This window comes from Tursiops truncatus, chromosome X, assembly GCF_011762595.2.
Source record: "Tursiops truncatus isolate mTurTru1 chromosome X, mTurTru1.mat.Y, whole genome shotgun sequence".
NCBI classification, from domain to species: domain Eukaryota; kingdom Metazoa; phylum Chordata; class Mammalia; order Artiodactyla; family Delphinidae; genus Tursiops; species Tursiops truncatus.
Window position 1 is genome coordinate 126793067 of NC_047055.1, and position 111844 is coordinate 126904910.

A 111844-nucleotide genomic window follows, 5' to 3' on the forward strand; every position below is an offset into this window, starting at 1 on the left:
TACCTTTGGGTTTTCCTGCCTCCTTTTTGCAGGACACTTGATCTAATGTTGTATCAATGAGTTCTTAAAATACATGCGTTCAGGTCACTGTGACGAAAATGCATGCTTCCAGCTCATTCATCCCAGACTCCTAAAGAGGGCGACTTTACCTGTTCCCCCTCTGCTCCCCGTTTACCAGCCACTTCTGTAGTCTATGAACCGTGTTTCCAAATATGCAGTGTTGTCATCTCCTGTCTGGACAAACCCCTCCACCTGTCTCACCCCTTGCCCTCCTTCCGCTCTTGTCTTCTTCCACCAAGCCTCCCAGTGCATGGCTGGAAGCCTCCCTTGGGTTTCTTTAGCAAGTCTCATCTTTCTGATAAAACCTTTCCCCGGAACACTACACTGCTCTCCCGTTCTGTATCACACCCAGTCATGTGCGGATATATCCTAGGAGCTGTTCTCAGCCGGTACTGGGGAACTGGGGTCGAGAGCTCATGCCAACTTCCCTGCACAGTGGCCAACTCCAGGATACCCACGTGACGTCATGGAACAGGGAACTGGGGACAGATGGGCAGCCTTGGTTCTCCCAGCTCTAACCCGAATCCCTGCCCCTGCCCTGCCTGCCAATCAATAACACAGCTCACGGTCTGGTGGTTTGTTCCGTTCCTTTGCTTTTGTGGTGGGTGCGGTGATGGTTTTCCCCACCGAACTTGTCTACCTCCTTTTGTCCCCAGAACCTGTGAATATATCTGGTTATGTGGCCAGATAAAGGCTGCTGATGGGATGAAGGTTGTTCATTAACTGACCCTTAAAATAGGAAGATGATCATGGGTCATGCCGGTGGGCTAGGCGGAACCACTTCCTAAAAGGGCAAGAGGGAGACAGGAGACCAGAGAGAGTCTAGGTGAGAAGGGCTCAACCCCCCACTGCTGCCTTTGAGGACAGAGGAAGGGGCCCCAAAGCAAGCAGCCAGCAGCCTCCAGGAGCTGGAAAAGACAAGGGAACAGATGGACCCCTGGATCCCCCAGAAGGAATGCAACCCTCCCCGCACCTTGATTTTAGCGCCGTGACATCTGTCCCGGACCTCTGACCTCTGCAGTTGCAGAATAATAACTCTGTGTTGCTTAAACTCACAAAGTTTGGGGTCATTTCTCACAGCAGCTCTGAGAAACTAATATCGCTTCTGGTCTTGGTGAGTGTGGGCCAGTTACTTAAATTCCCTGAGCACCAGTTTGCTCAATATAACATCCTGGACTTGCTTGTAATGCTGTGAATCAGCAGCTGGGTCTGGGCTCCCCCGGGACGTCCTTGTGTGGGTCGGACTGGGGTCAGTTTTGGAGCTGCCATCCTCTGGATGGTCTGGATGGGAATGGATGGTCTAGAGTAGATGCGCCCATACGCCTATTGGGTGATTCCATCCGTCAGCCTAGACGAGGGGCTCCAGCTTGGGTCGTCCATCGTTGGTGAAAACTGCCGGGTGACTGTGGCCATGTGACACACCCTAGACAAGACCAAGAGAGAGGCAACCCAGTTGAGCCCAGTCTAAACGGCCAACCCATAGAAACGTGAGCAAGGAAAATGGTGGGTCATCTTTGGTGACAAAGTATTGGGGTTGGTTGTTACCCGGTGATCTCATAAGGATCCTTAACGAACAAGCAGCTAGTGTCATGGAAGCTTGGGAGCTCTCATGCCTTCTGCTTATAATTAATTCCAAGATGGAGGAGAAGCCACCCTTGGATCTCGTGGGGTTGGAAATGCCATGAGGGTCAAGAGGAGATTTGGGGCAGGTAGAAAAGCTCGTTTTAGTTGCTGTACATTCATGGGTGGGCACATCCCTCCAGAGTGGCTCAGTTGCAAAGCTGGACCAAGGTCAGCTTGGGTTTCTGAAGGGAATTCCCTTAGAAAAGGGGAAGTTGGACAGAGGGAAAAGAAAGTATTTGTTTTAGACAAGATTTTGTTTATTACTTGGAATTTGTAAAATGACTTTGCTGCCTAATCCAAGGTGGTGACCCAGCCAATTTCCCCTGCATTAGGCTTTCCAACCAAGCACTGAAAATGTACCTGGTTAAGATTCCACCTTATGTAAAGAACAAAGTCGCGACGTTTTGGCTTTCGTTGGGAGTTGGGTGTCTGAACCGTAATTAAAGCTTTTTAAATGTTCCTCTTGGTTAATTGATATTTTTTCATTGATCTTCTCATTTTTATCCTTCATCTTCTTAACACTGAAATGCTTATGTAATCTCGGGGAGAATAAATCTGTTTCTAATTTATTTTATATTAACTCACTGAATATTTTTTCTCTGTACAGAAAGTCTTCTGAGAGCATTTAATGTACTATTTTGATCTTTCTCCACTAAAAGCATGAAGCCATATTTTTTTTTCTAAGGGTACAAATCTGGAAGAAATTTAAATTATGATCAAAACAGCAAACTCATGAAGTTTTAGAATGGTTTCTAAACTTGGAGAAAAGAATTTCTGGAGTCTCTTTTATTTTAGGAGAAAGTCAGATTTGGACTCCCTGGCGTTGCACGAAATGTACACGCTTTTTTTTTTCAAAAATCTGCATATGATTCCCTGTTACAAGAGGCATTGATTTTTCCTACCAATCCTGTGTAACCTCATTAAAACATTCAAAAATATGTAAATAATCTCAATGATAATTTTCAGGGTTTTTTTTTCCCCCAGACGTTAGGAGATACTTAAAAGATATATAGGATTTAAATCTCGTGATGATTTTCCAGGAAAATTGGATCATGTTTCTTCCAGTGAGAAAGTAGGAATTGAACAAAATAAGGAAAAACAGAGATGTGAAAATGAAATTTACATCCAGTTCTTTACACATATGTCAGTGAGGGAGACCTGCGGAATCAGGGACACAAATTGTCCCCCCCCCACCACTAGCAAATATCAGAAAAGTCCCCCAAAGCACCCTGATACGTGCACATGTGTGCCGTGAAGCCTTCTGACAAAGCACATTTAAATTCCTTCGCCCTGAAATAGAACCAGATGCGCTGGATTCGCGGTGGGGGAAGGTCTGGCTGAAAAAACACTGCCGGACTTATATTTTATTGCACATTATGCTCAAGGGACTTTTAGGAGTGGACTGCCTAAAAGCCACTTTCTGGAACTGGAAGTACACTCCCTGTGTATTGTGGATTGGATCATAGGAGTTAAAAATTAGCACCGTCGTTTATGACTCCTTCAGTGGCAGTTGTAGAAAGAACTAAGCAGTGAGAGCATTTGCTTGGACGTTTACGGCGTGGTCATTGTTGACAACGTCGGGCCCGGTATGGGGAAAACAAGTTGAGGAAAACCCGTGTGCCTCTGGGGTGCTTTCCAGGGGCTTGGGAGGGATGGACAGACGACCGCCAACCAGAGTGGACAGGATAAGGGATGGAGCCAGACGTGTTGGGGGGACAGGAAGGGAGCAGGGGCTCTGCAAAGCAGGCTGGCCAGGGTGCAGGGGTGGGAGGCTGAGGTGGGCAGAGCGAGTGGGGGGAGGCGTCCCAGGCATGCCCCCAGCAGGGCTGGGTGCAGGAGTGAATCAAAAGGGAATCAGACGCATCACTAAGTCCTCCAAGAGCCGTTTCGGCAATTACCAAGTCACCCATTTCACCCCCCAAAAATGTTGCATTTTAAGTACTTGTACGTTTTACAAATTATCTATCTATCTATCTACCTATCTATAAGTATATATAATTGAAAAATAAATAAATAAGGTTAAATAGAATAGATCATAATGTATCATGAAAGAGAGTAGCTAGGTTAGATAAATTGTAGATAGGTAGATAGACATAGATATATAGCAGACTGGTGACAGATATTAGCTAGGTAGCAAGCTGTCTAGTTCCCTAGATAATAGAAACAAGTAGATAGGTAGATAGATGCATAATAAGATAGATAGATAAATAGATAGATAGATAGATAGATGATTTTAACAGCTCTCAAAGATTTTGGTGAACGTTTGACCATTTTTACTGTTCATGAAGTGTACGGCAATTCCTGTCACATCGGATGATTTAAGATAAAGAAGCCCAGTAGCTGTTCCTTGACCGGTTTTATTTTATTTTCCTAAAAGCTCTCTAAGGGATGTCTGATTATCTGTGTCCCAGCTGTCAGCTGCTACCAAGGAGTGAGCTGGGGCAGACCGTCCCTCTGCCCCAGGAAAGACAGGCAGTCAGGTGAATGAGCGCCCAGCCCAGCCTGCAGCTCTGCTTCCCGGGGGTGAGGGCTACCCTAGGAACATGTTTTTGGTAAGCCAGTAAAACATCGTTTCTAGGAATCGATCCTCTGATGAACTGGCTTTTGGAGCATTGACCTGAGGCCAGGAAGGAGGGGACGAGAAGATGGGGCAGGTCAGAGGCAGCCGTTCTGAGGGCTGCAATCAATGGTGGGGCTGTGGCCTGCGGGGACAGACAGGGTCTGGGTGAGAAGCCCAGCTTCCTTCTGGAAATGATGGGGACCTGCATGGGTCCGAGGGCCCCTCCCTGCACCATCAGATGTGTCTGTTATAACTTTCTCACTTTTCTCTAAGAAGGAACGTGCTGCCTGCTGTGTGTACCGTGCCCCAAATTCCCTAATATTCCAGGTTGGTGACCAGGACACTTTCATTCCCGCCTTTCAACTCACACTTTTTAAATTGAAATATATTTGACACGTAACATTGTGTGAATTTCAGGTGTGTAACATGTTGACCTGACACATGTATTGCACGTTCTGCCCTTGTAGGCAGTTAGTGACTTTATCACATCATATAATGTGATGGAAATACTAAGATCTAGTCTCTTAGCAAGTTTGATGTTTATAACACCGTATTGTCCGTAATCACTACGTTTTGCATTACGTCTCCGGGAGTTATTGATCTCCTGGTCAGACATTTATTCTCTTAACCATCTCCCCAATTCACCCACCCTCCCAGCTCTTCATAACCGCCGTTGTACTGTGTATGTTTACAAGGTCAGCTCTTTTTCAGATTCCGTACGTAAGTGAGATCAGATAGTATTTGTCTTTCTCTCCCTAACTTATCTTACTTAGCATAATGACTTCGAGGTCCATCCGTGGTGTCACCAATGGCAGAATATCCTTCTTGCTAATGGCTCAAGTGTTATTCCATTGTATACAGACCACATCTTCTTTATCCATTCATTCGAGACAGACGCTTAGGTGGTTTCCATATCTCGGCTACTGTGCATAAATAAGGCCGCCATGAACATCGGGGTGCACCTGTCTCTTCAAGATCTTGTTTTCATTTCCTTTGAGTACTTAACTTCTGCTTTTAACTCTCCAGAATTGAGGTACGTTTGCAGAGAAATCTGAGATGCCTTTCTGAGAATAACATTCACTTCAAAAAAGAAAGGAAGTTTTAAGGCTGGCCATCCTGTTAACGTCCTTTGCATAAATGTCACGCTCCAGTTATTTCTAAATGTATTCTTCAGGTCACGGTTTCTCAGTCTCAGTGCTGTGGACATTTGGGGCCAGGGACCTCCTTGTTGGGAGGCGTGCTGTGCCCTGTGGGGTGCAGAGCAGCTTCCCTGGTCTCCACCCGCCAGGTGCCAGGAGCACCCCTCCCCCCAGCACGACAACTAAAAATGTCTGCAGACATTGCTGAGTGTCCGCTGGTGAAAACAGTCACCGCTCTTTGGAGACCACTCCTTGCTTAACCCTTTAGGTCATAAAACACTGTTTTCTCCCCGACAAACGTAGCTGAAGAATGTAGTTATGTCTAATGCAGAATGAATACAGTCGGGTGGATATCATTTGCGTTTTTGTTAGGTTATTCACTGACACAAAAAGCATGGTGATGCCACCTTGAAGGATATGGTCTTTGGCGACCTTTTTCTAAATTATTTTTTTTAATTGAAGCATAGTTGGTTTATAATGTTGTGGTAGTTTCTGGTGCACGGCAAAGTGATTCAGTTATGTATATATATTCTTTTTCAGATTCTTTCCATCATAGTTTATTACAAGATATTGACTGTATTTCCCTGTGCTGCACAGTAGGTCCTTGTCGATTATCTGTTTTACACATAGTAGTGTGTGTCTGTTCATCCCAAACTCCTAATTTGTTCCCCCCCCCCCGGCTTTCCACTTTGGTACCATAAGTTTGTTTTCTATGTCTGTGAGTCTGTTTCTGTTTTGTAAATAAGTTCGTATGTATCATTTTTTTTAATTCCACATATAAGCGATAGCATAGGATATTTGTCTTTGTCTGACTTTTCACTTAGTATGATCACCTCTAGGTCCATCCATGTTGCTGCAAATGGCGTAATCTCATTCTTTTTTTATGGCTGAGTGGTATTCCATTGTATATATATTTTGGTGACCTGTTAATTAGGTTTCCAAACCGCTGACTTTGGGGGAAATTAGGAAGATGACTGGGTTCTACAGATCTGCTATTCAACATCATGGCTGTGGTCAATACTGACGAATCGTATGCTTAAAAATGTGTTAAAGAGGGTGAGTCTCAAGTTGTGTTCTTACCACAGTGAAGTAAAAGTAAAAAAAAGAGAGAAATTCTCTTAAACTCAGGAAGGAAGACGCAGTGTGTGCTTGTCTTGTGCAGGTGCCTTGCGGTGTGTTATTAACACATGGAAGTTATCACCATAGCAATGTGCTCATGTTACCGTCAGGTTCTATACTGAGAGAGAAAATAAGCAGGCTGATACCTCTGCCCTTGCCACAGGGGATAAAGTGTTAGCTATACATGTAAATATCTCTCTGTCTGTCATCTCTGTCATCTATATATCTCTGCATGTATGTATCTATGTACCTATTCATCTATCACCTATCTATATGTATTTATCAATCTATGTATCTATCAATCTGTCATCTACCATCTATTCATCTATCACCTGTCTGTCTATATCTATCTATCTATCATCTATCTATCACTTATCTGTTTATCTATCATCTATCTATATCTATTGTCTATCTATATCTATCATCTATCATTTATCTCTATCTATCATTTATCTCTATCATCTATCTGTTATCTATCTATATGTATCTATCATCTAAATCACCTATCTATCCTCTATCTCTCTATCATCTGTCTATATCTATCATCTATCTATGTACCTATCTATCATCTATCTATCTACCTACCCATCTATCAATCTATCATCTCTACCATCTATCTATTCATCTATCACCTATCTATATCTATCTGTCTATATATCTATCATCTGTCTATCACCTATGTATCTATCATCTATCTATATCTATCGTCTATCTATATCTATCACCTATCTATCTACCATCTATCTATCATCTATCTACCTACCTATCATCTATCTACCTACCCATCTATCAATCTGTCATCTCTACCATCTATCTATTCATCTATCACCTATCTATATCTATCTGTCTATATATCTATCATCTATCTATCACCTATGTATCTATCATCTATCTGTATCTATCATCTATCTATGTCTATCACCTATCTATCTACCATCTATCTATCTATCATCTATCTACCTACCTATCATCTATCTACCTACCCATCTATCAATCTGTCATCTCTACCATCTATCTATTCATCTATCACCTATCTATATCTATCTGTCTATATATCTATCATCTATCTATCACCTATGTATCTATCATCTATCTATATCTATCTATCGTCTATCTATATCTATCACCTATCTATCTACCATCTATCTATCTATCTATCATCTATCTACCTACCTATCATCTATCTACCTACCCATCTATCACTCTGTCATCTCTACCATCTATTTATCTATCTATTCATCGATTACCTATCTATCTATATCTATTACCTATCTAAAACATCTCCTTTCCAGTACATGGCAAACAACAATAAAACAGGGGGTAGATGAGTTTCTACCGTAACTCTGACAATCCGGAAACCTGCCCCAGCTGCTTTGTCCTCGCCAGTTGTTTCCATGACATCCTCCACCATCCTCACCCCTAAAAGCACTGCCGCTCATCTTCAGGGCAGCGCTGAAGGCACAGATAGCCATTCGTGGCCCCTATTTTTGGAAATATTTTTTTCCCCTAAAACGTGGTTAATTTCCTCCAAAGTAGGATAACGAAATCGGAGTGAAAAGAGAGTGAAAACATTGCATTTTCCTCGATGCTTTTTTGTGTAGACGCAGAATCCTAATATTATCACAACTCCAGACACCTGCCTTGACATCCTTACAGAAATTCCTCACGTTTCTGAGCTTCTCTCTGTATGTTCCTATAAACCCTCTGGCAATCAGATCATCACTGGGGGAAGATATTACATGTATTTTCCCACTTTTCCCTTAACCTCGGAAGACTGCAAGTCTGTTGGTTCGGTTGGTTTCCAGCCTCTCCCTTCCCAGCAATACGTAATGCAAAATCAGGTTTCACACAGAGGTTTCACACATGTGCTTCCCTCTGTTTCCTAAGTTTTCAAGAGTCCTATAATTTATTATGTGGCAGGTTAAGGGAAAATATGCAGAGAACAGATGGGCGTGTGTAAGGGAAACATGTAACGATGTGCTGAAACCAGTTCAAACCTCCAGATATATTTAGGGGAAAGGAGCAGAGTGTTCTATGATCTGACGAGAGCTTCCTCCTTTCTGTTCATTGTCATGAGTGGGTGGAGACGTGAATCCATGGTTCCAAAGTGGAGATGAGAGTCTTTTCACCATCCGCGTTAAGTCAAGCCATGTGGGGATGATAGGTCCACAGAGGGATCCAGAGACGCTCCCCTGGAAGGCTCAGAGCAGCCAGCGCCCCTTTCCCTACGAAGCCCCGTAAACAGAAAGAATGAAGCTGGGATCTGTGTTCCCATGTGGGTGAGCCTCAAACCCATGATGCTTAGTGACAGAAGCCAGACCCAGAAGGACACACAGTGTGCGATTCCATTGACCGGAAACGTCCAGAACGGGCCAGTCCACAGACACAGGCAGTGGGTTTGTGCTGCCAGGGGCTGGGGGAGGGGAACGGGGAGTGACGGCTCCCGGGGATGGGGTCTCCTTTGGGGGAATGAGAACGTTCAGGAACCGGAAAGAGGTGGTGGCGGAACAATATTGTGAGCGCGCTAAATGGCCTTGAATACCTCACTTTTTATTCTAATAATTTTTTTTAATTTTATATAATTTTTGAAGGTTACTTTCTCCTTACAGTTATTACAGAATATTGGCTGTATTCCCTGTGCTGTACGACAGATCCCTGTAGCTTATTTATTTTCTACATAATAGTTTGTACCTCTTACTCCCCTCCCCCTATCCTGCCCCTCCCCCTTCCCTCTCCCCACTGGGAACCGCTCATTTGTTATCTACACGTGTGAGTCTGCCTCTGTTTCGTTATATTCACGAGTTTGGTGTAGTTTTTAGATTCCATGTATAAGTGAGATCATACAGTATTTGTCTTTGACTTGTTTGAGCATCACGCCCTCCACGTCCATCCACGTTGCTGCCAATGGCATGATTTCATTCTTTTTTATGGCTGAGTAGTATTCCATTGTATACATGTACCACATCTTCTTCAACCATCCACTTGTTGGTGGACACTTAGGTGGCTTCCATGTCTTGGCTCCTGTACATAGTGCTGCCGTGAACATAGGGGTGCATGGATCTTTCTGAATTAGGGTTTCATCTGGATATATGCCCAGGAGTGGGATTGCTGGATCCTATGACGACTCTATTTTCAGTTTCCAAATGTAGGATACGTTTGAATTGTTTTCTCAAATGGCCACTGTGGACAAAGAATACCACCTGCCATTCTGATAAACAGTGAATGTTTCCTGCCATCAAGCCATCAGCCACTGCAGCTGGCCCCAGTGGTGCACTCTCGGATGGAGGAAAACAGTATCCTGGCCCTAGACAGATAAGGTGCATATCCAAGGAATGATTTCAGTGAGCCCAGACTCTCGCATCTTCCCGTGCATAGAAAAGTGTGAAACTCATTGACCTGAGATGTCTGGTTTTTTGTGATTAGCAGTAACTATGATGCTCAACTGCACGTGTTTTGGGGGCGCTTTTTTCAGCAAAAACTCCTGTATACCCAGGCTCTTCCCTGAGCTCTTTGGAGCCTCCTCTCAGAGCTCTGAGAGTCTGTCTCCTGGGCTGTAGTCCTCAGTCAGGTCCCCGAATCAAACAGAACTCACAGCTTTTAGGCTGTGCATCTTTTCCGTCGATACCCCCCAGATTCTGTAAGCTTCAAGCCTGCACAAAACCTGGATCATCTAAAGGTACTCCGTTCCTTGTTGGGATGCTGGTAGTTGTGGTGATGGTGCTTTTCAGCTTCTCAGGAAAGCAGGCCCTGGGATTATCTGAGCATTTAATTCATGGATTCAATGCAGAGTGAACCCATTGATCTGTAGAACGTGTGTGAGCTTTTCCTCTTCCCAGAGCTGACTCCCCCATGAAGGCCATTCACATCTTGTATACCCTCACCGCTCGCCAGTGCCCATCATGCTTTGCAGATACTTGATTTTGTTGGCTCAGTGGAAAGAATTAGGTTGAAGTTCTTGGGCTGCGCTCTGTGCAAAGATGGCAGACCTCCACAGATCTTGGAAATACAGTTTCAGTCGCAGGCTCATTGTGTCCTGTAGTCAGAAGGGTGGCAAGCGCAAGACAGGAAGCCCGTGAGTATACCTGAGTTTGGGATTTTAAGCACATTCTCCTTATTCTTATCTTTGGAAGGCCTGATATCTATTGGGATTTAAATTTGAAATGTCAGATAATGATCCCTTGTTTCCTAAAATACTGTAGAATTAAGTTTTGTTCATATTTTCTGTTTTACAAATTCAGTTGCTTTCCAGTGAAGTCCTCTGAAACCACTCTGGAGAATAGGTGGGTCTATTTAAAGGAAACGTTTAACTCTGGCGGGAAATGATAATAGAATCATATTTGCGAAATACACGTGGCCTGATCCATCTTTTTACATCTGGTGTTCCTTGACAGCCCTCCTTTTTTCAAGCCCCTGCCTGTCCCCTACCCCGGGCAATGGTGTTTCCCTGAGCAAGTTACGACTTAGACAAATTTTGCTTCTCACAGCTCTTTACTTATTTGATTTTTCCCCCATCCCAGGAATTAGGGTGACCAGGTCGTCCCAGCCTACCTGAGAAGTTCATGGTTTTAAAACTAAAGTCTCCACATCCCTGGAAAGTGCTCAGTCCCGGGAAAATCTACAAAGATCCTCAGTGTAGCAGGAAGCTGTTCTTTGTCCTGTTCTGAGAATCCTTCACTCAAATTGTGGTGGCCTAATGGAGTATTTATTAGGTGATAAAGGGAACTTGATTGGTCTGAATCCAACACTTACGGACTGGGGAACTTGGGACCAGGGTTTCTATGACCCAGTAGGTGGGGGGGCCCTTCCAGAACTCCATGGGGCTGCTCTCTGGGCTCCACTCTGCTTGCCCACACACCCCAGTCTTGCCTACTGTCCCACTATTCTTGTTTTCATGAATAGAGACATCGGCTTTCCTCCCTCAATACCATGTGTATTAGTCTGAGGTCTTGAGAGAAACAACAGCAATAGCAGTTAGATAGATGGGTGGATAGATAGATAGATGATAGGCAGATAAGCTTGGATGGATGGATGGGTAGATGGATGGACGGATGGATGGATGGATGGATGGATGGATGGATGGATGTATGGACGGATGGATGGATGGACATATGGATGGATGGATGGATGGATGGATGGATGTATGGACGGATGGATGGATGGACATATGGATGGATGGATGGACGGATGGATGGATGGATGGATGGTTGGATGGATGGATGGATGGAGTGATGGATGGATGGAGTGATGGATGGATAGATTGGATGGATGGATGGACGGATGGATGGATGGACGGATGGACATATGGATGGATGGATGGATGGATGGTTGGATGGATGGATGGACGGATGGATGGATGGATGGATGGATGGACGGATGGATGGATGGATGGATGGATGGACGGACGGATGGATGTATAGATGAATGGGTAGACAGATAGACAGATAGAATCTCCCATGCTAACATGGGGTTTCTTGGCATCAGCAACCCTGACATTTGGGTCTGTACCGTTCTGGGGTGGGGTGTCCTCTGTACTTGTATGATGTTAAGCAGCATCCCTGGTCTCCACCCACCAGATGCCAGTTGCACCCCTACCCCCAAGTTATGGCAACCGTAATGTCTCCAGATATTGCCCAGTGTCCTCTGGGGGTACAGTTGTCCCTGTCAAGGACTGTGGGGTCTGATGAACACACCGAGGACCCTTTAGAATATGCTGCCTTTTGTCTCTTCCCTGTCACCCACCGGGACCAGAAAGGATGACACACAGCAGGAACATCTTTCACTTACTCGCCATGCTTCTGAGCAGCTCCTCCCTGCACTGTGGAAAGTCCCTGGCTCTCTAAGTGGGCTCAGATCCGCCTGGCTTCATGGATCCAGCAATGAAGTATTGCCACATACTTGTTCCATTCTGAAAAGTGCTTGTGGAACCAGGAATAAAAAAAGAAAGTGTTGTAACCAAGCAGAAGAAGGTACGGAAAACCCTGCCCCTCCTACCTGTTGCCCTCAGGGGCCTTTGCGCCAACGATTGTAAAACTATAGAAATAGCAGACGTGGTTCTGTGGTTGCTGATGGATTATGTTACATGATGACACTAGTGGAGCTTGCAAAACTCTCCAAAGATAAGCACACCCCACAGATTTAAACGTGGCCAATTAGAACATTAAAAAAAAAACAAAAAAACTTATCACTGCCTAATCTTTGCAAAAGGGAAGAAATAGTTTACTTCATGGTCATTTGAACTGCAAACCTACCAGCCGTCTGTATACAGAATATCTGCTGACATTGCTGAGTGTGGTTTTGTGGATGATTAAACAACTGTATAAATTAACAAGAAACATTTGCACATTTCTCTCCTCTCTTTATTCCGGAAACAACCCGTCCACAACTGAAAAAGTATTTTGTGTCACAGGCCCACGGGATCTTTTTTGTTCAAACTGTGTCCACGAGAGGGCAGCTGACGCCACTTCAAGAGTCTCTCCCCTGGGATGTGAGAGGTATTTTTATTCGTCCAGTCGATTTCTGTCACTCGGCTTTAAAAGTCACTTCCTTCCGGTGAGCCAGGACCCTCATACCCAGCTGGGTGACTCGGAAGGAGCAGATGGGTCTCAACCAACCTCATCTTCCGAGACAAGACAGTTCACACCAAGGTCTACACCCTCTGCGTTGATCATCTTCACTCATCAAATCATTCATGCCTGGACGGCTGGCGCAGGGTAGGGAGTTCTGCATTTTCAACCCCAATAGACATTGGAAACACATCAGCCACTCCTGTTAACAGTGGCCGATGCAAAGCAGCCTTGCCTTGAGGCCCCCTGGCGGGCACCAGCCCCGCAGTCCGCGAGCCTGGCTCAGCCTCTAAGACCACGTTCTCCAAGGCTACCCCTGGGCTCAGGTCCCCGCGGAGACAGTCACCTACTGAGCGGTGCTGTCCCACCCCGCCAGGTCTGTAGGCGGCACTGGAATCTCCCTTCACGTGCCGTGCTTACCTCTTAGCTCGTGGGCTGAGCCCTGTAACCGTTTCCAAACATGCCTCATCCACCCTTTTCTCGCTCAGAAGACAGGCTCACCACCTGTGTCTCGAAGCACATTTCAGGCTGTCGGGACCAGGCGCTGCTTCCCCCTGAGAGACACACATATCCGCATCTTTCATCCCCATGCCCCGTCTCCCTTGGGATCCTACTGCCTCTGTGAATCCCCTCTGGTCCAAATCCCCACAGGACTCCTTGCATGATTGTAAACCTGTAAACATGCGTGTATCATTCTCCTGAGTAAAATCCCTTCCAATCGCTCCACGTCATTTAGAGCAGGGATTGGCATATATTCATTTTTTTTTCTTTTTTTTTTTGGAACTGGTCGGGGAGTCATTGTATCTCAGGCTTTGCAGGGTATCTGGCTTCCATGGCAGCTCCTCGACTCTGCCACTTTATTGCAAAAGCAGCCATAGAAAATATGTCAGGGAACCGGCGTAGCCTTGTGCCAATAAAACTCTTTTACGAGAAACAGATGGTGGCCCAGATTCGGCCCATGCGCTACAGTGGGTCGGCCTCTGATCTAGAGGATAAATCACAACGGTCAGGCGTCGCATGGAAAGTTCTTCATGACCTGAGCTTGCTGACCTAAACTGTCCTCTCTTTCCTGCCATGTCGTCTGAAGCCAGTGGATGCCTGCGTCCCCGTGCTCCATAAAAAGATGCTGAGCAAAAACCAGTGACACTTGCAGACCCAGTGACACACGCAGACTGTTTCGGCACCAGGCACTCTGTCGGGACCCTGTGATGGGCTCATTGCGTCCCATCGAAATCCACATGTTGAAGTGCTCACCCCCAGGACCTTGGAAGGGGGCTGTATTTGGAAACAGGGTCTTGAAAGACGTGAGGAAGGTAAAATGAGGTCATTAGGGTGGGTCCCGATCCCACAGGACTGGTGTCCTTACAAGAAGAGGAGATCAGGACACAGACGCGCAGAGAGGGGCGACCCCGTGAGGACACAGGGAGGAGACGGCCGTCTGCACGCCCAGGAGAGAGGCCTCGGGAGGGACCAGCCCTGCCCACACCTGGATCTCAGACTCCAGTCTCCAGGGCGGGGAGAAATAAATGTTTGTTATTTAAGCCTCCTTGTCTGTGCTACTCTATTACGGCAGCTCTAGCAACTCATCTAGGCACCATCTCAGCGCCCCAGAAATGATACTGCTTTGTGGCTTCTCAACTTATCTGGCTGTAAAGCTGGGCTTGAAATAATGGCTTTCAGGGATTTGGTGCTGTTGAGTTGGAAAGGCCCAACCTGTGAGAGATTCAGAGGTAGTCAGTCACCTCACTGCAGCTCAAACGAGGACCAGAATTTGACACTCCTCGGAAATCTGAACTCCCACCTCCAACCCCTGGCCCGTTTCCTTTGCATGTGGGCATCACCTTAGGAGCATGGCTTGGTTCTGGTTTTTCCATTCTGCTTTAGTTCATGAGATGCTACAACGGATGGATGTATTTTTCTTGGTGCAAAAACCTTCACGGTTTTGTTTTTTTTTTTAAATATTTAATGCAGTTTCTAGTCTGGCTGAGGAAAGTGGAAAATTTTAGGCAGTGGTCCCAGGGTTTCAGACCGTTTCCAAACTCTTGCTGTTGAATACAAATATCGTACGTTCCTCTTTTCTGTGATCCACCCAGACTGGCTTTCTCTGTTCCTCACGTTCTCTGGGTTCTTTCTTCCATCTGTGCTGCGTTTTGCTACCTTTAAAACATATTCTCAGTGTGTTTCTGTTAAATGGCATTTTACAGGCCTTTCAAGGAATCGCCGTGTCTGCATTTGCACGTTCCACGTTCTCAGAAGGGTAAAGGTGTTTGCACCTGCCTGGTTCTTCTCACACCTGACGTGTGCTTGTGTTGGCTGAGGTGCACAGACCTGACCGCGACACGACAGCACAGTTTCGCCCACTTCTTTAAAATCCACTCGTGCGTAGATTGCAGATGAATGGCTTAAGATGCCTCGTCCAATCTCATTAAATACGAGAGAGGCGGAGAGAGCCATCCAGAGTGTGTAAGAGCATTGCTGTGTTACCGCAAAAACGCAAAAGCGGGATACTCTTAAATCAGAAGGACTGTGCTCCGTTTGTTTTTCTCTAGCCCCAGTCTTATAGTATTTGCCTTCCTAGAACTTCATAACATCGGTTGGAATAAACACATCTTACTTTATTTGCTGCTCAGATGTGGCTCTTCATACCCACAGGCCACGTTCATCAAAGATACACACAGTCCAATGGAAATTCCACTGATAATTTAAACGCTGGACAATGAAAGCCGCTACTAACAAACAGAAAAATCCCTGTTCCCTGCAATCTGTGGCACTGTTAATAAGGAACTGGTGTGTCCTACTGTCTTTGCCATATTACAGACCCAGTTCTTCTAAGGATGTCTCTACTTACTGCTTGTGGAAACTTGGCCTCGTTCCCCAATTTCTCTGGGCTTCTGTTCCCTTAGCCGTGAGTTGGAGATGAAAACGGTGCCCATCCCAGGACGCTGGTGACTTCACGGGTTACCCTGTCTCTCAAGAGCTTAGGGACGTGTCTTTAAATATTAGGAAGAGCCAATGCCCGCTGTCTGTCTTTCTCTCTCATCATTCTGCGTTTCAATGCCGTTATCTTGTTCGTGTAAGAAAGCAAGATTTGGTCAAAATCCATACTAAAGTCATTTTATTTTTTAAAATTTTATTGGAGTATAGTTGATTTACAATGTTGTTTTAGTTTCAGGTGTACAGCAAAGTGATTCAGTTATACATATATTCATTCCTTTTCAGATTGTTTTCCCATATAGGTTATTATAGAGTATTGAGTACTGAGTAGAGTTCCCTGTGCTATACAGTAGGTCCTTGTTGTATTTTATATATAGTAGTGTGTATATGTTAATCCCAAGCTTCTAATTTATCCCCACCCCCCGCTTCCCCCTTTGGTAACCATAAGTTTGTTTTCAAAATCTGTGAGTCTGTTTCTGTTTTGTAAATAAGTTCATTTATAGCATTTTTTAAAAATTAGATTCCACATGAGTGATATCATATGATATTTGTCTTTCTTTGTCTGACTTACTTCACTTGGTATGATCATCTCTAGGTCCATCCATGTGGCTGCAAATGGCATTATTTGATTCTTTTCATGGCTGAGTAATATTCCATTACACACACACACACACACACACACACACACACACACACACACACACCCCACATCTTTTTTTTCATGTTTAAAGTAATTTTTATTTTTATTTTTTACATCTTTATTGGAGTATAACTGCTTTACAATGGTGTGTTAGTTTCTGCTGTATAACAAAGTGAATCAGCTACACGTATACATATATCCCCATATCCCCTCCCTCTTGCATCTCCCTCCCACCCTCCCTATCCCACCCCTCTAGGTGGTCACAAAGCACCAAGCTGATCTCCCTGTGCTATGCGGCTGCTTCCCACTAGCTGTCTATATTATATTTGGTAGTGTACATATGTCAATGCCACTCTCTCACTTCGTCCCAGCTTACCCTTCCCCCTCCCCATGTCCTCAAGTCCATTCTCTACGTCTGCGTCTTTATTCCTGTCCTGCCCCTAGGTTCTTCAGACCCTTTTTTTTTTTTAAGATTCCATATATATGTGTCAGCATATGGTATCTGTTTTTCTGTTTCTGACTTACTTCACTCTGTATGACAGACTCTGGGTCCATCCACCTCACTACAAATAACTGTTTCGTTCCTTTTTATGGCCGAGTAATATTACATTGTATGTATGTGCCACATCTTCTTTATCCATTCATCTGTCGATGGACACTTAGGTTGCTGCTGTGTCCTGGCTATTGTAAATAGTGCTGCAATGAACATTGGGGCGCATGTGTCTTTTTGAGTTACGGTTTTCTCAGGGTATATGCCCAGGAGTGGGATTGCTGGATCGTATGGGAGCTCTATTTTTCATTTTTTTGTTTGTTTTTGGGTTTTTTTGCGTTACGCGGGCCTCTCACTGTTGTGGCCTCTCCCGTTGCGGAGCACAGGCTCCAGACGCGCAGGCTTAGCGGCCACGGCTCAGGGGCCCAGCCGCTCCGCAGCACGTGGGATCCTCCCGGACCGGGGCATGAACCCGTGTCCCCTGCATCGGCAGGCGGACTCTCAACCACTGCGCCACCAGGGAAGTCCTATTTTTCGTGTTTGGAGGACCCTCCATCCTGTTCTTCATAGTGGCTGCACCTCTTGACATTCCCACCAGCAGTGTAGGAGGCTCCCTGAGGAAAGTCTTTTTAGACTGAGCAGATGTCAGGTATTTGCTGAGACCAGGCGTCAGAGCTCCCAGGGCAGGCTGTGAAGTTCACAGAAGTTTCTTCTCTACCAAGTGCCCTCGGTTTGAGCTCACGTTTGACCCCAGATCAGCCACCTCGCATCCTGCATCCTGCCTCGTGCACCCTCCACAAGGCCCCCGTCTTAGTCCGTTCAGGCCGCCGTCACAGGATATCACAGACTGGGGGTCTCATAAACAACAGACATTTCTTTCTCACAGTTCTGGAAGCGCAACCCCCAAGATCCCGGTGAGGCAGGTTCTGTGTCTGGGGAGGACGCAGTTCCTGGTTCCTGGACGGCGTCTTCTCACTGTGTCCTCACCTGGAAAAGGGGCGAGGGCGCTCTCTGCGTAGTTATCTTGCCAACTCGATCTGTATTAACATAACAACCCATATCGTGAGTGCAATAAGTCGTTGCTGCGTTTGTTACCGTGAATTTTAACCACAATCTAAGAGTCAGCCTTATACTTTCCTTACGTACAAGCTTTCTCAACTTCTGCTGTACCTAGCACCCATTTATGTCAAAAACAAGTCTTCTCCGCTTGACTTTCTCTTTGAAGTGAAATGCAACTCACTTGTCAAACACGTGCTCTTCTGGAGGGTGAATAACGATTTTGATTTTTGCCATGTGTGTTCACAAGGTATCCTAAATCTTGATGTGAACCTGTGACAGCGGTGAATTTTTTGAACACGCAGCACGTTGAAGCCCTGTCCCGTGAATGTGTTCCCACATATGATAGTGTCCAACGGAGGCCAAGCCTAATGCTCTGAAATATCACGATGCTTTAGAATCCATCCGCTGAAGCACTCAGATAACGGTCACCAAAGCAGCTGATATCTTTTGGAAACAGCTGTTCTACTTCTGTTATTTTATTCAGAATCCTAAAGTGGGTGCGGTTGGCTGAGTAAAGCCCCCGTCTCCCCAGATGTCTGTTCTCGAATGCTCGGAACTCATGAGTATGTTAGCTTATGTGGCAACAGGGACATTGCAGGAGTGATTAAGGGTCTTGAGATGGGGAACTGACCCTGCGGTACTCAGGTGGTCCCTGTATGTCTTGACAAGCGTCCTAGTAAGAGGCAAGCAGGAGGGTGGAGTTAGAGAAGGAGATGGGGGGAGAGATTGAGAGACAGAGAGACAGAGAGAGATTGAAAGAGTGTGTGCTCCTGGTTTTGAAGATGGACAAAGGGGCCATGAGCCTTTGCTGAGCCAAGCCGTGGAGGTGGCCCCTAAGAGCTGGAAGAGACAAGAGGACAGACTCTCCTCTGGAGCTTCCAGAAGGAGCACCACCCTGCCCACCCATTTCAGAGTCTAACCTCCAGTGGACACGGGTTGCAGGGGTGTACCGTGTGATGAGAGGGGAGAAGTGGCCAGAACCCCAAAGGGCAGAGCGAGCGCTTGGCTTGTTTGGGGCTACGAGTGGAGGGGAGCATGGTGGTCCTCCAGAAGCTGGCATTTGGGGCTCATAAATCGCAGTTGGCCCCATCTCTAACCTGCCCCGACGTGAGTTATTCTGTGACACTCTGAGCAGAAAGTGCTGGTTGATAACTGAAGCCCATTCTCAGTTGAGCTCAAGGTTTTTGCCTTTTGAAGAGGGTGATAATGTCCCCAGATTAGTGTACAGATTACGTCTGCTAGCCTTTCATTCAGCTAGGTGTGGCCATGTGACTAAGTTCATAGGATTTTGGTTAGGAGCACTGTGGGACATTTAGGAAGGCTGCTGAGAATATTGAGTTGGAAGGTAGGCTCTTCGGGCGTTGTTTTGTTTTGTTCGGTTTGTTTTTAATTTTTGGCAGGGCTGCCCGGCATACAGCATCTCAGTTCCCTGACCAGGGATTGAACCCTGGCCCCCTGCCGTGGAAGTGCAGAGTCTTAACCACTGGGCAGCCAGGGAAGTCCCAGAAGGTAGGCCCTTTGATTCCACGCTGCTCCCTCATTTCTGCTTCCAGGGATGTAGACACGATGGCTGGAGCTTCAGCAGCCATCTTGAGCCACGTGGCAAGCTTGAGGGTGGAAGTCAACACGTTGGAGTGTTGGAGCAGAAAGATCAAAGAAGTCTAGACTCCTGAGCGTCTTGGAGTCACCGCTGTGATCCTTATCCTTATTCCAAGTTGCCTGTAGTTTTCAGGTTTATTGTTTTTACTTTTGTCCTCGCTGAGCCTGATGCTCACCTGCTACTAATTCTCTTAAGATTAAGTACCTGGTGCATCTCACAGAGACATCTGGCTGTCACCAAGCGTTGTCCACTTTCGCAACATCTTATTCCGTGGTGATTTCCATTTTGAACCCGCTCTGCATCTCTAGCTGATTTGCTCTAGATGTGAAGCTGCTGGTGAAGACTAATTATTTGAGGCAACCAAATGCTCCTACAGTTTAACCCAGAATGGGATTATGTAATTGTCAGTTTATTGTGCCCCGTGGTCAGACTGGGAGCTGAAGACTACAAGTCGACCCTGGGAAGGTGAGAAATCTGTGTGTGTGCACACTTCAGGTGAACTTCTCTGGGGAGTGAAAGGAGAGAGACCCTCCTTTTCTCCCCAGAGCACCACGCCCTCCTTCAGGGGGTGTGTACTGAGCCCAGAGTGTGAGAAAATGAGCAGCCTTCCAACTGACTCGAGAATGTACACTGGCCACATCCCTGCTGGGGTCTTTGTAGAGCAAGGGTCCCACGCCGTGAAAAGCGTAAAGCGCCCAGTCTGCTACCGCTACAGCTGTCTGCTTCACGACATCTGCTTTGTGACATTCATTCTTTGATGACCGACCTTCCCCTTTGGGGGTGGTGAAGGGTCAGAGAATGAGCTGCGAAAACCTGGAAAGCCCATTAAGGAAACCTCTTAAGGTCCCAGCGACCATGGGTCGTCAGGCTGAGCTGTGCTTTTCGGCAAGAAACACCCCTGGAGGTGTGTCTGTACTTTGCTTGCAAGCATCCTAATTGGCGTGGAGGTCAAGGACAGTGACGCTTCCTATGTGAGGAACGGCGAGGGTCTTCAATCAGGAAACTTTGGCCCAATGAAAAAGGTGGAAGCGACAGGGAGCCTTTGGCCCGTTTTATCAGTCAGGCTTTCCTTTCTTCCTGAATTTCACTGACCCACGCACCTTTTTGCACGATGATGGGGTGTGAGGCTGGGATGAAAACGGCCAGAAGTGAACACCGAATTGAGTTGTAAGCCACAGATCCCTGAGGAAGGAAAGGATTTAGGCAGGCACCTGTCAGAGGCTGCTGGAGGTGTCCCACCCAGGTGTCCCAAAGGACGAGATTTAACGCAGGACCCATTACAGAGCGTGGGCTCAACACACGACACAGGAGGTCTGGGGACGTTTCTCCAGGACGCTGTTTCTAACTTCGGGCTGAAGACACAGGGAGGAGAAGAAAGTCGCTGGAGGCTTTTGAGATACAGGATTGTGGAGAGAGCTTGGAGGGACGTGAAGGACCCCGTTAATTTGGGGGTATATGTAGGGACCACCGTGAGCTTCTTGTCGACGAGGTCCAGAACCACCTGTAGCCCTTGGGTGTCTGTCTGTCCTACCGAAGCCAGGGCTCCGTGGAGAGTGATTCTGAAGACATCCCTGTTTCAGAACACTGACCAAGGCTCACAAGGGAAGAGACAGGAGTTCGGACACACAATCAGTCACGAAGCTCTCTCCATCAGACACACACACACACACACACACACACACACACACGGGCACAGAGCCCGCAACTCACACACACACACACACACACACACACACACACACACACACACACACACACACACACACACACACACACACACACACACACACACACGGGCACAGAGCCCGCAACTCAGGATGACAGACGGAAAAGCAACCCGTCCAAGTGCCGGCAAACAAAGGTGACCCAGCATCTCTCCGGACCCGCCGCAGACTTTCAGGGCAGAGCCTTAAGATGTCAGTCTGCCTGTGCCGGAGCCCGACACGGACTCCCTTTGCGTCCCGCTTACCATTTCCCTTCTCCTGGAGCCTTGCTTCTGCTGCCGCAGGTCGACGCCGGCACCAGAGCCTTTGTCTCCCGGAGGCAGGGGAGGGTGTTTCCGCTTCCAGAAGTGGGTGTCCTGGGTGTTCTGTCTTGCAGCCACCTCTTCAGAGCTCCCTGACCTTCGGACCAACTCCGTTATTTATCCTAGTCGGTGTCATAGCTTCTTGTAGCTGAACCACTCGGGCGAGGCGGACTGCCTTCAGGGTCGGGGTGTGAGTTACCCCACCAGGACCACAGGGTCCGTCTTTTCTCTACGGGGTGGCTGGCTGTGCGGGGTAACTGCCTTATCCGTCCTTCTGCACATGCGTGTGCTCCTCTCTCCCTTGTTTTGTAATCTTCAACTTGCTGTCTCTGGGTCCTCACCTCCTTGGCGTTCCACGTGCTCTACCTCTGTTTTATCTCATCTCTGAATGCATGTTTTTAGGGGGTCTGGGTCGACGACTTTTCAGAGGTGTTAGGCTTCAATTGTAAAGTGATAAACCTTGGTCACAGACTCAGATCTGAGATGCCCTGTGGATATGAACACAGGAAAGATGAGGGCGGGGTGACTGGACGCCTTTCCTTGGAGTCCAGCGTTTAACCTGGTGTTCATTTCATAGGCTCTTTCTGAATGTAATTTCAAACACTATATATAGACCACATCTTCTTTATCCATTCCTCTGTCGATGGGCATTTAGTTTGCTTCCATGTTCTGGCTCTTGTAAATAGTGCTGCTATGAATATTGGGGTGCACGTATCTTTTCAAATTAGACTTTTCCCCGGATACATGCCCAGGAGTGGGATTACTGGATCATATAGCAAAGGGGTTGCTGTCTTGAAGCCAGGAGAAAGGGACGACGTTTACAAGCTTGGGTCGTTTTCACCTTGGGTTTCCTAACTCTTTGGTGAGTCTAATCTCATCGTAGGAGCACCATAGAACTTAACGTTTGCTGCAAAAGCGCATCGGCAAGCTTGATACGTTCGTCCCGGTTGTACATACAGAGAACACCAAGGCTGTTTCTCTTCAACCTTCTGGAACTGAGATGACCTTTTAAAACCCCAAACAAGTAGACTGACAGCAAAATCAAACCATGTGAAGTAGCACTTAAGGAACAGAACACATCCGCCACGGCGTAGTTCAGGTTGCCAAGGCAACAGGTTTTTAATTCACAGGTGAATGAACCCCACATCTATCTTCCCTTATAGATCTGAGGTTTCTAGAAACTAAAGTCTGCTTAGAAACACACATGGAGAAAGTAAACATTTCGTTATCTGTTAACAAAATCGCACATAGTAAATTCTGACCAGCTGTAATTATCCGGATGTTTTAAACAAAACCCTCTTCTTTCTTTCAAAACAACCCAACATCGTAAAAGCCAAGCATGCTGTATCCTCAGATGATCTCAGAATATCCCTAGTTTCCCACTTGACTGGCACTGTTGGAAGTGAATTACTCATACATAAAATGCTGGGTGTGGGATTTATCTTTCCAAGAGGTTTTTTTTTTTCCTTGCCTACCTAAATGTGTTTGTATTTTCTTGTTGAAATATTGCATAGTCTATAATTTGTTAAAAGGAAATATTTAAAAATGAGTTGTAAATCTGAGTACGTGAGCTGGGCCAAGGTTCTGCGTGACATAGAAAACAGCCCAGCTCCCCTTAGCCGGTCACTCAGAGTTTCCTCCAAATGGACACCAACTCATGGTCCAAGCATCCCGTAGTCAGTTTCCAAGGGTCAGAGCAAGGGTTGTCCAGCTCTGTGTGAAAATTTCCAGAATCACTTATCTCCGAGGCAGCCCATCTGGTGTGATGATACACATGGTGAGACATCCTACTCTGGGGTTGGGCTACGGTTGGGGTTGTTGTAAAGTTTACGTCTTGTAGACTTTGTTATAAATTCAGCTCCATCCTGAAGAGCAGTCCAGACGAATGCGGACTTCCCCGTCCCTAGAATGTGCTTCCTGTCTCTTTGTGGAGTTGCCTGGGTCCCACTCTTCAGGGCACAACTTGGATTGTCTTGATAGCGATGGTCGCCGTTTACATGGCATACTCTGGGCTCTCAGCATCCCGTGTCAGGGCCACACGGCGGAACAGAGCCCTCCCCTAGATTCTGAACATCTGAGAGCGGGAGGTGACAAAGCGTCCTTCCTTTCATGACTCTGTCTTTCTAGCAACATTGCTTCTGGTTATATTCGCTGGATAGCCTCCTGGTTAGGAGTTGATTAGATGAGCCATATGGGACTGAAGGATGGCTAGACCCTCTTGGGTTGGTTGGATCTAACCTTTTCTGTGTTTCTTCAGTTCGGGGGGGATTTTCAACTGTTAGTTGTCCAAATATTCTTTCTCCTTCTCTTCCATTCTTTCTCTTCTTTCTGTCTGGGGCAGTCATTGGAGTTTCGCTGGACTTTTATGACCTTCTAGATGCCTTTTGAAAGGCTTCTTAGAGGAGCATCTTCTCAGTTGTATTATTGGTTCAACAATTCCCTAAGTAAAGGACACTGTATAGTTACCTCACATGTTGAATTATTTATCACAATTTTTAATTTATTTATTTTGCGGTACGCGGGCCTCTCACTGCCGTGGCCTCTCCCGTTGCGGAGCACAGGCTCCGGACGCGCAGGCTCAGCGGCCATGGCTCACGGGCCCAGCCGCTCCACGGCATGTGGGATCTTCCCGGACCGGGGCACGAACCCGTGTCCCCTGCATCGGCAGGCGGACTCTCAACCACTGCGCCACCAGGGAAGCCCTTATTTATTTTTGACCACTGTGTGGCTTGTGGGCTCTTAGTTCCCTGACCAGAGATTGAACCTGGGCCACGACAGGGAAAGCACCGCATCCTAGCCACTGGACTGCCAGGGAATTCCTTTACTTATCACAAGTTTTAAAATTTTCCACAAGCTGGGACCATGGCAAAGGACGGTAGAAGTTATAATGTCCAGTTTCCAAATTCAGGTTTTCTTTCCCTTTCTTTCTCTTTTTTGCTCGTTAACCTCTCATGAACCCACATGTTAGGAGAGTGGTCTCTGTTTCCACCTGGATTTAGCTGCGTTGAAGAAATTCATGGGGGACTTACGTTTCAGGGATATTGTGATATTTGTATTGACTGCCGTTGCATTTGCGGGAGGACTCCCGGCAGTTATCGTGGTGGCATCCTGTACAGAACGACCTTCCCAAATTGGGTTCGGATCTCACTGTCTGCCATCCACTTGCAAGAGGGAGCCCTGATATCTGGAGAACTCAGTCCTTCTTCCCCACGCCTCTGCCACACGAGACTCCCCCAGCAGCAATCCATGTGTCTCTTCCAGGACTTGACGCTTTATTTTTAAATCTCACAACAAATACTGGTGACAGGTCTTATCTCCATTTTATAGAGGAAGAGGGAACGTTTTGAAAAAGCGTAATTAATGTACTCCAGAACCAACGGCAGAGCTGCCGTTTACATGTTAGTCCTCACGCATAGCTGTGTACTGTGGTCTCCCCCGTGCACCAGTGTCTCTCCATGCACTCATGCACACGCCACATACATTTACACACACACACACACACACACACACACACACACACACACATACACAACCATTGGCTCCTTTTGTTTCTTTGGACACAGAAATGAGCTATTCCCAGTGTGCAAAGTAGGAACGGTTAAGTGGGAAACTTAACTTCCTGCTTAAGTTTCAGTCTCTCCCAAGGGTTTTTATTTATTTAAAAAAATTTTTTTGTCTGCATTGCTCAGCTTGCGGGATCTTGGTTTCCTGACCACGGATGGAACCCGAGCCTTGGCAGTGAAAGCCCAGAATCCTAACCTCTGGGCCACCAGGGAACTCCCCTCCCAAGGGCTTTTAAAAAGAATAAGAAGTAAAGAGATTGAGACAAAGCTGAAGGGAGATCTCCCCGTAGCATCTTAGGGTGTGAGGTGATCTTGCACGGAAGGGTCAGTCTGGGAAGAATGGAAGCACCCATGTTTTGTTTCGTTGTTTTTTTTAAGGTTTAACTTTATTTATTTATGTTTGGCTGCGTTGGGTCTTCGTTGCTGCGCGCAGGCTTTCTCTAGTTGCGGCGAGCGGGGGCTACTCTTCGTTGTGGTGCGCGGGCCTCTCATTGCGGTGGCTTCTCTTGTTGTGGAGCACGGGCTCTAGGCACGCGGGCTTCAGTAGTTGTGGCGTGCGGGCTCAGTAGTTGTGGCTCGTGGGCTCAGTAGTTGTGGCTCATGGGCTCTAGAGCGCAGGCTCAGTAGTTGTGGCACGCGGGCTCAGTAGTTGTGGCTCGTGGGCTCAGTAGTTGTGGCTCGCGGGCGCTAGAGCGCAGGCTCAGTAGTTGTGGCGCACGGGCTTAGTTGCTCCGTGGCATGTGGGATCTTCCCCGACCAGGTCTCGAACCCGTGTCCCCCGCATCGGCACGCAGACTCTCAACCACTGCGCCACCAGGCAAGTCCCGTGACTTGTCATTTGATGCTGCTTCACCCATGACTGCCAACCGGACGCCCAGGCATCGGTAGACGTCAATGAAATAGATTGAAATGCGTGAATTGTCATCCATAGACAGCGTGCAGAGTAGATGCTGGAGGCCCCAGAGCTCCCTGAAGCTGCATCCCAAGACTTAGCAAATGCTCTCACATCCTGTTTTCACAAACCACAGAGGAGCCAGTGTAATTTCCACCCAGTAGAGATAGTGCCGCTTAGATCAGCTGCAGGCAAGGCGCAGCCTCCCACTCCAGCTTCTACAAGAGTTGGCTGGGAGGACAGTTAAATGGTCCCAACCCACTGATGGATATTCAAAATGAAATTATCCTTTCTTCCGCTTGTCCGTTGCTCCCCAGATGTGTCCTTTTGTCATTCACGGAGTCGTGAGCCATGGTCAAGTGGAAATTTATGGGTTTTTTTAATTTTTAAAAAATTTTTAGCGGGATGTATTTGTTTTACAATGTTGTATTCGTTTCCGGTGTACAGTAAAATAATTCACTTATACACATATGTATTACACATCTTCTTTTTTTACGTTCTCTTCTTCTTTACACTGTGTCTTTTTAGGTCTTCTGCCCGTGTTTGGATTGGGTGGTTTGTTTTTTTGATATTGAGCTGCATGAGCTCTTTGTATATTTTGGAGATTAACCCCTTATCAGTTGCTTCATTTGCAAATAACTGACACACACACACGACTACATATAAAATAGATAACTAATGAGAGCCTGCTATAGAGCACAGGGAGCTCTACTCAGTGCTCTGTAATGACCTATACGGGAAAAGGATCTGAAAAAGAATGAATATATGTGTACGTATAACTGATTCACTTTGCTGTACCCCCTGAAACTAACACAACATTGTAAATCAACTGTACTCCCATGAAAATTAACTTGAAAAGTCCATTTAAACTATATTCTGAAGCACAGGAAACCCCATCCCCATGAAAAAAAAAATGATACTGGTGAGGTCTGAGCTCTTACCCGTAGGGGAATATGGAGGAGAGGAAATTATCCAAAATGATGATTGATGAAGCACCGTGCGAGAGGTACGGAGAGCAGAAGAGGATACGGTGTTGTGGAGATCAGAGAGGAATGGTTTCTGGGGAGAAACAGCAGTGAACAGCTCCAAGAAGATGGGTTCTTGAAAATGGGTTCTTGGGTTGGAAAGGAGGTCGTGCCGTATTTCCCGGGGCAGCATCACAGCAGTGGTGGGTTGGGCTGAGCAGTCAACGTAACGGGAGAGAAATGAGAGTGTGGTCCATGTTCGAGAACATTCGGTGGGGACAGGAAGGGGAAAGATGGGGACAGTAGCTTCAGGGAAGGAGGAGGGAGGTCTCGGGAATGTCTGAGGATGCCTGCCAGTTCTTTTTTCCTTTGAAAAATGCCCAGCCCCATCTGACATCTGGCATTTCTGTCGCGTTTGTGGAAGCAAAGGAGAAGAAAGGGCGGAAGAGAATGTCAGGGAGATGCCTCACGCAGAGAGGAGTGGGTGGACAGCCGTGGTGGGAGAGGCAGGAGATGTCTGCGGTCAAGACGTGAATTATGAAGGGGCCAGATGGGGAGACTGGAAAGAGTGAAGAGGATGGAGTTTGGGAGGGACAACTGGACACTCACGCTGGAGATGCCGCTTCTCGTGAAGATATGCCACCAGTGCTGCATCTAAGATGGACGGAGTGCGCCTTGAGTGAAGCTGATGCCGTAAAGATGACAACGTCCCCGAAAGCTGTCCCCATTCTTATTAGCATTTCTTCACGTCCCTTGATAGAATGACAGGACATTCTCATTGATGGCTTTTTACCCTCTTCCATGCATTTCCCTTGGTGTGAAACGCAATGCTGAGTAAGCTGTACGGCTTCTTCTCTTTTCTTTCTTTTTTCTTTTTTTTTTTTTTAACTTCACAGAACTCCCGATGTCCCATCTTTCTACAGGCATCAGATTGATGTCATCTAAACCTCGGCATATGCTTTTCGTTAATGATGGAAAGTTTCTTTCTCATCACCAAAGGAGTTTATGAGAGGCCTAAGGGTATAAGTGAAACACTTTATTACTAAAAAAAAAAAAGAAAAGAAAAGAAAATTACCTGTGTCTTTGGGAAAATTATCTGGAGATATGAAAACATATAGGAAAGTTAATAAAAAGGAATTCTGCACTGTTTCCATCACATGTTCCATCCTCTGTAATGTAATGTCTTTTGTCAAGTTACGAGAGCAAAGCGTATGACGCTTAATCACAGCATCTTGAATTCATGTGGAGAGGCTGCACATGTGTCCAAATGTGCTAGATGGACAGATTCTGGAAGTTCCAGATGTGAAAATTAAAAAGAAAAGAAAATACAGTTCATCCCCCGAAGTTCTGTCAGAATCCCTTAGGACTGGTTCATATTTCTTACTCTAGTAGGAATGTTTACTAACACTACTACGGGAGAAATACTACTCTGGGAGAAGCTAGTTATCTCGAAGGCATCTCCGCCGCCATGTTTCAGTGGCCGTGAAAGATTTTCTCTTCTTTCTGGGAGAGTTGATATTTGCTTGGCTTTTCTGACCAACTAACATTTTGGACCCATGCGCTTGTCCCAAGGTCCCTTGCATCTTGCCTTCCAGGAGAGAGCAGAGCGGAACAGAAACGGAAGAGGGTGGATGCGCCCGGGCTCAGGATAACGGAGGGGAATCGTCCACTGTGAAAGATAACTTCATTTTCTCTTGGAGAGGCACCACGAATGGGGGAAACGGTGGCTGGGCATCTGGCCCCAGTTTGTCCCTCTAACCTCTTGGGACCTCTCTGAGATATCTATAAACTCTGAAAGGGAAAACTCCCAAGGTTCGTTTTCATTCTAGCAAACACTGCTTGTTTCCCTTCCAGCAAAGAAATGGCATTCACCGGGTGGTCACGATGCATCCGCATTCCCACTCTTCCAGAGTAATCATTAAAAAAAAAATCACCCCTCAAAGTTGTGACAGCTTCTTCCTGTCATAGCCTGAATCAGTGTCTGCAGAGACAGCAGGTCTCTGTCTCTAGAACTGGGGAACGTGACCTGATTTGGAGAAGTCGTCTTTGCAGACTGTCACCTTCAGAACTCAGCCTTGTCTGAAAATCCATCCAGTCAAGGTTAGATTTTTTTTTTTGCTTTTATTTATTTAATATTTAATTTTTTTATTGAGATATAGTTGATTTACAGTATTATATTCGTTTCGGGTGTACAGTGCAGTCACTATTTTAAAGGTTTGTAGTTATAGAATATTGGCTTTATTCCCCACGTTCTACAATATATCCTCATGGCTTATCTGTTTTACACATAGTAGTTTCTACCTCTTAATCCCCTACCCCTCTATGGCCCCTCCTCCCATTCTCTCTCTGCACTGGGAACCACTAGTTTGTTCTCCGTATCTGTGAGTCTGCTTCTGTTTTGTTATAGTCATTCATTTGTTTTATTTTCTTTTTAGATTCCACATATAAGTGGTAACATGGAATATTTGTCTTTCTGTGTCTGAGTTATTTCACCTAGTATGATCATCTCTGGGTCCATCCATGTTGCTGCAAATGGCATGATTTCATTCCTTTTCATGACTGAGTAATATTCCATTGTATACAGGTACCACATCTTCTTTATCCGTTCCTCTGTCGATGGACCCTTAGCTTGCTTCCACACCTTGGCTACTGTAAATAGCACTGCTGTGAACATGGGGGTGCATGGATCTTTTTGAATTAGTGTTTTCATTTTCTTCAGATACACAGCAGGTTTGAAAAGGGGGGATGAAGGTCCACAGCAGAACATGAAGAGGGAAATCCTTTCCTAACACGTGCTAGGGGTAGAGCCGTGAAGTTGTCCCTGGGATTCCCGAATCCTGAGCACCCAGGCCATGCTTGCCCATCCGGACCCCCGCCCTGCCTGGCCCCTGCCTCGGAACCAGGAAGCTCTAAAAAGCCTGAGAGATCGAGGCAGGTCACCAGCAGAAACTGGAAACAAGTGCTCCGTCTTTAGATGTAGGTCACTGCTTCTCCCCGTGGTGGAAAGCACGCACCGTTCATCATCCATCTGGCGTATCAGTTGAGCAATGCCTGGCAGCTGACCACAGCCTCCGCCAAAGCTGTCAGCCGTGGGGGAGGTCAGCCTCGAAAATAATTCTCCAAACACGTTGGACCTCCCGATGCTTTCAGTGTGGAAAGCTAGAGTTCATTTATTAACAGCGTACGTGCATGTCTCCTGAGGAGCAAATGAGAAGAACGTGGTCATCTGCTCTAGGCAAGCGCGACACAAAAGGAGGTGGAAAGAAGTCCCCTCTCGCAGAGAGGCTGTGGGTTCCTTGCAAAGGTGTTGTTACTATTTATGGGGAAGGTCATCAGTTTTTCTGAAGTGAGTGTGCTAGCAAACCGAGAATGTTAAAGGAAGAAGGGTTTTTAAATTTGATATATGACACTTACATGTAGAAATTGCAATTTTTCTTTAATTAACTGATTTATTTATTTTTGGCTGCATTGGGTCTTCGTTGCTGTGCGCGGGCTTTCTCTAGTTGCAGCGAGTGGGGGCTACTCTTCGTTGCGGTGTGCAGGCTTCTCATTGCGGTGGCATCTTTTGTTGCGGAGCACAGGCTGTAGGCACGCGGGCTTCAGTAGTTGTGGCGCACGGACTCAGTAGTTGTAGCTCACGGGCTCTAGAGCGCAGGCTCAGTAGTTGTGGCTCACGGGCTCAGTAGTTGTGGCTCGCGGGCCTAGTTGCTGCGCGGCATGTGGGATCTTCCCGGACCAGGGCTCGAACCCGTGTCCCCTGCGTTGGCAGGCAGATTCTTAAGCACTGTGCCACCAGGGAAGCCCAGAAATTGCAATTTTTAACTCACGTGAAATGGCTATTCTCTAATTGCTGGGTTACTCTACATGAGACATTCAACTGCATGGGTGTGGGTATGAGCATAAATGCATGTAACATGCAACACATATTATTGTAGCTCTCTGTCATCTACCAGTGTTTCATATCTATCAATCGTCTATCTACTGTCATCTATCAAATCTATCAATCTTTCCTCTATCCATATCTATGTATCTGTTATCTATCTATCCATCCACCCATCATTTATCTGTTCTATCATCTATCTACCATCTATCGAATCTATAAATCCTTCATCTGTTCATATCTATCTCTCCACCTATCACCTGTCATTTATCTGATATATCTTTCTTTCCATCCATCCATCCATGTATCTATGTATCTATCTATCCATCCATCCTCTATTTGTCTGTCTGTCTCTCTCTCCATCCATCCTTCTATCTGTTTATCTATCCATCCATCCATGTATCTATCTATGTATCTACCCATCCATCCTTCTGTATGTCTGATTGTCTGTCTGTCTGTCTACCTATCTATCCATCCATCCTCTATATGTCTGTGTCTGTCTGTCTACCTATGTATCCATCCATCCTTCTATATGTCTGTCTATCTACCTACCTATCTCTCTGTCCACCCTTCTATATGTCTGTCTATCTATCTGTCTATCTCCCATCTCCCCAGTAAATCGTTCACACATGATACCCTCAGTGATTCTGCCATTGTTCTCATTCTTCAGGTGAAAACGCACCTGATGCAGTCACCATCTACCTGAGGAAGGGGACACAGCCATAGGAGATGGAGCTGAGACGTGGCCTCACCTACCCTTTTCATTCAAGGTGTGTGATTCACAATCACACTTACATTTGACCTGCTCCAGGGTCATGGTGACCCGTATTCATTTGTGTACACAGCTGTGTTCAGTTTTGTTATTGTTCTGTAGAATACCTTGCAGTAATTCAGTCAGCATTACAAATACCCACTGGGTATTTCATTTTATTCCACCTTACTGTTACTGTTCAGAGTCCCTGGAATACATCTTTGAACCCAGTTTTTTCAGTGTGTGAAAGAGGTCTCTCTGACAGGGGACAGACGGTGAATTTCACTTGTGTGAGCTTCTCAATCACAAGGATTCCAAGGGAGTGGGAATTTACAATACAGTCGGCTTCTAGAGAAGCCCATGGGAGCCCATATCAGTGCCCTGCTACCTTGGACCAGCGCTTACGGTCATGGCTAAATTGGGTTCTTTGTTTTACTGTTGATGTAATAATCAGTTACTATCTGATTACTATTAAGCTCTTGGACCTATTCCGGATGTAGTTTAAACACATCTCACTTAATGTTCTCACCCCGCCCCCAGGAGACCGGACTCAAAGGGATCCGTTTTACCGTGGGAAGCAGCCCAGGCACCAGAGCCCTGTTTCCATGGCAGGTAGAGGTAAGTAAGGAAATGCCACACAGCGGTTCTCATTGCTTCAAATTATCTTTGCATGAAAGACGTCTTGATACTTCACAAAGAGAGTGCCTTGCTCAAATCCAGATGTTTTATGGGAGAGTGATGGAAATATTTGTATGGCTGAATTCTAAGTCTGAATTTGAAGCATTTCCTTCGCTCAAATGTTTGAGGACTTTTTAAATTTTAACTTTATTATTTTATTGAACTGTAGTTAATGTACAATATTATATAAGTCACAGGTTGTACAATGTAGTCATTCACCATTTTTCAAAGTTATACTCCATTTATAGTTATTGTAGAATGGTGGGTATATTCCCTGTGCCGTACAATATATCCCTGTAGCTTATTTTCTACATCATAGTTTGTTCCTCTTAATCCCCTCCCCCTATCCTGCCCCTCCCCCGCTTCCTTCTCCCCACTTGGAACCACTAGTTTATTCTCTGTATCTGTGAGTCTGCTTCTGTTTCTGTTTTATTCCCTAATACTAGTTGTATTTTTTAGATTCCACATATAAGTGATATCATACAGTATTTGTCTCTGTCTGTCTTATTTCACTTAGCATGATGTGGAGAGAACTTTCATTTATAGGGACGATATCAGCTGTACTGAGGGACGCTCACCACCCAGTCTGCCATGAGCCCCCATGACAGATGTATAACCATCCTGTTTCCATGGCCAGTTATTAGGCCAATTGTGCATCAGCCCTTACCCAGGCACAGAAAATGTGGATTTTTCCATGCCTTTGCCAGACGATACGACGTTAAAAGCCATTCATTTGGGTCAAGCAACCACCTGAAAGATGCGATGTTTGGGGAGGTTGGCTTGAAGGACCATGGCTCGTAGATAGCGTAGCTGTTACTTTCAACTCACCCTGGACCACCCCAAAGCTGAGTTCTTAGACCACTGCTGTTGTAGTTCTCCACAGAATTGCTACCTCTGCACAGCACTTTGTTAGTACGCACTGGGTGTTAAAATGAAAATATTTGTAGCAGAGTGCATTTCCAAATTATGTCACTGTGTTCCCTGTGGGGGAACTATTGAAAACATTTTGGGGATTAATGCCTCAGAGATATGACTGGAACAGATTTTCTTCCCAGGGAGAATTGTTGGGAAATGGTTATTCACAGAACAGAAGAGGTATCACTTTTTCCTTTGGCTGTCAAGAAGCTCAGAACTCAATTATTTTTAAAAATCTTGTCATTGTGGTGGACAGGGACCTAAAGACATTGCAGGTGAAGGGGTTGAGGGAAGAGTACTTTTTAAAATATTCTGTCTTCTGAGGGACAGGGATAAATTGGGAGATTGGGATTGACACATACACACTACTATATACAAAATAGACAACCAATAAGGACCTACTGTAGAGCACAGGGAACTCTACTCAGTACTCTGTAATGACCTATATGGGGAAAGACTCTGGAAAAGAAAAGATACATGTGTACGTATAAGTGATCCACTTTGCGGTACACCTGAAACTGACAGAACATTGTAAATCAACTGCACGCCAACAAACCGCTTAAAAATAAATAAATACATACTCTGCCTTCTAAAATCTTTGTGATGGTCAGATTCAATTTATATTTGTTTGGAGAATTGCAGACATATACAAAAGCAGGGAGAAGAGTCTATTGTATCCCTCGTATACCCATTGCACTGAGCGATTACCACCCCCTGGGTAATCTTGCTGAACCTATAGCCGCACCCACTCCCCTCCTTGGACCTCCAGACTCTCCTTGAGGCTAGTCACAGGCGTCAGACAATTGCATTCAGTTATTTAATGTTATCTCATTTTGTCCTGCATATTCTTAAGCAATAGACACAGTACATGTAAGGCATGTGGTGGGGAGGCAGGCAGACACGTGCATATTTGCACAAACTCACGTGTTTTTCCCATGAGTCACTCAACTTCTGCAGCCGTGCTTGGGTTTGCACTCACTCTCAGCCTTGGAAACTGGCCCGAGACCACCCCTTGCTGGTGAGAGGGTGTCCGGTTGCCAGGTCTGTATGGTGTTGATGGCTCTTACCCGAAATTGTTCCTTGCCTTGGACCCCAATGGCATCTTCCAGAGTGGAAAGATGCAATATAAAAATAAAAGTATATCTCCCGTTGGAGGAAACCAATAATTCTTTTCTTCCCTCACCCTCTCGTATCTGGAGTCACTACCAAGGACTGCATTTACCAAGCAGACGATGCTGTCATCCTCGGGATTCTGGGAGGAGAACCCATCCTATCCTAGCATGAGATGACACTGCACGTGTGCCACCTGCTAAGATCAAGAGGTGACGTGAGTCCAGTGCTTCTCAGTACTTCTCCCCTCGTCTGGGAGCCGAGAAGCCCAAAAGCCAGAGAGACGACACTTGCTCTCCAGCTTTTCTTTTCTTCAAAACGCCATGACTGCTTCCATGATCCCGCCTGCCTTCATCCTTTCAGCTCGCTTCTCGGAGTCGTTTCCACATAAACCACCACCTAATGCACTATGAAATCACCCACGACGCCGTCCTCTGGAATGCGCTTCGGGGTAACAGCTGCCGTTGGGTTTCTGCTCTTGCAAAACTGGTACTTATGGTAATCCATTTAGCAATTCTGATTATCTCAGTTTGTGGGAGCTTGGCAAGGAGCTGACATGGCCTGGCTGCTTTGCAGAAGGAAAGATAATGGACTGAGTTTTCCAGAAGGAGATGACTCAGCGCCTTGAAAGCTGTGCGGAGCAGGGCTGTGCGGGGCTCGTTAGAGGGGAAATGGGATCTCTTTCGGGACACACCCATTACTGGCGACAGCTGGGGCTGTCAAGGGCGGCATGGGCCTTACAGACAACGTGTCCTCAAAGGTGGAAAACCCTCAGAAAAGCATCGGGAGATGATGTCTGCGGAATCTTCCATAGGAGACTTCTGCAGAATAAGGTGTCATCCCATCACAGCGACGGCACAGCTAATGGTTTCTTAAGGTTTTTGCTTGGCTTCTCCTCAAAGAGGTAGAGCGCGACTTGGCACCCGTGGTCTGTGCAGAGCCAGGGAGGAACTACTGGGGGCTTTCTCGGCCCTACACGTCGTCTCGACTACTCAGCTCGGCCTTGCAACGGGTACACAGATACCCGCGGTGCCTGAACGTATGCTCCTGGTTGTGTTCCAATAAAGCTTTATTGATTTGAACGTCACATAATTTTCAAGTCTCACAGACTATTGACTTTTTTCATTTCTTTTGACTTTTTCCCCCAACCATTTAAAAAGTACATACTTATTCTTAGCTCGTCCACAGAAACAGGCAGCTGGCACGATCTGCCGGGTTATTTGTTGGGTTATTAATCTACGGGTTATTGTTCTCCATCTGCTAGTATAGATGACCTGTTTTAGCATTCTGCAGGGAAACAGAACCCATCGGATATCTATCTACATGTATATATGTATATCTATATCACCTGTCTATCTAGTCTGTATGTCTGTCTATCATCTATCCATCTCAGTCTATCTAATATCTATCTAATCCAATCCTCTGTCAATCACCTGTTGACCTATCTATCTGTCATCTATCTGCTTATCATGGATCCTATCTAGCTAGCCAGCTATCCATCTATCTATCTATTTAGCTATGGACCTCTATCTCTGTCTATTATCTATCAATATCTATTCATCTGTGTATGTCTGTATCTATCATCTCTCTACTTATCTATTATCTATGTATCTATCTATCTACAGAGAGAGAGAGAGAATTGTTTACGAGTAATTGGCTCCCGTGATAATGGAGACCCAGAAGTCCCACCGTCTGCCATCTACAAGCTGGAAACCCCTTCCTACCTGCTCACCTGCAGAAGAGAGAACTGAAAGTGACTGATCCGTGTCCCAGGATACTTCGCAGCTGGGGTTGTCCCCTGCGCCAGATTCCTCCAGGTGCGTCCAGCGTCATTGCAGGAGTCCCAGAGATGCGCTAGAAAGGCTCGCCGTGAAGTACACATCTCCTGGCTAGCACCGTGCGGTGGGGTCCTCCGGAGATGCTGGGGCAGGGTCCGCTCTCCAGCCTTGGTGTCGCGGAGACTGCAGAGGGGTGACAGTGTGCTGCTTCCACGCAGAGGTCCGAGGGGCTCTGGGTGGAGCCTGGTGCTGTCGTTCCTGTCTGTGGGCCATCCAGCCTGGTCCTCCAGTACCCCAGACGTTGTTCTAAAAGCAGAACCTTTGAAACTCTAAGTGCCTCTGTGTGTGGAGGCTGATAGATTTAGGGAGGTGAAGAGGTTTGAGAAGCTGGTGGCTAACGGTGGTGCCGTTAATACAATGAATCACAAGGCAATTCGCCCATTCAGTCTGCTTCCGCTGCTAGTGCAGCTACTGTGGTCCATGGCCTTGCGGACAAGGAAGGGGGCAGATGGAGAAAACACATGCTGACTCTGCCCTCGTAATGTCCAAACAAGGACTTGCTTTTAACTGTCTGCAACTGGACTTAATTAGAACGTTAGATTGGTGAGCTGAAATCACCTGCTGGAGTTGGGTCAGACCATCAGACATGCCTGTGTAAGTGGCTTTGTTTAAATACAGCCTGCGATGGATAATTTTATCTGTCGACTTGGCCGGGCCACAGGGACCAGTCAAACGGTTTAGATGTTTCTGGGAAGATATTTTATACCTGGAATGAACCTGTGCATCAGTAGCCTTTGAGTAAAGCAGATGACCTGCTGTAACGTGGGTGGGCCTTATCTAATCAGGTGAAGAACATAAGAGAAAAAGGAATTTGAGGTCCTCCAGAGAAGAAGGAATTCTGCCTGAGTTTCCAGCTTGCTGCCCTGATGACACTTGGACGTACGACTGAAACATCAACTCTTACTGAATTTGCAGGCTGCTGGCCTGCCCTGGGGATTTTGGACTTGCCAGCCCTAAAATCATGTGAGCCAATTCCTTAAAATAACGTCTGTCCCTCTCCTGATAGATAGATAGATAGATAGATAGATAGATAGATAGATAGATAGATAGATAGATAGATAGAAGTGATGGATGGATGGGTGGATAGTTAGATAGATAGATAGATAGATAGATAGATAGATAGATAGAAGTGATGGATGGATGGGTGGATAGTTAGATAGATAGATAGATAGGTAGATAGAAGTGATGGATGGATGGATAGATAGATAGATAGATAGATGTGACGGATGTACCCAGTGGTACATTTGTAAAATTCAAATAGGTGTATGAACCCATTGACACGTTATCACCCCAAGTCTGTAGTTTACATTAGGGTTCACTCCTGGTCTTGTACATTCTGTGGCTTTGGGCAAGTGTATAATGACACGTATCCATCATTTTATCATCATACAGAGAAGTTTCACTGCCCTAAAAAATCTTCTGTGCTCTGTCTGTTCATTTCCCTTTTTCCCCTAGACCCTGGCAACCACTGATCTTTTTTTCTGTCTCCATATTTTGTCTCTTTTTTTTTATCATGTCATAGAGCTGGAATCACACAGTAGGTAGTCTTTTCAGATTAGCTTCTTTCGTTTAGTCATATGCGTTTAAGTTTCCTTTCCCAGGTACTTTTTTTTTCTTTTCTGTACTTATTTTTTTAATATTTATTTTTTTATTGGGGTACAGTTGCTTTACAATGTTGTGCTCGCTCCTGCTGCACAGCAAAGTGGCCCCACTGTAGGTATGTATACACGTGTCCCCTCCCTTTTGGATTTCCCTCCCATCCAGGTCACCACAGAGGACCGAGTAGAGTTCCCTGTGCTGTACAGCAGGTTCTCGCTAGATATGTATTTCATACCCAGCGGCGTATATAGAGTTCAGAAAAAAAATTGTCTATGTACCTATTTATAGTAATATCTATAAGCCTTTCAGGATCCATCAGGGGGATTTCTCTTTCCCCAGCATCACCTCCCCCTCTGCTGTCATCAACTGACAATCACTTTTCTGGTTGTATTCCTCACCAGTCATTTATTCCAGATGTGGCAGCTGGGCAGGCATGCACGTGGACCACTATCTCTGCACAGTTGTCATCCGTAAACACTCACTTCATTCTACAACCATTTCTTAATGTCTAGCCTCTTCACAGAACACATAGGAGTGAGGACTCACCCGATTTACCATTTTGGAAATGGTCTATAAATGTTAGAATGTGTCCTGCCGACATCCATCCTGCTATGCGCAGCTCACAAAAACCCATCCCCTCTTCCAGGATCCTGCCCTAGACTCGCCCCGCCGGCATACATCGCTTCTCTGGGCCTCCACGGTACCCAGGGGGACCCGCCCCCAACCCCCAATGGACTGAAGCGATGCCCACGGGCAATGAGCCAACCCAGCGAGGCATGAGGAAGATTGGAACCATCTGGAGAGGAAATCGCCATGAGTCTCTCTCTCTTGTGTTTTTTTTTTTTTTAATTTTTATGGGAGTAGAGTTGCTTTACCATACTGTGTTAGTTTCTGCTGTACAGCAAAGTGAATCAGCTCTACGTACACGTATATCCCCTCTTTTTTGGGTCCCCTTCCCATTTAAGTCACCACACAGCGGTGAGTAGAGTTCCCTGTGCTACACAGTAGGTTCTCATTCGTGATCTATTTTATACATAGTGCCAATGGCGGATATATGGGAGGTTGGGGTTGACATATATACTCTGTGATTCTCTCTAAATAGCCTGGGTTCGGAAGAAATGGAAGCTTGGCTAGCGGGTGGCAGGACCCCCGTGGTAGCATGGCCGTGGGGTATGCAGACTGGACAGCCAACACCTGTAGGCATCTGATGACACCTACAGCGGATACATCAAACAGGGTGGGTTGTCCACGGCTTAGACGGCTCCTTCTACCAGAAGCTCCCAGGCGTGTCTGATTGGAGCTGAATCATGACAAGCCAGAGTTGAACTTGCTGGGATAAGAGCCTGTTGCCAGACATCACTGTCTCTGTGGAGATTTAGGGGAGCAGCAGGGACCACCCTCCTTGGCCACTAGTTCTGGCATCATGGAACCCACCTTGTCTTCTGAGAACAGATGGGCTGCATGGGGAACAGGTGAACCACTGAGAAATGCATGAAAGATTCTCACAGCCGTTGACAAAGGATAAATCCAGGACGAACATGGTGGTCGACCTCTCTCTAAAAGAGAACGCCCGACCTGGGCACATTACCTTATTTGTGGTATTTTCCACCTTCTGATCATTTAGAGCAGCTCGGGGATAGGACGGCTTTGTTCTAATCATTTGAGAACTTGGGCTTACACTCTCCACCCCCCGACCCCGTTCCAAAAAAAAAAAATCCTCCAAATCTCTTCTTACCCTCCAGTTTTCCCCTTCTGAGAATGGTCCCACTGTAGTTGAACCTTGAACCACGTGGAGGTTCAGAGCACCAAAAATTCGAGTATAACTTAGAGTCAGCACTCAGTGTCCATGGTTCCTCCATATACGAGGGTTCATCTAACTTTGGATCGTGTGGTACTGTCGTACCTACTTAGTGGAAAAAATGTGCTTAGAAGTGGACCCACGCCGTTCAAACCTGTGTTGCTCAAGGGTCAACTGTATATGTGCATAATTATTCAAGTCAAAATCTGGAAGTGGGTGCTTATTGATTCCTTTCTTTCTGTCCTGGTCCGAATAATGGTAAACCTTAGAGAATCTACCAACAAAGCAATACCCAGCCCAGCCACTTCTCCCCAAACCCACTGTGACACTTGGGTTTCTCCCTCCTGGTGCTGAATCCGCTGGTCATGCTGGATCCAAGGTGTTAATGCACGTCAGACTTTTAGTCTGATGTTGGCACGCAGTAGGTGCTACAGCATTGTTGTCCATGATTATTCTGAGAGTAATTGCCCACCCTACCTCCCAGTTATTCTTCCATTGAATGGTTTTCCTCCAAATTGCTACCGACATAAAAGCAACCTGGCCTTTATAGTGATCAAACATCATGTATTAAAGGCCTTTCTGGGCAGAAGGATAATTCCATGTCAGGTGCAGTCAAGTTCAACCGTGTGTGACTATGAAAACTGTGATAAGGTGGGTGGTGGAATTTTTATAGGAGATGCTTGTGCCTTAGGTATCAGATACACGCCGTCATGGGAGAAGGCTCGGCAAGGGTTCATCTGAAAGGACCACGCTGCGATGTGTTTGTTTTCATTAACAGTGTGCTTGGTGTTGGAAATCTGTAGCATATGGGTGCTCGCTTAAACCAGTTATTCACTGGGTGTCATTTTCTTATAGAAACAATACTAAGCGTCTCCCCATTCTATGTTAGGTACCACGTGGTGCTATACAGTGCAAAAATTGTGCAGCCTGTTTGGCTTTCATTTTAGAAACAAAATGAGGAATAGCTTGATTATCTTGAGCACTGACCAGCTGAATTTGAAGGAGTCGCAGGTGGAGGCGTGGGTGGTGTCATTGTCATTGGGTGATGGGAGGACACCACCGTGCTTTGTTTGGGACAGATTCGGGAAAGAGAAGAAAAATGGGATATCTGTGTGAAACAGCTCTAACGTGGTGTTCTCAGACTTTAACGTGCTCGCATGTGAGTCTGATGTGGTAGGTCCGAGGCGAGACTTGAGAGCATCCATTCATGGCTGGCGCCCAGGTGATGCAGATGCCGGTGGCCCACGTGTTGAGCGGGAAGGGTCTAGAGACGTATCCCAGTGGCCCAACATAGTAGCCAGTAGTCATCCCTGCCTAACTAAATGTAAATGATTTAAAATAAAAGACAACTTCAAACCTTACTTCCTTGGTCATACGAGCCACGTTTCAAGCAAGTGCTGGGTAGCCGCCATGTTGGATGACACAGCGTAGAACGTTATTCCAGCACTGCAGAAACTTCTGCAGGACTGTGTTCGTCTAGAGGCCGGCTGTCACCCAGGAACATCTAGTTACAATAAGGCTAATGGGTTTTTAACCTTTGGAAATTTTTTTGGATTTGAAGATTCGAAGGGGCATGAGTGAATACCCACATAAAATTCTGTATAGCAGCGTAAAGCCCTTCCTAATCAGGGCACAAATATACGTCCCTCAGAACATGGGGCTCCCTAGATATTCTAAAAAGCCCTGATATTGAAGAGCTAAATCCTGAAAAATGTCCCAAATGTCTAAATATGTCTGTTACACATACTCCTGTACCCCCCATGCAGGGTAGCTGTAGAAGTCTACAGCTATTTATTTACACGTATCTGCATAGTCTCATCTTTTCTTACAATTATTTTACATTCTCTAGGTGAGCGAAAGACAAGAAGATTCGGGCTTCCCGGAAGCGGAATCACGCAGGTGAGTAAACAGCTGAAAAGTCAACCAATCGTGTTTGAAAATGAGAAACTCACGCTGGCTGCGCTGTCACTGGAGATGCGGGAGGCTGATCCCGTTGAGACGTCGGGGGCTGTGTTGCTGAGAGTAACGCGAACTGCCTTGACAAAGACCTCGGAGAATTTCGTAGACTTAACGCAGCCACAGTTTGTTTATTTTAAAGGACTCGTCCTTTGCAGGTGTTCCTACTTGAGGCGATTTCTTCCCAGCGATGAGTGAGAGATCCAGGTTCCTGGCCAAACTGGTCCTCTGCCATCATCAACACCTGCCTCCCAAGGTACCCCAGTTTTCATTTGTTGGTTGGTTGCTGTTGGTGTTTTTTGTTGCCGTCGCTTCAGTGCCGCACGGCTGGAAGAGAGAAAACACGTACATGCTTACCCATGGGAGGTTTCCATGGTGCACATCCTTCTACTCACATTCCTTTAGCCAGAACTCAACCACACAGACACATCAAACGCTGAGACCAGCTGGGAGGCGATGCCAAGCTGAGAAGAGGGATAATTTGGTTTGGGATCAGTTAGTAGCCTCTGCCCATGGATAAAACCCTCTGTTGATGCGTACGCAAGCAGTGACAAGACTCATCCCTTGCTGCCGGGACTGTACGTTGGTACAATCGCTTTGGAAGTCCATTTAGCGCCATCTTGAAAAGCTGAGGGTGACTCAGAAGTTCCCCTCATTGGTAGAAACTCTAGAGAATGTCTTGCATGTGTGTCCGTGTATAAGCATGCTCTCGGGAGTAACGCCTCTCCTACCGCAACCTGCAGGCGACCCACGTGTCTGCTGGCAGGAGAGCCGATGTATAGAGTGTGAAGTGATCGACACTGGAATATTGTACAAAAGTGAAGCAAGTTGACTGAATACATAGGCAACGTCCTCATGCATTTTAGAAATGCACAGTTGAGAGAAAAGAGTACAGGAGACCAGACAGTGTGCTATCAGTGAATAAAGAAAGCAGAGTGGAATACTAATATGTTGTTGAGAAATACAGGGACCTTCGGCAAAGGCATTACTATCTTCTTATTGCGCATAAAATTTGGGAAAATACTTAACTCTGGGGGGAGTGGTTCTCGAGGAGCATTGAAAGGAAAGGGGATCCCAGAGAGTAATAACGATTCGGAAGTGTTCCCGATGTTTGAAGCGGCTGGTGGATCCATGCTTGTTTTGTTCATTCCTTTGTCTATTCGTTACCTTCACATCACTGCATATCTTCTTTTGAAGATCGCCAACAGTTCACACAAGAAATAAGTTCGTTTTAGGTGCAATAAACTAGTTTTAGCCAGTCCTGGGTGGCTTCCCACCCCCTGGTTAATTCCCCATCGTTGAAAGGATCTTTTTGATTCACAGGTAGCTTCTCTACAACCGTCTTCTGCTGTCACCATCATTTGCGGGGCTTATTGATCAAGAGGTGGTGACCCAACCCAAACTAGGTCCATACGATTGATCCCGGAGGGAGGAAGCTCCTGGAACCCTTTCAGATTCAGGGCAGAAAACAAGCAGACTTGGCTGTTTTGTCTTTAGTTTGTAGAGGATCTTTTCTGGAAGGTTCCAGTCTTTTTCATCCATGGCTGTTCTGCAGGGTTGTGATTTTGGTGTGTCCGTGAGGCGAGGTGACCTCGGGGTCTTTGCTCCGCCGTCTTTGCTGCTTGGCCCCCGACTGGGCTGTTTGGAGCCTGAACTCAATGCGTCTGCTTCCCATCGCTACGTCCTGCCACCCCGAGTCTCCTTGCCTCTCTCTTGAGGAGACTAAGGGTGTTCGAATAGATGACTTGGGAAAGACCCTGATACAGGGTGCCTTAGAAGCTTGTTCAGTTCCCAAAGATCAGTCCCTTACTGAGAGAGTTGCCCAGGAAGCCTGCAAGTCCCGGCGCCCTGTGTCACCTCTGTCTCTGTCCGTGGCCCCATATCAGCAGCTATGTGTGTCTCCCCTGCACTGCAGGACCCATTGCCACATCTGCACCGTGGATGTTACCCTGCCCTGAATCTCATTTACAGCATCCCTCTGCGGCTTTCTGCCCTGAGAAATGCTCCCCTAACATCTCCCCCTGAGACACACATGCCTCTGCTTTTGGAATCAGCCCCAGAGATTCACCCCCTCCCTCCCTACTACTTCCCCAGCATCCCCGCAACAGAGCCAGGCACACTCCCTAGATGGTCTCTTTGCACTGTCTGTCATTTCATGATAGCCCTGGTCTCACTTCCCTACTCATCCCCCGTTTGCCCTGTGGTCTCTGAGCGATGTGAAGGTAGGGGGTGCAGCTTCTCATTTTTATCAGTCCTGCCCCAGCACCGTGCCTGCCCTCCGCCAATTACCACTGAGCATTTTCAAGAAATACCAAGGCATGAGAAGTGCAGCTCAGTGATGAACTGTGGATGCCGGTGCCTCAGTGAGCTCAAGGGTCCATGTCTTAGGTGGGATCCCCCAGAAAGCAGGGAGAAAGCAATGAGGCTGCGCTGGTCCAAGCAAGTGGCAGAGAGGGAACAGGGGCCGGGGCAGGGAAGCAGGGAGAGACAGCGCAAGGCGGGGTTACCGCTTCTGGGTATGAGCCAGGCTGACTGCTCCATCTTAGGCACCCTCTTCCCAGTGGACAGAAGGAACTGACCCTCAAACAGAGGGAGGGAGAAGAAATTACCGGCTGGTAGATGCCTGTCTGCCGTTGTTCACAGACTCCAGCCTTCCACGTGGGGTCTTAGCCTGCCCGTGCTTTTAGGTTGTAATATATCAGCTGGAAATGGAAATGAATATATGTTTGCATCTGTATACACATATAGATCTATGTGTGTGAATTTGTGAATATATATGTATATTCCCCAGAGAACATATATTATATTCAATATTAGATTTAAGATGGACATATTATATATGATAATATATAAGGCATATATATGTAATATATATAACATATATTATATGTGTCTATATATAAGTAGATATATTAACATACATAAAATAATATTATATATAATATTAATATTGCATATTTGATACATATATGTATAGCCCATTTGGGCTGTTATAACAAAGTACCACAGACTGGGTGGTTTAGAAACAACAGACATTTATTCTTCCAGTTCTGGAGGGTGGGATTTCAAGATCTGCTGGCAGATCTGGTGTCTACTGAGAGCCTGATTCCTGGTTCGTAGACGGACATCTTCTTGCTGTGTCCTCACACGGAGGAAGGGGTGAGAGAGCTCTCTGGGGTCTCTTATAAGGACACTAATCCCATCCACGGGGGCACCGCTCTCCTAACCTCATCACCTCTTCATACCATCACCTTGGGGGTTAGGGCTCCAACATACGGAGTTTGGAGAACAGAAACATGCAGACCCTAGTGATGTATATATAAGGAGATTTGCTGTAGGGAAGAGGCTCCTGCAGTTATGGAAACTGAGAAGCCACAAGATCTATAGTCAGCAAGGTGCAGGCTCAGAAGGGTTGATAGTGTCAACTCCACTCTGGGTCTGAATGCGGAAGACAGATGTCCCTGTTTGAAGACAGTTAGACAGAGAGAAGTTCCTTCCTTTCTGTGGGAGAGTAGATCCTTTTGTTCTGCTCAGGCCTTCAGTCGACTGGATGAGGCCCACCCACATGGTGAAGGGCAGCCTGCTTTATTCTGTCTCCTGATTCAAATGTTCACCTCATCCAACAAGGTCCTACTGTATATAGCCTGGGGAACTATATTCAGTATCTTGTAATAAACCATAATGGAAAAGAATCTGAAAAGGAACATATATATATATATGTGTGTAACTGGATCACTTCTCTTTACACCTAAAACTAACACAACGTGGTAAATCAAAGGTACTTCAGTTTTTAAAAAATGTTAATCTCATCAAGAAACGCCCTCCCAGACACACCCAGAATCATGTCTCACCAAATATCTGGGCCCTTTGTGGCTCAGTCAAGACACTTAAAATTAACCGTCATAATGTCTGTCTGTGTGTGTGTGTGTGTGTGTGTGTGTGTGTGTGTGTGTGTGTGTGTGTGTGTGTGTGTGTGTGTGTGCATCTTAGGATGCATTCAGCACTGGGCCGAATGAAGGATGGAATTTTCGCTGGAACATATGGGCGCTGTAACAGTATTCTAAAGTCATTCTGAAACATCATTTGCAACGTCCAAATACAAATTAAGGGAAGGATCTGAAAAAGTAAAAGAGGGAACGTAGCCAGTTGGCCAGGCACACAGCTTTCAGACAGCTGTGATGCCACATAAAAATTCCAGTAACTCCAGAACGTTTCCATGTGTTCTGAGCTCCCCACTGCAGAGGAGAAGACACCCATCCGGTCACCCTGTTACGGTCATGGCATTTGAAGGAACTGGCTGCTGGCAGCCCTGCAGCTATGAGGTCTGCAGGGTGTTTCTTTCTCCCTTACATTCCTCTCTAGAAAATCTGTGTTCCCAGTTCATTTAAAGAATGCAGGGCATTATTTCATGCTTTGTTACGGAGGAGTAATGTTCCGCTGTATCTATAGACCACATCTTCTTTATCCATTCATACATGGATGGACACTTGGGTTGCTTCGCAGCCATAAAAAAGAGTGAAATCATGCCATTTGCAGCCACATGGGTGGACCTAGAGATGATCAGACTCAGTGAAGTGAGTCAGAGAAAGACAAATGTCATATGATATCACTTATGTGTGGAATCTAAAAAAGTAATACAAAGCAACTTACTTACAAAACCGAAACAGACTCACAGACGTAGAAAACAAACTTAGAGTTACCAAAGGGGACAGTGGGGGGACAGATAAATTAGCAGTATGGGATTAAGCAGATACAAACCACTATACGTAAAATAAACAACAAGGACCTACTATAGCACAGGGAACTATAGTCAATATTTGTAATAACCTATAATGGAAGAGAGTATGAAAAAGAGTAGATATATGTTATATATAGGAATATATATGTAAGAATATATATTATATATAAGAATATATATATGTTTTTTATATATATATATATATATAAATGAATCACTTTGCCGTACACCTGAAACTAACACAACATTGTAAATCGACTCTACTCAATTAAAAAATAAAATAAGAAAAAACATTGCAGGGCAGGTTCAAACTCAGTTTAATTTTAAAATGACAAAGGCAACCACCCTGGGACGAAAGTGAATTCCTCACTTCTTTCCTCTGCATCAGAAACAAAACTTCCAGTCTCACAATCTGGTGCCACGACCTAAATGTGGAGAAGGATGTGGTCTCATTTTGTTTCATGAAGCAGCTGTTGGAACCGTCCCTCGCATCCCAGGCTTATTACGCTTTACCCAGAAGTTCTTTTCACTTTGGAAGGCGGACGGTGTGTAATTGTGTATAAAGTAATAAAAACGACCAGATAACCTGTTTTTGCAGAAGATGCCAGAAGTAGTCAGTTCAGACAAAAGGCGCACATGCCCGAGAATCTTTAAGCAATATATAAGAGAACGCAAATACTGCGACAGTCTGTCAAGCTATGCCTTAGGACTGTCTCTATTTATGCGAAGCTAGCTTCGCCTTGACAAATATTTCAAACCGCGGCAGACACTGTGTCTGGTGGGGTCTCCCAGGCATCTTGTCAGCCAGAATTCCACGCAGCAGGCATACAGGGACTGCCTCATTGTCTGGAAACCCTAAGGAGGCCTATTTACCCTTGATAAATGCCTAATTAGAGCTGATGTAATGTTATCCTTGTAAGCAATTCTGTAGTAAGGTAGACCACTGGATGAATCACCACAGTTGTCTCACCTCTCCTGTGAGGCAGCCAACATTTAACATCTCTTTATGGCATTTCATACTTAAAACTTGGCAGTGAAGATTCAGGACCGGAGTGAAATTTTTAAACAAAGTGTGAGGCATACCATTTAGGCTTTTTCTTGACCACTAACTAGACTTCGGGATAATGAGCTAGATTCTCTCATCCTACAAGACCTTTTGGTAGCCAGTCCAGTTCTGAGGAAGAATTGGCCCCAGTGTTTCAGAAGATGGTCACTCATTAATCCATTAATATTGATGAGTATTCATATGTTAGTCTCCGTGGGCAAGACCTTTCCTAACAGAGGTCACTGCTTGAATTTGATGACACTCTGCGTTTTCTAAACTAACATTTTCCGTGAGGAATCTCAGTGCATATCGGTGTTGCCAAGATAGCAGAACATCATGGCGGATGGCATGGGGCAGGGCTGGCCCAAGGAGGTTATGAGCCATTTAACAGGCATTTGTGTGTAAGGGTCTGAGCATCTGTTGGATCATTTGTGTACTTTCTGCTTCATCTTCCACTCTCTCGGATGGAAAGAAGTGTTGCCAAGTGACACGGAGAAAGCCAGTGAGCATTTCTGGTTTTCATTTCTCCATAGTCCTTTTTATACGGGTTCTCCCTGTCCCCTTGCAGTGCACTGTATGTGCCTTTTTTTTTTTTTAACAGAGTGCCCTGAGCTGAAAGGATTTCTTTCCTCCAAACTACATGGGAAACCTCTTCTTCAAGATAAGAATGAAGCCTATTTACCTTGTGTGGATAAACCCACATGCAGTACTGGTCCTCTTTCAGCCGCTCAGTGAATGTTTGTCTAATACAAAGCCGTGAAATTCCTAGGAAACGCGGGCGAGTGAGTCACAGGGGATACGTGTTTTTGACATCTACTGTCGTAGTTTCTGAAACATAAAGAGATTCTGCAGTGCCTACATTTTCCCCAATTTCAGCCACGGCAGCTGCACCCTAGCTTCCCACAGATAAGAAAAAGGGGAGAAGACAGTCAGGTCCTTGAATATCTCGATCTGAATATGTAGCCTGTCCTCACAGCCTTGCTACCCAAGACGTCAGTAGATGGTTTGATTTCCGTTCCGTGCGGGTCAGGAGCTTCTCCAGGAACAATAGGGAGCTACTGCTTCCAAAACCCAGAGGCAGAGAGACAGCGACCCTTCCAGCAAAGACGAGGGCTTTACACACAGAGAAGTATTTGTATGGGGGGCAAAGAAGAGTGTGGCTCCAAAGAGGCCTTTGCAAACACGCGTGTGCAAAATGAAATCTCTCGGAAGGGCCATCTGTGAATATCAAGGGAACAGTAGCACTGGATTTTCAGCGTTTTCTAATTCAGGCGTATGCTCCTCGTGCGACTCAGAATTTAGAATCCATTCTCGTTCCTGAGCATAACTGACGTCGCTTTGATCTTCATATATTTGTCACGGAAGCCAAGAACCTCCTAGGATACCCCCCTTCCTCTTCACGTTGGGATTATCCACTACAAATCTCAAAAGTTATATCAGCAAGGGAGCTCTCGGTCACTTCCCGTTATACCTCCTCCATCAGTCTTGGTTCCACGGCCAAGAGCAAAACCCATGGTCCGTTCCTGACATCTGTCCTCCCCTCCACGTCCCCTAGAACAGCATCCAGTTCATAGGATGGTGTTTCTGCCTCCAGAGCCTATCCCGAACCGGTCCCTTTCCTTCATCTCTAAGAGAGCTGCTCCTTAAATCCATCCCCCTCTCTTACCTGCACGCCTGCGATAGCCCCACGGCTGAGCGTCTGCATACACCGTCACCCCACATAGTCTTTTCTGCGCCCCAGCCGAAGGATGTTCAGAAGCGTAAACCTTCCACCATCTTCCTTACCTAAAACTGTCCGCTGACTTCCCGTCACACGGAGGACGACATTCACACTCCTTCACATACAGTACCTGGCCATGCATTTTTTGGACCCATCTGTCTCTCCAACCTGTTTTCCCATCTCTCTTCCCTACACCCCCTCCTCTTCCCTTGTCTGGGTGGAATGAGGTCACTTAAAAGACAGGTGCTGCAATGTGATCAGCACAGCTACCTCATAAGTCTGTGCACAAGCTACGTTGTCAATAACCTATTGACCGTTGATAAATGCAAGTTCATTGCCGTTTTTATATTATTTTTACTGAACGATAGTTGATTTATAATATTGGAATAGTTTCAGGTGTACAACAAAGTGATTCAGTTATATATATATATTCAGTTATAGATAGATGGATAGATATTCTTTTCCATTATAGGTGACAACAAGATACTGAACAGAGTTTCTTGTGCTCTACAGTAAATCCTTGTTGTATATCTGTTTTGTACATAGGAGTTTGTATCTGCTAACCCCAAACTCCTAGTTGATGCTTCCCCTCCCTTTCCCCTTTGGTAACCATAAGTTTACTTTCTGCGTCTGTGAGTCTGTTTCCGTTTTGTAAATAAATTCATGTGTATTATTTTTTTAGATTCCACATACAAGTGATACCCTAGGATAGTTGTCTCTGTCTGTCTGACTTCACTCAGTCTGATCGTCTCTAGGTCCATCCATGTTGCTGCAAATGGCAGTATTTTATTCTTTTTTACGGCTGAGAAGCAACCTAAGTGTCCATCAGTAGATGAGTGGGAAAAGAAGATGTGGTGTGTGTGTGTATATATATACGGCAATATCCCTCAGCCGTTGTTAATCGGTAGTTTCTGTAGATATGCTGCCCGTCCAGAGATCTCCTTTCACTGCAGTCAATAAACATGGAAGGATTTAAACTGTTTGACGTGGAGCTTGTCTTGGGGCCACCCTGGCGCCAGGGAGAAGGGAAACAGCTATAAAACCCAGAGACATAAATCGCTCTTTGGATATTCTTAACTTGCAGGGTTAGTGAAAACTGACAAGGTATGAATATGAATAATGCAAAGATGGTTGCACTTAAGCCGACCTTTTCTCTGTATGGGGGGAAGAGTCTTTTAAACTTCTTTCAGAGTGAATGTGTGCACAGGCCGAGACCCAAGACCCGTCAACACCGTTGTGATGTTTGCCCGGATCTCATTTGGAAATGCAATAAAATATTTGGGGAGAGGCTTTCCTTGAAACCTATAGTTGAGAAGTAACGGTCCCCTCCGGTCCCTCTGGGCTGGGGTTTGGCACACAGGTTTTCCAATGCAAAAGAAACATTTATTTTTCTGTGGAAGGATGAAAAGGAGAAACTCGAGGCCCCCATCATCTGTTTAAGGAAAGAGAAGGAGCCTTGAATAGGGTGACCAGCTTCTCCCCGAATTTATGTTCCTGTTGGATCTCTGAATGTGATTGTCTTTGGAAAGAGGGTCTTTGCAGGTGTAACTAATTACGATGAGGTCATCCTGCAGCAGGCCGAACAGGAAATCCCATCAGGGTGTCCTTAAAAACGAGGACGGCTCAGAGAATGGGGTGTAACTCTGGAAACAGAGATGGGAGTGATGTGTCTACAAACCGAAGAACACCAAGCATTACCGACAGCCGCCGTCAGCTGCTGAGGGATGGTGGGTGGAGCAGATTCTCCCCAGGAGCCTCTAGGAGAAACCAGGCCTGCTGACACCTTGGTCTCAGACTTCTGACCTCCAGAGCTGGAAGAGAGTAACTTCTCACTGTCTTGCCAACCCAATTTATGGTATTTCATTATGGCAGCCATAGGAAAGTAATACGCCAAGCTTTGTTGACAACCTGGGTTCTGGAGAGAGTATAAGCTTTCGATGTTTGACAGCCTTTCCGACACATTTTGTACTGGAGCCTCCCAAGGGGAGTTCGTAGGTGTCACAAAGAGTGTGAGAAGCACCCCCAAATCACAGCTGCTCCAGGATTGCAATCCTTGGAACGAGTCTGGAGTTGCTTTCTCTAAATGACCCCTGCACATTCCTCTGAGCCTCATGCTTCCACGTCCATGGTAATCATAAGCTCAGAAAGAAAGCTAAACATCCCTCCAGAGCCTCTCCGTACCGTACAGTTGCACAAACTCCAAAGCATGTAAACAAGAGGCTCAGCGTCCTCAAGTTTGCCGCCAAGTGTCAGAGATAAATCATCCGTCTTCGGAGCCCACATGCAATCATCAGCAAATTAAACTTTATCTTTCACATCCTGTGTGGCCAAATGCTTTTTTTGTTTTTGGGGTTTTTTTGGTAGCAATTAAAGATGCGTTCCCCCAGTGACCGTTCTCGGGAGGAGACCTCAAGGACGCTTTCCAGACCGAGAGCAGAGGATACCACTTCATGCTTTTGAGGGAGAGGAGCTCTGCTGGAACAGGGCATCCTTTGTGACGTGGCCAGGAGGGATTTCAACGTGTAGATTAATGGACCTTCTGCAGAAAGAGATCACTGTGGTGTGTCATTGTTTTCTTGTTTTTAACTGAAGTACAGTTGATTTGCAGTGTTTCAGGTGTACAGCAAAGTGATTCAGTTTCACATATATATATATTTTCAGATTCTTTTCGATTTTAGGTTATTAAAAGATACTGAATAGAGTTCCCTGTGTTATACAGTAGGTCCTTGTTATTTATCTGTTTTATATATAGTCGTGTGTATATGTTAATCCCAAACTCCTAATTTATCCCTCCCTTTCCCCTTTGGTAACCGTAAGTTTTTTTTTTTTTTTTCTGTCTGTCAGTCTATTTCTGTTTTGTAAATGAATTCATTTGTTTCATTTTCTTAGATTCCACATATAAGCAACATCATATGGTATTTGTCTTTGACTTACTTCACTCATATGATCATCTCCAGGTCTGTCCATGTTGCTGCAAATGGCATTGTTTCATTCTTTTTTATGGCTAAGTAGTATTCCACTGTATATATGCACCGCATCTTCTTTATCCATTCCTCTGTTGTTGGACACTTAAGTGGCTTCTGTGTCTTGGCTATTGTGAATAGTGCTGCTGTGAGCATTGGGGTGCACGGATCTTTTTGAATTATGCTTTTGTCTGGACATATGCCCAGGAGTGGGATTGCTGGATCATATGGTAGCTCTATACTGATTTTGTTAAGGAACCTCCATACTGTTCTCATAGTGGCTGCACCGGTTCGCATTCCCGCCAACAGTGTAGGAGGATGAGGAAATCGTATTTTTAAAGAGACAAAGAGCCTAAGACTATCTTCATGTCCTGGATTAGATTGTTCAAAACGTCCCGTGAAGTGTAAACTCAGAAACCACAACCTGCCTTCATTTTCACTTTTGCAGATGTAAGGGGAAGTAGGAAGACCATTGAAGTAACAGTATCTGTATCCATGCGGTAAAAAAAAAAAAAGAAATCAACCTTTCATAGAATGTGACTGTGGTTTTGCTCTTGTGAAACGTCTTTGGACTTTTGTGACAGCCAAGCTCCAAGGCCTGGCTGCAGGCGTGTCCCCTTGGTCATTTACGTGGACAAAGGCAGGGACCAGGTCCGTAAAGCTGTAACCTGACATCCAGGAAGGACACACATCGTAGGAACACTTTGCCTTCCGAAGGCTCAGATCTGTCACCTTGAAGCTCCCACTCGAGAGTTTCAGAAAGGAATCTGGTGCAGGGCAGCTTGTGCTAAGAGTAGTAAAAACAGTCTCCAAATCTCAGTGGGTTAGGACAGAAATAGTTACGTCTAGTTCCTGCAAAGCCCAACGGGGTTGTTCCCCATGGGGGGATTCTCTTGAGCCATTCTCTGGGGTGAGCAGCCCCTAGGAGGGATCCCCGTGGTCTTCCCCTCCTAACACTCACACTCTTGTGTAGACCTTTTCCACCACGGACCAGCTTTGTTCGGTGCAACCGATGTGACAAAGGCGATGGTGACGTCACGTCTACAAGTACATTAGAAAAGAGATTAGTCTTACTGTTACGTTTAAGGTTCCTACAGATACGTGTTCTCTTCTTTCTTGTATGTAGAACAGACTGATCCCTTGGGACGCTGCTGTGGGAGATTTTTGTTTTTAATGGGACCCGTCTTCTGCCCAATTGCCGTTGGTCAGCATCCGTTAACATTGTCCAACGTACCAGTATTGGGGTGGGGTGCAGGTAGGGTGTGGTCTTGCTGTGTTCCCTGGGGGATAAAGGATCATTTCTGTAAACTTCCCCCAAATGCCTGGTCATCTCTACCTTCATAGCCCTGCAAGATTTCGTGTTTTGATCAACAAGCTCTATTCTCAGCTTATGTACATATAACCGTCTTCCTTCTTATTAAAAAAAAATCACAGCGGTTCTAAATATTACATTAGACTGGGATTCAAAGTCAGTGCTGTACCCAGATAGGCTATGTCTGCTTTTTCATCAGGGTCAGTGTATTGCTAGAACAGTCCGAATAAATTTCCTGTTTTTAAGAACTATAGCCTATATTTCAAAATTCAGATTCACATTCCCTGACGTATCTGATCATTTAGATGACGTTGAATTCTGAAGAACTATTTCGGGCGTATGAATTTACAGTTTCAGGAACATGTGACAAATGGAAAAATAAGGAATGACTATAGCATTTAGGTAAACACTGCGTGTTTCGTGTCTTTGCCCCTTTGCGTAGCATTTAGAAATTTCCGTCATAAAAAAAGTGCAGAGGAACAGTTGCTTCGGAAGATACGAAGTTTCATAACCCACGTTACCTGCAACAGAGAAGATAAGTAAGTCTGGTAATGCCATTGCTGTGTTTGCTTGCAGACTTTCTGATACATGAGAATAAGGGCAAATGAAAAAAACAAACAGTAAATTCCTTTAGCATCATTTCTCTGTAAAATAACCTTTTTCGCTGCTCCGGAAGAGCATTTGTACAGCAAGTCACATATTACATGAAGTTAAATATTTGAGTTGGTGTGTTAGTAAATTTGCCACTAGAAATACAGAGAGCATTTGAAATGCCACGTTGCTTCCTGGGCACAAACTTTTCAGTGCAGTCTTCAGATCATATTTCTTAGACTTCCTCATGAATGGGCTTGAGGACGGCTGCTACAAATGCTAATGAGTGACAGGAAGCATTTAAACCCAGCTTCTGTGAGATTTGACACAAGACATTATTTCTGAGTATTTTTCCAGCTCCCTCGACTTTTTCCCCCCTAAGCAACGCTTCTGTTTATCCGCTAGACTGCGTCACAGTGACAAAACACTGCACTGTGTTTGCGTGATCAGTCTTTAAGCAATAAAATTGCTGATTTATCTGTTTGGTGAGTCTCTCATTTATTGTTCTTATTCACTCCATGGGAAAACTACTTCCGGAATCTGCCGCGGAGAAGGTGGAAGGCAAAAAGAATGTTCTGCCGGCTCCGCGCGAAAAGCCAGCCCCCCGGACCTGAGCCAAGTGTATTCTCATTGGAAACGTCGACGGGTTTCCAGCTTTCCACTCACACGAAACGAGGTGTGCTGTCCCAGTTTGCCTTTCTGTTCAGATGTAGTCGCTTTGGAGAAGGTTCTCCTGAGAGGCGATGGGATGCCAGGTGTGCACGGCTCGGAACGCAGAGTTCATTGCTCAAGATGAAGGGAAACACCCACAGAGGCCCCCATCACCCCCGCGGATGGAATGGTCCTCCGAGAGTTGGCGCCTGGTGAGAAGTTCGGGAGGCGGAAAGCAGACGTGATTGCGGGATGCAAATCTCCAATGAAGTACAGAATCTGCAAGGCTCGACCGCCTCCGCTGGCCTCGCGATTGATGGAGAGGACGTGAATGAGCGGCTGCTGTCCAGAGAGACCGTGGGAAGGTGCTGCCCTAGAGGAGAGAGGGGAACACATTCTGCTGCCGCTGAGAAGCTGAATAAGAAAATATCGTTAGAGCAGAATGCGGGGGGCAGAATGGGAAGGATTCATACACTGGAATAGTGGGTGGAAAGGGAGCGACAGGATGCAGGAAGGCAACCCCAGAGCAGAATAACGGTGGGACTTGTGTTAAGCTAAGAGTGAGGGTTACTTGATCCAGCAATCCCACTCCTGGGCATGGGTCCAGACAAGACTCGAATTAGAAAAGATGTACGCACCCCAGTGTTCACAGCAGCACTATTTACAATAGCCAGGACGTGGAAGCCACCTAAATGTCCATCGACAGAGGAATGGATAAAGAAGATGGGGTACGTGTACACAATGGAACACTACTCAGCCATGAAAAAGAATGAAATCATGTCATTTGCAGCAACATGGATGGACCTAGAGGTTATCATACTAAGGGAAGTCAGTCAGACGGAGAAAGACAAACACTGTATGATATCACTTATATGTGGAATCTCAACAAAAGTACAACAAACTAGTGAATATAACAAAACAGAAGCAGACTCACAGATACAGAGAAGAAACTAGTGGTTCCCAGTGAGGAGAGGGAAGCGGGGAGGGGCAAGATAGGGGGAGGGGATTAAGAGGAACAAACTACTGGGTATAAAATAAATAAGCTATGAGGATATATTGTACAACACAGGGAGTATTGCCAGTATTTTGTAATAACTATAAATGGAGTATAATCTATAAGAATTTGGAATCACTACTTTGTACACTTTAAACTAATATAATATTGTCAATCAACTATACCTCAATTTTTAAGAAATTGGTTTTAATGTAGCAGGAATAAGGAAGATAGATGAATAATACAGAAGCACTCTTTGGTGTGAATACAACAAAAAAGAAATAGACTCACTCATATAGAGAACAGACTAGTGGTTCCCCGTGGGGAGAGGGAAGCGGGGAGGGGCAACATAGGGGGAGGAGAGTAAGAGTTATAAACTACTGTGTATAAAACAAAGGCACATTGTACAGCACAGGGAATATAGCCAAGATTTTGTAATAACTGGAAATGGAGTACAGACTATAAAAGTTTTGAATCACTCTGTTTATACCCGAAACTAATATAATATTTTAAATCAACTATACTTTAATTTTTAAAAAAAACAGTGACAGGAATTTGGGAGAAAAAAATATAAAGGAAACAGTGAAATGATTCCAAGGACATTTAAACTGCAAAGTCAGCTAATCTGAATAATTTGTGTATTAGTACATGTTTCCCTTGTAAATATTAAAATATTAAAAACATACGAGAGAGAGAGAGAGAGGGGCCTCCCTGTCCTATTTTTGCAACACTTTTTGAATCTATAATCTCATAAGCATTAAAAGTTTAAAAATTTTTCAAGGGGAGAAAAACAAGGAGACAAAGAAAATGTGTCCACTTAGAGTTTCTGTCATGTTCTCCTTTTAAGTGATAGAATTGTAGTCTTGTGTCTCTAAAGTTGGAAGGATCTTTGGAGATTATCTGACCCAGAGGAGAAAATTAAGAACCAGAATAGTTGTGGACTTTTTTTTTTTTTTTTAATTTTAAGGTCACGCAATTGGTAAGAAAATTTAAAAAAAAAAAGAAAGAAGGGGCCGAGTCATACTTGAAGAAACAGTGGTTGCTCATTTTAGCAGATCTGGGCATGACTGTTTTTTTAACTTTCTATTTTATATTGGAGTATAGGTGATTAACAATGTTGTGTTCGTTTCAGGTGTACAGTAACGTGATTCACTTATACGTATACATGTACCTCTTTTTTTTCAGATTCTTTTCCCATTTAGGTTATTACAGAATATTGAATAGAGTTCCCTGTGCTATACAGTAGGTCCTTCTTGGTTATCCATTTTATTTATTTATTTTTTCTTGAGGAAACTTTATTGAGAACAATACTTCCGTTTCAAAATCACAGTAAAAATGGAGAGTTTGTTGTAATGTTCCAATTTTGATTTTTTCAAATATTTTATTAGGAAAAATTTTCAACATATAATTTGAAAAGATTTTACACTGAACACTCATGTACTCATCACCCAGAGTGAAGCATTGACATTTTACTAGACTTGCTTTGTAGGCCTATCTGTCCATTTATCTATCCCAATTTCCATCCATTATCGTACGCTTCTTTTTGAGCCATTTTAAAATACGTACAGACATCCACACAGGCTACCCTGAAACTTTCAGTATACGTATCATTAACTAGGTTTTACTATTTGTTTAAAATTATTTCTAGGTAAAGTTTACATACAATGAAAGGCATAAATATTAAGTGTACCCTATGATAAGTTTCGACAAATAAATATGTCTATGCGACCAACCCTATTGAGGTAGACGTTACCATTAGCCCAGAGCATCCTCTCATCCTCCTTCCTTAAAATTAGCAAAGCCTGAAGGTCTGTGGGACAAAGTCCAGGAGAAGCAAGGCACATACTTCCAGGCATCCTCTCCCGGTGGAGTTACGTGGCTAATGGTCCCAGCAGTGGTATGTAACGACACATCTGAACTCGGGCCAGTCAGATTAGCCCCCCCGAGCCTCGGTGTCCAGGAATTTTACTGGGGATCTGTCATGAAGGCTGAAGTACCTACATCACAATTTCAGCTCTTCAGATTCCAGACCCCTAGAGCAAAGACTTGCATTCATCAAACAGCACAATTTAAGAATAAACTATTTAATCGGGTTTGTACCACGTGGCCCCAAATGTCAAGCATACAGAAATGTTCTTCTCAGACAGACTGTTCTAATGGTGCAGAACTCATGATTTCCCAGGTGACAGCCTGAGGCCGTTCCTGAAAAGAAGCATTTGTAATAAATATGGAGGCAAACCCTACAGAAAGGAGAGGACATGATTAAACTGCATAATCACGCACAAAGAGAAAGGGAGACAGCAGAACACAGTTTGCAACACAATTCTGAAAAATAGAAAGCTGATGGTTAAGGTAACAAAAAAAACTAAAGACGCCTGCGTATTGGGATGTTATTGGTTATCCATTTTATTTATTTATTTTTTTTGCGGTACGCGGGCCTCTCACTGTTGTGGCCTCTCCCGTTGCGGAGCACAGGCTCCGGACGCGCAGGCTCAGCGGCCATGGCTCACGGGCCCAGCCGCTCCGCGGCACGTGGGATCTTCCTGCACTGGGGCACGAACCCACGTCCCCTGCATCGGCAGGCGGACTTTCAACCACTGCGCCACCAGGGAAGCCCTGGTTATCCATTTTAAATATAGCATTGTCGAGACTTCCCTGGTGGCGCATTGGTTAAGAATCTAACCGCCAGTTCAGGGGACACATGTTCGAGCCCTGGTCTGGGAAGATCCCACATGCCGCGGAGCAGCTAAGCCCGTGCGCCACAACTACTGTGCCTGAGCTCTAGAGCCTGTGAGTCACAACTACTGAGCCCATGTGCCACAACTACTGAAGCCTGCACGCCTAGAGCCCATGCTCCGCAACAAGAGAAGCCACTGCAATGAGAAGCCCATGCACTGCAACAAAGAGGAGACCCCGCTCGCCGCAACTAGAGAAAGCCCACGCGCAGCAACGAAGACCCAACGCAGCCAAAAATAAAAATAAATTTTTAAATGAGATATGACCATAATTTAAAAATAAATAAATAAATAAAAAATAAATACAGCAGTGTGTACATGTGTGAACAACTTTAATTCCCCAGTTGAAAAATCATGGTATGGAAAAATAAACATACCATCAAACACATAGCAGGAACATGGTGGACATTCAGAAACAGAGGGGAAAACTTAAAATAGCCAGGTGACCTCAAAGTATCCGGTAAGACCCAGAGAAGACATCTCTACACCATCAGGAAGGCTGGAAGCTAGAAGTATGTCTTTTAAGCATGAAAGAGAAATTTCTGGATGTCTAAGATTCTATGCTGAGTCGAGTCTATTCTGAGTACAGAGGAAATAAAGACATAGTGCAGAGCCCGGGTGTTTCCCCAAAGCCAGAGTGTTTCCCTCTCACGGACCCTCATTGTTGGGACTTCAAAAGGAAACTCACAGGAAGGACAATGTTGGAGTCAGATGAAGGAAAAGGATGCAAGAAACACTGTGAGCAAAAGGAGAAAAGGACCAGAGTGTGAAACCGATCTAACACTGACCCCATCAAAGCCAGCACCAATAATAAAATTACGACTCCATGAAGGCATACAAGCAAAGGTAGGGCCGAAGTTAGCAGTGATATAACTTGCAGAATGAAAATGGAACAGAGTTAAAGCAAGTCACCTCTTTGAGAAGACAGTAAACCTGAGCTTCATTATTTTTCTGCTGAAGTTATTAGGCGTATTAAATTTAATCACTAAATAATGAAGACTGAAAACAGCTTCCTCTTAAAAACATGGGAGAAATATTTTTTTTTTATTTAGGTATCATAGAAGAGAAATAATAGAAGCGAAGAAAGGAAACGGTTCCTAGAAATTGTAAAATAAGCACCCAAAATGAAATTTATAAATATTAGCAATTGCAGTACGTATAAACGGATGAAGTCTCTCTTGACAGATATGAACTCTCAGATCGGGTTTAAAAAAAAAAATCTAGGTTCTTGCTAGTTTGAAAGGGTCTGAAACCAAGAAAGGCTAAGATAAAGATATGAAAACACTAAAATGGTGAGTAAGTGAAGAAGAACTTTCTGGAGCCCTATTCAAGTCAAGTAAAAAAGACTTCAGGAAGTTAAAAAAAAAGAAAGCTATGGATAAAGAAAGCTAGTATGAAGCGATCAATTTTCGCCAAAAAGTTACAAACATGCTAACGTTCTTTGGACCTGGTAGCAAAGCACTTAAATACACAAAGCAAGATTTGGGGGAATTAGAAGAATAAGGTGTCCAACCTACAGCCCAGCCACCTACAAGTCTTTGCTTAGAGAGAATCCTGCTTTCAAAGGAAAGAGAGATATACCAAGTCTGATTCATGTAGAAATGAATGATTAGAGATAAAGTATAAACTGAATAAAGCTTGCCTTTATTTCTACTTAATTGGCCTTTTGACCACTCCGTGGAATCCAAGGGACTTGGTGTACTGAGTAGGTGGTAGAGGGGGAAATGGGATTCCTCCAAGCTCCTTCTCGCTCCTGGGAGAGCCTGATACCTTAGCCACCCTAGAACATGTGTGATCCATTAAGAAGGATTTTTGCAAGGTTCTGAATAAACCTGGAGGCGGAGGTTTTCTGTCGGCAATGTATTTTCATGGAACCATGGGACACAGTCTCGGGATGACAGCCAGAAAGTTGCCAGTTGGAAAAAGAGTTGCATCAGTTAAAACCTTTTACCCGCCAGCCACTTGGAAAATGAAAGTTACACGACGAAAATAAACATACAGCCCAAATGAAAACCAGATGCATGCGGCTCTGACGATCTCTCTGTGTTTGGTTTCCTCTCCATCTTATGTTACATTCCTTCTAAAATGGATGCAACTTCTGGAAATTACTTTGCACAGTGAGATCTCCCATTTGTTTGGGGCAACATCTTTAGATAGACAAATAGAGAGATTCCCCAGTTCTGACTCAGCTAAGGGAGATAGAATGTCTATTGTACATCCGAGGACACGTCTGGAACAAATCAGGCCCATTTACTTGTTTCTAAATACCAACCCAGACAGTAGCTTAAAAGTAATTTATATATCCCCTCTCCCCGCAATCCTCCTGCTTAGGATGGCCACACCCAGTGCAAATTTTTCATCCTGTCGACAAGACCTTGACTTTTATGCATTTGACACTTTTTTGAGATACTGCACATCTTGTCTTTCTGCTTTTCTAAAACGATGGCTTACTGGACAAAAAAGAATACGTTCACTCTGTGAAATGCACGAGTAGGACTGGAAACGTGCAAGGGGCTTTTCATGCTCCCTTGGTTTTGACACACACTTCAGGGTATGGCTACACGTATGACATTTCTTTGAAAACCAAGTTGAATAACGGCATTCCACAGTGTCTGGAGGCAGTGGGCAAACCCTGACGTTATAACCAGGCGCATCAGATTCAACTCTGGGCTTTCACACTGAGCTGTCTGAATTTGAGCTTTCTCACCTGTAAGAGCAAAAGCAAGAAAGAGAACGCACAGAAGACAACACTGTGAGGTTACCACGAGAAAGCATGAGGTATAAATCCCCCAGTTTTGTACAGCACGAGGAATATAGCCAATATTTTTTAAATTAATTTTTATTGGAGTATAGCTGATTAACAATGTTGTGTTCGTTTTTGCTGTACAGCAAAGTGAATCAGTTATACATACACATGTATCCACTTTTTTTCAGATTCTTTCCCCATAGAGGTCATTACAGAGTATTGAGTAGAGTTCCCTGTGCTGTACAGTAGGTCCTTACTAGTTGTCTATTTTATATATAGTAGTGTGTATGTGTCAATCCCAATCTCCCAGTTTATCCCTCCCCCCCTTTCCCCATTGGTAACCATAACTTTGTTTTGTACCAATATTTTGTAATAGCTGTAAATGGAAAGTAACCTTTAAAAATTGTATAATTTTTTTAAAAAAAATTTTCACATCTTTATTGGAGTATAATTGCTTTACAATGGTGTGTTAGTTTCTGCTGTATAACAAAGTGAATCAGCTACACATATACATATATCCCCATATCTCCTCCCTCTTGCCTCTCCCTCCCACCCTCCCTATCCCACCCCTCTAGGTGGTCACAAAGCACCGAGCTGATCCCCCCGTGCTATGCGGCTGCTTCCCACTAGCTATCTGTTTTACATCTGGTAGTGTATATATGTCCATGCCACTCTCTCACTTCATCCCAGCTTACCCTTCCCCCTCCACGTGTCCTCAAGTCCATTCTCTAGTAGGTCTGTGTCTTTATTCCCGTCTTACCCCTAGGTTCTTCATGACCTTTTTTTTTTTTTCTTAGATCCCCTATATATGTGTTAGTATTCGGCATTTGTTTTTCTGACTTACTTCACTCTGTATGACAGACTCTAGGTCCGCAGGTGGATTCTTAACCACTGTGCCACCAGGGAAGTCCCTTCACACACTCTGCATATTACTATATGCCTTATGCTCTCAAATTTTCTTAGCTCAGAAAAGAAAAGGTTGACGTGTGATTTATAAGACATTTTCTGTTAAAAAACAAAGTAAGTCCATCAAACGATGCATTCACACAGCTACTGCGTTTTAACATTGCTTCACAGAAAAGGCAGCTGGGAGGAGAATAGGACTTGTTTTAATGGCATTTCTTGGAATTTTTTTTTTTTTACTCTTGGTAAAAATCTATTGTCCGGGGTGGTCCTCTTTTCAGGACAATGAAAATTATTTTAACTGTATCATAAAGTGATGAAGAGAAACTACAGATGCTAAATGGATAGCGTTGGTTTTGCCTGTCTCTGGAGAGAGATTTCATGTAGCCACAGCCCTTGTAAAAAAGAAACATTTCTTGGTTGGTTACGCTAGAAGACTCCGACCCCCATATTTATTTTACCCCATGTGACCTTACCAGTGGTTCTTCCATTTATGAAGGAAAAGAAAACCACGTTGAAAGAAAACGATGATGAAGGACAGACATAGTAAACTTGCAGCCAAACAGTTTGTTTCAACAGCCTGACCAGACTTTGTCAGTGAACCTAATGTAGAAAGAGATCAGTTAATAGTCCCAAATTACGGATTACCTTGTGGTTGTTCAGAGCGTTTCAAACACTGGCTGTCTTCCAGCTATTTTCAGTCACTGGATGAAAAGGACACTAGGTTTACAGAAATGGAGTTTAATTTTACAGGATACCATCCAAATATACATCTATTTTTAAGTTTAAAGCAAATCGTAAAGGGGAACATCTATTCGGATAATTCTGTGGCTTCTTTTATAAAGAGTAGAAGTCTGTTTTGCAAGAACTTGTTCTTGAAAGGGATCTAAGATGATTTTATGGTCATCCATTTTTTTTCCTATTGTATTTTAACATCTGCAGTGTGTTGTTTCACTGTGTTTTGTTTATAGAAGCTTAGATGTTCCCTTGAGCTGTGTGACCGCAGCAGCCTGACACGCTGCTGAGCAAAGCTGAGCTTCCCCAAAACATGGCCAAGGGGTTGTCACAACCTTGAGGATGTTGCTTTGATCCTAGCTGCCCGACCTTCCCTGTGCCTCCCATCTAGCAGTTCCTCCGTAAATGCTATTTCCCTTCCCACGCTGTGCAACCCATCGATGTAAACCAAAACACAAAATAAATCCCATGGTCGCCTCTCAGAACTCGCTGACCTTTGCATGTCCGTCTGATTCCATCGGCAGCTCCAACGCAGAGAAAACCAAAACAAAACCAAACACCAGTGTTCTCGCCATGAACCGCAGCAACAAAAGAGAAGAAAGTAATAGAAGAATGAACTCCTCCTATGCACAGCTCCCCAGTTTTCATTTGGCGCTCAGGGAAATCCAATGCTTGTGTTTGTTGGGTATATATATATAGCCTCATAGCATAATGTAAGGCATATTTTGAGCTCATGATGAAATGTTTTGGAATCTAAAGGTTTTGGGGAAATGGCCAGTCTTATCTAGTCTGACATGTTTTGTTGAGTTGATTTGCTCACTGGACACACGTGTCGGAGCCTGCTAAGTGATGTCAAACACTGAGCTTGTCTGCACCGGCGCCAGATCGAATCTCAGAGACAGAGTTTGGGGCGAAGTAGTAAAGGAGAGCGTTATTGCTTTGCCAGACAGAGGGGGGCACAGCGGGCTCCTGCCCTCGAAAAACTAGGTATCCCACCTTGGGAGGATTTGATGCGTTTATAGCAATAGTTCAAGGGTGGGGTTGCTGATAAGATCAGGGCGTGTGCACGGTCTCCGGTCAGCAGGGACTTGATTAGCAACTGTTCCACATCCGCCCTTGGGAACTCTGGGAAGGTCTCGGAGGCTGCAGTCTTGCCTACAAGAAACGGGGGGACAAGAAAAGGCTTCGGGAGCCCACTGGGCGTGCTACCCCGCCCCAGTCTCCCTAGGACTCAGCATTCCAAACAAGATTGACACACCAGCCATCTCGCCACTTTATCTGCCCGCAAGAGCAGGGCGGACAGTTACAAATGACAATCTTGCCATTTCAGTTTTGCGAACACTCAGACCGACCCTGACTTTCACCCACCCTCCGGCCATATCTTTTTTTTTTTTTCTCCCTGACCTGATCACCCTGGGGCTTTTTATTCTTATTTTGCCACGCCTGAGCCTCATCTCTGTTTCTAGATACGGTAATCTCGTTCTTGTCTAGGGAGTGAGTTGGCTTTTCTTCAGCTGGTTTTAATCGTGGGAGCTGAAAAAGCCTGCTCTTGGAATGGGGTTATCCGAATCACTGGTGAAAAGTATTTCCTGATCCAAGAGTGCGGTCATGTAAGTTCTCCTGTGCCCCCGTCTGCAGACAGAACCAGAGAGAGCATGCCATTCCAAGCGCCACAAGGCATCTGAACTCTCTAGGTAAGACCGGGCTTCCGTTCGACGTATTTATAAATGCCTGCGTTAGCCAGCGTTTAAACACGGGACAGAAAACAGGTTAGTGTTTGCCAGGGGCCACAGGGAGGGAAAACTGGGGAGTGACTGCTTTCACGGGTACAGAGTTTCCCCTTGGGGTGATGAAAACCGTTTGGAACTACATAAAGGGGGTGATCGCACAACACTGTGGCTGTGCTCAATGCCACCCAGTCGGGTATTTTAAAATGCTTACAACGGCGTTATGAGTTGACTGTGTGCCCCTCAGATTCATATGTTAAAGTCCCGACTCTCTGTCCCTCCGAATGTGACCTTATTTGGAATTAGGGTCATTGTGAAATAATGAAGTCATGCCGGAGGAGGGAGGGACCCTAATCCAACAGGACTGGAAATCTGGACACAGATCCACACAGGCGGGGAGAACAGCGTAGGAACGTAAAGACAGAAATTGGGATGATGCCTCTGTAAACCAAGGAACGCAAGGATTGTGAGCAGCTACCAGAAGCTGGGAGAGAGGCGTGAGTTTCCCCCAGAACCTCCGGAAGAAATCAGTCGTGCCTACACCTCGCCTTCACGCTCTGCTCTTCAGAGTGATTTTTCTGTTGCGTGGAGCCCCCCAGCGGGGGGCACTTCGTTATGGCGGCCCTAGGAAATTAATACAGGTGGTGCAATGTATATTAGGGGTATTTTAACCACCATAAGAAGGACAGGTTATCAGGATGTAAGATATGCCTCAGAATGACAGGCTTGGAAAGTTGTTGTGACCTAAAAGCACAGAGACATAAAGTAAATAAAAGAAAATCACACATGCAGATGAATTTCCAAGGAATCAGGCTCTTGTGACGAGCGATTTACTGAACTGTCCCAAACCCTCCAGTCGGTACAGCAGAAAGATCCCTTTGGCCCCAGAGTTCACGGACGTTGCGTGGTTCTTGGGTCAGGAAGGGTTTTTTTTTTCCCCCCAGGGAAATCCCAGGGGTGCTCTCCACATCTATGAAGAACTCAAGGTGAGCTCCCTGGGGAGGGTCCTTCCAGGTGGATGACTTTACACCTGACCGAGGATGCTCAGTCTGCCTGTCAGCATCTCCTCTGATGCAAAGAAAACCAGCTGGGCAGAGCAGAGTCCTGACCTCCAGGAGGGTTTTGGGCAAGCGTGGAGCTGAGGGACAGGCGCCCTCTTGGAGGACGTAGGAGGACGTGGCAGTAGGCAAACTGGGGAAACCTGGACCGGAAAATGACCAAGAGAAAGAGAAAGCCTGGAGTTCGAATGGACAGACCTCACAATCCCTGGCGTTGTGCCCCTCAGCACCCGTTTTCCCTTCTTAGACATTCACGTCAACTCCTAAGTATTCAAACAACTTCCTCTAAAAGGTCAACACTTCCCCAAAAGTAGGAGCCACATCTATTTTGTCCCCATTCGTCTTCTAGGTGTTAAGACAGAGACTAGCCCAAATCAGCACCCAACAAAAATTCTTGAATAATTAAGCGAACGAATGAGTGAATAAATTTACGGTTACCAGGGGGGAAATGGGAGGAGGGATAGTTCGGGAGGTTTGGGTTGACAGGTCCACACGGCTATATTCAAAATGGATCACCAACAAGGACCTGCTGTAGAGCACAGGGAACTCTGCTCAATATTATGTAACAAGCAAAATGGGAAAAGCATTTGAAAAAGAATAGATACATGTCTATGTATAACTGAGTCACTTCGCTGTTCCCCTGAAACTATCACAACATTGTTAATCAACTATACTCCAATATAAACTAAAAAGTTAAAAAATAAAAAATGTTAAGGCTTTACGTTCTGTCAAAAAAAAAAAAAAAACACTCACCCAGTGCCCTAGAATTAAGAAGCGTCCAACAAGTGTTTGGTAAGTGATTGGATCCCTGAAGATGACGTGACATTTTCTCCCCTAAATTTTCCTTTAAGGATGTTACACCCCAAACCATTTATGCTTAAAATAGGAGTGACTCAAAGAGGCAAGACACAAGTGTTGGAGAGGCTGTGGAGGAAAGGAGACCCTCGTGCCCTGTTGCTGGGGATGTAAACTGGTGCAGCCACTATGGAGCATAATACGGAGTTTGCTTACATAAAAATAGGACTGCCGGGCTTCCCTGGTGGCGCAGTGGTTGAGAGCCCGCCTGCCGAGGCAGGGGACGCGGGTTCGTGCCCCGGTCCGAGAAGATCCCACATGCCGCGGAGCGGCTGGGCCCGTGAGCCATGGCCGCTGAGCCTGCGCGTCCGGAGCCTGTGCTCCGCAACGGGAGAGGCCACGGCAGTGAGAGGCCCGCGTACCGCAAAAAAATTAATTAATTAATTAAATAAAATAAAAATAAAGTAGTAGTGACTTACGAATTCGCATGACAACCCTTACTGGGAGGTATAATTATGTTTTGGAACCATTCTCCAAAATGAAAATATTTACTTATTGAGAAAATAATAAGGAAATGAATATAGCTGAATTGGATTAGCATCAAGACTACATTCTAGTTCTCGGAAGCAATTTAGGACGATAGAACAGCAAACAAACCACTACAAACAGCAAAGCAAGAATTGGAATTGAGGGGAATTAAGTGTTTTTAGAAAACCCGATTTATGCTCTGCTCCTCAATAGCATTAAAAGCATGCAAATGCTTTGTTGTGGAATTGAGTCCGACTTCTTGTTTCCTCAATAATTTGTTTTTGCCTTGATGGTATAATTTGTCTATTTCTCCTGAGGTTTGTTGACATTATTTGGTTCTCCCTTGTACTATAAGAAAGAAAATGAGACTGTATTTTTACTAAAAATGTGAGCGGGGCCATTTTAACATATTACAGCTCCAGGAATTTCCATAGGGTCAGTCTCAGCTGATTCAGTTAAAATTGTCCTGATGAAAATTTGTATTCTGTAAGCAGAGAATGAAATGTTTAGGGGTACTTCAGGGTCATGTTTTGTTTCCCTTTTATCCTCCAAATATCATTATATAGATTATTTTAACATGAGTCTTAACGGTTTTTCCTTATGGTTACATCTTGAAAATGGGCTAGTAGCCATGAGTGAATGTATTTCTACTAGATTTTGCTGTTGTGGAAAGAAGGTTGGATTCCACATGGAAATGTGAGTTTGAGCCCTGTTTCTGATTCTTATTAGTGAGATCTCGGGAGAGGCATTTAACTTTCATTCATTCAGTAGACATCTACCGAGTCTCACCTTTGTTCAGAGGGACTCATGGGGCTACTGGGCTACGTCAGGGAAGAAAACATGTCTTGCATTCTGCTGAAGCCTCTATTATAGCATAAACATCAGGCATCTGCGAATCACAGAAAATGCTAGAAGGTGATAAATGCTATGGAAAGTTTAAAGAGCAGAAGAGTAGATGGGGAATGGGAGCCCTCAGCTGAGAGCAGAAGAGAAGTTGAAATTTTCTGTGCAGGACTGTCCAGCTTGCTTTCATGGAGAAGGTGGCATTTCAGCTAAGGCATGGGGGCCATGAGGGCTGATCTCAAGCAGACGGCCGGAGGGAGAGTTTCCCAGGTAGTGGGAACAGGTTGTGCAAAGGCCCTGTGGTAAGGGTCACCTAGTATGTTCATGGAACAGCACAGGTGGGGAAGAGTGAGTGAGGAGCAGGTTGTCCAGACAAGATGCTAAGGGGTGAAGCGAGCCCTGGAGAATGATGAAATCACGTGTGCCTTTGGGAACTTCCCTAATAATCCATGGCACTCTGATTGTTTGCTGGAAAAGAGTTGGTGGTATTTTGGATCAGGGTGATTGCAGTGAAGATGGTGAGAAGTGCTCTGAGAGCTGATACACTTGAATGGTGCTAGGGGTTGAATTGGTCCCCCACCAAAAAAAAAACGATGTTTGACGTCTCAACTGCGAGTACCTGTGAATGTGACCTTATCTGGAAATAAGTGCTTTGCAGACACCATCAAATTAACATGAGGTCATTTGGGTGGGCCCTCACAAAACGTGACTGGTGTCCTTAATTAGAAGCTTGGGATTAACATATGCACACTACTATCTCTAAAATGATAACCACCGAGGACCTCCTCAGAGAACTATACTCAATATTTTGTAATAACCTATAGGGAAAAGAAGCTGAAAAAGAATACATGTGTATAACTGAATCACTTTGCTGTACACCTGAAACCAACACAATGCTGTACTTCAACTATACTTCAATTAAAAATAATAATATTTACAAATTATTTTAATTTAAAAAGATTTTTAAAATCCAAAAGTAAAAAAGAACAGGGAAATTTGGACACAGACAGACACAGGTGGAGAAGGCCATATGAGATGAAAGGCAGATACAATACTCCCCCCCCTTATCTGTGGTTTCACTTTCCATGGTTTCAGTTACCCATGGTCCACCTCAGTCAGAAAATATTAAATGGAAAAATTGAAGAAATAAACAATTCGTAAGTTTTAAATTGTGTAGCATCGTGTGAGAAAATCTTGCGCGATCAGCTCTGTCCTGCCCGTGACGTGAATCCTCCCTTTGTCCAGCAAGTTTCACCCTTTCCTCACTTCACAGCCATCTTGGTTATCAGATCAACTCTCTCCGGTATCTCAGTGCTCGAGTTCAGAGAACCCTTATTTTACTTAATAATGACCCCAAAGCACAGGAGTGGTGATGCTGGCAACTCGGGCATCCTTTTAATGTACCTAATTTATACATTAAGCTTTATCCTAGGTATATATGTATAGAAAAATACAGCGTGTACATAAGGTTTGGTATTATTCGCGGTTCCAGGGGTCTTGGAATGTATCCCCCGAGGATAAGGAGATTGGAGTGATGCATTACAAATCAGGGGACACCTGGAGCTGTCAGAAGCTGGACGGCGGAACGAGGGACCCTCATGTAGAGCCTCTGAAGGGAACCTGGTCCTGCTCACACCTTGACCTCGGATGTCTGGCCTTTAGCAATCTGAGAGTATACATTTCGACAGTCTTAGGAAAGTCATACAGACAGGACAGCGAATGAGACTTCTTGGTGGATGCGGGACACACAAGAGAACAGTACGTATGGACTCGAAACATTTGGGCAGAGACGGAGAAGGGTGGCAGGGAGAAGGTTTCAAAGGAGGGTCAAACATACAGCGTTGGACTTGCTGAATCGGAAATCTCATGAACGTGGGTATGAACCTCGTATCCGTTAAGCATCCCGGTAGCCAGTTGGATAACGTAAGTCTGGAGCAAAGGTACTGAGATACATTTGAGGGTTGTTGGCAGATGACGGGCTTTCAAGATAGAAGGAGGCTTCATTGGTCACCCAGGGAATCGACAAGGTAGGAAAGGTGGCTCAAACAAGGAGCCTGAGTCTTCAGTAGTAGGATGCTTGTGATGTAGTGATTGATTTTTAATTAATTCATTGAATTGAAGTATAGTTGATTTACAGTATGTTCCAGTCTCTGCTGTACAGCAAAGTTTCGTCACCTCACCAGAGTCGAAAAGGAAATGAAGTATATGTCCATATACCTACACACACATATACATTGGAATATTATCCAGCCATAACGTGGAACGAAATTCTGATACCAGCTACAATGTGGGTGAACCCCAGAAACAAGACGTTAAGGGAAAGAAACCAGACACGAAAGACCACACGTTATAGGATTCCATTTGTAGGACATGTTCTGAATAGTTCATTCCAAAGAAGCAGAAAGATACCTGGCTGCCTAGGGCTGGGGAGAGGGGGGATTGACTGGGGATGGGTGTAGGGTTTCCTTCTGGGGTGATGAAAATGTTGTGGAACCATCATGGTGACGGCTGAACCACATGGTGAATGTCCCAAATGGCATCGAATTGTTCTCTTCGGTTGATTGATTTGGGGTTGTGTGAATTTCACCTCCATAAAAATAAAAAGGAAAGGAAGCCATGGCGAGATTCTCTTGCCGGCCGTCGTGAGTTCAAAAATGCAATATCACTTTAAGGTGTCCCCATAACCCTTATTCTACTGTGTCATCAGGAAGAGTTTAAGGTGATAATCATTGCACACATCATCAACGCGGCTCCTTTTTTGCCGTTATATCTTCCGAGGGGATCTGTGTGCACCCACAAGTGATTTTTGCCTCATTTCACCTCTGCTGGCAACATCCCACCCATCACCATCACCCAGCAGAAACACCCATCCCTCTGTCAATGCTGCAGCTCAAGGAGACCCTCCCCATCCCGAACGCCTGTTCTTTCCTTTCCACCCCCCTATCGGGCTGAAGCTCTTTAGAGCTGCCAGCCCGGAGGTGGGGGGGGGGGGTCTCACACAGCAGGGCCTCAAGACACATGTGGTCACTTGAATTGAACTGAAATGAGGAAATCCTGACGTTGACCCCAAAAATGTAAAATTTGCATACAATCCCTGGTAGTGATACCGAGCAAGACCCTGTGGGGCTCCTGGGCACAAAAGCTTTTCTGTGTCCCGCACTTCTTGATTACAGGAAATAGGCTTCCTTCAGCCCCCGTGACCTTCCCTGCGTTCCAACGGGCAGGTTCAAACAGTTGCTAATCAGGGAAGGGAGGGGATGCAGAGACAAGGGAGGAACAGTCAAGAGAAACAATGGTGCAGCCTGGGGGCAGGGTTCTGGTTCCCCCTCAAGAGATACACATGACAACATCTTTGAGTTCTTCTGCAGGTACTGAAACCCCAGCAGGTGGGAGAAGTTAACTGCATGCTGCCCACCAGCACGCAGACCCAGACCCGTTGGAACCAGAAGGTCAATGATGCTGACTTCGATGACCTCACCACCAACCAATGAGAAGAGTGCCCATGAGCTGACCACGCCCTCTTTGAACCATCGCTGTAAAACTCCTCACAACCACCTCCAGGTTGGGACACACAGTTTTCTGTGTTTTGTTTAATATTTATTTATTTATTTTTGGCTGCATTGGGTCTTTGTTGCTGCGCGCGGGCTTTCTCTAGTTGTGGCGAGCTGTGGCTACTCTTCGTTGCGGTGCGCGGGCTTCTCATTGCGGTGGCTTCTCTTGTTGCGGAGCATGGGCTCTAGGCACGCGGGCTTCAGTAGTTGTGGCTCACGGGCTCAGTAGTTGTGGTACATTGGCTCAGTAGTTGCATCTTGCAGGCTCTAGAGCGCAGGCTAGGTAGTTGTGGCACGTGGGCTTCAGTAGTTGCGGCTCACAGGCTCTGCAGCGCAGGCTCAGTAGTTGTGACGCATGGGCTTAGTGGCTCCGCGGCATGTGGGATCTTCCCGGACCAGGGCTCGAACCCACGTCCCCTGGATTGGCAGGCGGATTCTTAACCGCTGTGCCCCCAGGGAAGTCCCTGGGACACACAGTTTTGAGGGCATTAGCCCACTGTGGCCCCCTTTGCCTGGCAAAGCAATAAAGCTCTTCTCTTCTGCTTCACCCCAAACTTGGTCTCCAAAAATTAATTTGGTGTCAGGGCACGGAGGCCAGATTCGGCTTCAGTAGGAAACATCCCATCCACCAGCAATGATGTCCACTTGCGCCAACCAGTGGGAAATGAAATACTAGCTGTTGGAAGCCGGATGTTTTCTCTCAAACCACCTCTGTGGACCAGAAGGATCGGCTGAGAGATCTTAGAAGCAGAAAGGTGCAACTCAATCTTTCTGCCGTAAGATGGGTGCGTGCGTCATTTTATCAGAGGTAGAGATCCATCTTTAAGGCCATCACAGCTTTGCAAATGTTCAGCTCCATGCAGCTGGCTGAAGAAGAGGTCGCTCATCCTCTTCCATGAAATCAGTCACTGCAACCAAGCTAACGGAAAGGCTGCAGTGGAAAGAATCTTTGATTGGGCTGCTGTGGCATTTCTGGGATGCCAGCCCTCCTGTGTGTATTGCATATTTTGCAGGGATGCCTTTGGCTCCCTTTGGAAAAGGGAGAGACAAAATTCCCTTCAGTTAGCTGGGAATCTGGGTGTCCACAGAAAACACAGACATCTGTGCGAAAGACAGAAACCATCCCACGACATTCAGGCAATATTTCCTCCCCAAAGACTTTATTTTCAGAACCAGATCTTTTATCGGGGGGCTGGGGTGGGGGGCGGAGGGCGCCGTGTAGCTTGCGGGATCTTAATTCCCTGACCAAACCTGGGCGCACGGCAGTGAAAGTGCCGAGTCCTAACCGCTGGACCACCGGGAATTCCCTAGGACTGAATCTTCTATAATTTCCTTGTTGCAATCAGAAGCTCAATGTCAAAGTGGTATCAGCTGCTGTACCTCACAGAGCAGTGGAGAGAAGGGAAGTCTTATTTAAATAACACATGTGGTCAGGGACGTGACCTGGCCTGGCTGAAACTCGTACCAGATGCCGCCGTGTTATACGATACAGGAAACACAGGGTCCTTTTTTGGTTTTGTCCTAAACTGTATGCATGGATTTAATGTGATATGTGTTAGAAGGTGTATATATATAAACATATTGGCTCGTACACATTAGAATAATCCTGGCAGTGTGCTCATGTTCACATCAGGACTTGTTAAAATGCATTAGTGCTCCTACAGTAATACACTGCACTCTCAAATAGCCAACAAAATTAGGATACTCTGTAGTTTATGGTCATGAACATGATGTTGCCTCAATATGTAACCAAGGGCAAATGCGTGCAAAACCCTGTGCCTGAAAGACATTTCAGTTACAAAATAAATGAGTCAAGAGTGTGAAAAGTGCAGGGTGGCGAATGTAGTCAATGACTATGTGATAACTTTGTATGGTGACATCGTAACAAGACTTAGCATGGTGACCATTTTGAAATGTTTAGAAATATTGAATCACTGTGTTGTGTACCAGGAATAACATAGTGTCGTAAGTCAATTATACTTCAAAAACCCATAGAAAAAAATCGGATGAAGGAAGTCAAAAGGTACAGTTATAAGATAAATAAGTTATAAGAGAAGATAAATAAGTACTGTGGTTGTGATGTACAACATGAAAAGTAGAATGAACACCTGCTGGGTCTTCTGTATGAAAGGTGTAAAGATAGTCGATCCTAAGAGTTCTCATCACAAAACGGAATTTTTTTCTATATCTTTAATTTCGTATCTATAGGAGATGATGGGTGTTCACTAAACTTGTGATAATTATTTCACGATGTATGTAAGTGAAATCATTGTGCTGTACACCTTACACTTATACAGTGCTGTGTGTCAGTTATATCTCAATAAAACAGGAAGAAGAAAAAAATGCTAATTGGAGTAGATTTTTCTTACAGGGAAGTGTAAATCATTAAACTGCTTCCCCAAGAAAAGTGATATGAAAATAGAATTTCAGAGAAAAAAAAAATGAAGAACTTCTGACATGTTAAAATGAGCTTGTTCAAGTATTTTCATATGCATTACGGTGGGAATCCAAATGGATCCATTTCAAAGACTGATGAAATTTTCATGTCAATGTTCACAATTTTCTATAAACTGTATATTTTACAACTATTGAGAATGATGAGGAATTTTAGAGGTCAACAAAAATTTATGAGAAGGGATATAAGGTTTCAAAATTTGCTTAAGACCACTGATTTAGAATCAACCAAAATAATATGAAACTTGGTCCTAATTTAACAGCATGAATTTTACATAAGAGATATTTTTGTTTTTAGCTAAAAGAAGGAGCTTCTGAGCACTCTCATATCCTATTCAAGTACAGTTGTTTTTGTTTTTGTTTTTTTTTGCGGTACGCGGGCCTCTCACCGCTGTGGCCTCTCCCGTTGCGGAGCACAGGCTCCGGACACGCAGGCTCAGCGGCCATGGCTCACGGATACAGCCGCTCCACGGCATGTGGGATCCTCCCGGACCGGGGCACAAACCCGTGTCCCCTGCATCGGCAGGCGGACTCTCAACCACTGGGCCACCAGGGAAGCCCCAGTTGTTTTTTAAATTGTACGTTCTGTATGTAACTATGAGACAATTTAGCAGAATAGTAAAAGAAGGAAACCTTGTTTTACTAAACTTAGCAGAAAATGGATATGGTTTAACTTTATTATTATGTCTAAGGCTAATTAATTAGAACTGAAAAAAAATTGCTTCCCCAAGAAGGGGCAGGGTTACGGAACAGAAGAAACAGAGAGGAGAGAAAAGGTGGAAGAAAAAATTCACTTGATTTACAAGGGTTTAAGGCAAGAAAACTGGGGGAGTCCCACAATGGACTAGAGAGATTGCATCTTGCCAGTGGCTGGTTAGAAGGCACCTTGGCTTGAATCACCTGTCCTTTTGTCAAAGGTGAGGAGGAAACAGCTCAGGGAGCGAACCGTTCTGCTTGAGTGTGTCTAATGTTATTTTCAGATAAGCAGACTCAACCTGCATGGAGAGACCATGAGCTGGATTTCAGGAAAAGCCCAAGAAGAGTCCACATTTCTCTTAGGATATGCCCGGGAGAGCCTCCACAGGCCTGGAAACACTTAACCATCCCTTGCTTCCTTGAGAAAAGTCAGAAAGGATTATTGAAACAGATTGGAATGTTGAACCAAACTTATAAGTGTTCCTAAGCTGTGTTCATTAACCAAAAAGGATGCTGAAACAGGAAAAACAATGAACCTGGGAACGTAGCTATGATTATACCCCTCCACCCCCAAAGGGGAAAGGAGCTGTGAATATTTAAGAGAACAGAATATGTTGGTCATTGACAACGAAGAAAATAAGAGAGAAACCGTCCAAGGAAAATACTTTAAAGGTAATCTTCTTGGAGGGCTGAAAGAAAAGATGCCAAAAAAAATAATAATCAAACCAAGAACTCTCATCAGTTATGATGTCAGGTCTTTGGGTGACTGTGAAATGCATTTCTTCATCAGATGAAGACAGGGCTTGGAATTCAACACATCTATTGCACAAATACGGTTTGACCACCTAGTGCGTATACGTCAGTGTGGGCAGAAGTTTAGTAAAAATGGAAATGTGACCTGTAGGAACGGGAAGGAGTCCATGGATGCCTAAATCGTATTGAGAGTGTGATGCCTCCTACTTCGAGAAAGGAGATAGCTTTAAGGTGACATAGTGATTCATTTTCGCAGGCAAAATCCTGCAAGGACTCATAAAAGTTAGGTGGTAGACCGGATATCCCAGTTGGTTCTGCCCGTGGAGACTGTACAGATTATGATTTTTGAGCAGGAACAGCTCCTTACCTGTTATCAGTGCCATCAGGGAAAGGAAGAGAATAGGGAATCTGATGAATGTCAAGGGAAAACTCTAGAGGTGGAAGATTTGAATTCCAGTTGCGGCCAAGTGCATCACAACTCTTCGGATGCAACTGGACAGAGAGAAATTAGGAAGTAAATTGCTGTGATGATCTCACATTCAGAGGTTACTCAAATTACCCAAAATGACATGATAGGGACAAAATTGCGAGTAGATCTAGAGTTAAGGTCTGGCAGAGAGGTTTTTCTCATGAAAGCCTGGAGACTCCTGTGCATTGGGAGCCCAAGATCCCCACACCAACCCCAATAGCTCAATGTAAGTGCAAAGATTTTCAAGTAGCAGATGAGGAACTTCCAAGAAAAGTTTCCCGTGGGGGAAGAAAATGCACATTGGAGGAGATGGATTCCCTGGAAATGTTTCTGTTAGGAGGGCAGTCAGATGTCGATTCATCAAACGTCAAACTAGGTCCTTTTGTGTATCCTGAGTCAGAAGCATGCTCCATGATTTTCCTAGAGAGTAAAAGGCATGGTTTTCAACTCAGCCCCGTCGGAGGAGTTTAAAGCACTCTTATTTGAAAGTCACTCCTCTGGTCCCAGGGAAATTCTGAAGCTGAGTTTCCTTCCTCTGATTGTTAGAGAAATTATATTTGGTGGGTATAAACTGGAAGTCATGACAATTCGGGCATTGTTTCTCTGTAACCGTTAGATGTATATTTTAACATGTATTTTTTTTCCCCTCCATGTGTTGGTTTAAATATAGTTGTTTGTTCTAAAGTTGGTGGTAGCTTGAAGGTAACTCACAGACTTGCTGCATCCGGCATGGGAAGCAGTCCTCCCCTGCATGCACAGAGAAGGTCATCCTTTTCCTGGCACTCGGTCCTGAACGGTACTCCAGGTGTGTGTCAGGGACAGAGCCGATGGAATAGAGAAAACAGTTGGAGATTCAGGGAGGCGTCTGCTCCTCAGATATGTTGGGTCATAATCAGCTTGATGCATAGCAGTGACCAGAGGGTTCAAGGGGGCATTACCTTGAACGTCAGTTACTGCACTTTCAGAAAGCTCGTAGGACACATCCTGGGGGGCGTAGCCATTTAGTGTCCCCCTTCAGAAAAGTAGGGCTGTGGGCTGGAGTGTCCAGCCCTCTTCCTGCACACCTGGGAGATGCTTTAGGGTTGACCCCCACCATTCTTTGAAATCATCCATAACTCACACTTCAGAATGCTTAACCCAAATGAAATCTGTGCATGTGGAAGCTCTAACTGACTACATACTGAAGCAGTTTCCATAGTAGGTGTGAATAGATGTATGACTGATAGATGATAGCTAGATGGATAGATGATAGATAAATAAATGATAAATGATTGATGACAGATAATGAGAAGATGATAGAGATAGATGATAGATAAACAAGGAGATGATAGATAGATGATAGATATAGATAGATGAAATAGAGAGATAGGTATAGATAGATTGTTTATAGATACATGACAGGGATAGATAAATAGAAGATGATAGGGATGATAACTAGATAGATGATAGATAGATATGGAAGGATAGATGGATGAATAGGTAGATGAATAGATGGGTGGATGAATGGGTGGAGAGAGAGAGATGATGTATGGAGAGATATATAGATGCATAGATATGGATGGATGGACAGATAGACAAATGGATGAAAAGAGATGGATAGATGGATGGATGGATTATAGATAGATTATATAGAGAGATAGAGGATAGATAGATACTTAGGTAATAGATGGAGGGATGGATGATAGATAAATGATAGGTAGATAGAAAGATGATGATAAAAAGATGATAGAGATAGATAATAGATAAATAGATAGATGATAGATACAGATAATGATAGATGAAATAGAGAAATAGGTAGAGATAGATAGTTTATAGAGACATGATAGGGATAGCTAAACACATAAATAGAAAGATGATAGAGATAAGTAAATAGATGATAGATAGATAGATAGAGATTTTCTAGGTCTCCACTGTGCTGTCGTGTTAATTACTTTGGAACCATGGTCGCACTTATATTCAAACCATGCTTATTAAAATTCGAGACGTGAGAGCACAAAGGGTCATGCAGAGTCCTAGGAGGTACATTATATGGAGGGTTACTTTCGTCCAGAACTAAAAGTCCACCACAAAATGGCAGCACCCAAGTGTCCCCCAACCCCTCTGTCTATGACTCTGTCCTCCTGCATCATTGATCTGTCAGTGTCAATTCAAGGAGCATTTTATTAGAGAATCACCCACCACGATGAACAAAGCACAGCCCTCCCACCCGTGAGAGCAGCAAGTCAAGGGCTGCCAGGGTCCAGGCAGGTGTAATTAATTAGAGAATGTTACCCACCCCAGCACCCACCCAGAGAAAACCAGTGAGAAACAAACTCATGGGTCATCTGGGCAAAAACAAATGCTGAAGAATGTAAAACACAGCCTACACGTGTCCCTGTGTGCTTTCCCTTGCTCCTGAGGGCAGAAACCCACTCCAAACACCATAGTCAGGGACAGTCAGGGTCTTTGCAAAGCCTCCGTGTCCAGCCAGTGCTCACTCAGTTTTTTGAGGGGCCTATAACACAAGCGTATGGTGGTCTACAAAATCCATTTGCCCCAGTGATAGAAAATTATAGTGCTAAACACCCAGAGATGGTATGTTACTCAGCTCAGGCTGCCATAATGTAGTACCACATATGGGGGCCCCTTAAACAGCAGACATGTATTTACTCAGTCTTAGAGGCTGGAAGTCTGAGATCAAAGGGCCACAGTGGTTGGTTTCCGGTGGGGACTCTCTCCTCGGTTTGTAGATGGCTGCCTTCCTGCTGTGTCTTCATATTGTGGAGAAAGAGAGAGAGTGAAGGTATCTCTTCTTCTAAGGACACTAATCCTATTGGATCAGGGCCTCACCCTCATGACTTCATTTCACCTTAATTGCTTCCTTTCTCCAAATACACCTGTGCTGGGGGTTAGGGCTTCAACCTATGAATTTCGGAGGAACTCAAACACTCAGTCCATACTAGATGGAAATATACCACGGTACACCTTCTGTGTGTTGAAAGTGAGATTTCCCCCCACCCCAACCCCTTCATTAGCCTAACAAAACACTTTGTAAAGTATTTGTCAGAAGTAAAAAAAAGAAAAATCATCCACATCAGGTCACCCACCTCAAATTTCTTTTGCAAATTTTATTTTCAGTTTCTTTCATGTGTGGGTTCAATGCAGAAGGCAGTCCTGTACATGGTTTTATTTTCTTTTCAGCTGTTAGTGTCTTTCCAGGCATGGCATGTGGGTCAGTGTAGCAGTTGGAACCCAGTACGAGTTCAAATTTAAAAAATTGTTGCTGGGACGTCCGTGGTTAAGACTCTACGCTTCCCCTGCAGGGGGCATGGGTTCTATCCCTGGTCGGGGGACTAAGATCCAAAACAATTGGTGCCCATTTGATTGGGTTTTAACATGAATGTTCACAGCGGTGTATGTGCCTGACTGTGGGAGAAAAGTTGAGTCTGCACATGTGCTGGACAGAGGTATCCATGGTAACCATCGGTCACCAATAAGTAGTGGACACTAGTGTTCTTTCCAGGACCACAGTAGGAGCTCGGTTATGATGGGGTCAGATGCCCAGATTACCAGACTCACTTTTAGACATACTCAGCGCCGCTTGTGCTGTGTTTTTATCTGTCAGCTACTCTGATGGGCTTGCCAGCCTCCTGCCAAGCTGGGAGGATGGTAGGTGTAGATTTAGGGTAAACAGGTGATTCTCTTCAGGGGTCCTGGGTGTCTTTTGAATACATGCGTGGTGGTCCTTTATCCATCTCCAGGAGTTCTCCAAGCTGATGTGTGGCCGAGAGATTAGGTGCACAGAGCTGTCCTTCCGACCACAGGATGAAGCCGTGAATCTGGGGCTGGGGTTGGGTTGAGGAGTGGCTGCCCTGAGCTCCTGTTGGAGCCGAGGCCAGCCTCGTCCACCTGCACGTGGCTAGCACTGGGGGCTGCATCCTGCAGTCTGCCTGCCTCCTGGATGTCCTGGTCAGGGCCGAAAGGCCAGCCACGAGAACCCTCCCCTGTCTCAGCCACATCCCACACGTGGCTCTGGCCTGGGTTACCGTCTTTAACCTTTGTGTGTCTGGGTGTCTGAATGTGTATGTTTCTGCATGAGTCTGTATCTGTGTGTTTGTGTATGCACATGTATTTGTGTGCATATGTGTTCGTATGCAGGCGTGTGTTTAGGTTTGCGTGTACGCATCTGTGTTTGTACCTGCGTTTGGGTGTATGTGTACGCATGCGTTTCTGCATGACTTTATGTATGCAGGTATGTACGCATGGGCGGGTGTATTTACCTGTCTGTGTGTATCATCAAAAGCAGTCTTCTCCTTCCCATCTCCATTTTTTCCTGCATTCTGTCTCACTCCCTAAATGCCGTTCCAAATAACAAGGAAAAGAACAAGCTCATTAAAATGTCCCTCGTTTGTGGAGTGAACTGCACATCTCAATGGCATTTGTTATTAGGTTGGGAACAGAGACTTTTGAATCCATCTCCCAGGACAGTTTGAGAGGTTTATGTTAAGATAAATCCTGAGTTCCACCACACCTTCAAACATATTTCCAACAGGAAAAAAAAAAACGTTTACCCAAAGAAATGTCTGACAGATAAATGAGAACTTACTTCAATGCCTAGAGACCGTATCTCAAACTTCATGTAACAAACACACCCACAGTAATGTGTTCATGTATAAATATCACGGATGGGTGTTGGTAATGGATTTCCCTGCAGGACATTAAGATTCCGTTGGATATCTCCATGTGCACCCTGGTTAATCTAGTCTAAAGTGTACACTGTCTCATAAACACACACACACACACACACACACACACACACACACAGAAGCGTCCTGAAGCCCAAATTCATCACTTCTATCCATCATCCAGCTCATGGTGACCTCTGAGAAAGATAAGAAACACATGCTAGGCACTTCCAAATTTTACATATGGTTAAACTCAGAGCCAGGAGATACGTGGATAGCTTTGTCCCATGGATAATATAACTTTGAATCATGCTCTCCTTGCAGAGATAGATTTTGGGGTAATGCAGGTCAGGTCTACAGGAGCAGAAGAAAGAAAAAAAAAACGCATCATGGTGACAATTATTGTGAGCGTAGCACCTAGTCAGTGAGAGCTACAGAGGATGTGGGAACAGAAAAACCATCCCTAAAAATCACAAGACAGGAATGCGCCCTTGCCCGGGGCGGATGGTGGAGGCAGACAGCTCAGGTATTAGACACGGCAGTGCCAAGATTTATCATGTTGGAGGAGGTTTGTGCTCAGCTCCGTACCTCTGGGCAGACAGCTGCGCCTTAGCCCTTCCAGGGGAGGTGATGTAATGGGTCCTGGAAAAGGCAGGCGAGGGCTGAGTGGTGTCTGCAGAAAGCTGGGAGGAGACCTCAGCCCCTTTTTCGGCTTTATCTATCACCTTCCTTTCCAAAAGCCCTCCCCCGGGGCGTTTGCATTGCCCTTGTAACATCTCCAAATGTCGCAGCTTCTCCAGGGGAGAAGATGTAGCCTGTTGGAAAATGTTGTTTTTGCAAATGCATCCTTTTTTAAGATAACCTCTTGGGGCCACAAAGAGGGTCTCGTCAGCAGTCCAGACTTACTCATCTCTCTGGAGGAAAAAAAAAAAAAACCACTCAGGGAACTTGCCCAAAGTGACCCGTGGAGCCTTTGGCATGCTTGGCCGATGGTAAGTGCAGTGGGGCTATCGTTAAACCGTCTCCTGTCAAGTCACTTCCTGATGGTAAAGGAAGAGCCCACAGTGACCATTTGCGCAGTTGCCAAAACCGGCTTCTCTTGCCGCCTCCTGGGGAATCTGCCGTCTTCTGGGCTGTGACAGGCAGCAGAGGTAAAGAAGGGACAAAAGTGCCCCTCAACTCGGAAGTCTGGACAGCTGGTCGTACCCAGGAACTCCTGGGGAGAGAGACGTCCAACTAGATCTCACTTTTTCCACGCTGGACGCACATCAGCTTGTCTTGAAAAAAAGTGTTTCCAAAAAGTTACGATAATTTTCTGGCTCACACCAAAAGCACAGGCAACAGAAGAAGTAAAGAAATAATTAAATGGGACTTCACCCAAACTAAAAACTTCTGTGCATCAAAAGACACTCTCAGGTGGCCCGGACCTAGATACACTACCAAACGTAAGATAGATAGCTAGTGGGAAGCAGCCGCATAGCACAGGGAGATCAGCTCGGTGCTTTGTGACCACCTAGATGGGTGAGATAGGGAGGGTGGGAGGGAGATGCAAGAGGGAGGGGATATGGGGACCTATGTATACGTATAGCCAATTCACTTTGTTATAGAGCAGAAACTAACACACCATTATAAAGCAGTTATACTCCAATAAAGATGTTAAAAAAAAGAAAAGATACTCTCAAGGGAGTGAAAAGACCACCCCCAGAGTGGGAGAAAATATTTGCAAATCATGTATCTAATAAGGGATTCGTGTCCAGAATATGAACTCCTCCAAGGCAACAACAACAAAACACAAACAACACAATTTTTAAAATGGGCCAAGGACTTGAATAGATGTTTCTCCAAAGAAGATGGGCCAATGAGCACATGATAAGATGTTCAACAGCCATAGTCATTAGAGAAAGGCAGATAAAATCCGCAATGAGATACCACTTCACACAAAGCAAAACACAGAAGGGGAAAATAAGAGCTGTCAATGATGTGGAGAAATCGCAACCTTGTGCGTTGCTGGTGGGCGTGTAAAATGGTGCAACCACTATGGAGAACAGTCTGGCAGTTCCTCAAAAAAGTGAAACAGAATTCCCATACGACCCAGCCGATGCTGGGTACATATACCCCAAAGAATTGATAACAAGGACTCAAATAGTCATGTTCATAGCGGCACTATTCACAAAAACCGAAAGGCAAAAGCAACCCAAGTGTCCATCGACAGATGAATGGATAAAAAAGGTGGTCTTTCCACACAGTATGACTCAGCCCTGAAAAGGAGGGAAGCACTGACACAGGCTACATCGTGGCTGAACCCTGAACACATGATGCTCAGTCAGAGCCCTGACCAAGCCATGCAATCCTTGCTAGAATTCGTCTGCAAACACACACGCGTGCATACACACACACACAAACTCTGCAAACACACACGCGTGCACACACACACACAAACTCACACACATTTTTTCCCCAGGGAGAGGAGACATTCCTCTTCTGATTCTTTCTATCACTTACACCTTTATCACTTCATCTTGATCATTATTCGTACATTTTTACGCAGACTTCATTCAAAGCGCACTCACGGCATTTGCAGACGTGCGATGATTATGGGATAGCGGCGGGGTGAAAATGCACTTGACGGTGATGTCAGGAAGTCCCACCCACTCTGCTTTCTTTGGATGTGGGTAATTCCATCTCCCCAGGGACACAGGCAGGGCCAGGAAGTGGGAGATGTGTTGGGACTTTTTGGTTTTTAGGTCCTTTACTTTTTAAAAAAATTTTATTAGGGTTTAATTGAACTGCAATGTTGTATTAGTTTCAGATGTACAGCAAGTGAATCTGTTATACAAACACATCTGTCCACTCTTTTTCAGATTTTTTCCCGTATAGGCCGTTACAGAGTACTGAGTAGAGTTCCCTTGCCGTACAGCAGGTCCTTGTTGGTTATCTATTTTATGTACAGTAGTGTGTGTGTGTGTGTCAGTCCCAATCTCCCAATTTATCCCTCCCCCGCCCTTACCCCCGGTAACCATAAGTTTATTTTCTGCATTTGTAACTCTATTTCAGTTTTGTAGATAAGTTCATTTGTATGTTGGGAATTTAAATGAGAAAGCTGAGTGGAAAATGGGGAGAGGACAGAAAACTTTGGACCCAGAGAACCTTGGAGAATGTGAACTCCTTGGGACCATCATGGTCTGTTTCTACCCAGAGTTGAGAGCCCCGGGGTGTACTGGGGTTGGCCAAGGATGCCTGGCCCGAGGGTGAAATATTGATCCCAGAAATCCTTAACAGTCCCATCGATTAGACGCATGTGAAGGCAGGGTTGATGGACACAGGAGCAGGATGTATCTAGAACATCACTATTGATAAGGCAAAGGTACTAATTTGCTAGGGTAAATACTACAGACGGGGCGGCTTAAACATTAGACATTTATTTCCCCCGGTCCTGGAGGCTGGAATCTGAGATCCAGGCGTGGGCAGGGCTCGTCCCTCCCGAGGCCTCTCTCCTGGGCGTGTAGACGGCCGTCTCCTCCCTGTGTCCTCACAGGGTCATCCCTCTGTGTGCGTCTGGGTCCTGATCTCTCCTTATAAGGACACCAGTCCTTTGGGATCAGGACCCACCCTAATGACCTCATTTTACCTTCGTCCCCTCCTTAAAGACCCCACTTCCCAATCCAGCCACATTCTGAGGTCCTAGGAGTTTGGACTTCACCGTATGAATTTAGGGGGAACACAATTCAGTCCATAACAGGAGATCAGGGTACGGCACAGATTTTTCCCTCCGCAAAGCTGCCCATCTGCGTGGGGAATTTAGGTTTGTACAGACACACTGAAATAAACACTTTTTATTTTTGTCTCCATCAAAGAATGCAACCCTTCCCTCTTAATATCATTACGGGGGCGTAGAAGAATTATTTGACAGATGCCAAAGGAAACCGAAAACATGCTCACATGTTTTATTCTTTGCACTTCCAAGAGAGTGTCCTTGAGTCTCCGTCAGTCCCAGTAAAGGGAGGGAAGGAGAGAAACGTCAGGGGGGAGAACTCACTTACGCTCCTCGCTCAGGGATCCATCTCCTCCCGTGGTTACCGTCCATTGAAAGCTCAGTGAGCATCTCTTGTCTCCCAGTTGGAGGGACTTGGCTACATGTCTCATTTCGCATCAATAACTAGTTCACCAAACAGATAAATGGTAGGCGGACATAGTTTGCACGTGTATCTTTTTTTTTTTTTTAATATATATATATTTATTTATTTTTGGCTGCATTTGTCTTTGTTGCTGCATGCGGGCTTCTCACTGTGGTGGCTTCTCTTGTGGCGGAGCACGGGCTCTAGGCGTGCAGGCTTCAGTAGTTGTGGCTTGCAGGCTCTAGAGCACAGGCTCAGTAGTTGTGGCACACAGGCTTAGTGGCTCTGTGGCATCTGGGATCTTCCCGGACCAGGGATCGAACCCGTGTCCCCTGCATTGGCAGGTGGATTCTTAACCACTGCGCCACCAGGGAAGCCCTGCACGTGTATCTTTAAGGCAAAAGGCAAAACGTCAAAAACACCTACTCCGGCATGGGTCTGGGAGATTGGAGCTGTATTTCCATGTTCTAGGAGAACACGGTCATGCCTTCTGCTGAGAGGGGCATGTGTCATAGGAAAATGGCAACTTGAGATTTAAATCCATCTGAGTTGGGTTTGAAACCCTGACCTGCTCCTACAGGACACTCCTTGTCTCTTTTGTGGGTAAGTTTTATCAGTTGCAAAATGGGAACTAAGACCCACCTTGTCAAGGGCGATGAGAATTATCTATACTTGCTGTGAAGCACTTAGTAAACCCCAGCTTGGGTCATGCCAGACGCCCGCCTGGAGTTGCTGTTGCATTTTTGTCCATGCGGGTAGGAGAATGTGGGCAAAAATAGGTAGGCACCCGGGGTGAGTCTTTTGACCTTATAGCATCCTCAGATCTCCCAGAAATTCTCACTGCCTTTACAAAGTTTACACCTCAATGTTTTAGATATGGATTGCCATTTTTTTCTAATGAAACATCTCATGTAAAACTTTAAAAAAATAATATTTAAACCTTGGCCTAGGGTGGAAAAGATTCATTTTCCCCCAGCTTTCTCGAGGTATAATTGACAAATAAAACTGTAAGATATTTAAAGTGTATACTGGGATGATTTGATATACATGGTGGAAGGATGGAATGCTTTCTTCTTCTTTCTTTTTCTCCCAGTTTTATTGATAAGATGAATTCTTTCATCACACACACACACCCTCAGTGGAGGTCCAAGAACTTGGGAAATATCTGCAAAACATCAGAGAAGGGCAGAGATGGAAGTTCATACAACTGCATGCCTATAGTGGGCACACCACAGTGAGCTTAATTCATGCTTTACAAAGCTACTTCAGAACAAAATACACTATAAAGTGTATTTTACCATAAAGCAGCCGCTAAAATATCAATCACGTGCATTCATCTTATTATTGCAAACATTTTCTGTGTTTCTATACAAACATATGAGCATAGGAATTTATTCAACTCATCATTTCACTTATCTAAACCAAAAACCTGCTAAAGCAAGAAAATAATAGGATAAAATCGCGATTAGATTCGAAAAGTAAAGTCTACGATTTACTTAATTGCACTTTAAAGTATTTAATACAACCTACTTTTTCAAAATTTGTTTTTATTGTTGGCTGCGTTGGGTCTTCGTTGCTGCGCGCGGGCTTTCTCTAGTTGCGGCGAGCGGGGGCTGTTCTTTGTTGCGGTGCGCGGGCTTCTCACCGCAGTGGCTTCTCTTGTTGCGGAGCACGGGCTCTAGGCACACGGGCTTCAGTAGTTGTGGCCCGTGGGCTCAGAAGCTGTGGCTCGCGGGCTCTAGAGCGCAGGTTCAGTAGTTGTGGCGCACGGGCTTAGTTGCTCCGCGGCATGTGGCATCTTCCCGTACCAGGGCTTGAACCCGTGTCCCCTGCATTGGCAGGCAGATTCCTAACCACTGTGCCACCAGGGAAGTCCCCAGCCTGCTTTTTTATCCTCACCACTATACGAGTATACTTTCAGTGCTTTAATTGTACAGTTGAAACCTTTTAAAGCTTGCCATTTAAAATTGAAAATATTGGTTTAAGTTATAATAAACCTGAAATCAGCGTAATCCTTCTGAAGCAAGATGTCATTTAAATGTGTTCACATTTGTTCTTATATCTGTAATATTTTAGGCATGCTAACTTTTGTCTGTCTCTAATTAAAAAGTTAAAATTTAAAATAAAGATACCACCTACTTTGATTCTATAGGATTCAATGCTAGAAATGTTAATGATGCTCTCTTCCCTAAGTCTGACCTTATCAGTTGCTTGCGGTCTTAAAGACAGCTAGAAATACTCTTTTTCAGAGCCAAGCTGTCTTGACTTCCCCAGACTCTGGGTTCCCTTTTTTCCTGTGTGCTCACGTTGGCTTCATCCCAGCTGGGCTGGAGCAACCCTCCAAACTTGTACAGATAGAGAAAACTCAGATGGCAAGAAAAGAACACAAGGGTCTGGTCCTTTCTGATCCCCAAGGGGCCCCTCACTGGAGGGTTGCCTGTCATCAGGGCCAAATTTGTTTTCCATTTATGTTGAAACACAAAAGCCCCCTGGGTTGAGTTTTTTGCTTCTGTTTTTTTCTCTTCCTCCTGAAAATTCCTTCCATTGTTCTATCTGGCACTTTGCCCTGGAGGGAGACTGTAGCAGCCTGTCCCCGTCCAAGTCTGTCTGATTTGGGGCACCTTGAAGAGGCGATGGTCCTTCCCGTGAATTTGGTCCCTACAGCTGTTCACCACAAACGCGGGAAACCCATCTCCCCTCCCGAAGACTTCGGCTTTCTACTTCACAGGAACACTCGGCCCCGAGGAATTACAGGGCTCCCTTAAATCTCTGCTGAGTCAAGATGAAAACAGCTCTGATACGGAACTTTCACGGAGGCACGAAGGCTTGTGAATGAAAGTCTGAAGATCACCTTTTCACAAAATAACGCTAACCCTGTTTTCTCTCTGGGTTCCTTGGGTCTTATGCATGCAGTCTGGAGTTGCTTGTGGTTTTCCAGAACCACGGGTTATAGTGTTTATGGTATAATTTCCCAACACAAATTATATTACCAAGGAGCACTGACATTTGAGTGGAAATATACAACTCAAATGATGCTGTGGGTGGCTGTTGACGCCAATAGATGTCTTTCATGAAGTCCAGTGTCAGTGCCAAGGTAAGGGCGGAAAATGCCTTCTAACTATCATTTTACGTTGTTCCTGTCTTCTGCTAAGAGCAGATTTTTTTTTTCAAAGTTCTGCTCATTTTACCCTTTACATTTTAATGCTTTATTAAAAACACAAATATAAAATGTAAGCATAAGCTAAATAGATAACATAGTTATATATTAAATTACAGATTATCATTTACCAATCTTGCATATATATATAACTTACGCATTCAATATATTTACATAAAATAGAGATATAGGCGTACCTTAAACTGTCAATCTCTTTTGTGGTTTTTTTTTTTCTTTAGTGGATTCTTGACGTTAACTAGATAGGCCCATATCTGCTTGAACTCATTCGTTTAGCAATGTATTTCTCCAGTCATCTAGGGAAATTACAAGGATGCTTCAAGTGTATGACGCGGTATCTTTGATTCCCCTTTTTTTTCCTCATAAGACAGGATCCAGGTGTTACTCTAAAATAAGCCCACGTGTAAGATTTCCACTTAGCATCAGGAAGTGGGTGGATTGTAAGTCTGTACTTGACCATAAACGAATAGAGATTCCTATACATTCACATTCTACCTCGGGAAAAGTTACAGTTATTTTTACATGCTGATCATATGTAAAAGTGTGCTTCTGTTGTTCACAGTACAAAAACTGTGAAATCCTGTTGCCTCTGCTAGAAGTATATACTTAGAAAAAGAAGAGCTACCTATCATAAAAGTCTGCTAGATGTCTTAAAGAAAGAAGACCAACTAAAAGTATGGTGACCCTTAGTGCTTTATTTTTTGTTTGGTCCATTGCCGTCCTCATTGGAGTCATAACCTCTGGCATCTTGGCTTTGACTTCCCAAGTCTTTCATCTAGCTATCCCTTCCCATATATTTTGTACAGAATACAATAAGGGGAGAAAAATACACATGCCGGAAGAGGAAAGACAGGAAGAGGAAGATAACAAAATTGCCATATCCGTCTTACCAGAGTCATCTAGAGCATCACCTGAGAAGAAATGGGAATGCAAGACAGCATGCCTTGGGTCTCACGTCCAGCAACAGAATCCCACCGTTTATAAAATCCGTGTACTGCCTGCCTAGGAATTACGTTTTTTCTCCGAGAAATGACTCATTTTATTACCATAACCCATGCATACATTTGTTCTGATTCTTGAATAGGTAAAACTATTTCTGTTTATACCTGAAGACATTTTTTAAAATAACGTTTTTACCAGCTGTGGAGTGTCTACAATAACATATTTATTCAGAATATCTGGAAAATGTTTCAATGGAAATTACGAAATAGGATTTTATTGTAAATAGTAGTCGGTGCATGAGGTATGACATCCTCTGTCGTTGAGTATGTTTTAAAGATCAAGAGGTGGGCTTCCCTGGTGGCGCAGTGGTTGACGGTCCGCCTGCCGATGCAGGGGACACGGGTTCGTGCCCCGGTCCGGGAAGATCCCACATGCCGCGGAGCGGCTGGGCCCGTGAGCCATGGCCGCTGAGCTTGCATGTCCGGAGCCTGTGCTCCGCAACGGGAGAGGCCACAGCAGCGAGAGGCCCGCGTACTGCAAAAAAAAAAAAAAAAACTTGTAACAAAATAAAGTAAAAAGTGTATGGCAAATTTCTTTCTTACCAAACACTGATTATCGTTGTAGCCTTATCTAGATATCTTTGGTGCTCTTAAAGACATTTGTTAAAACTGAAGGAAAACCCATTTCCATTCAGATGCTCTGAGGGCCCAGTCCCAACATGTCCCTGACAAGCAGAGTTTAACAAGGGATATTTTCATAGATTTCCCTTCATTGCACGAATTCCTGCTGACATGATGCAGAACTAACGGGTGCCCTATATTTCATATCCTCCCCACACGGGACCTGTAAAAACTGGAAACTCTAAGACTCAGTGTCAGTTAGCAGTTTGGGTAGGATCTGCCATTGTTCTCTCTTGTCACCCAATGAAAAGCGTGCTTTAAGGTTCCACGAACACAATGGCTCTTTTTTTCTTATCTGACACCACTTGGCTTCTCAACTCCAGGCCACATCCACCCACAGACAATGGCAAAACTTAGCATCGCAGAAACCCCAGACTAAACTGTGTACTGAGAAAAAAAATCCCTTATCCCAGCTTCCGTGTAGCAATCTGACCGGGTCTTTTTTGAGATTATGTACAGAAAATAACACTATTGTTTGACCAAGTGTCGTCAAACCTGAAATGAATATTTATTACGTTCCGAAAGCGCCGTTAACCGCTTGCCATTTATCACTACGCCAGGAACTACTTTTGTTATCATCCCCATTTGCGAGAGGTGCGGCTTTGTCATGGCAGTTTGAGTAGACGGCTGCACTGTCCGTCGGTCCATCGTGTGTGGTCCAGCAGGGATTCCGTCTGATGGCTTTGCTTGCGTAGAACAAGAGAGAACAAGTTCTATACTTGGATGTGGATGAGAGCCTCAGGCTCCCACTGGACTCACTGGGTCCATGTCTCAGTCCCACGGGTGGTAAATCTCTGGAGACGCGAGTCCGATTTGGGTAATGACCCACGATGCTGTTTTTACTGGGCTGGTTCTAGGTGTGCGTCCATCGGTGTATGGGTGGGTAGATGGAGGGTGGGCAGAAGAGGAAGATTCTGGTGGGGTCTACGTGGAGTTCCTCATATGGGCTGGACTCCCCATTAAACCTCCCTGAGCACCCCAAGGCTTTGTCTGTGAGGGACACATCTCTGCCTCCACAAACAGACTTTCTGGTCCCGATGAGACTTAGCTACTATGTACCAGGAGGAAACATTTACCGCGATTAAACTTTTAATAACACTTCATTAAGATTATACCATCTGAAGCAACTTGGCTGCCAAAGACCTAGCTGTTATCATAACCTTGGGGTCTATTTACAGAGGAAGAAGAATTAAACCAGGCTGCGATTCCCCTGCTGTTTTCTCTTCCTGGATTAAAAAAGATACTCTAAAAAAATAAAGTATTTCTCTGAGAATTAAATTTGTCGAAACGCATGTGCATTCGTTGATTGTGAACGGAATCCAAACATTGAATTTTCAGCATTCCCTCCTACTTCTTTCAGCATTTGCCTTCGCGTCACCTTTTTTTTTTTCCTTTTCAGTTCCGAAGGCACAGCCAAAAAGCACACACAGAAAATAATTTAACGTTTTCTGTTCCTAAAGTATTTTCATAATCTAAAGTGTCAGTGCCTTCCTTTTAAGTTTATATATTTCCACAAAGAAAAAATATATGCTCTTACTGGCAACGAAGATACGCGTAACAGTCATCATCATAATAAAGTACACCTACTCCACATGCCAGAGGGGTGAAGAAAACAGATTCTTCTCTCTCCGGTAACCTTAGAAATGCGCTCAGTTATTTTTATGGCTTCTTTGAGCCAACTTAAAATGCAAGTGGTATTCAAGTTGGGTCGTTAGAATTCTAATGTTTGCGAAGTTTGTAAAACTCACGCCTGCTACCCCTATGTTGTCTTTGATCTCATGAGCCCCAAGCCATCTTTCCCTTGGCCTCTCCCACTGCTTCTTTTCTGGGTCACACATAGGATGGTCATCACCAGCACCATGTCGGAAATAATGGTTCCCAGAACTCCACTTTCTAACCCCGACTTGGGTCACCATCTCCAGGGTCCTCCCACATCTCTAGGGCACCGATACGTGGACCAGTCTGGTTGTATTTCCACGACTTACGGTCCACTTCATGGCTGAGAGCCGTAATCACTGCCTTGCAAACACCCAAAGCTCTTAGACAGCAGAATTCAACACCAAGCGTGCTAAGATCCGGACTGCCAGTTCCCCATGAGCCGGGTGTGAGACAGACTGGGACCTGGGACCCTTTGCTGCAGGGCTTGCACCTGGACACACCTCTCCTCCAGCAGCAAGATACAAAGAAACTAGAAGGGACTAAAAATAACTGCATGCATGCGCAGTTGGGGCAAATTATAGACAAAAAGATACAAAGAGACCCAGAAAAACCCAACTGCCACTTCTGAAGAGCCGGGAGCAAAAGCAGAGGGTCGGGAGCAAAAGCAGGGCACTGCACATGCCCCCTGCACACAAGACCACAGAGGGGTGGGCAGACCCTCCAGCCGGACCCCTGGACACCTACCCACACCCCGCATAAGGAATCCGCTCGTCCCGCCTTGGGAAGCGAGCAAGGGAGCCTGTTACCTTTTCCATGCTGTAGCAGGGGTCCCAATAAAGCCTTGCCTGAATTTCTCATCTGGCCTCTGGAGGCCTAGAACTGTGGTCAGTAACAGCTGTGGGCTGGAGAAACATCACACCAGTGTGCCCAGTTGTCTGTTGTATCCTCTTCCTCCCAGTACAGTTCTTTCCCCACTTTTTAAAGTCATTGTTTTCCACGTCTCCCCGTTTTCTTAAAACCTCAATGATCCTATGCGAACGATCTCGACTTCAGTCTTACAGAGGAACAGAAATTCTCTCAGCTGAGATCGACCTCACCTCCCTTCCATCAAATCCACCCGCCTTTTCTCTGTTACCTGCAACTCACGCGAAGAAGTATCTGAGCGTATTAATGTTGAAACGCCTATATTTTCCTTCCCTGCTCTTGGCAACCCGAGGTAACACCCACAGTCACAAAGGGTTGGTGTACTGTCCATGGACCCTCTCCTGGGTCATGTCCATCTTCATCGCCTGCTGCCTTGGATGTTCTGTCTCAGGACTTGTGGAAACTCAAACTTTTGGGGGTGGGGGGGTGATCGTGAATGCCCCCTGTATTATCCACAACAAACAAGGATGGGTTTGGGGCATAGATGTCCCATCCTTGTGGGGGACACGGTCCTGATAACTCATTCTTTTTTAAAAAACTTTTATTGGAGTAGCGTTGATTTACAACGTTGTGTTAGTTTCAGGTGTACAGCAAAGTGAATCAGTTATACATACATCTATTCTTTGTTGGATTCTTTTCCCATATAGGTTATTATTCTTCTCCCTTATTATAATATTTCAGATTCTTTTCCCAAGATTACAGAATACTGAGTAGAGTTCCCTGTGCTCTACAGTAGGTCCTTGTTACTTACCTATTTCATATACAGTAGTGTGTGTATGTTAATCCCAACTGATAACTCATTCTACAAGGATGCTGAGAGAGTTGCCAGTGGGACCAGAGTCACCTTTGTTCCTTTCCCTTTCTTCCTGGCTCACTTAACACCAGCTTCTTAGGACAACATCCCAAATAAACGACCTCACCCAGGTCCCTGGCTCAGGCTCTGTTTTTGATGGAACCCCAACCTAAGACATCCACCTCCACAGGGAATGCCTCCTTTTCCATCACGGAGAACAAAAACCCTCACCACTCCTCTGAGAGGAAGAAAAGGTTCACCTCAACACAGAAAGGCTGGGAAAGTCTTTTCTTGAGGCGTAGAACTAGGAGCTGGACACCTGTCAATCTTCCCCCCCCCAACCTCCCTACCCCCTGACAACCACTTTTCTACTCTCTGTTTCTATGGGTTTGACTTTTATTTGTATTCCACATATAAATGAAAGCGTACAGTACTTGTCTTTCTCTATTTGACTTATTTCACTAACCACATTGCCCTCAAGATTCATCCATATTGTCCCAAATGGCAGGATTTTCTTCTTATGACTGAATAATTTTCCATTGCATATATATATGTACACAGACACATACATACCACATATATATATACACACATACATACCACGTATATATATACACACACACACATACCACATATATATATATATACATACCACATATATATATATACGTACATACCATACATCTACACATAGCACATCTTCTTTATCCATTCATCTGTTGATGGACACTTAGGTTGCTTCCATGTCTTGGCTAGTGTACATAGTGCTGCAATGAACATAGGGGTGCATGTACTTTTTGGAATTAGTGTTTTGTCCAGATATATGCCCAGGAGTGGGATTGCTGGATCATATGGTAGCTCTATTAATATTTTGAGGAACCTCCATACTGCTTTCCACAGTGACTGCACCAGTTTACATTCCCACCAACAGTGTAGGAGGGTTCTCTCTTCTCCACACCCTCTCCAGCATTTATTATTTATAGACTTTTTGATGATGGCCGTTCTGACCGGTGTGAGGTGATACCTCATTGTGATTTTGCTTTGATTTCTCTAATAATTAGTGACGTTGAGCCTCTATTCATGAACCTGTTGGCCATCTATATGTCCTTTTTGCAGAAATGTCTCATCAGTTCCTCTGCCCATCTTTAGTCAGATCATTTGTTTTGTTTTCTATTGAGTTATGTAAGGTTATCTTATTTTTCTTGAAAACACTGGTTTTAAAAATGAAAATTGCAGTAATTTGCAAACGACCTCATATTAGCTCATGGATAGGACACAGCTCAAATGCAAAATAAAGAGTGTTCCAGACACAAGCACTCACGGCTAATGGTTCCTATCCAAGCTATCTGGGAATTATAATGGGGAATCAGAACAATCTTGTGCCCTGGTAGAGTAATTGATCCTAAATTAAAGACTTAGCTGGATCCCAAGGAACTGTTCAAAATTGGCAAGCACCTAAGCCCTGTATCTTTGTCATCATATTGAAAATGGAAATAGTTAGCAATGGTATGCACTCAAAACATAGTTACAGTTTCTTTTAAAACTTGAATATTGAGTTCGTGGCAACATTTGGGTTAAAGTTATGTTCAAAAACAAGGATTGTCTTCCGAAATGTGGATGGAATGAGAGGCACATATGCACGGCTCTGTTTATATATCCCTCACAATAATTTGTTGAACAGGCAGAGAATTCCTTTTCCAGATTTAACCTGCTAGACAGGACTCCAAGAAATAGAGAAAGTCCATATGCATTTTCATTCTTAGGGGATATTATCCTTTTGGAAATATTACCGAAATGTGGAGGAAGCAGAATTACTCCCTTCTGGAAAACAGGTGTATCTAGTATTATATGTTTTTCCTCAATTGCCTATCTTTTACCACTGTTCTTAATTTTCTTACAATTTATGGAGCACTAAAGTGACTTTCACTTCAAGATCGTAAAATATAATACAAAAAGATCTTTACCACTTTACAGGCATTTGCACACACGCTCGTGAAGAAAATGTTTTAGCCAGTGTTAAGAGTTCATTGACCATCTCAAGTCAAGACATTCGCGTACTGCAAAAAAAAAAAAAAAAAAAAGGTCCCAGTTTTTATGGGCCTAATATAAACCACCGTCATGGAGCGGAAGCAATATCGGGAAAGCTTTCCTGTGAGAAGCCAGCAGGCTCAGCGGCCATGGCTCACGGGCCCAGTTGCTCCGCGGCATGTGCGATCTTCCCGGACCGGGGCACGAACCCATGTTCCCTGCATCGGCAGGCGGACTCTCAACCACTGCGCCACCAGGGAAGCCCGAGAAGCCAGCACTTTGAACTCCAGCTGTGACGTCTCCCTTCTCTTAAACTCCAAAACTTTTCAATGGTTTGAATTGACCCGAGGGTAGACTTTAGGATCTGTACAAGGAGAAATTGATTAAATGTCCCTCAGGAAATCTTTTCAGAGTAAAAATAGTTTACCTGGGATGCGGGATGCTGAAAAAGACGGAGGGTAAGGACTTCAACATTGACATCTCCGGCAAGAACCCCGAGTCTAGCTATTGAGAACAAACAAACAAAAAGTCAGGACTGTGTCTTTTCATAAAAACGGAGACCTTTGTTGTATATCTAGTAGAAGTCACGTCAGTCTTGCATGGAAAGACACTGGAAGATGCCTGTGATTGGGACAAAATTTTCCCTAGGAAAAAGAATTCCGGGTTCGTGCCAATGTACATACAGTTGTTAAGACCTGAAGACGAATAACATTGGGAAACCTTCCTGTTTCTGGATGAATTTATTTATGTATTTACACTGATCGAGCTCATTAATTCATTTATTGGCACCATATGCCAAATTGTACTTTGCCCAGAGGGACTGTCAAGAAAAATTCACAATCACAACACTGGAAATGAAACACCAACAAAGCTTTTCTTGCCTTAAAAGGATGTTCTGTGTTCCCAAATGATTGATTTTAATGGTTGGATGTCTCAGTGAAAAAGAAAATCCCTCGTTGACAAAGGTGAAACCACCTGGCTCCTTTCCATCTTACAAAGGTTGGAATAGATACTTTGGCAAGAGAAGGCTTGCAGTTTTCATGTTACAGTTGGTAGACCTTTTTGTTGAAAAATGGTGCCATAAAGTTAAACCGTCTGCTTCTTTTCATAACCTGTACAAGCTTAGCATTTTCTTCTCACGTGAAACACGTATCAAGCACACACACACATATATCAAAGGCAGGAAATGGATATCCAGTAAACATATATATACACACACATACACATACATGTACCGTAAATCGCGTCTTGGTTGTTATATATCCTCAGTCACTTCTTGGCTCTGTTTTGGTCTAGAATTAATTACAAGCTTGGTGAGGCCAATCTAGGTGTAGCAGCAAACTTGGGTTTTTAGGGTAAAAATCAATAAAAGGGGTACAGCATGGTGTCAACCCTCTCATCGTCACCTTCTTATAAACGGACGTTTATCTCTGCTAACTGGAACCACCAGTTAGCAGAAGCTTTGTGATGAGCTTTGAGTGACTGGGGTGTTTGCTGTCAGCCTCAGGGGATGCGGACAGCCCGGTGCAAATTAAAACTGGCCCTTGCCCTCTGACCTCTACCACGGGCTACCTGGCCAGCCTAGGGCTGTCAGCTACTTCCCAGGGTGACATTTTCATCTTCACTCCATCTGCTTGGAGGGATCCAAGTGACTCCATGCTCCTAAGTTTCTGATGACCTCAGTACTGGGAATGACAGCAAAACTTAATACATGGGGCTCCCCTGGTGGCTCAGTGGTTGGGAGTCCGCCTGCCGATGCAGGGGACGCGGGTTCGTGCCCCGGTCCGGGAAGATCCCCCATGCCACGGAGCGGCTGGGCCCGTGAGCCATGGCTGCTGAGCCTGCGCGTCCGGAGCCTGTGCTCTGCAACGGGAGAGGCCACAGCAGTGAGAGGCCCGCGTACCGCAAAAAAAAAAAAAAAAAAAGAAACAATATGTGAATTACTTGCCAATTCCTGTAGTGCAAACGTTCACTGCGGCTGATTGCAAGTCATCAGTGACTTGAGAACCTGCAAACAGAGCTTCTATTGGTCTGTCTGGTCTGTTATTCTACAGATTAGAGGGACCCAAAGTTGGCCGCACATTACCCGAGGAGCTCTCAAAAATCCTAATGCCCAAGGATATGGAGAAAAGAGAACCCTCGTACAGTGTTGGTCGGATTGTAAATTGCTGCGGCCACTGTGAGAAACAGTATGGAGCTTCCTCGAAATTTTAAAAATAGGATTACCATATGATCCAGCAATTCTCCTCCTGGGTATGTTTCAGAAAAACAAAAATACTAATTTCAAAAGATACCTGCACCTCAGCGTTCATAGCAGCTCTATTTACAGTAGCCAAGACATGGAAGCAACCTAATTGTGCATCAGCAGATGAATGGATAAAGAAGAGGTGGTACATGTACACAATGGAATATTACTCAGCCATGAAAAAGAATGAAATAATTCCATCTGCCGAAACAGGGATGGACTTGGAGGGTTTTACGCTAAGTGAAATAAGTCAGACAGAGAAAGACAAATACTATATGATTGCACTTATCTGTGGAATCTAAAAACTACAACAAATGAACAAATGTAACAGAAAAAGAAACCGACTCACAGAGAACAAACTATTGGTTCCCAGTGGGGAGAGGGAAGGGGGGAGGGGCAAAATAGGGGGAGGGGATTAAGAGGAACAAACTACTAGGTATAAAAGAAATAAGTGACAAGGATATATTATACAGCACAGGGGATAGAACCAATACTTCATAATTACTTTAAATGGGGTATAATCTATAAAACATCAATTCGCTATGTTGTACCCCCGAGACTAATATAGTATTGTAAATCAACTATACTTCAATTAAAAGAATGCTAATGCCCAGTATGAATTCCTGATCAGTGAAGGGGAATATCTGGATTGTGTTCTGGGTGCCAGCATCTTTAAAGATCCCCTGATGATTCCGAGGTTTGATAAGGTTTGAAATCCTCTGCTCCAGGTATTAAGCCACTCATCAATTAATTAATTAAACCATTTTGAAGATGCTTGTTTGTTGCCTGCTTGGAAGCGACTGGGTTTTGAGGGTTACCCTTGAGGCCCTTACCCTGAGATCTTTGTACAAGGCGGTCCCCCCCATGCCCCCAGAAGCATCATCAGGAAAGCAACCCAGCGTAATATTGTTTATTATGGGCATGCTTGTATAGTTAGGGAACAAAATTAAATCTAGGGTTTCATATCAATTCATATACTAGCTTCATGGAAATTCATTTTTTTAAATTATTTTTTAAATTAAAAAGTTAATTCATGGTAGATGACATGTCATTATACATTTTCCAAAACCCATAGGATGTACAACACCAAAAGGGATCCCTGTTGTAAACTGGGGGCTTTGGGTGATGATGACGTGTCAGCGTACGTTCATCAGTGAAAACAGACGTTCTGTCTGGTGGCGGATATGGACATTGGAGGAGCCTGTGGGCAGGGGTCGGGGAGCAAGGGGCTGTCGGAAATCTCTGTACCTTCCCCTCAATTTTGCTGTGAATCTAAAACTGCTCTAGAGGAAAAAAAAAAAAAGTCTTGAAAAAAAGAGCTAATTGGCCTCATGCAAATTCAATATTTTTCTCCATTTGCAATGACCTTAGAAATAGCTGAAGAAAGAGTTGAGCTTTTCAATTACTTTTCTTCAACTTTGACTCTTTGGGGGGTTTCTTTGTTTGTGTTTGAATTATTTTTAACTTTCTCCATTTTAATTGAAGTATAGTTGATTTACAATGTTGTGTTAGATTCAGATGTACAGCAAAGTGATTCCGTTTCACATCTTTCAGATTTTTCAGATTCTCTTCTATGACAGGTTATTACGAGACATTGAAGGATAGACAATGAGGTCCTACTGTATAGCACAGAGAACTGTATTCAATATCCTATGATAAACTGTCATGGAAAAGAATATTTTAAAAGAATGGATATATACGTATATATGTGTATAACTGAATTACTCTGCTGTATAGCAGTAATTAAAGACAACATTGTAAATCAACTCTACTTCAGTTTTTTTTTAAGGCATTGAATATAGTTCCCTGTGCTACACAGTAGGTCCTTGTTGTTTATCTGTTTTTTATATAGTAGTGTGTGTTTGTTAATCCCAAACTCAGCTGACTTAGTTCCCAAGCACTAGGTTATCAACTGACTATGTACTTCTCTGGGTGAACTGGTCAACCTTCTCCCTACTTCTGCTCTGCTTACCAGTGAGCTCCTTGGGATTACAGATTACGGGATCAGTGTCTACCAGATAAAGCAAAGGTTTGCAGTCTGCTTGACTTCAATTCTTGAGCAAGTATTTTTATTCAATATCTTTGGACCTTGTTGGGTTATGGACGGGATTCAATAAGACGCCATATGGCAAGGACTTGGCTCAGAGGTTGTATACGACTTATCTTCCTATTTGTGTTCCCTGGGCTTTGAGACGGTGCCTCTCGCTGGATGAAATGAACCCATTCTCACATCATGGGGTTAGATCCAAACCAAATATAGAAACACACGTTTCCCCTAATGTTGATGGAAGTCCATATGCAAGTATACATATACACGCCACCTCCTTCATCTGCTACGTCTTACCAGAGTCTCTAAAATACTGCCGTGGAAGCCATTGGGGAAAATAGAATAATAGGAACCCGTGACTTTGGGATACAACCAGAAGGTCATGGTGGATCAAAGTTATTTTCCTTTTCAAAGAATCTGAAAAAGAATACATACCTATATACACATGAATCACTTTGCTGTACACCTGAAACTAATACAACATTTTAAATCAATTATACCCAATTGAAAAAATCAAAAACAACACAAAAAATTAATTATTCCATCCAAGGTGAGAAAGAATGTTTAGTGTTCATGAACGACCTCGCGTCCTCCTTGGCATCTGGAACCTGACTGCTGGCAGCTTGAGAAGAGGAATCCTGACGTGCCTCTCAGTCTGAGGTATAAACGGAATCAAGCGGTTATTAGGGTTAATAAGATTTGAGACAAGAACAGCATCCAAAAAAGAGTCCTTACGCTCAGAATTCCAACGTTTAGATGAGAAACAAACCTAACATCACAGAAGGTATTAAATACAATATGTTCCCGTGCGCGGAACAAGGAGCTGCTTTAGACGTGGTCATGAACTGTGCGGTCTGAGCTACCCGAGTACATTCTTTGCTTTTCAGAATCGTTGCAAGGAGCCAGAGAACAACCCCCGAGGGACAGAGTTTCCTGTTTAACTTTCTCGTCCAAGACAGGCTTCCTGGTAGCGAACTCTTTAAATAGCTCTGGAGTGCATTACTTGTATCCATTGATTGGTGCGTTTTTCTTGCATGCCTGCTAGGTGACGGGGGTTAAGAAGTGAGTACAACCAGAGTACTGGAAGCGAACGGTAATTTAAAAATCAGACGAGTGGACATTTATAGACTGTGGTAGGTGCCACGGTGGAAATAAACAGGATGCTCGGAGAATGCCTAACAGACAGAGTGGGTTGGTCCAGCAGGTCAGAGATGGAGCTTCCGCAGAAGACGCAGTGTGTCCAAAGGCCTCCAGCAAACGGAGCTGAGAGTGAAGGAAAGCGGTGTGACGGGAGGGCATGTGGAAAGGGGAGAGAGGTGCGGAATGAAACTGGGGAGGGAAGGAATTTAGGATCCTGGACATCAAGCCAACTATATCGTTCATTGTAACAGCCATGGCAAGCTGTGAAAGCTTTAAGGAAGGAAGGCTGCCTCGAGCACCAGGGAGTTTTGGAAAAGTCACTGCCTGAAGGGTGGAGAATATGGAACAGAGCCAGTCTGTAGGGTGGCCATTCAGGAAGCAAAGCGTCCAGGTGACCGATGATGGTTTCCTAGTGGTGCTGATGGGCACAGAGAGATGCAGGTCAAGGAGAGCTGTCCATGAGGGCCGCTGATGGATAAAACAAGGAGGAATGAAGACTCCTAGGTTCCTGGCTTGTGGGCCTGGACCTGCAAGGCTGCGAGGCAAGTTTGATTTTTGGTCTTGATGACTTTAACGACCTTGGAGGTGTTGGAGATGAAATATAGGGGTCTGGAGGGTGTAGACAGGACCTAGGCTACATCACACATTTGGAATGTTGGAAAGTCTAGAGTGGTGACGGACACTGAGCAAAAGTGGGTCGAATAAGAGAAAGTCCAGGAGAGACCCTAGAGGAAGAATGGAGAAGGTCAAATGCATCCTCTGGGGTCAGTGAAGTTAGTTATCATGTACTCACTGAGAGCTAAGGGTAAATTTCAGATTATATCTGAGGATGAAGAAATAGGACTGTCAATACCAACAACTCAATATGGTTCACTATACTCATTTAGTGATGCTTCCACTTCTTTTTTTTTTTATAAATTTACGTATTTATGTTTGGCTGCGTTGAGTCTTCGTTGCTGCACGCGGACTTTCTCTAGTTGTGGCGAGAGGTAGCGGGCTTCTCATTGCGGTGGCTTCTCTTGTTGCAGAGTACGGGCTCTAGGCACGCAGGCTTCAGTAGTTGTGGCACGTGGGCTCCGTAGTTGTGGCTCGCGGGCTCTAGAGTGCAGGCTCAGTAGTTGTGGCGCACGGGCTTAGTTGCTCCGGGGCATGTGGGATCTTTCCTGGACCAGGGCTTGAACCCGTGTCCCCTGCATTGGCAGGCGGACTCCCAACCACTGCGCCACCAGGGAAGCCCCTTCCACTTCTTCTTACATCACCTACGCGTCCACTTCTTCTTACATCACCTACGCGTAACGTACAATACATTAATCATCTTATCTCATTAGAAACTAGGTCTCCTGCTGTTTCTCTTACCAGTGCATAGGGTTTCGATTCAGCAAGAAACTGTAGATTCTGTTTCACTGAAGGAAGTGCAATCTGTATGTCTCTTATCTCCCCTGGAAAAGAATGTATTTTAAAGCCCGGAACTGAAATCATGAATATGCAAAAGTACATGTCTTCCATTTAATGGCATGGCCAATTGCCAAAAGGAAGCGTGTTTTTGGGGGGGGAACGTTCCAAAAGTCACCAAGTCTATGAAAAGGAGAAGACCATTCCTGGAAATGTGTTCACAATTTCAGTAAAGTATCGTACGTTCCAGAAGATGTCAGGAGGAAGGTCCTTGCTGCCCCCCAAAATCCGTTCAGTGGGAAGCAGTTCTGTTTCCCCAGAGGAAGCTGCTTGGGTCAGCAATTCTTTGCACAGGCGCTGAGCTGCACAGGCGATTTCCACCACGAGCCTGGTGACGAGGCTGGACCACTTTGAAGGACCTCTTGTCCAGATGGTTCAGGCCGTCCTCTTGTGTGGTCAGCAGCCAGTATTCCTGGGGAGGAAAAGAGACAGATGCCATGGCTGGCGGGTCTGGGGGTGCAAGGGGGGCTTGGGAGGATGAGGCGTCTGCATTCGTCACCAGCCAGGGAAATCCCAAGAAGGAGGTAGATTCTTCTTCCCTGAAAGAACTCAGAGCGGATGCAATTTTTACATTGTGGTCTCTCAGAGGCCACAGGGAACGTTTCGGGTGGGAATCTGGTGGCTGCCAGAGGGAGCATGTTTCTGGGGGAGGAAACGGGTCTCCCACGGAAGGGAGCAAATCAGAAGCTCCTGGGATGGGCTGAGGAAACTCGAGAAGTCCGGCAGCAGCAACAGAAACGCTATAGTCAGAGTCTCATGGGGTTCCTCCCTGCTTTCCCTGTCCTACCCACTCATGTGTCCTCCGCCCTGTAGCATCCTTGGTCCCTGTCTGCCCTCTCTATCCATCCTTTCCACCTCCTAGCTCGCCCTTCCCATCCTCTTTGCGCATCCTCTCTTCTCCACTCTCAGAAAATGACTCTGCTTCCAGCTAACCAACAACTACTTCTCCTTTATCCCTTAGTCTCTTCCTGGGCACATTTCCTTTAAAGACAAGACTGTGAAACCCTGCCAACAGAGAGGATTCTTCCCCGGGGACGTTTCAAGATGTGACAGGCAGGTGAAGGGGCTCTGTTGATCAGGAGAAGCTTTTTAGCAAGCCTGAAAGTCAGTCCTCAAATTCTCCCAGACCCCCACAGCTGGCTTCATGTGACGCCGACAAATGTTGGACAGGCTTTTACCACGAGATGTGTATGTATGTTTCTGCAGGTCAGTAAAGGGTAATGAAGATTGAGTGACGAACCCAGATAGAGGGATAGGCATTGTGTGGGGAGCTTAACTCTATGACCAACTGATCCTCCTGCTCTAGGACACGACTCTGAACCCCAAATTCCATGTGTGTATTTGTGCCCTAGAGCTGCCGTAAAGAAGCACCTTCGACTGGGGAGCTTAAACAACAGACATAGATTGTCTCCAGTCCTGGAGGCCGGAATCTGGGATCCAGGTGTGGGCAGGGCTGGTCCCTCCTGAGGCCTCTCTGCTTGGTGTGTAGACGGCCCTCTCATCCCTGTGTCCTCACTTGGTCATCCCTCTGTGTGTGTCCTAAGCTCCTTTTATTATAAGGATACTGTCATGCACAGTTTCTGGTTCATGGTTAAGGCTACATGGAAGTACAAAAGTGAACGGTGCAGGTTCTTCAAAATGTTCATCAAAGGGCTTCCCCGGTGGCGCAGTGGTTAAGAATCCGCCTGCCAATGAAGGGAACACGGGTTCGAGCCCTGGTCCGGGAAGATCCCACATGCCGTGGAGGTAGCTAAGCCCGTGCACCACAACTACTGAGCCCGCGTGCCACAACCACTGAAGCCCGCGCACCTAGAGCCCGTGCTCTGCAACAAGAGAAGCCACCGCAATGAAGCCCGCGCACCGCAACAGAGTAGCTCCCGTTCGCCGCAACTAGAGAAAGCCCGCGCGCAGCAACAAAGACCCAACACAGCCACGAGTAATAAATAAAATAAATAAATTTTTTAAAATGTTAATCAAAGAAATACTATATGACCCAGCAGTTCTGTTGTGGGCTGAATTGTATCTTCCCCCCTGCCCCCAATTCATATGTTGAAGTCCAGGCCCCCAGGACTTCAGAATGTGGTTGGATTTGGACCTGGGGTCTTTAAAGAGGGGATGAAAGTAAAATGAGGTCATTAGGGGCGTCCTGATCCCATAGGACTGCTGTCCTTATAAGAAGAGGAGATCAGGACACAGACACACACAGAGGGATGACCCTGTGAGGCCACAGGGAGAAGACGGCCGTCTACACACCCAGGAGAGAGGCCTCAGGAGGGACCAGCCCTGCAGACACCTTGATTTTCAATTTCCAGCCTCCAGGACAGGAGACAGTAAATGTCTGTTGTTTAACCCACCCCATCCATGGCACTATGCTATGGCATCCACAGGACATCAATGCACCTGTGCACTGGCCATACCTGTCCAGGTAGTCTGCATACCTGAGCTGTATAGTTTCTCCCTCCCCAGGCGTTTACAACGCTGATGAGAACCATGGCTGCTAACCTCAAGGTATTTGGTTCATGGTTGGTTTTTTTTTTCCATTTCAACTTAGATTCATTATCTTTAAATCATTTCAAGGCTTATTTTAAAACAGTATGGGTCACAGAGTTTTGAGAGTTTCACACAGCGTATTTGTGGCAATGAGTTTCAACTTTTAGGGATTCATATCTTTTGCTCATCTCTCTTCCCATTAACAATAAAGGCTGCCATTCATGAGTAATGTGTGAGAAATAGTGATCGAAGCAATTCTTAGTCATAGCAAATGTCCAGTCCGGTCAAGGATGCAAGAGTCACTCAGAGAGTTTCAACAGGAAAGTTCACTCCCTTGATCAGGGTTGAGGAAATTCATAAGTCACCAACATGTTTTGAAACACAAGGAAAACTGCACGCGGATGCATTGGTATTTTTAGAGCATCGTAATAAAGTACAAAATCAAAACGGGGTCAAGCCCTGAGTAGGTTTGCATTTTTGTCCAATTCACCCAACACCAGTAGATGGTGAAGTGTTTAATAGGGCTAGAACAGCAGAGCAGGCAAGTAGGATGCAATACACACACACACACACACACACACACACACACACACACACACTCCTCAAAGACTGAGGAGGCACATGAAATATCCCTGCAATGGAATGATGTTCCTGGCTTCAAGAGAAGCCATTCTAAGTTATTTTTCCTGTGTCTCCTGGAGATGAGCTATGGCAGACGGCATCTGGTGCCTTACGTTTGCACCTGGCATTCCTACAAAGACGCCATGCTTGGGTCTAGTCAGAAGATGGTCTTCATGCCTAGACACTGAGTTCCACTCTCCTCCTGCACACAGAGTAGGCTGGCCCTGTCGACCAGAGCTCTTCGACCACAAAGCCCGGGGACAGCTCTGTTGTCTAAGACGAATGGCGTCCATGACACGAGTTTGCCTTCTGGGAACCCAATAGATACACTGGATATATGTGATGAAGAACCTCCCACGCATAACTTACCTAAAGGGTTGCTCGCTGAGATCATGTTTGGCCAGAGTCATGGATTCTAATAAATCATTATTTTCTACTCTACTATTTCTACTCTACTCTACTATTGCTGGTCATTTTTTTTTTTTTTTGCATGTGTTATTCTGTAATTCTCCAGGGTTGTTTTCGCATCCTAATGGCCCATCTCCTCAGCACACAAATCTTATATTATCTCAGCATCTTGTCAGTCCATAGCATGTCTGGAAGAGGAAGAAGCAAAAGAAAGAGCTAATTGTAAGACCGCGATGAACCGACTTCTGAAAGCGTTATAGAATCATCACGGTACTGTCAACTGAATGGCCTCTGTGTGTGCTTGGTCCGGGGCTAATGGCCTCACAGACGTTATGTTTGTGAGTCAGGCGCTTAGTATCCAAGTGGGAGCTGGAATCTGAACTCAGGGTTTGGCTTCTGTCTCCGAGTTCTTAACCACTAGTCTACACACAGAGCATTGCAGAGCTCAGCATAATCATTATATGTGGGTTTTTTTTTTTTCTTTTCACATCAGGATCTTGGAATTCTTTCAACACACAAATACATGTGGATTTTGTGTGTCTGTGAAACAGAAACTTTTTGCTAGAAATTCTTTTTTTTTCTTTGCTTTTTCTATTTCATCTACCTCCAAGCAGAAGACTGTAACTGAAGGAAAAAAATGGGGATTCAAGTAAGAACAGCTTAGGATGGGGCAGAAGATACGGACAAGACTTGCATTTTTGTTCCGACGTAAACCAGGAGTGAGGCCGTAGGAGGAACCATGCCTAACCACCCTCCTTGATTTTGAATCTGCAGGTGTGCTTCCCTGGTGGTTTCTATGAGGTGCCGAAGGATATTTCTCAATGTGAACTCTCCCAACAAGAGAATCTGTGCAAATCTGTTTCTTACATTCCCCTGAAGCCCTCGTAGCTGTGAAAAAGAAATCATCTCTTTCAAGAAGTACAGACTTGTGGACGGCCCTGCCTTTTCCCCTGCTCCGTTTAGCTGCAAACGGATAAGACCGGCTGAAGCTCTGTATCCCCTGCTCTTTACTCCTCTTTGTTTCACATTTCCGTAACTCTGAGCTGTGAGAAACTGTCTGCCTCTTGAAATCACCCTCACCAGCAAGACGTGTTCAGGCCGATCTCATGGTGCGGTTGGTGACAGCTGGACTTCAGGCATGGTTGGTTCTAGCAGCTCTTCAGGAAATTTCTTTTGAAAAAAAAAATATCTAGCAGTCGTAGTAATAATGTGTTTCAGATGATGCAAGTGGGTGTGTCAGGGAATGCAGATGGGTGGACCGGGAATGGGTGCACCGTCCCCGTGGAAACTACGACTCTGCAGAGGTGTCTCTTACGTAGGCGTGAGCCCAGGGAAGCCCTGACCGAAGGCTTCTGTTGCCACCATCTGTATGTCTCGCTTTTCCCCTCCTTCATGGTCCCTGTTACCACCTGTCTCCCTATCCTGTCTCGTCCAACTACTGTCATCAAGGATGGGGATGGACCACGTCCCAACTGGCAAGTGGAAACACCACCAAAGAAGGAAAGAAAATGTTTGTGACTGAATTTTTTCCTCCCATCTCTTAGCTGTAGCCTTTGAGACGTGAGTGCACACTTTGTGTTCTCATCCATCAGAGTTCCTCAGATCAGGGATGCTAAGGTGGTACAGGATAGAGGCCAACACCTGGGAATCAGGGAAGGGGGCTGCGGTTGCCACGATTCCTCCTTGTTGTCATGGGAACGTGGCCATGTCCTAAGAACACTAGGTCTTACGTTTCCTCTTCTGGAAAACCAAGGAGTCGGGGTCAATCTGGGTTTTTCGATCCTGACCACATATTAACGTGACCTGGTCCAGGGCTAGGTTCTGGTCCAAGAGATTCTGCTCTAATGGATCTGCTACTCAAGAGTGGGGTCCATGGACCCACAGCATCAGCATCACCTGGGAGAGTCTGAAATGCAGAATTTGGGACGCCTACTCCAGATGTACCGAACCAGAATCTGCATTGTAACAAGATCCCCGGGTGATTCAAAAGCACATTAAAACTTTAGAAGCGCAGGTCTAGGAAGATCTCTCAGACCCGTCCATTATGGGGTTTTCTTCTTGCAGAGCGTTACGCATGATACCGTATCTCCTAAACTTAGGGAGCACTGATTGTATTTTAAGAAGCTCTTAACAGGCCGTCCACCCATGAAACACATTCCCCCAGCACCCTCTTCACATACTTTATAGATATTACATCTGCATTTTTATTTTTAGATTGCTTTAATAGATGCTTGCCCTCACAACCCTTTAATTTAAATCAGGATAAATTAAGAGCCAGAAAGGAGCCTTCAGTCTCTTTCAAAGTAAACAATATTGAGAAAGAATCTTTTGATGACTCATCATTTTTTTCCCTAAACCAAAGCTAAACCCCCCCAAGAACATCGACTCCAATTCCAGGGCACCATGTGGACTCTTAGAAACAAATTATATGTTAACAGTTTGCGACCACAAAGTCCCAGACGACCGGTAACCGGGAAGGTAGGCACAACTTACAAAGAATAAAGAAAAACTTGAAGAAAGGAACCGTTCTTTCAGCCATGGCTTTACTTTTTAATTTGGAAGTTGGCTTCCTTTTTGTATTTGTGTTCCAAGATGTGGAGCGACTTAACGGATGGCCCCTTGCCATCTGCTTTATTGAATTTAACATTCCTCTGATCATATTATTTTTTTTTTTGACCACCGCTTTTCCTTTCTTTACATCTACCTGCTTAGTGACGTGAAAATGTGCATTTGCTCTAAAAAGCTGCAATTTTCAAGGTCTTTGCCAAAATCATAAGAGGAGATTCAGTTGCTTCTCTTTATTAAGTTTAAAAGTTTTTTCTTTAGACACTGACATGCTGTAGATCATGGTCTGTTCTATTAATCTGTCTTTTGCTTGTACTGAATATTCGCCATATGCATTATTTAGTGAAGATGTGTTATGTTTCGCATTTGTGACATAGTCTCGTATAGTAAAGTCATGGCAGATTTTTTCTTTTCTGTGCTGAGGTCTGTTTAAGAACTGTTCAGATAAAAATGTCTAAAAATGCCAGTTTTTCCCCTTTTGCATGTAGTTGAATTAAAGTTTCCAAGGGTTTATAGATCATCAAAGGTTACCTCTGACTCCAGGGTCAAAACGAAGAAGTTCCAGTGTTTTGAACTGATTTCACTTTTATTTCCAAATGCTAGTCCTGTAACCGTTTGCAAACGCAAAGGACATCCTTTAAAGACACCCAGAAGGCAGGTGGCTGAAAATGATCAAAGAAGGACAGGATGAATACGTTAGTATCACATATGGAGATGAATTTTTAAAGCACATTCGGGTTAGTTAAAATAAGTAAATTAATTAAAAGTTAAAAACAAGCAAACAAAAAAATACATTCAGTCCGCATTTCTACTTTCAAAGAGAAGCCTCTGTTTCCTGTGGGCTTCATGATTTGTCTCTGCCTCTTAGTATCCTGACCCGGAGATGTGAGAAGAAATGGCAAACGAGAGTCGGCAAGCAGGTTTGACTTTGGGTGGGCATTAGGACGATTCCTAACGCAGCGGGATTTGAGGCAAACGGAGAAATTCTTCCGCCGAAAGACAACAATAAAATAATAATTATTATTATGATTATTAATATATTACATTATATATTTTAAGCAATCAATAGAATAATAATTTTTATAGAATAATTCCTCTATAAAAGTTATGTATAGTATTCTGTAAATAATACTGATGCAATAGAATAGTAATAATAATTATTACTACTCTCTTGATGCCAAAGGGTCCAATATTTGGTCTAATATCAAGCCACTTATCTTTTATTTCTCAAACTCCAAATGGCCAGTGGTAGGGTTGCCAGGTTTAGAGGATTCCAGTGAAAGGTGAGTTTCAGATTAACAATGGATAATTTTTAACATTTTTATTTTGTATTGGAGTATAGTTGATTTACAATGTTGTGTTAGTGTTCAGGTGCACAGCAAGAAGATCTGGTTATCCATATACATGTATCTATTCTTTTTCAGATTCTGTTCCCATTTAGGTTATTAGAGAATACTGAGTAGAGTTCCCTGTGCTCTACAGTAGGTCCTTATTAGGTATCTGTTTTAAATATAATAGTGTGTATATGTCAATCCCAATCTCCCAATCCTTCCCTACCCCACCCTCCTCCCCCTTGGCAATCACTGCTCTGTTCTCCGTGCCTGTGAGTCTGTTTCTGTTTCGTAGATGGGTTCGTTTGTGTCGTATTTTAGATTCCACATAGAAGTGATATCACATGGTATTCGTCTTTCTCTGTCTGACTTACTTCACTTAGTATTGATCATCTCTAGGTCCATCCATGTTGCTGCAGATGGCATTATTTGATTCTTTTCATGGCTGAGTCGTATTCCATTGTGTATAGGCACCACATCTTCTTCATCCATCCATCTGTCGGTGGACATTTAGGTTGCTTCCATGTCCTGGCTATTGTAAATAGAGCTGCTGTGAACTTTGGGGTGCACGTATTCTTTCAAACCATGCTTTTCTCCAGATACATGCCCTGTAGTGGGATTGCTGGGTCATACGGTAGCTCTTCCTTCATACAGTATTACTTCTCTGTCCTTGAACGGTGTAGGTCATCGGGTGCAGACACTGGCTTCCTCTGTTTAGGGTCAGAACTCTTGCTGGCATCTCTTTGGGTACACCCTGATTTTCTAGGTGGCTTCTGGGAATTAAACAAGGCATTCCTTGGGATGGAATTACATGGAAAAAAAATATTTACTGTCCCTTTGGGAGCTAATAGGCAAACACTGCCTACACACTGTTTCTCTTTATAAATTTCAATTTACGTGCGTTCCCACAGACAATTAAAATCCTGTCAGTCCCCCTTATGTCTGGACCACAGCCAAAAAATGGGATTGGCTTCAAATCAGAGAAAATTACATTTTTTCCTCTAGGGCGCTGAGTATAAAACACTGTGAAATAAAACAATTTCAGAAATATAAATTGATAGTATAATGACTCAAGTCCTTAAGGGGTAAACACACACACATGCACACACACGCACACACACTCTAACTCAGGTTAAAACTTGAGTTCTTTTTACCCTGTAGAAGGAAAATATGACCACCTTGATTTTTTTAAGTTAATTAATTTATTTATTGGCTGCGTTGGGTCTTCGTTGCTGCGCGCGGGCTTTCTCTAGTTGTGGCGAGCAGGGGCTACTTTCCTGCAGTGCGTGGGCTTCTCATTGCAGTGGCTTGTCTTGTTGCAGAGCACGGGCTCTAGGCGTGCAGGCTTCAGAAGTTGTGGCTCGTGGGCTCAGTAGTTGTGGCTTGCGGGCTCTAGAGCGCAGGCTCAGTAGTTGTGGCGCACGGGCTTAGTTGCTCCACGGCACGTGGGATCTTCTCGGACCAGGGCTGGAACCCGTGTCCCCTGCACACATCTGGTATGTGGGTGTCCTCTGATTCTGGTTTCCAATAGATGTGCTTCTGCTCCCTTCGTAAGAAACCCCATGGCTCTCTCAGTCCGTGATTAAACCTAATTTGTTTTCCCTCCTTCCTGAGACGATACTTTGTACTCATTTAGCACTCCACCCCCTAAACCTGGGCACGCCCATTTCTCCCTCCAATATAGACTGATGGTTCCAGGCACGTTCTTAGAAAAATGCAGTGAGAATGCTGACAATCCCGTTGACCTCATGTTCCAGGGGGAGCGGTTAGAGACGATGCAATAAATACCAAATCCAAGTATTCACGACTGTTTCCAAAAGTCCATCAGTCCACAGGGAGGGGGGAAGCTTATTCTGGAACAAAGGGAAGCAGGAGAGCCACTCTGAAGAGACGGCATCTTATTTTTTTTTCTTTTTTTTTTTGTTTGTTTGTTTTTGCGGTACGCGGGCCTCTCACTGTTGCAGCCTCTCCCGTTGCGGAGCACAGGCTCCGGACGCGCAGGCTCAGCGGCCATGGCTCACGGACCCAGCCGCTCCGCGGCATGTGGGATCTTCCCGGACCGGGGCACGAACCCGTGTCCCCTGCGTCGGCAGGAGGACTCTCAACCACTGCGCCACCAGGGAAGTCCCAAGAGACGGTATCTTAATAAACCATTCAGCATTTGGAGAAAGAGGCTTCCAGTAGGTTTAAAGGGGCTGAAGGGATCTATCTCGTGCTGCAGCTTGACCGACAGGATCTAAGTCTATTGTCTCCTGGGGCTGCTGTAACAATACCGCCACCGCTTAGCAGCTCAGAACAACACAGATGTATTCTCTTCGCGCTCTGGACACAAAGTTCTGAAATCAAAGTGTGGGCAGGCTTGGTTCCTTTCGCAGGCACCGAGACAGAACCTGTTTCTTATCTTTCCAGCTTGTAAATCTGTCCAGGGACTTCCCTGCTGGTCCGGCTGTTAAGACCGCGCTTCCAAGGCAGAGGACACAGGGTCGATATCTGGTCGGGGAACTGAGATCCCACATGCCGCGCGGCCAAAAAAAAAAAAACTCTGTCTGAAGTCCTTGGCTCACGGCCCCGTCGTCACATCAATCCAACCTGTTTCTCAGATCACATGTCCTTTTCAAGCTTTGAGTCTCTGGCCTCCCTTTTCCAAGGACCCCTGTGATGACGTAGGGCCCACCTGGAGAAGACACCTGCTCCCACTCTGCACAGCGGCACTTGTTATCTCCACACCCGATGCGCAGAGACTGAAGCTGAATCCAGCCTCTGTTACCCGGACACTGAATTAATTCTCGGAGACACAGCT

General features: G+C 44.9%; 2 long non-coding RNA genes across 3 annotated transcripts; both read left to right on the plus strand.

The window, feature by feature from the left end:
- Window positions 1–3442: 3442 nt before the first annotated feature.
- Window positions 3443–16459, plus strand: LOC117310337 (uncharacterized). 2 transcript variants are annotated; one of them, XR_012329391.1, is made up of 3 exons: window positions 3443–11210; window positions 12250–13211; window positions 14152–16459. It is a non-coding gene; the product is annotated as an uncharacterized lncRNA (long non-coding RNA). The 2 variants fall into 2 exon arrangements; XR_004524504.2 differs by lacking the exon at window positions 3443–11210 and having other exon boundaries at window positions 11835–12467; window positions 12908–13211.
- A 19939-nt stretch (window positions 16460–36398) lies between these two features.
- LOC109551448 (uncharacterized) lies at window positions 36399–74533 on the plus strand. The gene is made up of 4 exons (XR_002178227.3): window positions 36399–37368; window positions 38651–41701; window positions 41917–42014; window positions 71211–74533. It is a non-coding gene; the product is annotated as an uncharacterized lncRNA (long non-coding RNA).
- The last annotated feature ends 37311 nt before the right edge of the window (window positions 74534–111844 follow it).